General features: G+C 56.2%; 6 protein-coding genes and 1 pseudogene across 13 annotated transcripts; 3 read left to right on the top strand and 4 right to left on the bottom strand.

Moving 5' to 3' along the window:
* Positions 1–1,946: 1,946 nt before the first annotated feature.
* On the top strand, positions 1,947–14,426 carry UBE2L6 (ubiquitin conjugating enzyme E2 L6). 2 transcript variants are annotated; one of them, XM_043913856.1, is made up of 4 exons: positions 1,969–2,420; positions 7,199–7,294; positions 10,407–10,593; positions 13,709–14,426. In XM_043913856.1, exons 1-4 carry the CDS (start codon positions 2,157–2,159, stop codon positions 13,858–13,860), a joined length of 699 nt encoding a protein of 232 aa, XP_043769791.1. In that variant the 5' UTR covers positions 1,969–2,156; the 3' UTR covers positions 13,861–14,426. The 2 variants fall into 2 exon arrangements, with proteins under 2 accessions (XP_043769794.1, XP_043769791.1); XM_043913859.1 differs by lacking the exon at positions 7,199–7,294 and having other exon boundaries at positions 1,947–2,420.
* Positions 14,427–16,482: 2,056 nt separating this feature from the next.
* On the bottom strand, positions 16,483–30,814 carry SMTNL1 (smoothelin like 1). Of its 2 annotated transcripts, none has more exons than XM_043913850.1 (8): positions 30,657–30,814; positions 24,720–25,390; positions 24,367–24,499; positions 24,051–24,102; positions 22,116–22,277; positions 21,488–21,602; positions 21,221–21,372; positions 16,483–16,734 (listed from the first exon to the last, which is right to left on the bottom strand). In XM_043913850.1, exons 2-8 carry the CDS (start codon positions 25,386–25,388, stop codon positions 16,590–16,592), a joined length of 1,428 nt encoding a protein of 475 aa, XP_043769785.1. In that variant the 5' UTR covers positions 25,389–25,390; positions 30,657–30,814; the 3' UTR covers positions 16,483–16,589. The 2 variants fall into 2 exon arrangements, with proteins under 2 accessions (XP_043769785.1, XP_043769789.1); XM_043913854.1 differs by having other exon boundaries at positions 22,116–22,274.
* A 75-nt stretch (positions 30,815–30,889) lies between these two features.
* LOC122703279 lies at positions 30,890–36,126 on the bottom strand (annotated as a pseudogene).
* A 426-nt stretch (positions 36,127–36,552) lies between these two features.
* Positions 36,553–39,298, top strand: TIMM10 (translocase of inner mitochondrial membrane 10). 2 transcript variants are annotated; one of them, XM_043913866.1, is made up of 3 exons: positions 36,553–36,643; positions 37,140–37,256; positions 38,869–39,298. In XM_043913866.1, the coding sequence occupies exons 2-3, from the start codon at positions 37,186–37,188 to the stop codon at positions 39,068–39,070; spliced, it is 273 nt and encodes a 90-aa protein (XP_043769801.1). In that variant the 5' UTR covers positions 36,553–36,643; positions 37,140–37,185; the 3' UTR covers positions 39,071–39,298. The 2 variants fall into 2 exon arrangements, with proteins under 2 accessions (XP_043769801.1, XP_043769796.1); XM_043913861.1 differs by lacking the exon at positions 36,553–36,643 and adding an exon at positions 36,880–37,021.
* A 14,922-nt stretch (positions 39,299–54,220) lies between these two features.
* SLC43A1 (solute carrier family 43 member 1) lies at positions 54,221–88,372 on the top strand. 5 transcript variants are annotated; one of them, XM_043913827.1, is made up of 15 exons: positions 54,221–54,482; positions 55,774–55,940; positions 68,201–68,378; positions 68,490–68,545; positions 68,677–68,753; positions 71,902–71,994; positions 74,025–74,158; positions 78,412–78,587; positions 80,214–80,360; positions 80,452–80,487; positions 80,689–80,806; positions 81,831–81,972; positions 82,204–82,277; positions 86,038–86,161; positions 87,692–88,372. In XM_043913827.1, exons 2-15 carry the CDS (start codon positions 55,787–55,789, stop codon positions 87,896–87,898), a joined length of 1,716 nt encoding a protein of 571 aa, XP_043769762.1. In that variant the 5' UTR covers positions 54,221–54,482; positions 55,774–55,786; the 3' UTR covers positions 87,899–88,372. The 5 variants fall into 5 exon arrangements, with proteins under 5 accessions (XP_043769762.1, XP_043769779.1, XP_043769766.1 ...); XM_043913831.1 differs by lacking the exon at positions 54,221–54,482 and adding an exon at positions 54,955–55,119 and having other exon boundaries at positions 80,724–80,806; XM_043913840.1 differs by lacking the exons at positions 54,221–54,482; positions 55,774–55,940 and adding an exon at positions 56,863–57,033.
* Positions 88,373–94,553: 6,181 nt separating this feature from the next.
* RTN4RL2 (reticulon 4 receptor like 2) lies at positions 94,554–112,833 on the bottom strand. Its single transcript, XM_043876825.1, has 3 exons — positions 112,460–112,833; positions 105,799–106,277; positions 94,554–95,916 (listed from the first exon to the last, which is right to left on the bottom strand). Exons 1-3 carry the CDS (start codon positions 112,488–112,490, stop codon positions 95,167–95,169), a joined length of 1,260 nt encoding a protein of 419 aa, XP_043732760.1. The 5' UTR covers positions 112,491–112,833; the 3' UTR covers positions 94,554–95,166.
* LOC122703273 (collagen alpha-1(I) chain-like) lies at positions 112,626–116,016 on the bottom strand. Its single transcript, XM_043917441.1, has 7 exons — positions 115,987–116,016; positions 115,816–115,899; positions 114,497–114,633; positions 113,628–113,881; positions 113,339–113,432; positions 113,091–113,229; positions 112,626–113,009 (listed from the first exon to the last, which is right to left on the bottom strand). Exons 1-7 carry the CDS (start codon positions 116,014–116,016, stop codon positions 112,626–112,628), a joined length of 1,122 nt encoding a protein of 373 aa, XP_043773376.1.
* Between the last annotated feature and the right edge of the window lie 22,229 nt (positions 116,017–138,245).

Below are 138,245 nucleotides of genomic sequence, written 5' to 3'. Positions count from 1 at the left end.
TCTCAAGTACAAGGACCCCACGTTCCCACTGCGGTCACTGCCTGGCGCTCCCTAGTAAATGCTTATTAACTGAGATGAGTGACCAGAGATGGGCTCAAAAGCCTCAGCTCCTTCATCTTTACCTGTGCTAAGAGCTTGTGGACGGCGTCCCATTCATTTCTGGCAGAGAGAAGACGCCCTGTTTGGGAATTCCCTGGCAGTCCAGTGGGTAAGACTGTGCTCTCACTGTTGTGGCCTCAGGCTTGATCCCTGCTCAGGAAACTACATTAAAAAAAGAGAGAGAGAGAGAGATAGAGAAAGAAAGAAAACAAGAAGATCCGCAGTTAAAACGTACTGAATTCGATGAAACAGAGAATAAATCATTCTGCAAACACATCCTACACACCAGCAGAGAAGTTGTTTGGTATCAAGACACCTAGATAAACAGTAAGTGAGGCAGTGAATTCAGAACTCAAAATATGCGCTCAAAATATTGTCTGGTTTTCTTCCTCCTCTGAGCTAAAAGAGTCGAGGGTAAGGGAGACAGGTCTACCAGGCTCATTGTTACTAGGCGATTATTCCCCAGACGCTGCTCCGTGCTCTGGGGCTTCAAGCCCCCGGGGGCCTCACCTTCATGCTGGGGGAAAGAGCCCCTGCCCTTGTGTAGGGGCAGAGAGCCCTGCCTGCGTTCCGGGGCACACAGTAGGCCCGCAGCGTGTACTGGACCGATGGTAAGATAAGGGAGGCCCCTGAGGTCTATGCCGGGGTGCCACCACCCAACTGTCTCCCAGATCTGCCCCTAATAGGTGCTTGTGAGCATCCTTAGTCGCTCAGTCGTGTCCGACTCTGTGACCCCCGGGACTGTGGCCCACCAGGCTCCTCTGTTCACGGGATTCCCCAGGCAAGAACACTGCAGTGGGCTGCGTGTGCCCTCCTGCAGGGTAGGAGGTACTTCAGTCAGTTCAGTCGCTCAGTCCCGTCCGACTCTGCAGCCCCGTGGACTGCAGCACACCAGGCCTCTCTGTCCATCACCAACTCCCAGAGCTTACTCAAACTCATGTCCATTGAGTCGGTGATGCCATCCAACCATCTCATCCTCTGTCGTCCCCTTTTCCTCCTGCCTTCAATCTTTCCCAGCATCAGGGTCTTTTCAAATGAGTCAATCCTTCTCATCAGGTGGCCAAACTATTGGAGTTTCAGCTTCAGCATCAGTCCTTCCAATGGATATATTCAGGACTGATTTCCTTTAGGATGGACTGGTTGGATCTCCTTGAAGTCCAAGGGACTTTCAGGAGTCTTCTCCAAAACCACAGTTTAAAAGCATCAATTCTTCGGCGCTCAGCTTTCCTTATGGTCCAGCTCTCACATCCATACGTGACTACCAAATACAAAACCTAGAGAAGGACTGACAGAGAAGGCACGGGCACCCCACCCCAGTACTCTTGCCTGGAAAATCCCACGGACGGAGGAACCTTGGTGGGCTGCAGTCCATGGGTTCGCTATGAGTCGGACACGACTGAGCGACTTCACTTTCACTTTTCACTTTCATGCACTGGAGAAGGAAATGGCAACCCACTCCAGTGTTCTTGCCTGGAGAATCCCAGGGACGGGGGAGCCTGGTGGGCTGCCGTCTATGGGGTCGCACAGAGTCGGACACGACTGAAGCGACTTAGCAGCAGCAGCAGAGAAGGACTGAAGGCCCACCAGACCCCCGAAGCTAGAGAATGCGTCTGAGGGCGCCCCTCGCGGGGCTCTGCACCCAGCGGTCACCTGGGGAGGCGTCTTTGCCTCCCCACCCAGTGCCGGACGGCACAAGGGACCCCAAGCTCCCAGGGCGGGGGCCCTGGGGGCGGACGTCGTCTCCGGTGTCTCCCAGCCATTTGTAGAGTTGGGACACGGGGCCCAGAGAGGGTTAACGATTTGCCCAGGGCGGGCTCCGGGAATCCGCTGGCGGGGCTCAGGGCGCCGGTCTGCCGGTGGGGACCCCAGGCGGCCGATCCGGGAGCTGCGCGCACGGCGAGCATCGCACGTTACTCGGGGCGCGCGCGCGTCTGGAGCAGAGCGGGCAGAAGACGCGGGAGGAGCCCCCGGCGCCGCCTCGGGCGGCGGGGCTGCCGGAGACCCCGGATGGGCGGGCCCGGGCCCCGCGCCGCACAGCGCGACCGCGGGGCCCCGCGATGCCGCGCGCTCCCAGGCCTGCCGGGCTCCGGACAAGCAAACGCTCGAGCTCCCGGTCTCCGGAGCCCATCGGGGCCCGGGCGAGCCCCCCTCCTCGGTGGCCCGGCCCCGGAGGGCGGAGCGGAGCGGAGCGCGGGCGAGGCCCCTGGGGGCGCGGCCCCGGGGCGGGGCGCGCCGAGACCGCGGGCCGCTCTCCAGTCTGGCTCGTCCCCCGGAGCCCAGCTCTCGGTGCCAAGATGACGGCGAGCAAGCGGGTGGCGAAGGTAACCCCTCCCGCCCGGCTCCCCGCGCCTTCCCGGGCTCCGTTCCCCGCATCCTGCCCTCTGCTCCCCGAGCGCGTTTGGGGGACCCGGGCCTGCTGAGTCCCTGCGTCCCTGCCCCCCTCCCCGAGGATCAGTGGGGCTGCGAGAGGGTCTGCAGTTTCGGGGGGTGGGAGGACATGAATGGGGGTGTCGCCGGCTCCCTGATCTGTGCTGGGCGATGAGCCGCCTCCCCCCGCATTGGTTTCAGTTTCATTTCTCCTGCCAGAAACTTGGGACAGTTACGTGCGTCCCGGGGCGGGGCTTCCCTGGTGGCTCAGCTGGGCAAGGATCCGCCAGCAATGCGGGAGACCTGGGTCGACTCATGGCTTGGGAAGATGCCCTGGAGGAGGGAAGGGCTACCCACTCCAGTCTGATGGCCTGGAGAATTCCATGGACTGTATATCCATGGGGTCGCAAAGAGTCGGACACGACTGAGCGGCCTTCACTTTCAGGTGCGGGAAGGGTTGTTCCCTGGCGTCTTCCTGGAGCCAGGCGCTTTGTTGGCAGTGGTGCAGGTGACTTTTAAGCAGAGATAACCAGGACCCCCGTGCTTTGGTGCCCACATTAGAGCCCCGAGAAGGGGGAATTCCCTGGTGGTCCAGCGGTTAGGACTTCCACTGGAGAGGGCACAGTTGTATCCCCAGTCTGGGGACTAAGATCCCCAAGTCGTGCAGCGACCCCGCCCCCTACAAAAAAAAAAAAAAAAGCCCAAGAAGTATGGGACGCTAAGTAGGACTTGAGAGCAAAGTTCTCAGGGTTTTCTCCTGAAGAAAAGCTGCCAGGGCGAACCCAGAAGGTCACCTGGAGTAAAGGTCACCTGCACTGGTGTGCAGTCGTCTGGTCTACAGATGTTGTTGAATGCCTCCCATATGTGGTTCCTGCTCTAGGAAGTGGGGAGGCAGAGAAAACCAAAAAAGTCTTCTCTTCATTCTGATCAGGGACACAATTTGAAGTGAGGTCGGGAAGGATGGGGAGGGAGGGATTTTCCCCAGGAGGGAAAACCCAAGGCATCTGGGGGACTGGGGTGTGGCTGGGATTGGACATAGATGCGGAAGGTGGGGGAGGATTCCCTGGTGGCTCAGATGGTAAAGAATCTCGCTGAGGGTGGAGCAGTTCTGGGGAGGTGGGTCTGATACCCCTGAGGCTTTGAGTCTCTCAGAATTGCCCCTCCTGTGTGCAGGCGTGAGGAGGGTGAACAGGGGGTGCTACCCTCAGCCTCTGGGAAGAAAATGATCGCAGGTTGGGGCACCCAGAGAAGGCTCAGCCCAGAAGGATTGAACTCTGGAGGCTGGCAGCAAAATGAGGCAGAGAGTTTTTCCAACTAAGCAGGAAAGCCGGAAGCCAGTATTTGTCTCCCCGGCACCATTAACTGTCGGGGAGTTTACATCAGTCATTTCAGTAACCCTGAGAGATGAGTCCTCTGCCCCCATTTCACAGATGGGGAAGTTGAGGCTCAGAAAGACTAACTTGATTGTCCTGGGTCACCCGGTAGGGAATGGTGGGGCTGGGATTTGAGCCCGGGTTGGTGAGGCTCCAACCCAGAGGTTCTTTCAGTGGCTTCTCTACTTTCATTTTCTGTTCCTCTGAGTCAGATGATTTCTGAGCAGACCTTGGGGAACAGCTGTGTTCTAGTGTGGGTTTCAACATCCCCAGGCATTGCGAAAGTCTTGACAGAACTCATGCATGACAGGTAAAGTCCAAGTTCCTCCAGTTTTGGTAAAGTTGGGAAAATGTCTCTTCCAGGGCTTTTCTGTGCAGCATGGGGCTTCCTTCTTGCTCGGGAGTCACAGACGATCCTGGAACTGGTAGCAGGAGATGCTTCTAGTTTGGGGTAACAGATCAGTGAGGGGTCGTAGGCTCTGGGCCGTCTGTGGGCATGAACAGAGGTGGGGTGTAGAAAGATAAGAAACAGGGGATAATGGCGTGCTTGTACTTTGGGGCTCAGAGAAAGTTTAGGGGGGCACAGTGTGAAGGGTTCCCACAGCTGTGGAAGGTCTTTGGGGACCTTTCTCTTCGCCTTTGTTTATACCAGAGTTTCGCAACTTTGTAGCCACTGATATTTGAGGCTGGATCATTTTCTGAAGGATGTTTATCACACCCCGGTCTCTCTACCCACTAGACGGAGCAGCACTCCTCCACGTGTGGCAGCCAGAAATGGGTCTAGACATTGCCAGAAGTGCTGGGGGTGGGTAGATAAAGGAACCCCCGGCTGAGAGCCTCTGGTTTACACCCGTTCAGAGTCCCAGGAAAACATGACCTGCCCTTGAAGGTCTCTTTTTAAACACGTTTATTTAGTTTTTGGCTGTCATGTGGCTTACAGGATCTTAGTTCCCCCTCCAGGGATCAAACTCCATGAAAGCGTGGAGTCCTAACCACTGGACAGCTGGAGAATTCCCTAAATGTCTTATTTATTTATTTTTTAAGGTCTATTGCCCAGGGGAGAGAGAAAAGGGAGGGGCAGCATTGAGTAGGGGATAAGGGGCACAAACTATTAGGTATAAGATAAACCACAAGGATATATATACTGTACAACATGGGGAATATAGCCAATAGTTTATAATAGCTATAGACAGAGTATAACCTTTAGAAATTGTGAATCACTGTATCGTAACATATAACATTGCCCAGCAACTACAATTAAAAAAAATTTTTTTAAAGATAAGAAAATACACTTTTAAAAAGGTCTGTTGTCCCACAAAAAGGACCCCAAAATGGAGAGCGGGATTCCTTGGTCTAATACTAAATTTGAGATGTGCTGCATACTTGGGCACACATCTCGGACAATGGCAACGTGCAACAGAGCGTTAAAGGCTTTGGAAAGTCCTTCAGGAAAGAACCCAGTTAGCCTAGTGTTTCCCAATGTGCTTGACCGTGGAATCCTTTTCCCGTAACAACTGTGAACTTTGCACGGGACACGCCGTACACCCCTGCTCTAACTGGGTCCTCCGCCCTGGTGCTTCGCCAGGTCTCTGCACGGCGGACTCCTATTCACACTGCAGGGCCCAGCGCGGTGTTGCCCGTGTGAAGCTTTCCTGCTCCCCTCCCCTCTCCTCGATTCTCCTTTTGAGAGGGGTAACAGGCAGGAAGGCCAGGGGTCTCCAAACGGAGGAAGCAGGCTGCAAGCATCAGGCATTTTTTATCTCTCTCTTAAGCAGCAGGAGGAAACAAACAAGTGTGAGATTTTTTTCCCCCTTCTTTATACAAATTTAAAAGGAGGTTTTTCTTAAAATTCTGTGTTGCCATGACGACCCCTGGCTCCACCTGAAGTTAACTTTTCTCAAACCTTGAGCTAACCAATGCATTTTCTTATGGAAATGTTTTTCTTAAGCTACGTTAATGAGCTATGTATTTACCCTAGACTCTTTTCTTCAAGTCGGTTCGCTTAAGACTCAGAACCAATAAGGGCTCAACAAACCTGTATGTTTTCCTCATACATTGTTCTCATCGATGTTAATGAAACTATGTATTTACTTGGAAACCTGTCTTTCTTCAAGACTCAGGTCAGTCGCTTTAGGGCCCGGGATGACTCCCCTGGTGCCAAGGTCATCTCAAAATGCATGCTGTGGGTGAGGGGCCCGGTGCCACTCTGAGTTCTGAGACATCTCCTTTCTCTAGTTAACAGCCTGCTGATAGGAGTATAACGTGCTGCTGAAGACTAGCAGGGCGCACTCTTTCTGCCCCCTTCTGATGTCTATCTCAGAAGCTTTGTTTATCTCTTTATGCTTTAACAAAACTTTATGACACAAGAGCTCTGAGCAATCAAGCCTCGTCACAGGCCGGGGATTGAATTCGTCTCCTCCGGAGGCCAAGAATCCCAGCATCTTTCATGACCCAGCGACCACCTTTCACTTTCCCCTCCTACTGTGTGTCCACACTTCATTCACATAATCACACGTGTCTCTTCCACCACTCCAGTGACGTTCTCGAGGGCGGCCCGTGTCTTAGTGACGTGTCCACAGAAGACGCTGTTGGGAGAACTCGGGGATGCTCAGATGATGGGCCGCCTTCCTGGGAAGGCGAGCGTCGCTTGTCCTCTGGTTTCTCTGCTTGGCGAGTGGCGCTGTCCTCTGCCGCGTCTGCCTGAGCGGTGCCCCCTCCCCAGGCCTGCCCTGGGGCAGTCTGACCGGGACAGGCTGATGACTCTGCCGCCCGCCCTGTCCCGAGCTCGATGAGGGCGCGTCGCCATGCTGCTCGCCGGCGGGGAGAAGGGAGGCCGGGCGTCATGGCTCCCTAGGAAAGAACCAGAGGACAGACGGGAAGCACCTTGGTTTCTGGAGAAGAGGCTCCTCAGAGAGCAACCCCGTGGACTGTAGCCCGCCAGGCTCCTCGGTCCATGGGATTCTCCAGGAAAAAATACTGGAGCAGTTTGCCATTTCTTTCCCCGTGGGGTCTTCCCGACCCAGGGATCAAACTGGTGTCCCCTGCATTACAAGGCGGATTCTTTACCGCTGAGCCACCTGGGAAGCGCTAAGAGGTTTACCCCCACGTTACAGTATTTAGACCCGCTGATTTGCATCACCCTCCGCCCGGTGCCTACGGAGCTGGGGTGAAGCTAAGAATCCGGTGATTCACTTAAGGCCCGGAGCACCGGGCCGGACAGGTTCTGAATGCGCAGTGGATGCCGGCTCCCGCTCTGCCGGCCTCTGTCCTGCTTGGCACTCGGGACGGCTTGCTGTGGGAGTGGGAGGGCGCCGGAGCGGGGGAGACTCGGCCGACTGCCCGCTCTGTGCCCCCTGCAGGAGCTGGAGGAACTCCAGAAGCAGCTGCCCCAGTACCTGCGGAACCTGCGCAGCGAGGAGGACGACGTGCTGGTGTGGCACGCGCTCCTGCTGCCGGTGAGTGTCCGCGTGGGGGCGCTGCTGGACCGCACCACTCAGGGCAGGGGCCCGGCAGGGAAGGCTAGACCGGGCGAGGATTTTCCCCGCCGGAGAATCCTTCTTTATTATTATTTTTAATTTTGGCTGCACCGGGTCTCCATTGCTGCACACGGGCTCTCTCTAGTTGCGGCGATCGGGGGCTCCCTCTAGCTGGAGTGCCCAGGCTCCTCATTGGAGAGGCTCTTCTCGTTTCAGAGCGCGGGCTCAATAACCAGCACACCGCCTTAGCTACCCCTCAGCATATGGGATCTTCCCGGACCAGCCATCGAACCCGCGTCCCCTGCATTGGCAGGTGGAGCCCTAGCTACTGACCCATCAGGGAAGTCATAGGATTCTTTTTTTCCACTGGAGGTGATCATTGGCAGAGGGGGTGTCTCTCTCTACATTGATTGCTTCTGAGGTCCAAGCCGATTGATGAAGAGGCTAAAAGGCTTTCTGACTTGGTGGGAGACCCCTTCTTCAAGCAGTAAGTACTGAGCCCGTCATGGAAGCCTCGGCAGACAAAGAGCGTCAAACACAAAAAGGCTTCCTTGTTGACTTAGAGGTAAAGAATCCGCCTGCCAGTGCAGGAGACATGGGTTCAACCCCCGACCCGGGCAGATCCCACATACCCGGGAGCAAGTAAGCCCGTGTGCCACTCTGTTGAGCCTGTGTTCCAGAGCCCGGGTCCACAATGCCGGAGCCCACCTGCCCCGACTGCTGAAGCCCAGCGCCCTAGAGCCCCCCTTTGCTGAGCCCGCACCCATGGTCTTGGTCTGTGTCCCAGCCCCAGCCTCTTACATTATCGAGAACACGTTTTCTTTATCTGCCCAGCATTTGTTCAGACACACCCGTGACCATTGAGGCTTCCTTTCCGCCTTCTGCTCAGGAAGAGGAATTTCTTAAACCCTTGACTTTGAACTCGCGTATATCATTCTTTTTTTAAAAACTTCATTTCTTTGGCTGTGCCGGGTCTTAGCGCGGCCTGTGGGACCTGATTCCCAGACCAGGGATCGAACCTGGCCCCCTGCATTGGGAGCACGGAGTCTTAGCCTCTGGGCCACCGGGGAAGTCCCACGTATGGCATTCTGACGGTCATCCTCCTGCCTGCTCTGTCACGAAGGTTCTGAAAGGGTTTGGAGCTTTTGCAGCAGCCTGGAGGCCCCTGTGTGCTGTGCGGGGCTCATCCGAGTCCCGGGGTCCCCCCGCTAGGGGTGTGGGTTACTGCTCCCGTGTGGAACAGTCCAGTCGACCGTGCTGGGTCTCCATCCAGGCACGGCTGCTGTGACCCTGGGCAGGTTACTTGTATGCACTGAACTTGTTTCATCTGGAAATCCTGATGCTAATACCATGAGTTCTCATAATACTTACCGCAATAGCTGACACACATGGAGTCCTTGCCATGTGCCTGATATTCCAGGTCCCTAACGTGAATTAACTCAGGACTTCCCTGGTGGTCCGGCGGCTAAGACTCTGCTCCCAGCGCAGGGCGCCTGGGTTCAATCCCTGGTCAGGGAACTAGATCCCACATGTTGCAAGTAAGACTCGGGGCAGCCAAATACATAAATAGTAAAAAAAAGAAAGAAAGCGGGTGCACTCTTCACTACCTTAAAAAAAAAAAAAGTGAATTAACTCATGTAATCGTCACACAAGCCATGTGAAGAAGGCTGTGATTCTTTCTGTATGGGAAAGCACAGAGATGTTCAGCTGCTTGCCTAAGGTCACACAGGTGTGGAGGGACAGAGCCAGGATCCACACTGAAGCCACGCAGCCAGAAGTCCACGTAACCCCTACACCATGCCGCGTGGGCTAATGTGTGTCAAACCTTAGAAGCAGGCAGCACAGCGGATCCCAGGAAAGCGTTCCAGTTGCTAAAGTCTAGAGGGTCCTCTGCTGGCTCCTGGCAACGCTTAGGCACTCCAGTTCCAAATTGTTGTTGTTTTAAGATGATAAAATCCCCATAACAGTATGTACCGTCTTAACTATCTTTTTTTGGCTTTGCTGGGTCTCTGTTGCTGCAAGGGCTTTTCCCTAGTTGCAGCGAGCGGAGGATACTCTCCAGTTGCCGTGTTCAGGCTTCTCACTGCAGTGGCTTCTCTTTGTCGTGGAGCATGGCTCTAGGGCGGGGGGGCTTCGGTATTTGCAGCTCCCGGGCTCTAGAGCACAGACTCAGTACTTGTGGCGCATGGGCTTAGTTGACTTAGTAAACTAGTAAACTTAGTAAAGCGTCTGCCTGCAATTCGGGAGACCCAGGTTCGATCCCTGGGTCGGGAAGATCCTCTGGAGAAGGAAATGGCAACCCACTCCAGTACTCTTGCCTGGAAAATCCCCTAGACGGAAGAACCTGGTGGGCTACAGTCCATGGGGGTCACAAAGAGTCAGACACGACTGAGCGACTTCACTTTCATGGGCTTAGTTGCTCTGGGACATACGGGATCTTCCTGGACCAGGGATCGACCCTACATCCCCTCCACTGGCAGGTGGATTCCTAACCACTGGGCCTCCAGGCGAGTCCTGGAAAAATGGCCAAGAAAGTAAAAGCCTGAAAGCTCTCATCACAAGGAGAAGTTTTTTCCTATTCTTTCTCTTCATTTTTTTTATGTGAGAAGATGGGTGTCAGCTGAACCTATTTTGGTAATTCTTTGACAGCATGTGTGAATCTAACCATCAAGCTTGACGCCTTAAGCTTAGTGATGTGTATCAGTTATTTTTCAATAAAACTGGAAAGATGTTAATTACCGACATAATGAAAAGAAGCTAAGGAGGTCCTGAGGACACCTCCAGTCAAACTGTACCCGTTTTTCAAGGGAGGAAACTGAGGCTTAGGGGTGGGAGGCAGCCGGCCCTCGGGCGCAGAGCAGAAGCCAGGATCTGACTCGTGCGAGCCCCAGGCCAGGGCCCTACTGACCCACAGCCCAGTTGCTAAGTGAATTCAGGGGCCAGCTGTGTCTGCGTTCACGGTCCTTCCTTGGAGTGGAGCAGAGGAAACCTGGGCCCTGGGGTGGGGCGGGGAGCGGGGACACCAGGCCCAGGTCCTGGGGGAAGAGGGCAGCTGTGCCTCGGCCCAGAGCATGACCCCTCTCTCATACAGGAGAGGCCACCCTACAACCTCAAGGCCTTCAGCGTGTGCATCAGCTTCCCCAGGGAGTACCCATTCCAGCCCCCGACGGTGAAATTCACCACCAGGATCTACCACCCCAACGTGGACAGGGACGGGAGGGTGTGCCTGCCCATCATTAGCAAGAAGAACTGGAAAGCTAGCACCAGGATCTGCCAAGGTGAGGCTGGGTCGTGCCTGGCCGGGGGCCCCGACTGAACGGGGGTCGGGGGGGTGGAGTCACGGGACCACTTTTGTGTCGGTCGTTCCTGTTTATTGTTGTTCAGTCCTTAAGTTACGTCGACTCCTTTGTGACCACAGGGACTGTAGCCTCCAGGCCCCTCTGTCCGTGGAATTTCCCAGGCGAAAAACTACTAGGGCTTCCCTGGGGGCTCAGAGGGTAAAGAATCTGCCTGCAATGTGGGAGACCCGGGTTTGATCCCTGGGTTGGGAAGATCCCCTGGAGAAGGGAAAGGCTACCCACTCCAGTATCCTTGCTTGGAAAATTCCATGGACAGAGGAGCCTGGTGGGCTACAGTCCATGGGGTCGCAAAGAGTCAGACACGACTGAATGACTGAATTTGCTGAATTCCCTTGTCTAACTCAGTGAAACTAAGACATGCCGTGTGGGGCCACCCAAGACGGTTGGGTCATGGAGAGGTCTGACAGAGTGTGGTCCACTGGAGAAGGGAATGGAAAACCACTTCAGTATTCTTGCCTTGAGAACCCCATGAACAGGATGAAAAGGCAAAAAGATAGGACCCTGAAAGATGAACTCCCCAGGTCGTTAGGTGCCCAATATGCTACTGGAGATCAGTGGAGAAATAACTCCAGAAAGAATGAAGGGACAGAGCCAAAGCAGAATCAACACCCAGCTGTGGATGTGACTGGTGATGGAAGCAAGGTCCGATGCTGTAAAGACAGATGAAGGGGCAGGCCTAATGACGATAAGTACATCACCTCATTAGGTACTCTGACACTGCGCTAAAAGTTTCACATGCTCTTTTTAGTTCACTTTTTTTTTTTTTTTTACTGAAGTATGGTTAATTTAGGGGGAAGGAAATGGCCACCCACTCCTGTATTCTTGCCTGGAGAACCCCACGGACAGAGGAGCCTGGCGGGCTACAGTCCATGGGGTCGCAAAGAGTCGGACACGAGTGAGCGACTTCACTTTGCTTTTATGGCTCACTTACAATGCTGTGTTCGTTTATGGTACACACCAAAGGGACCCCGGTGTACACATGCATGTGTATGCTTTTCATATTCTTTCCCACTGCCGTTTATCATAAGGTATTGAGTTCAGTCTCCTGTGATACACAGTTTGTATCCGCTCACCTCAAACTCTGAGTGTAGCCCTCCTCTCCTGCTTTCCCCCAGGTCTGTAAGTCTGTTTCCGTTTTGTAAATGAGTTCACTTGTATCTTTTTACGATCCCACAGGTAAGTGATATCATATGGTATTTGTCCTTCTCTGCCTGACTTCCTTCACTTCATATGGTAATCTCCAGGTCCATCCGTATGTTGCTGCAAATGGCATCCTTTCACTCTTTCTCATGGCTAATATTTCCCTGTACCTGTCTACCACATCTTCTTTGTCCACTTCCCTGTCGATGGACATTTAGGTTGCACTCACATCTTGGCTATTGTAAATAGAGCTGCTGCCAACACTGGGGTACACGTAGCTTTTTGCATTAGCGTTTTCTCTGGGTATGTGCTCAAGAGTGTGATTGCTGGATCGTTCGGCAACTCTTAGTTTTTTAAGGAACCTCATACTATTTTCCATAGTGGCTGCACCAATTTACACATCCCACCAACAGTGTAGGAGGGTTTTCTCTTCTACCCACCCTCTCCAGCATAAAAATTCACTTTTTTATTCCATATGGTATTTTTTGTATACATCCATGGATGACAAATTGAAATTATAATGGATTAATCATAATTCAGGAATACAAAAGTGGAGCTGGGTGGCCCTTGAGGACTTGGTCTCAGATACGTCCCTGCACCACTGAGAACCCGAACTTTCTAACCCAGGGAAATCAGTCATTTCTAACACACCGACCTCATTCAGTGCCCCCGAGAAGCCCCTTGAAACAGTGCTTTCACTGGCCCCATTTAGTAGATCGGGACACTGAGGCGTGAGAGGTGAGCACTTACCCGAGCGGGCAGACAGCAGAGCTGGGATGGGAAGCCTCCCTCAGCCGGCTCTGAACCGCGCGGCTCAGCAGAACTTTCTTCACTGATGGAGTCGGTCCATAGCGGCCCTGTCCAATGCCGCAGACACTGGCCCCATGCAGCTTTCAGGCACTTGAAGTGTGGCTGTTGTGACCGTGAACTGCATTCCTAATTGTCGTGAATTTCAATTAACTTAAATCGAGATGACCACACATGGCTGGCAGCTACATGTCGGGCACTGTGGGCCTAGACTGCGGACGTGATCAGTGTGTGATCAGTCCTGTGTCAGGGGACTTCCCTGGTGGTCCAGTGGCTAACACGCTACATTCCCCACGCAGGGGGCCTAGATTTGGTCCCTGGTCAGGGGACTAGATCCCACAGGCCGCAACTAAAGATCCATGACGAAGACCCAGAGAGGCCAAATAAATACTTTAAAAAAAATCCCACCTCTGGATCAGCTCGGGAGTTCTTAACCCTGGAAAGCAGAGTGCTAGGGAGAGGGGGAGGCGTGGTCCTCGGTGAGCAGAGTGCTCTGACCCAGAAACCCATGTTTGTGTGCATGCCGACGTGCACAAGGGGTGGGGGGGCACCACCTTCGCCAGGCTCCCAAAGTCACCTGTGAAAGATTTCGAGCCACGGGGCAGGAGTGGTTTCCAGTCTTGAGCCTCGGAACCCTTTTTTCCACAAATAAAAAAATTTTTGGAATCCTATTACCGCCTCCACGGACATGAATTTGAGCAAACTCCAGGAGATAGTGGAAGACAGAGGCGCCTGCGAGTTGCAGTCCTCGGGGTCTCAGAGTCAGACGCAACAAAAGCAGAGCGGTTCTGGCTGAAAAGGGAACAGAACCCAGAAACCGCGTTGATCTCACCGACCCCCGCGACGGGGGTTGTTGAACAGCCTCTGTGACACCGTGGAACACAGGTTGAAAACCACCGAGGCAACTGCTCGTGAGAGCTTTGGACACCGTCATCCGCGACAGAGTGGCATCTGATTTGGTCGCAGAGCCGTCCTAAGATGTGGGCTGGTGTGGGGTGTCGGGGGGATCTGGGAGTGGGCAGCATCGCTCCCTTCCCAGGAGTTTTTTCTCTCCCTCCTGATGTCCTGATCCGACTTCTCTCCCCAGTCTTGGAGGCCCTCAACGTGCTGGTGAATCAACCGGAGCCGGGAGAGCCCGTTCGACTAGAGCTTGCAGAGCAGCTGATACAGGACCCAGAGCTGTTTGACCAGACGGCCCAAGAGTTCACCCTCCAGTTTGGAGTGGACCGGCCCTGCTAACCCGGCTTCTGACCCGGCCGCTTTCTGTGTGACGGATGGACGCCCCTCGTGGACGGGGAGTGGGGGGGCAGCCAGAGCCCCTTGGCGATTTTGCACCTGCTCGTGTCTTCCAAGATTTCCTTCTTAGGTTGTGTGTGTGTGTGTGTGTAGCGGGCGGGGACTGCCGTTATGAGTGTGGACCCACTGGCCACAGCTATGCTTTCCCCAGCCCCTTTCTCTGCCCCGGAGCCAGAAGCATTTACGTTTGCAGACTCGAAATCCAGCTCTCCAGTGCTCTGGGATGGGGGTTCCTGGTCCCACCGACTGGTCCATCTTAGAGACTCAGCCACCTTCCCGGCCGGATGAGCAGCCAACCCGAATCCCCGCCCCCCACAGGGCCCTGCTTTGGGAGGGGGGGGGGCAGCAGGTCAGGTGGGATGACGAGGAGGGGTCAGGGGGAGGAGGGCCTCTTACAAAGTGCTCTGGGGATGGAGCGGTTTAATCATAGACAGGTATAGATTTAGGTGCAAAACCTTTCCGTTTCCACTGATGACCCATAAAGTGAAGACTCCTCTCCACCCCAGAAATCTGACTGTGCGGTCTTTCGCTTTCTTTTTAAAGATTTACTTCTGTGTTTCGTTTTTTGGCTGTGCCTGTAGTGTCCGCAAGGGGGAGCTACACGCTAGTGGCAGTTCCTGGAGTCTCGGCAAGGGGGCGCTCCTCGCGAGTCGCAGCCCCGGGCTTCCCATCGCACGGCCTCTCTTGCCGAGCACGGGCTGCAGGCACACGGACTCAGTAGCTGCAGCTCATGGGCTCGGTAGTTACGGCGCGTGGGCTTAGTTGCCCCGCGGCCTGTGGAATCTTCCCGGACGGGGGATCGAACGGGGGTCCCTTGCACTGCAAGGCGGAGTCTTAACCACTGGGCCACCAGGGGGCCCTGCCTGCCTGGTTCTTAAACCACTGCTGTCCCCGTTTGGTGGCGGCGGGTTCCTAGGGGCAAGCTTTACGCCGGGAGGGGCTTCCCGTCCAGCTTGAGTCCAGGGGAAGCCGTGGAGACTGTGTGTCTGCTCAGCCGTTAAACACAAGGGTCCACCTGAGCCTTCACTCAGGGGGCAAGTGGCTCATCGGGAGGAGGCTGGGGGTTTAGCTTGCTTCCGCATCAACGGAGGGCTCGCAGGGCGCGGAGCCTTGTGTGACCCCAAGCGCTGTGGGGACAGCTGGCTGTGAGGGGCCCGGCCACCCTCAGCCAGAGGGGTCGTCGACCCCCCCCCACAGGAGTGACGCCCCCGTCTTAGGCAGGAGGCAGCCAAGGCTAACGCAGCCGTCGGGTGGGCTGCCACGTCCACCCTGCTCATCTGGGCAGAGCCCGCACCTCTGGCCGCAGTGCCAAGCGGGCGGGTTTCCATTTCTGTGTTTTCATGAGCCGTTCTCATCAGCGCATATGCTCCCAACAGCCGATAAAGCCAGACAGGATTGTTAGCAGGAAATTAGAGTCAGCTCTGGGTTTCCCCGGTGGCTCAGTGGTAAAGAATCTGCCTGCAAGGCAGGAGATCCAGGCTCTGTCCTTGAGTCGGGAAGATCCCCTTGGAGGAGGGCATGGCGACCCACTCCAGTATCCTTGCCTGGAGAATCCCATGGACGGAGGAGCCTGGCGGGCTTCAGTCCACGAGGTCGCACAGAGTTGGACACGACAGAAATACCTAAGCAGCTGCAGCAATGTACTCAGCTCTAGGGCTCATCTCTAGTGAGCAGTGGGAAAAGTCAAAACCTCAGCCAGCGTTGAGGGATTACCTGAGCACAAGGGAGGAGCTTCTGGGTGCGGTGGTTCTAAAACCACTGGCGCTTTTTCATTTTTTGGGCCTCACCACACAGCATGCAGGATCTTAGCTCCCTGACTCGGGATTGAACGCGTGCCCCCCTGCAGTGGAAGTGTGGAGTCTTAACTACTGGACTGCCAGGGAAATCCCCAAACCATGGGCTTTTCAGAGACAGAACGTGGAGTATCTTTGAGTCAAAGACATCACCTCCAGGTCCCACGAGCCTAGTTTGAGTGGGAGTTCTAGAGAATCTTCTACAGCAGTCCCTGTCCTGGAACTCCCTAATCTAGAAGTGTGGAGAGAGGGAAAAAGCTGTGGGCAAGTGCCCCCCGTGGCTGGAAACGTGAGGATGTGGTTCCTTTGGGCCACGGCTTAGAGAACGTTTGTGTGGCAGGCCCCAGGCGAGGCCTTTTGTCCTCTGTTGTCATCTGTTGTTAGTAAGTCGCGTCTGACTCTCTTTGACCCCGGGGACTGCAGCACGCCAGGCTCCTCTGTCCCCCACTGTCTCCCAGAGTTTGCTCAAAATCACCACCACTGAGCCAGTGATACTATCTACGTGATCCCATTTAACCCTCACAGCACCTGCGGGATTCTGAGCCGCTATTATCCCCGTTCAGATGGCGAACTGAAGCTCAGAGAGGTTCGCTCAGTGGCCCAGGGACACACAGCTTCTTGGCGACGAGACCCAGCACACTCCTGTCCCAGATGCTTGTCACGGTTGTTGAGAAAACCACATCAGGTGAGGAAAGTGGGAGGCCGGGGCTGCTTATCCCAGAGCAAGAGAGGCTCCTGGCGGGGTAGAGAGGGAGCCCCGAGGAGCCAGACGGGATTTTACAAAACAGCCTTTAATGCAGTTAAGACTGGAGCCGCCTGCCCAGCCCCGCCGCCTCCGTGGAGCTGAAGGGCGCCTCCCGGCCAGCACTGGCCAGTCCCTCATTTCTTCTTGGTCTTGACCAGCCCCTTCTGCACAAGGCTGCGGTACAGCTCCTGGAGGTAGGTGTAGACGCACTTGGAGTCGGGCACCGCCAGCCGCACCATGTCGTCCACCTCCAGCAGCTGGGCGCAGTCGGCCAGTTTCCTGAGGGGCAGAGGGGGTGGGGTGAGAGGTGGGGGGCTAAGGGACGGGGTGGGGCAGCTCCCCGAGGATGAAGCCCGCAGGACTGCGTGCAGCAGCGCTGGGACTTCGTCTGGCGCAACCATCCCACTGTACAGATGAGACAGCTGCGGTCCTGCAGAGTCAAGACTCAGACTCAGCGTGGCTTGACTCCAAAGCCGTGTTTTCACTGCCCCACGTGTCTGCATGTGGGAGGGCGACCCTCTGGTCTGGGGTTCTGCGTGAACCACCCTTCTATGTGCGCCCGTGTCCGTCATCCAGAAGGACAGGCCCCGCAGGAAGAGTTAAAAGCACAGACCCCTAATCCCGGCTGGAGTGTGGGCGTGCAGCCTCAACTCCAGCTTCCACAGGCTCTGTGTGTACTGAGGGGCGCCGCGTGCTAGGCGTTCTTCTGGGGAGTTCAACACTGAACAAAATAAGAATCCCCCATCCTCATCAACGTTCTCGTGGAAGAAAACAGGCAGTCGTCAAATAGAAACTGATGGTACATCAGAGGATGAGAGATACTACAGAGAAAAAAAAGGCAGGGAAGGACAGGACATGTTTCTGTGTTCAAGGGGGTTTGCTTTTGTAATATTATGTTGGTGATGGCATTTACTTATTTACTGTCAGTGCCTCGCAGCTTCTGGGATCTTAGTTCCCCCATCAGGGATTGAACCTGGGCCCTCGGCAATGAGAGTGCAGAGTCCTAACCACTGGACCCCCAGGGAGTTCCCCGAAAAGAGAGAGAAAGAGACAAGTCGCTCGGTTGTGTCTGACTCTTTGCAACCCATGAGCTGTAGCTGACCAGGCTCCTCCATCCATGGGATTTTCCAGACAAGAACACTGGAGTTGGTTGCCATTTCCTCCTCCAGGGGATCTTCCTGATCCAGGTATCAAACCCGGGTCTCCAACACTGCAGGCAGACTGTTCAGCATCTGAGCCACCAGGGAAGCCCGGAGTTCCTCAAAGAGGTTTTTAATAGGAAAAGTTCTCTTAAGAGGACTTTTAAGCTCAGGAAAGTTCTCCTAAAGAGAGTAAATCGGGTACATATTTGCAGGAAGGGGGTTCCAGGCAGAGAAAACAGCAGGTGCAAATGTTCTGAGACAGGAGTGCTTGAGCAACTGCATGGAACTTAGCAGCAAGTCCTGTTTCTCTAACTTCCCAGCTGCTCTTTGGGAGCACAGGCTACTCCTGGCATCGCCGAGGCCGACCATCTGATCTGAGCATTGTCGGGGCCTTGCCACCACATGCCAGGAGGCTTATCAAATGTTTCCCTCTACCCTTTTTTTTTTGCTGCTCTGCACAGCTTACAGGATCTCAGCTCCCCAACTCAGGGACTGAGCCAGCCCAGCCCAGGGCAAAGCCTGGAGTCCTGGGCCGGCAGGGAGCTCCAAATGCCTTCTCTCGACTGGTCTCGTTTCCTCCACTCCTCTGTGTTCAGCCGGCAGAAGGGGAGCCGGAGACTCACAGCACCTTGGTGGTTTGCCCAAAGCGAGCGGCACAGCGGGGACTCCACCGCGGGCCTGCCGGACGCGCCTGGCATCCCAGCCCTGAAGCTGGGTCCCAGCAGGCCGCCCGGGGTGCCGGCAGGAGGGGCCATCATGTCCTGGCTGGCGTCCTCTCAGGGCTGAGTCAGCTGGACCGACAGCCAAGCCAGACGGGCCTGGGCGCAGGCGAGGCGCGCAGACTGAGGGGCTTCGAGGAACAGGACGAGTTCCCCGCCCCCACCGCCTGCTGTCGGCTCCCGGCTCTGGGTCCGGGTGCGGTTTCCACCCGGGAGAGGCTGGGCCTGGGGAGCCAGGGCGGGACTGTTTCAGAGGAATCAGAGAAGCCTTCTAGAAGGGAGCCAGCTGTGGCCGGGCCCCTTACTTTGCACACATCGTCTGCACACCCAGCCCTAGGAGAGGTTCTGTCAGCTGCCGCGGGTCAGAGAGCGAGGCAGGGGGACTTCCCGGGTGGTCCAGCGGTCAGAGCTTGGAGCTCCCAGGGTGGGGGCGCACGTGTGACCCCCGGTCTCCCGTGGTCAGAGAACTAAGATCCCGCACGCCTCACAGCATGGCCACATGCACACAGCCTGGCAGCTGCAGGAGGACAGTGACCCGTGGCCCAGAGGCCAGGGACGCCTGTCAGGGCCCAGCCACACGCCCTTCTGATGGTGACTGAGAGCTCGCAGTCCCGGCCAGCGGTTTCCCTTTCCAGGGCCGGGTCGGCCACACCCTCCTGCACTAGCCTCCCATAACTCCCTGCTGCAGCCACACATGCATCGTTGTGACCGTCAAATCGGACGATCCAAGAGAAGCGCTTAGCAGCACGCCTGGCATCTGATCACGCTTGGTTCCCATGGTTTGTCATGGCCCTTAAAGGTGCTCTGAGCTCAGAGCAGGACACAGGGCTCCCGACCCCTTCACCCCGACCCCCAGCCCAGGGCACTACCCCCAGCCCACAGCAGGATAACGTGAAACCGAAGGGACCTTCCAGAGCACCAACTCCGCATGCACGCGTGCGTGCTCAGTTGTGTCCGACTCCTTGTGACCCCATGGACTGTAGCCCACCAGGCTCCTCTGTCCATGGGATTCTCCAGGCAAGAATACTGCAGTGGGTTGCCATTTTGGTAAGGAATCTGTCTGCAGTGCAGGAGACCCGGATTCAATCCCTGGCTCGGAAAGATCCCCTGGAGAAGGAAACCACAACCCACTCCAGTACTCTTGCCTGGAGCATCCCATGGACAGAGGAGCCTGGTGGGCTACAGTCCATGGGTCTCAGGAGTCGGACACGACTTAGAGACTAAACCACCACCTCCAGGAGATCTTCCCAACCCAGGGATTGAACCCGGGTCTCTTGGCGTCTCCTGCACTGGCAGGCGGGTTTTTTTAGATCACTGAGCCACCTGGGAAGCCCTTCTGCAGCACCAAGTCTGGGAGTTTTCAGATGGGCTCCTCGGTGCCCGAGGGCCGGGAGACGTGCTTCAGGACCATCTTAGGAAGGGGGTTGGACTGACCTGGGGTGCCCCGGGAGCCCCTCCCAGCCTAAAAAGGCTGCCCTTAAATCTGTTTCCTGTGTTGGGCATCCACTTACTGTTTTGTTTGAGGAAGATGCCGGTGGGGTGGGGGACCCATTTGAAAAGCACCAGTCAGTATTTTTGCCAGTGGGGACATGTAGACCCAGAGAGGGGAGGGTGGCTTCCCCGGGCTTCCCCGCGGGTTGGTGGCCAGGCCTGAACTCGATCAGAGGGCTCAGCCTCCCGAACCAAAACGCTGCCAGCATCCCCAGGGACTTGTTCCCTCCTCCGGGCCTTCAGAAGCACCCTCAGCCGTCCCTTCCCAGGCCCCAGAGCTGTCCTCATGGACGACACCCTCTGCCCAGACTGGGTGGCCCAGAAGCCTCCCCCAGGCAGGAAAGGAAGAGTGGCCCAGGATGAGCCCCCTGGGAGCCTCAAGGCCACTGGGGGACCGGCCGGCCTCCCCGGGGGAGAGGTGGAAGCCTTTGGCCGAGTCCGGCTTTGGGGCTTTGGTGGGGAGGGTGCCTCCGCTCCCCACCACCCGGCAGCCTTGTGTTCACCTCTCAGGGTCTTCCCTGGGCTCCGCTGCTCCTCATGCCCCTCCTGCTTGTCTAGTCCTGGCACCCAGCTGTGTGAACCTCAGCAATAAATCTCCCTCCAGGTCCCATATCGAATAACAAGGATCATCACAGGGGCTCCCCTGGCAGTCCTGTGATTGGGAATCCGCCTGTCAGTGCAGGGACCATGGGGTCAGTCCCTGGTCTGGGGTGATTCCACATGCCTCGGGGCAACTAAGTCTGTGGGCCAGCCACACTGCTGAAGCCCAAGAGCCTAGAGCCTGGACAAGAGAAGCCTGGGCACTACATGAGGAAGAGGAAACCCTGCTCATCACAACTGGAGAAAGTCCGTGCAGCCAAAAATAAGTAAATTTTAAAAATACATAACAATTGTGATATCATTCATTTTAGTATAGAACAGCAGCTAAGATTCTTGTTTGTTTGAAATGTTTGCCACGGGTTAGGCACTGTGATAGGGAGTCCCTATCGCAAACTCCCAGTCTTCCCCTCCTGTATCTCTCACCCGCCTGCATGTTCCCTGCCTGTCTCCTCATAGTTTATTCTGCATATATGTGTATTTGCTATCTGTCTCTTTAGAATGGGAGTCACGGGAGTTTCCTGGTGGGCCAGTGATTTAGACTCTGTGCTTCCAACGCCAAGAGTGAAGGTTTAGTCCCTGGTTGAGGAACATGCCACGGGGCACGGCCAAAAAATAAAATACTATAAAATAGAATAGGCGTCACGGGCAGCGGGGATTTTGTGGGTTTCGCCCACTGCCCCGTCCTCAGACAGTTCCCCGCATCCGGGAAGCACCTGTTGGATTCAAGGAGGTGTGGCCACGGGCTCGGCCTGACCCGCCCTCCCGGGGCCCCGGCCCCAGTCCCCGGCGCTCGGCGGCCCCCGCCCGGCTTACTCTGCGGTGGAGAAGGCCAGCGTGAAGTTGTGGCGGCGCTGCGCGGGGTCCAGCGCCGCGTAGTCGAAGGCGTCGGGGAAGAACTTGTGGATGAGCGCGCAGAAGGCCATGCCGCTGCCCCAGCTCGAGGAGAAGTTCTGGATGTCCACGTGCTGCGGGGGCGGGAGCCGCATCAGGGGCCTGTCGGACCCCCGCCCCCCACCCCAGCACGGCCGCCGTCCCGGCCCGCCGGACCCCCGGCCTGGCCGCCGTCCCCGCCGCGCGCACCTCGTAGTTCCTGGTCATGGCGCGGCACCACTCCAGCAGCATGTTGCGAACGCCACCCACCGCCGCGCCGGCCGCCTTGGTGTTCCGGAACAGTGCCGTGGGGCCCGCGGCCGCCCTGCGCGCCGGGGCGGGGCGGGGGATCCATCAGACGGCAGTCCTCCCGGTGTGTGGGGGGGACTCCCATCGGACGGCCTTCCTCCCGGGGGGCGGGGTCCATCAGACGGCAGTCCTCCCGGTGTGTGGGGGGGGACTCCCATCAGACCGCAGTCCTCCCGGGGGGGGCGGGGTCCATCAGACGGCAGTCCTCCCGGTGTGTGGGGGGGACTCCCATCGGACGGCAGTCCTCCCGGGGGGCGGGGTCCATCAGACGGCAGTCCTCCCGGTGTGTGGGGGGGACTCCCATCGGACGGCAGTCCTCCCGGGGGGCGGGGTCCACCAGACGGCAGTCCTCCCGGTGTGTGGGGGGGACTCCCATCGGACGGCAGTCCTCCCGGGGGGCGGGGTCCACCAGACGGCAGTCCTCCCCGGGTAGGGAGGGCATCAGATGTCCCTCTGGGGCTCGGGCTGTCTCTCCCCCAGCCCATCCTCCCACCAATTCCGCCCCGCCAGCCCCTCGCCTGAATCCTACCCTCCAAACTTGTCCACGATGGCCTTGCGGTTCTGAGCTCGGGGTCCCCGGGGCCGGGTAGGGGCGGACACCCTGCGCTCTGGTGCCTTCTCCTTCTTCTTCTCCTCTGGCGGAGGGGCCTCCGTGGGGCTCTGGGGCACATCACTGGGCGAAGAGTCACTGCTTGGAAACGTTCAGAGGAGCGTGAGAGGGGCTGGAACCCGCCCCTACAGGGAGGAGGCTGGCTGGGCAGTGGTCCCTACCGCCCAAGAGGCTACCGAGCTTCGGCCCACCTCACACACGTGCCTTCGGGCCCAGCCCTGGGAGGCGCTGAGAAGGAAGACAGGTTCAGTCCGACTGCCTAGGTCAGAACTAGGGCACATCTGAGGTCGACCTGAGTTCGAATCCTGCCTAGGCCTCTTATTTGCCAGGTAATCTTGGGAGTGTCAAACCAGTCCGTCCTAAAGGAAACCAACCCTAAATAGTCTTTGGAGGGACTGATGCTGAAGTTGAAACTCCAATGCTTTGGCCACCTGATGGGAAGAACTGACTATTGAAAAGACCCTGATGCTGGGAAAGATTGAAGGCGGGAGGAGAAGGGGACGACAGAGGATGACATGGTTGGATGGCGTCACTGACTCCATGGACATGAGTTTGAGAAAACTCCAGGAGTTGGTGAAGGACGGGGAGGCCTGGCGTGCTGCGGTTCATGGGGTCGCAAAGAATCAGGTGTGACTTAGTGACTGAACAACAGCTTGGGACTGTCATGTCACTTCTCTGAGCCTCAGCTTGCTTGTCTGTATAATGGGAATAGGTACCTGGCAAGGTGGGTCTAAGGCTCTGTAAGAAGGGGAATGTGAACGCTCACCAGGTACCTTTCCCTAAGAAGGTCACATGGAGGTGACTTTCAGCTCGAAATAAAGGAAGACTCTTCTAATGACTGGAGAAGGCAATGGCACCCCACTCCAGTGCTCTTGCCTGGAAAATCCCATGGATGGAGGAGCCTGGTGGGCTGCAGTCCATGGGGTCGCTAAGACTCGGGCACGACTGAGTAACTTCACTTTCACTTTTCACTTTCATGCATTGCCTGGAGAATCCCAGGTACAGAGGAGCCTGGTGGGCTGCCGTCTATGGGGCTGCACAGAGTCGGACATGACTGCAGCGACTTAGCAGCAGCAGCAGCTTCTAACGACAAAATTTGTGCCCTGGCAAGAGGAAGGCTCTCGTGTCATCCAGCACCTTTCAGGCATCAGGCGTCAGCTGAGTGCTTTATACACAGATGTCATTTGAGCCTCACAAGAAGCCTATGAGGCAGGTACCCTGACCGTGCCCACTTCCCAGGGGAGGAGGGGGAAGGGATGTAGCCACAGTCACACAGCTGGGGCTTCCCTGGTGGCTCAGTGGTTAAAAAAAAAAAAAAAAATCTGTTTGCTAAGGCAGGAGACTCGAGTGCCATCCCTGGGTCAGGAAGAGCCCCTGGAGGAGGAGATGGCAAACCCTCTCCAGTGTTTTTGCCTGGGAAATCCCATGAACAGAGGAGCCTGGTGGACTAGGGTCCATGGGGTCCCAAAGAGTCAGACACGACCAGCCTAGCGACCAACACAGCAACAGGCAGCGTCGCTGTCCAAACGCAGGCTTTCTGCTCGCGCCTGACCGGTGATGCTGAGACTGCGGGGACAGACAAGGCTGGGGGCTCCCATGGAGAGTCCTGGGGGTGCTGGGGAGGAGGCTCCTTCAGCACTGGGTGGGGGGGGGCAACCAGGGAGGCCCCACCGCCTATTGCTCCCCACTCCAGCGCTTCTCCTTTCCCCGGCTCTGCCCTGAGCTAGGGGGCAGCAATATTCTGGCATATCCGGAGCCCAGATGCTGGAGGCCCAGTCTCAGGGGACAGCAGGCTCTGAAGGGAGCAGGTGGTGATGGCTGGGGGGGAGCCGGGGCTCCAGCGTTGGACATTACCTGGCTGAAGGACCTGGCTCTTCAGAAGCCGCGGTGTCTGGGCTCAGCCCCTCTGAGGGAGAGGAACAGGAGGGAGGGAAGCAGGGCAATCGTGGTGCGCCCCCCCACACCCCCCGGGGGGCCTGAAGCAGGTGGGGTCCTGGCCCCCCATGCCCCCCACGCCCTTGGGTGGGCCCTGAAGCAAGTGGGGTCCTGGCCCCCTCCCCCGGACGCCCCCCACGCCCCCGGGCGGACCCTGCAGCAGGTGGGCCCTCGGGCACCCCCCCCACCCCGCATGCCCCGGCCGCCCCCCACACCCCCCGGGGCGCCCCCTCACCTGGGCTGGTGCTGCCGCCCTCCTCCGTGGGGCTCTCGGGCCATACCTCCGGGGAGCTGGGAGGCCCCCCCGCCCCGTCCTCGGCCTCGGCCCCTGCACCCTCGTCCTGCTCGTCAGCAGGGCCGCCCGGCTCCTGGAAGGTACGCGCTGGGTGGGCTCGTGCCTGCCCGAGGCTCTGCGAGCGCTTCAGAAAGATCTGGAAGGCAGCCCGGGGCCAGAGCACGGCTCCCCCGGCCCTCCGCCTCCCACCCAGGCTCTGAGACTTTCCCGGAGGAATAAAGCGGCCCGGGGGCTCTGGGGGCGACTCTGGGCCGCCGTGGGGCCCCCGCCCTCCTCCCCGCTTCCGCACTCACCACCCCCTCCGTCGCCTCCTCCTCCTGTGGCTCGGGCGTGGCCTCCTCCGCCCCGGCGGCCTTCTTCGGAGAGTCCGGCTGGGCCGCTGGAGCGCCGGCTTCCTCCTGGGCTGCAGCCTGGGGCTTCTCCGCCTTGCCGCCCGCCTCCTGAGGGGCCGCGGCGGCCTCGCCCTTCCCTTCGGCCTCCCTGCCTCCAGCCTCGGCCTCCTGCGCCGCGGAAGCCTGCTTCAGCTCGGCCTGGGCCTCTCCGCTCGCGTCGACGCTCTCCCTAGACCCAGGCCTGGCCTCTTTCTCGTCAGCCCTCGGCTTCTCAGAGGCCGACGCGGTCTCCCCTTCTCTCTCCGCCCCCGCGGGCTCAGAGTGGGTCTGGTCTCTCCTGTCGGTCTTCCCAGGGGCCGCGGTGGTCTCTCCCTGCCCGCTGTCTTCCTGCTGAAGGCCAGCCTCCCCTTGGGATTCCGCCTTGACCTCACCCAGCCCGTCTGCCTGGCATTCAGCGGGAACGCCGTCCTCGGCCGGGGCCCGCTCCTGCTCGCCCGCTCTGGCGGCGCTCTCGGCGGGGCCTGCGGCCGCCTCCTCCACAGAGCCGCCGCCTCCCGCGGCCTCCGGGGCCTCCGCGGCTGGGGGGACAGTGGCCCCGTCCTCAGAGGGCTTCCCCGCCTTCTGCTCCATCTCTGGAAAGAGAAGACAGACACAGCCGGTCATGCCCCCTTTCTCCAGGTGAAGGCCCTGGAGTCTGGACACCTTCAGTTCAGTCTCGGGGTCGCCATTGCTTGGACATGAGGCAACAACACCCACTTTCCGTCTGGCTAAATGAGGGGAGGGCACCACTTCCCCCAAAGGCGGTGTTGGGCCGGCTATGTTCACTTGCTGTCCACCGAAGGGTCCTCTGCCGGTTGTGACTTGGGCTTTAAAGAACACTGGGTCAGGACTTGCTTGGTGGTCCAGTCGTTAAGAATCTGCCTGCCAATGCAGGGGACACGGGTTCGATGCCTGGTACGAGAAGATTCCACATGCTGAGGGGCAGTTAAGTCCTTGGACCAGGACTACTGAGCCCGCACTCCTGAGCCCGCGAGCCATCACAGGAGAAGCCCTGGGCATCGCAGGGAAGAGTATCCCACTCGCTGCCACTAGAGAAAGCCTGGACACAGCAGCAGAGACCCAGCACAGCTAAAGGCAAATAAACAAAAACACTTAAAAAAACAAGAACGCTGAGTCCCCTCATGCCTTTTCAATGATTTGGCCTCTTTTTGGATGAGTCAGCAAGGTGGTTACAGTTTGACACTGGCATCCCTGGACAGTTACTCCTCTTCCCTTTCGATGGAGATAGCTGTCCCCAGGGCCCGCAGGCTCAGAGCCCAAAGCAGACAGGAATCTCTAGGTAGAATCAAATAAGACTGCTTTGATTCCAGTTGGATTTATTTTTACAGTTACATTCTATTTCTGGCTGGTGACGTGGAGTTTCCATTTCCAATAGTGATATAAAGTTTCTGTTATAAATACACTTATTGAAGTTAAAATCAGCTAATTCGAAGGAATATGTTCAGGAAAGCAGGATACAAGATACCTAAGCTGCGGAGATGGCGTAAAGATGCCTGAGATTTGGGGAGCCCTGGGCCTGCATGGGGTCTGGGTCTCTGCCAGCTCCGAAGAGCTGGCCCTGGGCATGGCAGAGTTCCCTTCGGTGAAGAAGAGATATGTGCTCTCCCTGATTAACCTCCGCAGGGAAGTCTGATCCTCCAGCTGCTGGGGGTGGGAGGAAAGGGAGCGCGTGACACTTTAATGTGAGGTTTCCTCTTCAAGTACTGTATGTACAGTCAGCCTTCCATATCCTTGGGTTCTGTGGATTCAGCCAACCTCGGATGGAAAATATTTGGAAAACAAAAAAACCCAGAAAAGTACAAAAGGCAAAACTTAAATCTGCAGCCGCTCCAACTATTTATGTAGCATTTACATTGTTATTAACAATTGTTTACGTAACATTTTCATTGTCCTGGGTGTTACAAGCGATCTAGAGCTGACTTAAAGTATGAGGAAGGACTGTGTCAGTTAACAGCAAATGCTACACCATTTCATAGAAGAGACGAGAGCATCTGCAGATTTTAGTGTCCTCCAGGGAGGCTGGGTCTGATTCCCCACAGACACTGAAGGATGGTTATGCTGTCCAGTCTACGAAAATAGCTGGGTAAGGGGACAGAGCCAGCTCCTTCATCCTTCTGCCCTTCTTGGGGGCTCTGTTTACTGAGAAAATAATCCCCGAATAGTGTTCAGAGCATGACTCAGGCAGTAAAAGAAGCAGACACTGCTGTCACTGGCTAAAAATACCTCCCGCTCTCTGCAGGGCCGTCACTCTGGGTACAGTACCCCTGGCACCTGAGCAGTTGGGATGGAGGCAGGAAGACTCGGGTACGAGGGCCAGGGCCCTGTTCCTGCCAGCCATTCGGGTCCTGGGGTCCCTGGTTTAGTCTCCCACCGTTTCCCCAGGAAGCGGGCTGGGATTTTCAAAGATGCTCACGCTGCCCTTCAATTCCACTGCTCCTACTACGGCCCACGGTTCACAGCTCTAGCAGTGAATTAAAGCTGGAGGGAAATCAATGAAGCTGGGAGATGGAGCACCCATCGGCAGGGAGCTGGGGGCTTGCCCTGACCTCGGCCCCAAGCCTGGGACCGGAGCGAATCTCCTTGCCTCTCTGGAGAGTCTTCATTTCCAACACAGACGGGACTGGTTGAGGTTGAGTTAGCGAACTGTGTTCTGTGGAAAACTGCGCTGTGCTCTAGTCGTGTCCGACTCTGCAACCCCATGGACTGTAACCCACCAGGTTCCTCTGTCCGTGGGGACTCTCCAGGCAAAAATACTGGAGTGGGTTGCCACGCCCTCCTCCAAGGGATCTTCCCGACCCAGGTCTCCCGCATTGCAGGTGGATTCTTCACCAGCTGAGCCACCAAGGAAGCCCAAGAATACTGGAGTGGGTAACCATTCCCTCCTCCAGGGGATCTTCCTGACATAGGAAATTGAACCGGGTCTCCTGTGTTACAGGTCGATTCTTTACCAGCTGAGCTACCAGGGAAGCTGTGGAAAACTAGGGCCTCCTAAGACATTCATAGGGCTTCCCAGCTAGTGCCAGTGGTAAAGAACCCACCTGCCAATGCAGGAGGCGAAAGAGACTTGGGTTTGATCCCTGGGTCTGGAAGATCCCCTGGAGAAGGAACTGGGACCCCACTCCAGTATTCTTGCCTGGAAAACTCCACGGGCAGAGGAGCCTGGTGGGCTACAGTCCATGGGGGCTGCAGTCCATGGGGCCACAAAGAGTCGGACGTGACCGAGTGAGTGAATGAGACATTAATGAGGGCTGCACTGGGGACAGGAGGGTGTTCACTGGCTATGATTCTTCCAAAAACAGCCTACTCTTAACCATTTTAGAGTCTTAGAGCTTCATTAGCACTTAGAGTCCAGATACCCCATAGTAAAGAAATCTTAAGTTTGTTTAGCTTCCTTTAACTCGTTTTTCTCCAAACATATTTGGCCTTGGATTTTCTTTTTCATGGGTTCTTTTCATTTTGCTTTATCTATCCTGAGGTAGTCTCTGCCCCAAGTCTCCTTCTCCTCCTGCATGGGCAGGTGGGTTCTTTACCACTGACACCACCTGGGAAGCCCTATTAATGTCTTAGGAGGCCCTAGTTTTCCACACGCTTCCCTGGTACAGATGTGAGAGTTGAACCACAAAGAAGGCTGAGTACCGAAGAATTGATACAGTACTTTTGAACTGTGGTGCTGGAGAAGACTCTTGAGAGTCCCTTGGACTGCAAGGAGATCCAACCAGTCCATCCTAAAGGAGATCAATCCTGGGTGTTCATTGGAAGGACTGATGCTCAAGCTGAAGCTCCAACACTCTGGCCACCTGATGCAAAGAGTTGACTCATTGGAAAAGACCCTGATGCTGGGAAAGATTGAAGGCGGGAGGAGAAGTGGACGACAGAGGATGAGATGGCTGGATGGCATCACCGACTCAATGGACATGGGTTTGGGTAAACTCTGGGAGATGGTGAAGGACAGGGAGACCTGGCGTGCTGCAGTTCATGGGGTCGCAAAGAGTCGAACACGACTGAGCGACTGAACAACCACCCTGAGACGCATCTGCTGCCCTCTTGAGCAAAGCCCCCTTTAGCAGAAGAAACTTTGGCGGATGCTGGTCTAAATGGTCCACACACCCCATCCCTGCCTTGCGCTCTTGTTGGGAAGGTGGTATGGTGCACAACTGAAAATCACTGATTCTTCAGCTTCCTACGAGGGGATTCCCAGCTCCCACTGCGACCTTGAGCAAGCTTCTTACCCTGCCTGGGTTTTGACTTCTAGAGATAAAAATAGGTCTCACCTCACAGGGATGGTGGAGGGTTAAGAAAGCCAATGCATAGAACGGATTTGGGGGCGTTCCTGGCACGGAAGGAGGACTCAGCCTACATCAGCTTGAACGGTGTAGGTTGGCTTCTGCCCTGCCCTGGGCCAGATTAAGGTCCTGACTCAGCCAGGAGGGCATTTAGTTGGTAAGACAAGGCAAAGAAAACTGAACACCGGTAAGATGATGAGCCCTCTTCATGCCTCACAGTGTGGCAGTCAGAGGCTAAGACAGAGCTGAGCCCCGCAGCCGTCTTACCCTTCGTCCAGGCTCCACACACAGTCCGGTGGAGGGGAAGGGCAGGCGTACACACACGCGCACACATGCGCACACCGCCCCTCAGCCATCCTGCGTGTTCCTCACCTCAGCTCTCCACCCTCCAGGCCTGTCAGAAACAGCCAAGGAATGAAGAAATGCAGAATACTGAGATGCTAGGATACCACCACCCACCCCAGCAGTGACTTCCCTATAGCTCAGATGGTAAAGAATCTGCCTGCAGTGCAGGAGACCTGGGTTTGATCCCTGGGTCAGGAAGATCCCCTGGAGAAGGAAACGGCAACCCACTCCAGTATTCTTGCCTGGAGAATCCCATGGACGGAGGAACCTGGCGGGCTAAAGTCCACGGGGTCGCAAAGATTCAGACACGACTGAGTGACTAACACACACCGCAGCATGAACAATTCTACAGCTTACTGCGGCACCCTCCTATGCCTCCCTGCTTCCTCACTCTAACCCCTCGGAATAGGCCTTACTGGCCCCGTTTTACAGATGGAGGAATTTGAGGCTTGGGGAGTGGAAGGCCCTTGACTACAGTGGTGCTTAGGACAATTAAATGGCCAAACTGTATGGAGAACCCAGGTCCCCTGAGGACCAGTCCACAGCTTCTGCCGGAGATGCTGCCCCCTACCAGCTCCTCAGCCAGCGTCCCGTGGGAGGCGCCTGGCGGGGGTGAGGGGGACCCCAGGAGGGCAGTCGGACGTGGCTGAGGAGGTCGGCTCTCACTTCCAAGTACGCGGTAGCCTCTGTCCCACTGCCTTGCCCAGGAAGCCTTCACTCCGCCCCGGTTTTGTGTCCCCTGCGGCAGCTCCCGTCTCTTCCTGTTTGTCTTGGCAGAAGGGAAGGCAGAGTAGCCAGGAGCCCGAGTTCCGAGCCCCACAGAGTGGAGACAGTGCTGGGGGCTCTGCTGACACCTCACGACCTCTGCTGCTCGGCCTGCCTCCCGGTGGTCCTCCAGCCAGCGACATCCCTCGGAGATGCCTGTCTCAGCTGCTTAGAGATGCCGCCTCCCACCCCAACTGGACTCGGAAGTCTGCGAGGCCCTCTCTGCCCATCAGGTCCTGGTGGGTGGCCACCTGCGGGCAACTCTGCTGAACACCCCAGGGCTGAGTCTCCAACCTCTGGCTCAAAAGAGTCGACATAGTGATGGACAGTCGGAGAGGATTTCTCCAACCGGGGGGCGCTGCTCAGAGGCTCCTGCCCTTGGAGGTGGGCAGAGGGGTCGGCAGACGGAGGGGCCGCTTGGAAAGGGGAGCAGGGCTTCGCCTACCTGCGGGGCCTCTGTCTGGGGTCCTGGAGCCGCCTCCTTCCTCGAGCTGAGCGCTGTCTCTCCCGGGCTGTCTTTAAGCCCCCGGGCTTCTAGCCCCCACCTTCCCCCCACCCCCCCACTGCAAGGGCCTGGGGCCACGGACCAGCATTGTTTACTATCCTGTTGGTACAACACTCCCCCTGGACGGGGAGGCTCAGGTTTCCCGAGGAGCGCCGACAGGTGGCACCTTCCAATCACTGCCGGGCCCTCCCGCCTGCCCGGGCCCGCGTCCGTCCTGTGCCCGTCTCCTTCCCCGCGTCCTCGCCTGGCCCGGCGGCCCTCACGGCGTCTGCGGGCCCCTGTGGAGCGTGGCCACCGGCTGGCCGGCCTCCCCGACCGAGCAGAGCCCAGGTCCTGCACCTTCCTGCCCTCCACGCGCCTTCCAACAGCCCCTTTACCCGTCCTCGGACTGAAGCAGCTGCAGGAGGCTGGGCGAGGGAGGGGGCGAGGGGACAGCTGCCGTGGGGACCTGTCTCGGGGGCCCCCGATGGATGCAGTGGGGGAGGGGCGGAGAGAAGGGAGATGGTCCAAGCTGACGGCTCACGAGTCCAGATGATACCAAACCGAGCTCTATTTTGAGCGAAGTGACCGGGACATAGTAGGCGTGGAACAAATTTTTGCGCTGAATTGAGATTTTTGCTCCGAAAAACAGAACATCTTTCTTTACCTTCTCCGGGGATCCTGTGGTCTAAGAAGGGTACTGCTTTCGGAGAATGTGTGAGGGGGGCTGTGACAAAGCTGGGGACTCCCCCAACCCCCCCACCATCCCCACCACTTCAGCCACCCTGGCCTCCTTCCAATTTGTTCAATAAATTGATTCCTTTCCGTACTCAGGACTACCACTCTTCCGCTCCTGCTCTTTGCAAGACTTTCTGCTCTCAAATGTCATTTCCTCCTGGAGGCCTCCCATGACCTTGAGTTCCTCTCCATCATCTCCGCATATTTTATTTCCTTCTTGTACACTATTTGTTGAAATCCCAAATCACCTTATCCATTTCTTTGTCACAGGAGTTTCTCTCTAGGCTCTAAGCTCCACGAGGGCAGCAGCTTTGTTTCCTGTTCATGGTTATATGCCCGGGGCCCAGCAAATTGCCTGGGTCACATGGGGTGCTCGATACATAGATATTAAATCAGCAAACACTTTAGTTAGCTTAAATATGGAATGAAAACTTGGGGGCTTATGCCTGGCATGATCTGAAAGCCAGATCTGGGCACCAGTGGTTGAACAGTGCAATGCTGTTGACTGCCAGCCGTCCTTAGCGTGAAGATGTCTATAACTTTAAGGGCATGAAAATTGCATTGTGGAAAAAAGACTTCATCTGTTAGAGATACAGTTAGATGGAGAAAATACGGCTAAATGCTGACAATGGTCAAGTCCTGGTGGTGGGTGACTGGTATGTGGAAGTTCAGTACGCTGTGCTCGCCACTTTTCCGGACTTTTATTTATCTTTCATGCTTCTCCTTGCCTCTCTGTTCAGGTCTTTATTCCAAATCAGCTGCCCCCAAAAAGTTGGCGTTTATGGAATAAGCAAATGTAAGTGTGCGCAGCAGCCTACTTTCCCTCCGGGGCGGGCTTCTTTTCGGCTGCTGGTTCCTTGGTTCCCTGCAGCCTTTTTCCCCACCGCAGGCTCCTTGCCCGGAGCCCCCTTCTGATCTGACGTGGCTCCTGGTGCTGCCGCCGCCTCACCCAGGCGGATTTCGCGGCTCTCGGCCTGCCGAGCAGTGGTGCTCCGGCGCACGGTCCTTGCTGTGGATTAAGCGTCAACAGGAGTCTCAGGTTTTCCAGTGGATTCTTCAGGACTCTGCGATGAATCTTCTTGCGTGGTGCTTGGAGTGCTCTTTGGATTTCTGGACTTTTCAAGGGTCTGCTGAGGCCTGTGTTGAGCATCTCAGGCATGGGGAGGCTGTAGTTACTCTTGAGGGAGGCTGCTTGACGCCAAGTGCCATACCGCTCACCTGACTTTCGGGGAGCGCTTTCAGTCCAAATGCAGAAACATCCCGCACGACCGCCAGGAGCAAGTTTCAAAATTGTTCAGCTTGCTTATATTAAGCGGAATGATTCCAGGGATGTTTCTGAAGGCCTTGATGATACCATTGTCCGCATTATCCATGAGGCAGGGGCCGCTGCGCTGGATATGGCTTCTCATTTCACCTTGGCCAGCTCCCATTCCCCGAGCAGCGCAGACCTTTGTGATATCATTCCAGACCTTCTGTTTCTTCAGAAGCGAAACAGCCTCCTTGGTCTTCTTGTAGCCTTCAGCTTTATCTTCAGCCACCAAAGGGAGTGCAGGAACTCCTTCTACACGATGACCTTTAGGCATGACCAGCGCTGGTGGGGCCGAGGCAGCCGGCGCAGAACAGACGGAATACACCGCAGATGTATTTGCTCTGCGGTGCCAACGTTGCCAGGTCCTGGTTGGTGCAAACAGGCGGCCCCCAAGACCCATATTTCCAGAAGCACACTGGCCGGAACGGGGAGTCCCGCCACCTCAAACCCTGGGAATTCGAGCCACAGCTCTGCTGGTACCCCGAGGGTTTGATGAGCTGCTGAGCCACTGACAGCAGAGGGCTGTCTGTTGCTTTTGCGCAAGCTGGCGTGAACCAAGTTCACGATATCGGGTCTAATGGGAGCCTGGAACACAGCAGGCAAAGTGGCATTTTTTGCCAGATGACCCCCCCTTTTGGGAGTACACTGGTATCAGTGGATGAGCACACGCCGTCGTGGGGGGAGGAGAAGGCCACGCTCCTCTCAACCCGGCGGCTCCCGCAGGAAAAGTTTTCTGTACTTTTAAACTTTGCCCTAATAAATAGAAATCTAAAAAGAAAACAACACTTCATTGTTATTGAGCAACTGTCATGGATTAGGTGTGTTAAATATGTTATTTTTTTCTGTTTGCTTTGTACTGATTTTTAAAACTTCATTTTGAAATAACTCTAGGTTTATAGGAAGTTACATAAGCAGTACAGAAAGGGTACTGAAGGTTACATTTTACCCAAGATTTATCCACTGAGCGCTAAATCTTACATAACTATATGCAATATCACAACAAGGAAATTGGCCTTGATATGATGGCTTGTATGGTATTATGACAGCTTAGATTTGTGTAAAACCTCCACCCACAGTCAGGACAGGGAACCATTTCTCCCACACAAAGATCCGCCTCCTGTTATTCCCTCAGGCACACTTCCCTCCCTCTCCACACCAACTCTAACCCTAGGCAATCTCATTAATCCTTTCTCTCATCGCTATAATTTTGTCATTTTCAGAATGTGATTTAAATGGAATCATGCAGTTACACAATTATTCATAAAATCTAATAAAAAAAAAATCCCATCCAGGAAGCAGATTCTTCTCTAAGAACCCATCTCCTTTTCCATGTAATTTCTTAATATTCCATATATGTATAATGTTTTCAAAAGCAAAAACCAGGATAACGTATGTACAATAATATACATCACAGTGTTATCATAATAGCCCAAACTGGAAACAACCCACAAGTTCATCAACAGGAGCACAGACAAATGCACTACGGCTGATTTATATAATCACACACTAGACAGCAATAAAGAAAAGTGCACAAGAGAGACATATGATTGTATGGCCGAAATCTTACAGATGCTACATTGAGTTAGAGGTGAGGCACAAACAGAAAATAATGTGTAATTTCGCTTACATGAAGTTCAAGAGCAGGCAGAACTAACTGATGCTGATAGAAGTCAGGATAGAGGCTCACTGCAGGGGAGGGGATATGGACTGGGAAGGGACATGAGATCACATTTTAGGGTGCTGGAAGTATTTTCTATCTTAATCTGGGTAATGGTTATTAAAATGAATATCTGTTTAAAAATTAAGCTTGAGATTCTGCGTGTTACTTTACTGTCTGAATTTTATACCTCAATTTAAAAAATTTATTCATTGTTGGTTGCCCTGGGTCTTTGTTGCTGTATGCTGGCTTTCTCTAGTTGCAGAGAGGGTAGGATCCCGTTCATCGTGGTGCACGGCCTTCTCACTGCAACGGCTTCTCTGGTTTCAGAGCATCTGCTGTAGGTGTTCAGGCCCTGTAGTCGTGGCTCAGGGCTTATCTGCTCCAAGGGATGTGGAATCATCCCGGACCAGGAATTGAACCCATGCCATCTGCAGTCGCAGGCAGATTCTTATCCACTGTGCCTCCAGCGAAGTCCTATACCTCAGTTTTAAAGTATCAGAGCACGGGGATCGACAAAGCGTTTCAGTCCTTAGAGCAGTGCTGTAATGAGACCCAATGTTTAAAATCGTGACTTTCTCAGGGAAGTATACTGTGACCAACCATATAAAGTGTCTGACCCAACTTCTCCCATGGGTAATGTACCCTTGCATCTTTAAATTTTGTTTACTGGGACGTCCCTTGAAAAATCCAGGATTGAGGTGGATTTTTTTCTTGGGGTGGGGGGGGGGGCAGGAGACAGGCACGCAGAGGAGAAACACATTTTCTTGTTCTCTGGTGGCTCAGACAATAAAGAGTCTGCCTGTAATGCAGGAGACCCGGATTCGATCCCGGAGTTGGTAAGATCCCCTGGAGAGGGGCTAGGCTACCCACTCCAGTATTCTTGTGTTTCCCTGGTGGATCAGATGGTAAAGAATTTGCTTGCAGTGTGGGAGACCTGGGTTTGATCCTAGGTTGGGAAGATCCCCTAAAGGAGGGCATGAAAATGCACCCCAGTATTCTTGCCTGGAGAACCCCCATGGACAGAGGAGCCTGGCGGGCTACAGTCCACGGGGTCGCCAAGAGTTGGACACGACTGAGCGACTAATAACCTTCACACTCACAAATACCCTTCTTCTTCACCCAAAAATGCTAGGTCAGCTCTGGCAGCAGCTGTAATGGCTGCCTAATCATGTTATGCAGAGATGGCCCGGGGCGTCTAACAGGAGTTGAATTAAACATACTGTGTACTTGGACTCCTCTTTGTGCAAGAAGGAACCTCGCACGTCTCTGCAACCCCAGAGACGATTCAGGGACCTCCGCACAGCTGTATTCACCCGAAAGCCCTCTTGACTCTGGTTCTCAAACCTGGCTGCACAGGGGAATCGCTGGGGAATTCTACAACGGACCTGTTAGGTAGGTAGAATAGGAAAAAGGAGCAAGGGAGGGAAAAGTCCGCGAAAATAGAACAAAGGGAAGTCTGAGGACCAGAGTGAGGACCTCAGGTAGAACAAACAGCACTCCTGGCTAGCCCAATTTACATAGGGCAGGCACAGGGGGGAGGAAAAAACATAAAAAGAGGAGCCAAAGGGCCGGAGCTCTCCTCCTCTCTCCCCTCTTCGCGCCCTTTGGGTCGGCATTCCCTCACACAGCTGTAACACGGAGTTGTCCAAGGGTTTTAACCTCCGTCGCTTCAAATTATTGCTGTTACGAGGCAGAACCGAGGAAATTACACACTCCCACGACATACCGATGCTTGGGTCCTAGCCCCAGGGACTCCGATTTATTTGGTGCGACGTGGGCCCTGGACACTGGGGTGATTTTAGGCGGCCCAGGTGGGGTTACATGCATCTGAGAGCTGCAGTGTGAGGACGTCCTTCCTTCTCTGCACCAGACCTGCACTCCGACCTCAGCACCCCCGGGGGCGGAGGGTGAGGGTCACCGAGCTCGGTACCCCTGCCCGGTCTGACAAAACCGATAAACTCAAATCGCTCTGCCATCCCCGCTAGGGACGCGAACTCTACCTGGGCTGCGGGCGCTCTACGCCCCGCCGCAGCCTCTATGGTACCCTGCAGTCCTCTCTAGCACCTGGAGGACTCCCTCGCCTCCGGCCGGAGCCGGCCGCTCCCTCTCTATGGTGGCGGATTTCCCGGCGCCGCCCGCGGCGGGGTCTTCACTACGGAAGCGTGGCCTGAGCGGAAGAGAGGCGGGACTTCCCGCTGGCCGCGCCCCACGTGCTTCCGTTCTGCCCCGGACGCGCGCGCGGTGAGTGTGTGGCGTGTGCACGACGCCGGGGGCCCCGGGGGCGCGGGGAGAGGCCCGGGCCGCGGGGAGAGGCTCCGAGCGCGCGGCTACCTCGACGACGGCGCCGCCGCTCCAGGGCCGTCGCCCCGGGCCCGGCCCCGCAGGGCCGCGTCGCATCAGATCCGCAGGGCCCCGCGCGTTCGTGCCGCCCGTTTGGGGCCCAGTTCCGGACGCCCCCCTCTTCTCCCGGAGAGACGCCACCTCGAGGGGCCGGGCGTCAAGGCGCCGGGACCCGCTCTGCAGGCCCGCCGTCGCCAGCTCTGCGACCTTGGGCGGGGCCGCGTTCCCCTTCGGAGCCTCGGTTCCCACGTCCGTCGCGGGGTGCCTGAGCTCCCCGAGGTTAGCGGCCCCTCCTGGTCGGATGCCCCTTGCGATTCTTCCACGTCCTGCAGCCCCTGCGACGGGAAAGCGACTGGGAGGGCTGGCTGCTGACCGTGATGTCCCCCTCGTCCCCCAGGAACTAGGAGGCCGGCAGGAGATCTCTTCCAGGGCGCACGGCTGAGATGGACCCACTCAGGGCCCAGCAGCTGGCCGCGGAGCTGGAGGTAGAGATGATGGCCGACATGTACAACAGGTAAGGCCGATCCTGCCGCTCCCTTGTCTTAGAGAATGCTCCCGGGTCATCCTTTCCAAGGGCAGAGATGGGCGACTTCCGAAAAATCTTCGTCTCAATCTAGATAATAAGATAAACTGAGGTCCATACTTACCTTCCCAGCACCCACCCCCACCCCCACGCATGCATGCCCAGTGGCTCAGTCGTGTGTGACTCTTTCCCGCCCCTTGGACTGTAGCCAGCCAGGCTCCTCTGTCCATGGGATTTCCCAGGCAAGAAGACTGGAGGGGGTTGCCGTTTCCTTCTCCACCCACCCCCATGGTTAAGGGCCAATGCAGACGCAGTGTGGACTCACTAGAAGGACTTGGACATTGGGATTGGGATGGAATTGATGATGGAGGAGCCGAGCAGAAAGAGAAAGTCCAGCCCTGGCTCTGGTTGGGTTCTGGGAACAGTAGAGCAGTTAGTTGCCTTTTGACAGATCGCAAGTAACCCATTTAGCAGTCAGCGTTTCTGAAGTGGTTCCTCCATCTCAGTCACGTGTGGAGCACTTTATAGGCATAGTTTTTTAATACTCTCCACTGAGTTCCCTTGTCTCATTTTTAAGGTGAGGACATTGAGGCTTCTAGAGGTTCGGTAGCTTTCTCAGGGTCCACAGCTTGTCAGTAGCAACCTCAGGACCAGGACTTCGGTCTGACTCCTAACGAGTGCCCATAACGACCTGGCAGTTTGGGAGCAAATCACAGCCACACCAGCCACCACGACAGTGGCCTTGGGCAAGTTACTTGGACTTGTAGACTGGTGGTTATCGCAGCTATAAAGTGGAGTTCATAATAGAACCTTCCTCATAGAGACATTATAAATATTAAATGTTAAAATAGAAGATAGACTTATCAAGCCCAACACAAGTAGGCAGTCAACAGTATTTGCTATTTTTATTGGCTAAAACTCTGGTATCCTCTCTTGATTAGTTGGGTTTATCTTGGAGGCTATACATGAGAATAATTTATTAAAGTAAGCTGTGAAGTCAGGCTTCATGCGTGCATGTAAGCTGCTTTGGTCATGTCCAACTCTGCGACCCCCATGGAGTACTGTAGCCCGCCAGGCTCCTCTGTCTGTGGGATTCTCTGGGCAAGAACACTGGAGTGGGTTACCATGCCCTCTTCCAGGTGATGTTCCCCACCCAGGGATCGGACCCACGTCTCCTGCATTGGCAGGTGGGTTCTTTACCACTAGGGCCACCCAGGAGGCCCCCAGTCAGCTCCCGGGGTTCATAGCCCAGCCTTAGGTGATCCCAAGGCTGGCTGTGCCTCCACTTCCTTCTCTGTAAAAGGGGGTGACGATCGTGCTCACTACACGGAGTTATCCTAAGGACTGCACGACAGAGTCCATGTCATGCACTTAGCCTGATGCCTGGAACACAGCCAACACTCAACTGATGGTTCCTGTCTGATGAGTCAAAAACATGGGGTAAACGTGGGCTCAGACAAGGCCCTCCCAAGACGGTGGGGGTGCAGATTGGGGGTTTACACCGCCTTCTTGGTGGGTGAGAACAGGGCCGCAGGGCAGGAGTGGTCGCGAGTTCCTGGTTTGCCACAGCAGGCTGCTGATACGACCTTGCCCTTCCTTCTAGAATGACCAGCGCCTGCCACCGGAAGTGCGTGCCTCCCCACTACAAGGAAGCAGAGCTGTCCAAGGGCGAGTCCGTGTGCCTGGACCGGTGTGTCTCCAAGTACCTGGACATCCATGAGCGGATGGGCAAGAAGCTGACAGAGCTGTCTATGCAGGATGAGGAGCTGATGAAGAGGGTGCAGCAGAGTGCTGGGCCTGTGTGAGGCGCCGAACAGTACGCCCTAAGGAGCACCCCATCCCTTCCCACTTGTCTAATAAAAGTGCCCCCGTTGGGTGTCATCTGTGAAGACTGCAAGGCCTGGGCTCCTTCCGGAGAGTCTCCAGGAGCAGAAGGAGTTTCCCAGGCGCAGAAGGGTGTCTGTCACCCTGGGCTGTGACTGTGTGTGTGAGTGTATATGTATATATTATATATTAAAACAAATTTATTGACACCCGCAGTGTGCAAAGCAGTGTGCCTGGCACTTGGGAGTGAGGGCGGCAGACACAGCCTCTACCAGCAGAGGGAGTCTGATGTGTTTAAAAGCAGAGACCGTCCCGTGGCTCAGGTGGGCAGTCCCTGGCAGCCGCTCGCTGTGGGATCCTGACTGTCGCTTCACTGTGCTTGGCTTCCTCATCTGTAACATGGGGGGACAGTCATAGGGCTGGGCTGAAGGTTAAGAGAGTTAACGTGAATAAACCACTTAGAATAATGATGGCCAGAGAAGGTTCCCAAGACACTTAGGTTTTCTTAACAAGCATATGCTTTGTCTGGTTTGGACGCGCTGGGTCGTCGTTGCTGGGTGCGGGCCTTCTCTGGTTGTGGCGTGCGGGGTTCTCCTTGCAGCGCACAGGCTGTAGGTGCGGGGGCGTCAGCAGTTGCAGCTCATGGTCCCAGTTGCTCCGCAGCAGGGGGAATCTTCCCGGACCAGGGATCAAACCCGCGTCTCCTGCATTCGCAGGTGCCAGCTTTTTATGTTTTAACAGCTTAAGTGCAGGCCGGTGTTTTCCCAAACGATGGAATAGGAATGATTTTAGAGGAGCGGGTGGAAAGTCGATGCAACTTAAGTAGCCACAACGTCTTGGTTCCAAACGTCCATAGCGGAACACGCGAAGGGACCCATCGTCACGCACTGTGTGATCCAGGGAAGGGCCTGAGTGATAACTGCCATTAGCCATTCGGGGTTCACCTGAGTCCACACGGGACCAAACTCACCGTTTGCGGGATCTGCAGTCTAATCCACCCAGCAGGCTAGAGGCCCTCTTAGGAAATGGGGGCTCCGAGAGGTGGTGGTTTCTGGGTCACAGGAGAGGAGCAGTAGCCTGGAGGCCAGGATGGGCTGCTGCACGTGCTGCCTCGCAGAGGAGAGGCCGCAGCGACTCCTAGGCTGAGGGTGCCCTTGGAGAACTGCGGCTCTCGGGTAGGGCGCTCGCTGCACAGGGACCTTCGGTGACCCCAAAGCCGCCGGAGTAGCAGAGGCTTCATGGCAGAGGGCGGCGTCTGGCACGGAACCTCACCGGGCCGCTGGGCGCACAGGACAAGTAGAGGCAGCCGTGTCAGGCTCGCAGAGGACAGGTTCGGGGAGTTCCCTGGCCGCCCAGCGGTCGGGTCTTGTCACTTTCACTGCCACGGGCCCAGGTTCATTTCCTGGCCGGTAACTAGTATCCCACAAATTGCACAGTGCATCCAGGAGAAAAACAGCCCAGGTTCGAGTCAGCCCCTGGGGCGGCATCTGGCCGCTCTGTGCCTCAGCTGTGTGTGCTCAGTCGTGTCCGACTCTTGGTGACCCCGTGGACTGCAGCCCACCGGGCTCCTCAGTCCTTGGGTTCTCCAGGCAAGGAGACTGCAGTGGGTTGCCGTGCCCTTTTACAAGGGATCATCCCGACTCAGGGGTCGAACCTCTGTCTCTTCCATCTCCTGCACTGGCAGGCAGATTCCTTACCGCCAGCACCAGCTCAGTTACCTTGTCTATCAAGTGATAAAACCAGTTCATCGAGTCGTTGTGAAGATTAAATGTGTTAATAATAACTAAGGCACTTGGGAAAGTGCCTCCCTTTCCCATGTTAAATACTCATAATGTTACCTTTTTTTTTTTAATTGCTAACTTGGATGTAAGGAGACATGAGATCCACTCCCAGAAAAACTAAAAATCATTGCTCATCACCGTCGGGGTGGGCGGAGCCCGCGTCCGGGTGCTGCAGTGCCGGTGTGGGCCAGCAGGTGGCGCCGTCCGCCCGCTGCGGCCGGTCCGCGGGCGTTCCTCGGGTCCTCAGGGGGGGTTGTGCTAGGAAGGGTCAGTGGTGGGGAAAATAGACTGTGCCTGCCCGCAGGTTTAGCAGGAAGTGTCAGGAGTTTCCAGGGTGCATCGCTGAAACGTATACTAGAAGCAGGGGTGGTCGGGGTGGAGAGAAGCGTGCTTGCAGGAAAGCTCACGGTGGAGTGTGGAGTGGGATGGGAGGTGGGAGGTGAAGAGGCTGTCCGGGCGGGCGGGCGCAGCTCCAAAGAACCTGAAGCGCTGTGTTAAAAGGCTGGGTGGTCTCCGAAGGGCATCCGCAAACTGGAAGGAGGTGAACCCTGGCGGTGAAAATGACAGATCTGCGTTTTAAAGGCTCCCTCTAGCTGCCAGCCGGGTGGGTCGCGGTAGATGGATGACATGGATTCGGGGGAGACGTGCCAAGGATCCAGTGAGGAAATGGGTGTGTGTGCATGTGTGCCTGTGTGTCTGTGTGTGTGGATTCGAGTGCAAGTACCAGCTGAGGGCTTCCCTGGGGATCCAGAGGTTCAGAGTCCATCTTGCAAAGCAGAGGACGCGAGTCCGATCCCTGGTCCAGGAAGATCCCACATGCCGCGGGCAACTAGGGCCCGTGCGCTGCAAGCAGAGAGGGGCCCCTGCTGGCCGCAGCGGGAGAAAGCCCGCACGGGGCGACCAAGAGCTAGCGCGGCTGAGAACAAGAAATTAAAAAAAACAAAACCTATTGTTGCCACACTGTGCTAGTGAGTATATCATTGCACTAAGATCCAACCACAGCTCTGAGGCAGGTATGATGGTTCTCACAGACGAAGAAGCTGAGGCTCCAAAGAGTAACTTCCTGAGGGTCCTAGAACAAGCAAGTGGCAGGATTGCAGCTAATTCAGACCCCAGAGCCCACTTTTACCCACTCCTCTCGGGTGAGGGGAAGGTGGGCCTGCGGAGTCTGCCTTAGTGAAGAATACGTCCGCAAAGTCACATTTCATTCAACAATGTCTCCTGTTGCCTTGCCACGTGAGGAGAACTATAGAAAGTGTACAAAGTGAATTAGCTAGGTTGCTGCCTTCAGTGGTGTTGGAGAAGACTCTTGAGAGTCCCTTGGACTGCAAGGAGATCCAACCAGTCCATCCTAAAGGAGATCCGTCCTGGGTGTTCATTGGAAGGACTGATGTTGAAGCTGAAACTCCAATACTTTGGCCACCTGATGCACAGAGCTGACTCATTTGAAAAGACCCTGATGCTGGGAAAGATTGAGGGCAGGAGGCGAAGGGGACGACAGAGGATGAGATGGTTGGATGGCACCACTGACTCAATGGACATGGGTTTGGGTGGACTCCGGGACTTGGTGATGGACAGGGAGGCCTGGGGTGCTGAGGTTCATGGGGTCACAAAGAGTCGGACACGACTGAGTGACTGAACTGAACTGCCTTCAGTGAGGGCTTCCCAGGTGACGCTAGAGGTAAGGAATCCCAGTATGAGATGCGGGTTCAATCCCTGGATTGAGAAGATCCCCTGGAGGAGGGAATGGCAACCCTCTTCAGTATTCCTGCCTGGAGAGTCCCACGGACAGAGGAGCCTGGCGGACTACAGTCCATGGGGTCGCAGAGGGTCAGACACGACTGAGCGAGTTGGCACGCACGCTAGCTTCAGTGAACAGCATGGGGGGGGCGGGAGGACAGGTGTGGAGAGGTGATCAGACCTGTGAAGGGTGGTGGACTAGGCGAGGCCCTCCTTCTCTGCTGAAGAGAAGGGTCAAAAACTCAATCCTGTGTGCGGTCACTAGACTGTCAGTTTTACAAATCACGAATGTCTCATGAAAAACCAGGACTTTGGCTTGTTTTGAAAAGTTAGATCTGACATGTTAGCCTCCATTCCTGCTTGGCGAGGTCTGCTGGAGGATGGGGCAGAGGCTCCGCTGTCCAGCGAACATTCCATCGCCCGTTTCCTCCCCCACTCCTCAGCTGCTTGCCCCAAAGGCCTTTGGGCTGCTCCATACGCTCCCTGGGTTTTCAGCCGAGTGGACGCTGAAGGAGAAAACGTGTCGTCCTGTCCGGGAGCAGGCAGTCTCCAAGGTGGCTCCTCACCACCCGCTCTGCTCAGGCCTGTTCATCCCCAGGACGACCTCCTTCCCTTGTACACCTGAGCTTGAGAGAGGCTTTTGGTTGTTGGATTTTTTTTTTCCTTTTTTAAACTTTTAATTTTGCATTGGAGTATAACTAATTAATGGGCGTCCCTGGTAGCTTGGGGGTAAAGAATTGGCCTGCCGATGCAGGAGATGTGCGTTTGACTCCTGGATTGGGAAGATCGCCTGGAGAAGGACATGGCAACCCACTCCAGTCTTCTTGCCCCAGAAATCCCATGGACAGAGGAGCCTGGCGGGCTATGTATAATCCATGGGGTCGCAAAAGCACCAGATACGACTTAGCAACTAAACAACAACATAGCTGGTTAACAACGTGGGGATGGTCTCAGGTGAACAGCGAAGGGGCTTAGCCGTACACAGACGTGAGTCCACTCTCCCCTAAATGCCCCTCCCATCCAGGCCCCATCACACGGGCGGAGTTCCATGTGCTCCACAGTAGGTCCTTGTCAGTTATCCATTTTAAATACAGCAGTGTTCACTCCTCCTAGTAGAGGCTTGCATCTAACGAACAGAACACAGTAAAGGTGATGAAAACTGTGTCCAAGGTTCGGGGACAAAAGATCGTCATGGCCGTCCTTGTAGTGCTCCTCTCGCTCCCCGCCCTCCCCTCTGTCCTCCCCCTCTCCTTGTGCTTGCAAACGCTCAGGAGGCAAGCTTCCATGTTGTTAGCTGCCCTAGGAAGAGACCCGCATGGTGGGGAACTCAGGGCGGCCTGCAGCCTCGGAACTGAATCCTGCCAGCGCCCGCCTGAGTGAGCTGGGACGCAGATCCTTCCCCAGTCGGGCTGCCAGATGACTGCAGCCCCACGAGAGCCCCTGAAGCAGAGGACGGAATGAGCCTGCACACTGACTCCCAGCCGAGAGAAGCTGAGATGATAAAGGCTGCTTTAAACCACTATTTTCTGGGGTCATTCGTTACGCAGCAAGCGTTAACAACCACTACACAGATAGTTCTCACAGCCATTACGACTGTCAGAGAATATGCTTGGTCATTCTCCACCCACGCCTGGAAGGACTGAGGCACAATATTCCAGGCATTTGCAGCACACCATTGAACAGGACAAAGATCCTTGCCAGCTTGGAATTTACATTCTAGGGCAATGGTTTTACATAGGTGTCATGCTATTTTGAAGGAAAGAAGGTTCTTAACCTTTCAGCTCTTGGACCACTGTGAAACTCCCAACAAAAGCCACAGACTGGTTCTTTGGAAAATTGTACGCGCACATAGAGTTTTGTATGCAATTTCAGGAAGTTTCATAAAAATTCTTGTGGGCTGACCTGAGGGAAATCTTGTGACAAGCATCAGTTTGAATGCTGGGACCTAGTTCCCTGACCAGGGATTGAACCCTGGGCCCCCTGCATTGGAAGCGTGGAGTCTTAGCCATTGGACCGTTGTCAGGGCAGTTCCATAAAATGTGTCCCTCTTATAATTGTGATAAGTGCTATGTAAAGGGATGAGCCTCCCCCCCAGGTCCGAGTGCTCAGAGAAGATGGTCACCCTGAAAGCGATACGGGTGAGAGACACCTGAAGGTTGGGTAGGAATTTGCCGGGGGCGGGGGTTGGGGGTGTGGGGTGGCTTCTGCGTTAAGTAGCAGGTTACTGTTAGTGGTGGGGGCAGTGGGCGCTGGTCCCTGTCTGCCGGCCCACACAGTCCATCAGGGGAGACGCACATCGTGATGAGACGTATCAAAGGGCAGCTCAGATGTCGCATGAGTCATATAGCAGAGGGACTTATTGTTGGAGTCAAAGCGCCTTCCTGTAGGAACTGAGGGTTAAGTCAAAATCTGGAGGATCAGGAGATAGACCAGGACTGAAGAATGTTCCAGGCCCAGGGGGGAACACGGGGTGTTGATGGATGAGGACAGGGGGGAAAGATGCCCAAGGGGGGAGGGGGCGGCAGCAGGGCCCAGATGGACCAGGAGGCACTGCTGGGAGCCTGGACGCTTGCTCCACGGACACGAGAAACCTCCGAGGGGAGTGGCCTGTTCCCCCGGGGAGGTGGACTTGGATGTATGAGTGGAATCCGGAAGGTCAGGGTGGAAAGGCTGCAGGAGTCCACGTTGGATCTGCTGAGCCCCAGGCTTGCGGGACAGCGGTGGGTGGAGAAGAGATCTCTCTCTCTCTCTTTTAAATTGTTTGCCCATGTCACTCACCACCAGGGATGGAACCCATGCCCCTGCAGTGGAAGAGCAGGGTCTTAGCCTCTGGGCCACCAGGAAGTCAAGCATCAAAGGTGGGAACCACAGGCCCACCGGTGGACGGAGGGGCTGGGCGCAGAGACCGGATAACTCCGGTTTGGGCTTAAAAGACTGCGTGCCAGGGGGCGCTTTTACAGATCCGGACAGCAAGGGCGGAAGAGCGAGGGAGGTGGGGGAGGGTCCTTCTCCGTCATCACTGAGCACTCCTCTTCTTAGAGGATCCCGCACCACGGGCCTGTCTTTACTTTTCCAGCTGTGGCTTCTCGCCACAGCCCACCTCCTCCTACCTGCGCCTGCGGCCGGGCTCACCGTCCGCTCCCGCGATGGTTCGGCGTCCTCCTCTGCACCGTGTCCTCCTCTTGCTGTGGTTCAGTCACTCAGTCGTGTCCGACTCTTTGCGACCCCATGGACTGTAGCCTGCCCCAGGCTCCTCTGTCCTTGGGATGCTCCAGGCAAGAGTACTAGAGTGGGTTGCCATTTCCTTCTCCAGGGGATCTTTCGGATCCAGGGATCAAACCTGCATCTCCTGAGCCGCCTGGGAGGCCCGTCTTCCTTTCCAGCGTTGATAAATTAAAGAGGGGAAGTCTTTTATCTTCCGATCTCCGCACGGAGGCCTCTTTGGGGACTCCGTCCTGCCCTCTAGTCTAGATCACAGCCCCTCCCGGGTGATTCACAACAGCACAGAATCTCTGTCCCCCAAGGTACTTCCTTCAGATGCAATTACACTTGCTGTGTGATAATTTGATTCATCGTGGCCTCTCCTCCACTGGACTTCATGTTCTCTGAAGATAGACGGTGTCTTATTCATCCTCCAATTCCCTAGTGCCTGATGCTTGTGAAAGTATTTTAAAAATTTTTTTAAACTGAGACATCATTCACAGGATGAGAAAATCCACTCTTTTGAAGTGTTCAATTCAGTGAATGTTAGTACCTTCACAAAGTTGTACAATCATCACCACTGTTTAATTCCACATTTTCTACACCCCCCGCCCCCACTGCAGAAGAAACCCCACACTCATTAGCAATCACTTCCCATTTCCTCCCTCCCCTGTTGTTAGCTTTAATCGTTGTTGGTTTTTGACGGCTAACCTTCAGTCTCAATGTATCTGCCTGTTTTCGGCATTTCGTATGCACGCAGTCCTATGATATGTGATGTTTTGCATTTGCCTTCTTTCCTTCAGCATGATGTTTTCAAGTTTCATCCATGTTGTAGCATATATCAGCACATTTTTATGACCAAATAATAATACATTGAATATTACTTATGCATTTTTCATTTTATTTTAGTTTTGGTCACCATGCAGGGCTTGTGGGATCTTAGTTCCCCAACCAAGGATCAAACCCAGGCCCTCAGCAAGGCGTTTCCTAACCACTGACCCCCTGGGATTCCCGCGACACATTTTTTTTTGTCCATTTATTCCTGGACAACTGAGTAGTTTGCACTTTTTTTTGACTTTTATGGATAACAGGGCTATGAACATTTGTGTCTAAGTTTTTGTGTCCACATAATGGTTTTGGGCTCCAAAAATCACTGCGGATGGTGATTGCAGCCATGAAATTAAAAGACGCTTACTCCTTGGAAGGAAAGTTATGACCAACCTAGACAGCATATTAAAAAGCAGAGACATCACATTGTCAACAAAGGTCCATCTAGTCAAGGCTATGGTTTTTCCAGTAGTCATGTATGGATGTGAGAGTTGGACTATAAAGAAAGCTGAGCTCCGAAGAATTGATGCTTTTGAACTCTAGTGTTGGAGAAGACTCTTGAGAGTCCCTTGGACTGCAAGGAGACCCAACCAGTCCATCCTAAAGGAAATCAGTCCTGGGTGTTCATTGGAAGGACTGATGTTGAAGCTGAAACTCCAATACTTTGGTCACCTGATGCGAAGAACTGACTCATTGGAAAAGACCCTGATGCTGGGAAAGATTGAGGGCAGGAGGAGAAGGGGACGACAGAGGATGAGATGGTTGGATGGCATCACTGACTCAATGGACACAGGTTTGAGTGAACTCCAGGAGTTGGTGATGGACAGGGAGGCCTGGGGTGCTGTGGTTCATGGGGTCGCAAAGAGTCGGACGCGGCTGAGTGACTGAACTGAACTGAACTGAATGTTCTCAGTTCTCTGCAGTATACAGCTAGGAGAGGAACTGCTGGGTTTCAGCGCTGACTCTGGAACTATCTGAGGCTCGGCCAAACCATTTTTCCCAAAGTCACTGCAGCATTTTATTTACATTCTTCATGCAAAGGTTTACTGTGACCATTTGTGGGGCTGAATCAATCTTCTCTCTGCTGTGGGCTGGATACTGTTATCTCCAGCACACGACAGCCTGCAAGAGGGAGGCTCAGCACTGAGAGTGCCTCGGGCAAACCTGCACATGTGACCGGCTGCAGGGTGAGAAGGGGACCCGACTGTGACCCGGGAACCACTCCTGACACCCCAGCGGGAGGGGAGCGAGCCAGCAGCTCACAGGACGGGCAACCCAACAGCCCTGTTGTCCTCATGCTCTGGAACAGAGTCTAGAGAGGGGTTACTATGGGGCGGGAGGAGGGGCCAGTGAATCCTATGATTCTGATACGGGAGTGGGTCTCTGGTCTCTTCTCTGAGACTCTCCCAGGGGGCCCCCGTGGTTAAGGCTTCCCCTGCAGGAGGCGGGGGTTAATTCCTGGTCTGGGAACTAGGACCCTACATGCCATTCCCGTGTGCTCCCTACTCCCCCACCCCCGCAAAGTCTCTCTCTTTTCAAAATGTAGTTATTGATTTGGGGCTACACTGGGTCTCCACTGCTGTGAGCGGGTCTTCTCTGGCTGAGGCGAGCAGCAGCTACTCCCTGGTTGTTTTAGGGCTTCTCATCGCAGTGGGTCCTCTTGTCTCAGAGCAGCTGCCTTGGGCACGCGGGCTTCAGCAGCTGTGGCCCAGGGGCCTGATTCCTCCTTGGCGAGTGGGATCTTCCCGGACCAGGGATCGAACCTGTGTTTGCTGCATGGGCAGGTAGGCTCTCGACCCCTGGACCACCAGAGAAGTCCTGTTTTTTTTAAAAATTATTATCTGAACCATTACAGTGGCTTCTTAACTGCTCTCAAGTCCCTTTCCTTTCCATTCCTTAAACACACAAACCCAACCATATCTGTCTCTTTCCTTAAAAACAAACTAAACCAAAAGAAAACAAAAGTTGGGAGTTCCCATCGCCTATCTCACAAAGTAAGACTTCTCACAAGAGAAGACTCTACACATGGACATCACTAGATGGTCAACACCGAAATCAGATTAATTATATTCTTTGCAGCCAAAGACGGAGAAGCTCTATACAGCCAGCAAAAACAAGACTGGGAGTTGACTGTGGTTCAGATCATGAAGTCCTTATTGCCAGCTTCAGACTTAAATTGAAGAAAGTAGGGAAAACCACTAGACCATTCAGGTATGATATAAATCAAATCCCTTACGATTATACAGTGGAAGTGACAAATAGATTCAAGGGACTAGATCTGATAGACAGAGTGCCTGAATAACTATGGACGGAGGTTCATGACATTGTACAGGAGTCAGGAATCAAGACCATCTCCATGGAAAAGAAATGCAAAAAAGGAAAATGGCTGTCTGATGAGGCCTTACAAACAGCTGTGAAAAGAGGAGAAGTGAAAGGCAAAGGAGAAAAGGAAAGATATTCCCATTTGACTGCAGAGTTCCAAAGAATAGCAAGGAGAGATAAGAAAGCCTTCCTCAGCGATCAATACAAAGAAATAGAGGAAAACAACAGAATGGGAAAGACTAGAGATCTCTTCAAGAAAATTAGAGATACCAAGGGAACTTTTCATGCAAAGATGGGCTCAATAAAGAACAGAAATGGTATGGACCTAACAGAAGCAGATGCAGGTCAGGAAGTAACAGTTAGAACTGGACATGGAACAACAGACTGGTTCCAAATAGGAAAAGGAGTACGTCAAGGCTGTATATTGTCACCCTGCTTATTTAACTTATATGCAGAGTACATCATGAGAAATGCTGGGCTGGATGAAGCACAAGCTGGAATTAAGATTGCCGGGAGAAATATCAATAACCTCAGATATGCAGATGACACCACCCTTATGGCAGAAAGTGAAGAGGAACGAAAAAGCCTCTTGATGAAAGAGGAGAGAAAAAAAGTTGGCTTAAAGCTCAACATTCAGAAAACTAAGATCATGGCATCTGGTCCCATCACCTCATGGGAAATAGATGGGGAGACAGTGGAAACAGTGTCAGACTTTATTTTTTGGGGCTCCAAAATCACTGCAAATGGTGATTGCAGCCATGAAATTAAAAGACGCTTACTCCTTGGAAGGAAAGTTATGATCAACCTAGACAGCATGTTAAAAAGCAGAGACATTACTTTGCCAACAAAGGTCTGTCTGGTCAAGGCTATGGTTTTTCCAGTGGTCATGTATGGATGTGAGAGTTGGACTGTGAAGAAAGCTGAGCTCCGAAAAATTGATGCTTGTGAACTGTGGTGTTGGAGAAGACTCTTGACTCTTGGACTGCAAGGAGATCCAACCAGTCCATCCTAAAGGAGATCAGTCCTGGGTGTTCATTGGAAGGATTGATGTTGAAGCTGAAACTTCAGTACTGTGGCCACCTCATGCGAAGAGTTGACTCATTGGAAAAGACCCTGATGCTGGGAAAGATTGAAGGCAGGAGGAGAAGGGGACGACAGAGGATGAGATGGCTGGATGGCATCACCAACTCGATGGGCATGAGTTTGAGGAAACTCCGGGAGTTTGTGATGAACAGGGAGGCCTGGCGTGCTGTGATTCATGGGGTCGCAAAGAGTCAGACAGGACTGAGTGACTGAACTGAACTGAACTGAACTGAACAGAAGCAGAAGATATTAAGAAGAGGTGGCAAGAATAAACAGAAAAACTGTACAAAAGAGATCTTCACGACCCAGATAATCACAATGGTGTGATCACTCACCTAGAGCCAGACATCCTGAATGTGAAGTCAAGTGGGCCTTAGGAAGCATCACTATGAACAAAGCTAGTGGAGGCGATGGAATTCCATTTGAGCTATGTCAAATCCTAAAAGATGATGCTGTGAAAGTGTTGCACTCAATATGCCAGCAAATTTGGAAAACTCAGCAGTGGCCACAGGACTGGAAAAGGTCGGTTTTCATTCCAATCCCAAAGAAAGGCAATGCCAAAGAATGCTCAAACTACTGCACAATTGCACTTATCTCACACGCTAGCAAAGTAATGCTCAAAATTCTCCAAGCCAGGCTTCAGCAGTACATGAAGCATGAATTTCCAGATGTTCAAGCTGGATTTAGAAAAGGCAGAGGAACCAGAGATCACATTGCCAATATCCACTGGATCATCAAAAAAGCAAGAGAGTTCCAGAAAACCATCTACTCCTGCTTTCCTGACTGTGTCAAAGCCTTTGACTGTGTGGATCACAACAAACTGTGGAGAATTCTTCAAGTGATGGGAATACCAGACCACCTAACCTGCCTCCTGAGAAATCTGTATTCGGGTCAAGAAGAAACAGTTAGAACTGGACATGGAACAACAGACTGGTTGCAAATCGGGAAAGGAGTCCGTCAAGGCTGTATATTGTCACCCTGCTTATTTGACTTATATGCAGAGTACATCATGAGAAATCCTGGGCTGGATGAAGCACAAGCTGGAATCAAGATTGCTGGGAGAAATATCAATAACCTCAGCCATGCAGATGACACCACCCTTATGGCAGAAAGCGAAGAAGAACTAAAGAGCCTCTTGATGAAAGTGAAAGAGGAGAGAGAAAAATTGTCTTAAAACTCAACATTCAGAAAACTAAGATCATAGCATCTGGTCCCATCACTTCATGGCAAATAGATGGGAAAACAGTGGAAACAGTGAGAGGCTTTATTTTCTTGGGCTCCAAAATCACTGCAGATGGTGACTGCAGCCATGAAATTAAAAGGCGCTTGCTCCTTGGAAGAAAAGTTATGACCAACCTAGACAGCATATTAAAAAGCAGAGACATTACTTTGCCAACAAAGGTCCGTCTAGCCAAAGCTATGGTTTTTCCAATAGTCCTGTATGGATGTGAGAATTGGACCATAAAGAAAGCTGAGCGCCAAAGAATTGATGCTTTTGAACTGTGGTGTTGGAGAAGACTCTTGAGAGTCCCTTGGACAGCAAGGAGATCCAACCAGTCCATCCTAAAGGAAATCAGTCCTGAATATTCATTGGAAGGACTGATGTTGAAGCTGAGACTCCAATACTTTGGCCACCTGATGAGAAGAACTGACTCATTGGAAAAGACCCTGATGCTGGGAAAGATTGAAGGTGGGAGGAGAAGGGGATGACAAAGGATGAGATGGTTGGATGGCATCACTGACTCAGTGGATGTGAGTTTGAGTAAACTCCTGGAGTTGGTGATGGACAGGGAGGCCTGGCGTGCTGCAGTCCATGGGGTCGCAAAGAGTCAGACACGACTGAGTGACTGAACTGAACTGAAGTGAACTGGCCTGGCAGAGGTCCTTCTATACTGACCCCAGCCGTCCTTTCTCACTCCCCTCTCCCCATTATTGGACAGACGTTTACCACTGGCTGTTACAGGTCAGGTCCTGGGATGGGTTGCAGGCATAATACAAACCAGCCACAACGTGGTTGCCACGATGCCTGCCCTCCAGAGACTTCTAGCTCCTGGAGAGGGAGCAGGCAGCGATACTGCTGATTCCAGATCAGGGTGAGCACTTCATCTCAGGGTAGAATAGTGTTGAGGGGGAAGGCAGGGGTCGGGGGGAGCACCTCTAACCCAGCCTAGAAGAGCAGAGCTTCCAGACAAAAGGGGAAACTGGAGGAGAGTTGTGAAGGACGAATACACCGGAGATGAAGGAGTGAATCCGTCTTTCCCACAAGAAGGAATTACAGACGCAAAGCGAAGGCGATGTGGAAGGAGCCAGCTTCACACTTCATTCCACAGGTGCTTCCTGAGGCCTCTTAGCTGCCAGGGGCTGTTTCTGGTGCTGAAGACACCGCAGTGAACACAGCAGACCAGACCCTTGTCCCCATGCAGCTGACAGCTCCCCAGAGGAAAAGATGCACATGTGGATTGGAGAGAAAGGCAAGCATTAACAGCCACAGGGGAGCCTGTGGACCCCTAGAGTTTCTGGAGCTGGGTCCACAAACCCCCTGGAATTTAAATGTAGATGTTTGTGTGTGTGCATGTTCACACAGGCCTTTTCACAGGCAGAGGCCTCATGGCATTTTATTACATTCTCGAAGCGACCTGTCCCTGACCGCCTTGGGTCACCGGGTCCTTATTCTAGGGCCCCTGGTGCGAAGCGAAGGAGTTTGACCTTGATCTGGAAGTTCTGGGAGCCAGTCGTGAATTTTGAGAAACGAAACCCTCAGCGCCTGACACCCACTGCACCCCTGCCACAGAGAAGTCCTTGAGCCTTTTCAGCTGCTAAGCGTCTGCTTTCGCTGTTTCCTCCGGAACTGGAGGAATGGGAAGGCCCACACTTCAAAGCCAGCCAGTCCTGACTTTGCATCCCGTTTAGACCTACCATTTTCCAGCTGCTAGCCCCCAGGCCTGTCCCCCTGTGACAAGCTCCGAGGCATAAATGAGCCTGTGATGTTTTGAGGATTTAATGGTTACTTTTGCTTGGAAAAATATGGGCTTCCCTGGAGGCTCAGATAGTAAAGTCTTCCTGCAATGTGGGAGACCCTGGTTTGATCCCTGGGTCAGGAAGACCCCCCAAAGAAGGGAATGGATACTCACTCCAGTATTCTTGCCTGGAGAATCCCATGGACAGAGGAGGATGGAGGGCTACAGTCCAGGGGGTCACAAAGAGTCGGACGCGACTGAGTGACCGGCACACACTTTGCCTGCAAAGTGCTCAGCGTGTGTTAGCCACTCAGCAGATGTGAGTTCCTCCCTGGGCGAAGCGGCTCAGCTGTTTAGAGTCCCTCTTGTCTGGGGCCTGGAACGTCCCGGGCAGTTGCTCACACACCCAAAGAGCCTTGTGAACATCATCAACATCTCTCTCCAGACACCGCGATGAACTCGGCATCTGTACTGATGGGCCCTCGTCCTCATCCACAGGATGAGTGTGAGTCCACACACAGTTGACCCTCTGCTTTACAGATGGGGAAACTGAGGCTCCGGGAGGTCCAGAGACTTCCCAGGAGTCAGTAAATGTCTGGAGGGCTCCCATCACCACGTCTTCTATAATAATAATGATGACAGCAGCGACAACCGCAGTGAACAGCTGATTATGCTTCCTTTGTGCCAAGCACTGCCGTGAGCGTTTTGCCCGCCTCTGAACCCCCAATTCCAGCCCCCAGCTCTCCAGCAGTCCTACTGCCGGTACCATTGTGAAGTAGGTGCTGTTGTTACCACAACTTACAGATGGAAACCGAGGCTCAGAGAGGCCAAGCAACTCGCTCAAGGTAGCCCAGGGCAGTGTTCACGTGCGCTCTCAGAGCTCGATCTGACTACCTCTGCAAGGAAATCCGTGTCACTCTGCCTCTCTCTCCGAAAACTCCGCTCCCCAACTGCACAGTTCAAAACCCCACCCGTCCGCCCGGGATCGCGGTCATTGCGCTCCAGCCGAGGTGTTCTTTGCTGCGGCCGAGGATACAGAGAGGGCTGCCTGGTTCTTCTGGGGGGCCGGGGCAGAGGCTAGGGCCAGGGAGATGCGTGGACATTTTAGGCGCAGGGCCGTGTGCCGGGGAGAGTGTCTGGGTATCCGGGATCGAGTCACGTGCGCGTGAAACTCGACCTAGGGGCAGGGTTTGCGGAGGGAACCCCCGCCCCCAGCTCGGGGCGCAGCCCCGGACGGGCGTCAATACAGCTGTTGGCTCGCTCCGTCGATTCACCTCGTCCCAGCCTCGCCGCGCGGACTGGGACCGCTCGGAGGCGTCGTGTCCCCCGACCTCCTCCGATGGAACAGGGGCGGTGAGAGCCCCAGGCGGAATCTCCGAGGCCGCGAGCGCCGGGACGGTCCCGAGCTGGGCCCCCCGGACACCTGACGCCGGACGCCGACGGGTCCGCGGCCACGCGAGGCGCGTCTGCCGGGATCAGAGGTGAGCGGCCGGCGGTGCTGGGCTGCGGGGGTCCCTGAGAGCCGCTCGGGTAGCTCCTACCGATTCTTCCAGGCTCCCCAAGAAACCCTGTCACCTGAGCGCGCGCCTCCCGCCTCCCCCAGCGCGTCCTCCCGCCCCTTGGGTCTGGCCCCTCTGCGCCCTGTCCGGCCACGCTTCCCCCGCTCGGAGCACGCTAGTGTCGGAGGCCGTGCGGACCTGCGGGTGCGCCCGAAGGCCCAGGCCCATTTCACAGATGGGAATACTGAGGCTCCGGGGCGCAGGCACTGGCGCCTCCCCCCGCCCCCTCCCACCCTTTCTCTGCGGCCCGGCCCGCCCCTCTCCTCTGCGATCTCCTCTGGCTTTCCTTCCTCCCACCCCCGGCCGCTCTCCGCCCCGGCGCCGCCCGCGTGCCGTCCCCTCCCGCAGCGGCGGCCGTGCCCGAGGCTGGGGCGGGGGCGGGGGCGGGGGCGGGGGGGGGTGGTGGGCGGGGAGCGCGGGCGGCTTGTCTCCCTTTGGTAAACACGCCCGCCCGCCAGCCCCTCCGCCGCCCCGGCCCTTATTGAGTCAGCGGCCGCCGGACTTCCTGCGGGAACCCGAGCCCCCTCCCCGGACCGGAGAGGACGGGCAGGCGCCTCGGGTGAGCGGGGGCCGCCGGGGGCGCGGGGGGCCCGCCTGGGGCCCCTTCCACGTGGCAGCTGCCGGCAGGGAGCGAGAGCCCGCGGGCACTTGGGTCGCCCGGCGCGGGAAGGGGCAGGGCCCGCGGGAGCCCAGCCCCGGGGGAGAGGAGTTGTCTCCCCGGGGCCACGGGAAGACGGAGGGAGGCGGGGGGTGTCCTGGGGCTGCCATCCGACTTCCCCTTCCTTCTGCTCTCCTCGGGGGGTCCTTCCTGGAGCTGGAGGCTGGCTGGCGGCCGGCGGCGGCTTCAGAGCGCGCCCTGCCCCTTGCTGACCTCTGGGGACTCCGGGAAGCGCGGTTTTGGACGCCGGGAGCCGGGCACCGCGTGCCTGGGCCTCGGTGGAGGAGCCTGGCGGTGCGCCAGGAGTCCGTGGCACGCAGACAGGACCTCCCGGCCCCTAATAGTGACCCAGGGTCGGGGGGGATCCCAGCGCCGCGTGCGCCCCCGGCGCTGCCCGTGCGCACAGAGCCAGCCCGGCGAGACCCGCTGGGAAGCCCGGGACGCGATGGGGGCCTCCGTCGCGGGAGACTCGAGGGGGGTCTCTAGAGCCCGCACGATAAAGGGCGCTTCTCAGGGTCCTCTGGGCGCCAGGCTCAGCACTCTCTGCCCCGGCAGGCTGGCCGCCGGCATGGCCCCCACGCTGGAGCAGGCCTACCGGCGGCGCTGGTGGATGGCGTGCTCGGCGGTGCTGGAGAACCTCTTCTTCTCTGCAGTGCTCCTGGGCTGGAGCTCCCTGCTCATCATGCTCAAGAACGAGGGCTTCTACTCCAGCATGTGCTCAGGTACCCTGAGAAGGGACCGGCGGAGGCGGCAGCGCGGGCGGGGGGCGCCTCCGAGGTCGGAGACCGAGCACCGCGCAGGGGCTTGGGCACCCTACTCTCCACCATACTTTCTCTAGAGAAGAACCCACTCACTGAATTCAGTTTGCACCGAAACCCAAGCGTCCTGCCGGCATCTCAGGTTCGGGGTGGGATCCTTTGGCAACCTCAGGTCTAGAGCAAGACGCACAGCAGCTGGATGAGGGTTTTCTTGCTGGGACTATTGTCAGGCTGAAGGAGGCAGAGGACAGTCTTCAAGCTGGGTTTGATCATCAAGGTGGGGGGGGGGGGGGTTGGTGCGCCTCCTTTTCCAGGCCCTTGGAGGCCTCAGGTCACCTCTTATACAATTAGTAGCCTCATTTTGTCTAGGGCCCCAGCTCATGGGGGTCTTTGTTTCCATTGTGGTCACCTGGGCTTTGTATGAGGGGCTCTGAAGGCTGGAGTGAGAATTCTGGCAATCTTGGGGAACCCTGGCAGTCTTCAAGTGCCCGGAGACAAGGAGTCGCCCCTCCTGCTGCCTGGGACTTGAGTTTCTCCTGCTGTCTGACACCGGGATCTTTCCTTTCTGGGAAGGAGAGCGCTGAGCTGACAGGCTCAGCCCAAGGAGCTGGAGGGATGTGGAGTTTGTTCCTGGCCTGCTTATCCTCTTCCTCCAAACGCCTGGCCGAGGAACAGGCTTTGGAGGAGGGCCAGCTTGGGTTAGAATCCCAGGAGCTGGCTGACTGTGGCCAGGTCTCCACAGCGCTGAGTGCTTCCCGGGGGGCACTAGTGGTGAAGAGCCCGCCTGCCAATGCCGGAGTCTTAAGAGGCGAGGGTTTGATCCCTGGGTCAGGAAGATCCCCTGGAGGAGGGCATGGCAACTCACTCCAGTATTCTTGCCTGGAGAATCCCGTGGACAGAGCAGCCCAGCGGGCTTCGGTCCACAGGGTCACAAAGAGTTGGGCGTGACTGTAGAGAGCATGGACGCAGGCTAAACCGTCGAGCTTCAGATGCCTGGTCTGCAAAGTGGGAAGAAGAGCAGTGTCTATGCGGTGAGAGGGAACAGTGCGTGATCCGTGTGAGTGTCCTTCCTGGCCTCTCCCAGCTCCTGACTTCACTCCCTGCAGCCATCTGCCTTGGCTGTGGTAGAAAACGCTTGCCCTCGCGGGGGTGGAACTGGGGCGCCCTTGATTTCTGCACCCTCTCAGCTCCCTGCCCGACTAATCCGTAAGCCGCAGGTGGGGTGCAGGATGCGTGGGCATGCACAGCCTGATGGGGGGACCGAGGAGGTGGGGATACAAGCTGGCAGCTGGCTCAGGAGGCCCTGGCTTGGGGTGGCGTGCTGGGCATCCCAGGGTGGCTGGGAGAACCAGGCAGAGGGTCAGGCATCCCTGTGCCAGGGGAGGCCAGGGGTCCAGGTCTCTGCTGAGCTGTTTGCCCTGGACACCGGGGAGTCCTGCCCTTTGCTGCCTCGTGGCCTTGATGCCTGTCTCTGCCTGTCCAGTGGCTTCTTGCAGCCCTCTGCACCTGTTTTGGTTTCTTTTTATATCAACTTTATTGAAGATTACCTCACACATTCTGATGAGGTGGACAAATTTATACACCTTAGGAACCATCACTACATTCAATATTTAGAATATTTCCATCACCTGCAAAACTCCTTCCCTTTCGCTGCCCATCGTCCAGCTTTTAAAAAATATGGGTAAGAGGTTGGTTAAGATAGAAGTATCGTGCCTTACAATTCACTCATTGAAAGTACCCAAGTTGGGGCTTCCTGGGTGGTCCAGTGGTTAAGAGTTCGTCTGCCAATGCAGAGGACACAGGTTCTATCCTTGGTCTGGGAAGATCCCGCATGCCGCAGGGCTGGTGAGCCCGCGGGCCACAACTGCTAAAGCCTGCACAATCTAGAGCCTCTGGTCCCAAGGAGAGAAGCCTCTGCAGAGAGAAGCCCCGAACGGCCGCTAGAGTAGCCCCTGTTCGCCGCATCCAGAGGAAGCCCAATGCAGCCACACAGACCCAGTGTGGCCAGAAGGAAAAAAGGATACAAGTTAATGGTTTTTAATCTATTCAGAGTTGTTCCACCATCACCACAACCCTTTTAGAACATTTCCTTTGCCCCCCAAAGTCACCCTGGACCCACCAGCGGTACCCACCCCTCCCTACATCTTCTTTCACCCCCCAGCACGAGGCAGCCCCTTGTCTGCTTTCTGTTACAGGTTTGCTATGACAAACGTCCCATGTAAATTGCATCTTATAACAGGTGCTCTTGTGTTAGGGTTAGCATGATGTTTTCAAGGTTCATTCGTGTTGGCAAGGGTATCAAGACACAGTTCCTTTCCAAGTCCTTTGCTACCACAGTTTATCTCTCCGTCAAACAGTTGCTTGATATTTGGGTTGTCTCCTTTTGGGGGCTATTACGGTGATGCTTCTGTGAACACTCGTGTTCAAGTCCTGGGTGGACATGTACTTTCTTTCCATATGGAATTGCTGAGCCATAGGGTAACTCTGACATTTGAGGAACTCCTAGCTGTTTGCCATTTTCCATTCCTGGCAGCAGTGCACGAGTGTTCCGACTTCTCCATGTCCTAGACAACATTTGTTATTTCTCACCTGCTTTACTGTGGACATTGCTATCTTTCTATGCATTTCTCTAGTGGCTAATGGGGAAGAGGCAATGGCGCCCCACTCCAGTGCTCTTGCCTGGGAAATCCCCTGGACGGAAGAGCCTGGTGGGCTGCAGTCCATGGGGTTGCGAAGAGTTGGACCCGACTGGGAGACTTCACTTTCACGCGCTGGAGGAGGAAATGGCAACCCACTCCAGAGTTCTTGCCTGGAGAATCCCAGGGACGGGGGAGCCGGGTGGGCTGCCGTCTACGGGGTCACACAGAGTCGGACACGACTGATGTGACTTAGCAGCAGCAGCAGCATTGGCTAATGACGGTTGAGCATCTTTCTCACGTACTTCTCGGCCACGAATGTGTCTTTGTTTGGAGACATCTCTTTAGATCCGTTCCCCATTTTTGAAGTGGGTTATATTTTATTCCTGAGTCGTAAGAGTTCCTTGTATTACAGGTGCAAGTCCCTCACCAGATATGGGAGCTTCTCACTTCAGTGATGTTGCAGAGCACAGGCTCTGGGGTGTGTGGGCTCAGCAGTTGCGGCTCCTGGGCTTCGAGCAGTCTCAACAGTCACCGCGCACACTGGCTTAGCTGTTCCCTGGCAGGTGGGATCTTCCACGCCCAGGGGTCGAACACATGTCTTCTGCATTGGCAGGCAGATTCTTTCCCCCGAGTCACCAGAGAAGCCCTCTTTTCACATTCTTTATAGTGTTCTTCGGAGAACAGAACTTTTTTTTTTAACTGATGTATGGTTGATTTATAGTGTTTTGTTAGCTTCTGGTGTATAGCAAAGTGATGCAGTTTTATCTGTTAATACATATACACACATATATAATTATTTTTCATATTATCTTCCATGATGGTTTGTTACAGGATATTCAATATATAGTTCCCTGTGCTATACAGTAGGTCCTTGTTGTTTATTTTATAGGTAATATTTTGTAGCTGCTAATCCCACACTCTTTTTTTTTTTTTTAAATCCCACCCTCTTTTAATTTATCCGTTTTCCCACTTCCCCATTCCCCTTTGGCAACCTTAAATTTAGTTTATGGGTAACCAAGGAGATCCAACCAGTCCATCCTGAAGGTGATCAGTCCTGGGTGTTCATTGGAAGGACTGATGCTGAAGCTGAAACTCCAATACTTTGGCCACATCATGCGAAGAGTTGACTCATTGGAAAAGACCCTGATGCTGGGAGTGGTTGGGGGCAGGAGGAGAAGGGGGCAACAGAGGATGAGATGGCTGGATGGCATCACTGACTTGATGGACATGAGTTTGAGTAAACTCCAGGAGTTGGTGATGAACAGGGAGGCCTGGCGTGCTGCGATTCATGGGGTCGCAAAGAGTCGGACAGGACTGAGCGACTGAACTGAACTGAACCATAAATTTGGTCTGGTGCCTGAAAGGTTTTAATACTGGTGAAGTCCAAACCATCTTTTCTTTTACCATTTGTGCTTTGGTGTCATGTTTAAGAAACCATCGCCTCATGTAAGATCACAAAGATTCACACCTGTGTTTTCTTCTAGGCGTTTTAAAGTTTTAGCTGTTACATTTCCATCTCTAATCCATTTGAACTTACGTTTTGTGGCTGGTGTGAGGTAGCCATCTGGTGTTTTTCGTTGCCCAGACATGAGTGTGTGTTGGAGCCTGGTACCTTGGGGTCACTAGTGGTGACCAAAGTGAACCCTCCCTGTTTCAGAACTTTATGAGCTGTGATAAGCAGGTACAGCAGGGCTCTCTTTCATTCAGAGGACTTCAGCCTCTAGACACCTGCTGCTGGGGCTGCGAGTCCATTTCACGTCAGTCCCGCAGCTCCATCCAACACACCTGCTTCCTGCTTCTTGAAGCTTCCCTCTGCAGGGTCCCAGGACCACACTCGACCGGGACTCTGTCCCGCTGTGCGTGGAAGGACACAGACGGCGTGGCTTCCCGTTCTGCTCTGTGCTGCTCGGCGGGTTGCCGCCAGTTACTTACCTTTCTTAATGTTGTTGTTGAATCCCTACGTCGTCCCACTCTTTTGCGACCCCATGGACCGTAGCCCGCCAGGCTCTTCTGTCCATGGGATTTCCCAGGCAAGAATACTGGAGTGGGTTGCCCTTTCCTTCTCCAGGGGATCTTCCTGACGCAGGGATCGAATCCACATCTCCTGCATTGGCAGGCAGATTCTTTACCATGGAGGCACCCGGGAAGCCCAATTACATCTCCATGACCCTGTATATAAAGCGGGACCTCGGGACCTACCTCCTGAGGCTATTGGGAAAGTGGAATGAGAGCCAGCATACAAATCTCAGACTCCAGCTGGGCATTATCTTGTTCTGCGCCCAGCTCTCCCAGCATTTGCTCTGTGACCTTAGGCGAGTTCCTTGGCCTCTCTGGATCTCCATGTCTAATTTGCAGTGTGACCTTAGGCGAGGTCCTTGGCCTCTCTGGATCTCCATGTCTAATTTACCGTGTGACCTTAGGCGAGGTCCTTGGCCTCTCTGGATCTCCATGTCTAAGTCTGTAGAGCGGAGTGCACAACCCTCATCCTTCTTGCTTTGGGGAAATGACGTGAGGACCAGTGATGCCGTGTAACAGACGTTGAGTTCATTATGGAGGCACTTATTAGCGTCGGCTTTGGGGTTTCCAACCACACCTCCTGTCTTCTCAGCTTTGGTGGATGGCTCACCACCTGTAGAGGCATCACAGCCAAAGAGGACTCTGTTACTCAGAAGGTAGGCAGAGGCGATTCAGCTGATGACACACAGTTGCATATGCCGCATAAATGCCACAATAATAAAACAGTAGCTAACGTTCACCAAGCATTGACTGTTGCTAGTGAGATCTTTAGAGATCTCACAATGTTGTGAGATCCTCACAACTCTGCTTTTGTAGCAGAGCAAGCTGGAACTTCCCTGCTGGTCCAGTGGCTGAGACTCCGTGCTTTCAATGCAGGGAGCCTGGGTCGACCTCTGGTTGGGGAACTAGATCTCAAATACTGCACCTGAGCATTTGAATGCTGCCACTAAATATCCTTTATGCGGCAGCTAAGACCTGGCACAGCCAGATAAAATGGAGCCTGGAGGGCTATAGTCCACGGGGTTGCAAAGAGTTGGACATGACTGAGCATGCAAGTACAAAATAAATATTAAAAACAAAGAGGAGAAAGCTGAAGCTCAGAGATGCTAAGTAATTTGCCCCAGGTCACACAGTGAATAAATAAGGAGCAGAGTGAGTAGTCAGCCCCAGATTGGACCCAAGAACCTTTTCCCGTTGGCTTTAGCTCAAGAGTCCTCCGGCGGAGTCCTGTTACAGACAAGACAGCCAGCCAGAGCCCAGACCTGTGGGTGTTTGGAGGACTTTGGCTGTGTCAGCTGCAGGATGGCAAATCTTGGGGCTGGGGGGAGGGGGCGATGGTGAGGAAGGGCTCACAGACCCAGGAGACAAAGAAAATGGGATCTCTCTGTGAGTATTGTGTGTGCGTGCAGCGGTCCATACAGTCCTCCTCTCCTACAGTTGCGGCCACTGAACCCATTTCACAGATGGGATAACAGAGCCTCAGAGTTTCAGCCTCACAGCTAGTGGAACGAGAATCATCCTCTTCCCCAGTGTTTCCCAGACCTCGTCATTTGCAGTTCACCTGCATGATTTTACCATTTCTGTGTGCCCATAGGTACTATTATTTACTTCCTATTTCCTTTTAAATCAGTCCACTTAAAAAGCCTCATGAAAACAGAGAAACACGAAACAAAGTTTTAAAAGCCTCATTTTCTTTTCCTTTGTTAAATTATGTTTTGTTGGAGCATAGTTGCTTACCAAGGTGGTGGTAGTTGCCGATGTACAGCAAAGTGAATCAGCTGCATGTATACATACTAAAAAGCCTCATTTTATTTATTCATTTTTGGCCACACTGCATGTGGGATCCTGGCTCCCCAACCAGGGATCGAACCCACACTCTCTGCATTGAAGAGCAGAGTTGTCACCACTGGACCACCAGGGAAGCCCCCTAGAAAGCCTCAGCTTGAAGTGTGACATTCTTGGAACCTTGGGTTTGATGTTACTCACAGGTGCACATCGTACATATATATCTCTGTGTTGTTGTTCAGTCACCAAGTTGTGTCTGACTCTTTGTGAGCTGGTGGGCTGCAGCACGCCAGGGTCCTCTGTCCTTCACTATCTCCTAGAGCTTGCTCAAACTCATGCCCATTGAGCCGGTGATGCCATCCAACCATCTCATCCTCTGTCACCCCCTTCTCCTCCCGCCCTCGGTCTTTCCCAGCATCAGGGTCTTTTCTGATGAGTCGACTCTTGGCATCAGGTCACCCGTCTGTCTTGGGTGGCCTTGCATGGCATGGCTCACAGCTTCTCTGAGTTACGCAAGCCCCTTTCCCACGATGAGGCTGTGATCCATGAAGGGGTATGTATTTCCAATCCATATGTACATGTATGTGTTTGATATATTTTTGAATAACTAATAACTATAAAAAAGATATACTTTGAAATAACTAATAACTGTGAAACATGTGCAGTTGACCCTTGAATAGCACAGGTTTGAACCGCTCAGGGTTGTTTTCAAGAGTAAATCGGACAAGGTTACACACTTCCTGGTGGGTTGAATCCGCAGCTGCAAAAACGCAGATACGGAGGGACCCCAAGTAGGTCGGGCTGACTCATTACAGGCAGATTTTCTAACGTGAGGAGGAAGGGTTGAGGCCCCAACCCCCTGTGGCTCAAGGGTCAACTGTACCTCTAAACCCAACCTGAGTGTGCACATGCCATGCATACCACACTTGGGAAATACTGTTTTCTCTGACTTCAGAGCCCAATGCGATCATTAACTTCCTGCATATGTTTCTTTCATCACACCTCATGCTTCGCTTGTCTATAAAATGGGAGAAATTAGATTTCAAAGACCTCTCCTGTTGTAACTGACACAGACAGAGGTCTAAGAGGTCTTTGCACCCTGGGCTGGCTCCCCTCTTGGTTCAGAAGTCTGGCTTAATCTAAAAGAGTGGTATAAGCAAACTCATTTACAAAAAAGAAATGGCTGTAGAAAACACACCGTTACTAGGGAGAAAGGGTTGGCCGGGGGTAAGTTGGGAGATTGGAACTGATTTATACACAATACTATATATAAAATAGATAACTAACAAGGACCTACTGTATAGCACAGGGACCTCAACTCAATACTCTGTAATGACCTACATGGGAAAAGACTCTAAAAAGAGCAGATATATGTATTTGTATAGCTGATTCACTTTGTTACACAGCAGAAACTAACTCAGCTATACTGCCATAAAAAGTACATTATTAAAAAAAAAGGTCTGGCTTTATGCATCCACCCAGAACGATCAGGCCTCAGGAACTAGCTCCTGTGAGTCAAACTCACAAGAGGCGGACTGACTGAAACTGGAGAAGTGAATGCATTAGTGGACCTTCAGTTATTTGCTATCCCTGGGCTAGAATTCTCCACCCATGGAAGAACGCCTGTCCTTGCCAGCACTAGTGTTGGCTTCAGAGACTTACTAAGCTGCTCTGTTCGGGAGAGAGCAGCCCCGTGGAGCAACCAGGAAGTGTTGACTTTGGAGAAGGTCTTGAGCCGGAACTCGGCCTGCCTGTAAGAAGCGGTGTGACTTGCTGTCACCATCTATCTGCGGGGGTCACTGCTCTCACTTCTTGGGGTGGTGAAGAGTAAATGATATACTATATGGAAAAGCCTGGCACAAAGTGGATTAGCTGAGAGCTAGTGAGAGAAAGTATCATTTGATTGTGAAAGACTTAGGCGCAGGACCCGTGTCTAATTCAGGGGCTGCAGACTCAGAGGCCTGGCAGTTAATAACAACTGGGTGTTGATATCCAGCAGGGGAATCCAGTTACTAGTAGTACATTACTTTGTATGGTGGTGGATGGTAACTGGACATGGTCATGATCATTTTGCAGTGTATATAAATTTCAAATTACTATGTTGTACATGTGAAACTGATACACTGTGTCTCAAGCACACTTCAATAAAAACCATAATAATAATTAGGCCAATCAGGGCAGCTACGGGATGGTGAGTGGTGGCGAGCTAATAGCGAGGTGAGGACTTGGGTGACTTAGGGCAGGCCCTGACGAAAAGGAGTGGCTGCCACTCACCTCCAGCAGTGGCCGGATCTCCTGACATAGTAAAGAAAAGCCAGACTTTGTGATTTTTAGATGATAACTCCTGATTTTAAACTGGCACCCGGGGACTTCCCTCGTGGTCCAGTGGCTAAGACGCCGCCACACCTCCAATGCAGGGGCCTCAGGTTCAATGCCTGGTCAGAGAGCTAGATCCCACATGTCGCCACGAAGATGCGGTGCAGCTAAACAGATAAATAGACGGGCACCCGATTAAAATTTGCAAGCCAAGCAGAATACCTGTAGGGTTCGTTGCTGATCACCTCTTTGCAGCCTCCGGTCTAAATTACCATCGCATTTCTTCCTGTTTTACCTACTGTCGGATCATAGAGCTTGTCGTGTAGTAGGTGTCACTGAAGTGTGTGGAGATGGAATGGACAGGTGCAAAGCAACCCGGTGGGGAAGTAAACAGAGACAATGAAGATCACTAAATTAGGGGGCCAGCCTGAACCCCAGAGGGGCTTCCCAGGTGGTGCCAGTGGTGAGGAACTGCCTGCCAATGCAGGAGACATAGAGATGCAGGTTCAGTCCCTGGGTCGGGAAGCTCCCTGGAGGAAGACGTGGCCACTCATTCCAGTACTCCTGCCTGGAGAGTCCCGTGGACAGAGGAGCCTGGTGGGCTGCAGTCCATAGGGTCGCACAGAGTCAGACACAACTGAAGTGACTTAGAACACGCACGCATTGACCCCTGGGAGACTCTGCTCTAACCTGCCAACCCCTTCTTCCAGGTACCCGCACTGGTCCCCCAGCTCATCCACCAGCATTCCTGCAGCCCATTGCCCAAGGGACTTCCTCCTCTGCTTGTCCCTTTGGTGCTCTGACAATAATTCATTCTCTTTCTGATCTCAGCCATTGGCCACCCACATGCCCTTTGGATTCCTAAAGTCAGGGGTCACGGTGCTCATGGGGGAGGGGGGTGGGGTGAGGGGGGCGGGGCAGATACAGCCCACACTAGCGCATCTTCCTGTTTTGCCCAGGTGGCGCTAGTGGTAAAGCAAGCGGCTGCCAGTGCAGGAGACCCAGAGGTGCGGGTTCTGTCCCCAGGTTGGGAAGCTCCCCTGGGGAAGGGAATGGCAACCCACTCCAGTATTCTTGCCGGGAGAAGCCCATGGACGGAGGAGCCTGGGGGCTGCAGTCTGTGGGGTCGCAGAGACTCGGACACAGCTGAAGAACTTAGCACGCACAGCACCCGTTGCTCTTTACAGTAAGCCCCCCACTCACCCACGAGTTCTGTTCTGAGAGCACGCTCTTAAGTCTAACTAAATGTTAGTGAGTCCAGAAGTCAGCCGAGGCACCCAGCCAACACACTTGGCTATGTAGTGCTGTGTGTAACAGGTCTGTAATACTTTTCACACAAATAATACGTAAAAAACAAATACAAAATAGAAAGAAAATGTTTTGAATGTATGCAGTACAGGTAACGCCAGTGGTAAAGAACCTGCCTGCCAATGCAGGAGGCATGAGAGACGTGGGTTCGATCTCTGTGTCGGGAAGATCCCCCCGGAGGAGAGCATGGCAGTCCTCTCCGGTATTCTTGCCTGGAGAATCCCGTGGACGAGGACCCTGGCGGGCTACAGTCCACGGGGTCGCAAAGAGTCGGACACGAGTGGAAGGGACTTAGTGAGCTTGAAAAGCGCAGTTCTACAGAGCAACAGCCGGCACACAGGGGCTGGCCATGAGTGAGCAGGCAAGAAAAGCTACTGACGGAGGAGGGAGGAAAAGTGGGAGATGGCAGAGCCGAAGGGTCGACAGCAAAAGGAGACCGGGGGCAGAGTGCAAGGCCACTCACACCTGACATTTATGGAACGCACGTTCGCAACTTGAGGTTCCTATGTCGGGGACTTTCTGTATGTCAGCGTCCACTTGACTATTACCTAGTACCAACCCCGTGAGAGCTGAGAGCTGTCTTATTCACTGTGGGGTCTCCAGCACCTAGAGGAGAGGCTCCCAGATCATGAACCACCATCGACCCCTTCGTCAGCTCTTCCGGGAGCATCTTCTCGGGGCCAGGCCATGTACAGAGCTTCGCGCCCCTTCTCCAACTCAATCTCCTAAGGAGCCTGGGTTAGCCATTCTCTGTTCCCTGTTTCAGGCAAGGGGCCCGAGCCTCAAAGAGAGGAAGTTATTTGGCCAAGGTTGCACAGCCAGTGGGGATGGGGGTGGGAATTCAGTTCCTGGTCTGTGGGTCCTCCAGGCACACCCTGACTTTGCCCTTGGCCACGACGCCTAAGTGAAAATAGGACAGAGGGGAGTCCCAGCCTCATTGAGCACTGAATGAAATGAAAACCCCCTCCTTCCCTCACCATCAGCATGAATGAAATGAAAACCCCCTCCTTCCCTCACCATCAGCATGAATGAAATGGAAACCCCCTCCTTCCCTCACCATCAGCATGAATGAAATGAAAACCCCCTCCTTCCCTCACCATCAGCATGAATGAAATGAAAACCCCCTCCTTCCCTCACGTCAGCCTTCCTCACTAACCTGTCTCAGCTCCCAGCTGGCATCTTACCTGGGAGATGACTTCTGGAGGAGTCCTGTAGGGCACTGCTGTGATCCTAATTCTGTATCTTGGTTTCCTTATCTGGAGAGTGGAGGTAACTTTATTAGCTCACTCCTGGGGCTGTCATGAGTTAATACAGTGACTGTTGAGAATATGCCTAGAACATGGTTAAATTCTCAACAAATATTAGCTCTTGGGGGACTTCCCCTGGAGGTCCAGTGGCTAAGACTCAATGCCCCTACTGCAGGGCGGCCAGGTTCAATCCCCAGTCAGGGAACTAGAACCTGCATGCCGCAACTATGACCCAGGGCAGCCAAATTAATTAATCTAAAAATGCGAGCTATTATTTTATCAGAATGTCATTTATGGGGAAAGGATCCTCTAAGTTTTAAGGGAATTCTTGTTACATTATTCGAGCGTCACTCACTGAGGCTGTCCCAGACTCAAGGGTGCTTCCTGTTGGGGATCTATCACCCTCTAACCTTGGACACTGAGTGAATATTTCAGTGCAGTAAATACTTTGATGTCTGTTATCCTGTTCGAGTTAGTTGAGGACTCAGGTTGGGTGTATGACCCCCCCCCGGGTCAGATACTGCATGCATGCCTACTCAGTCATGTCTGACTCTTTGTGACCACCTGGACTGTAGCCCACCAGGCTGCTCTGTCCATGGAATTCTCCAGGCAAGAATATTGGAGCAGGTAGCCTGTCCCTACTCCAGGGGATCTTCCTGACCCAGAGATCAAATCTAGGTCTCCTTCATTGGCAGGCAGATTCTTTACCACTGAGCCACCAGGGAAGCCCAAACCCATCGCTACCACTTATGGAGCCCCTTCCCCATCAGAGTAGTAGGTATGACTCCAAAGTCCCCCGGTCAGCAGGCAAGCAGAGGCCGGGCACTGGAGGGCCGGACCCCTGATCCCAGCACGCGCTCCTGGGCCCTGCGGCTCCCGCCGTCACGTGCTGCCTCTCTTCCCCCCTCCTCAGCTGAGAACACCACCAACACCACCCAGGACGAGCCACGTGGGTGGCCCAGCTGCAACCAGCAGGAAGAGATGCTCAACCTGGGCTTCACCATCGGCTCCTTTGTGCTCAGCGCCACCACTCTGCCGCTGGGGGTCCTCATGGACCGCTTCGGCCCCCGGCCCACGCGGCTGATGGGCAGGTGAGGCGGTTGGGCTGTGGGGGAGCTGGAAGGGGCTGCGGGGGCCTGGTCGGTGGGATGGTGCTGCAGGGGGAGGGAGGCAACTGCTCCCCCTTCCCTGCTTCTCCTTAGCGCCTGCTTCGCTGCATCCTGCTCCCTCATGGCCCTGGCCTCTTGGAACACAAAAGGTGAGATGTCTGGCATCTTGTGCCCCCACAGGAAGAAAATGGGTGGGATGAAGGTGGATGGTGCCCCAGCTCCTGCCTTTAGCCTCCCCCAGCTCCCCAGAGGCCCTCATCCATCTTTCTTCCCTTCCCAGTTCTGTCTCCGCTGATATTCCTGGCATTGTCCATGAATGGTTTTGGTGGCATCTGCCTAACCTTCTCGTCACTCACGGTGAGTATGACAGGCCCTGACCTGGCCGCAGGGCACCCAGGAGTGGGGTGGGCGAGCGAGGGTGAGGGTGGAGAGGGACGCAGATCAAAGGCACGTGTGTGTGTGTGTGTGTGTGAGAGAGAGAGAGAGAGAGAAGGGTGGGTGTGAGGCTGTGTGTACAGATGAGGCTGTCAGGGTGGATGCTGGGTGTGTGTGTATGTGTGTGTGTTTCCCAAGCCCATACATCTGTCGAACTCCATCCTAGGCACTGGGGCCATGGCACAGACAGAACTGATAACGTCCCCTTTCTGGAACTTTACATTCAGGGCTTGGGGGAACAGACAACCCTAAAAACAAGTAAACTAATGCATGCTGTCCTGAGTGCTGGAAAGAATAAACCTGGGTGATGCAGAAGTAAGAGGGGGCCGCAGCTTGAGACTGCGGTGTGTGTTTGCTGCGTGGTGTATGTACGGTGCTGTCGGTGGCAGCTTAATGTGTTTATCGGTCTGTTAGACTGAACCATGCAAAGTTGCCCACGCTTGTCGGTGCTTGACTTTCAAAGAGGGCCTTTTCGCCTGGCTCTCTGAGTGTGTGTGTGTTTGTGTGTGTGTGTGTGTGTGAGTGAGCAGAAGGGTTGGAGGCTTATGGGTAGCGTGAGTGGTGCCCGGAGGGGCTGCAGACTGGGCTGCCCCCGGCTGTTTATCTTCACGGAGAGCGCCTGACTGCCAGACTGGGTCTTCTGGCTGAATTTCACCGCAACCAGCAGCTGCCTTTAATTCCAGCCCAGGACATTTCACAACTCCCTGAGGAAGCGGGTCCCCTCCTCCCCGCCGCGCTCCGCAGCCCCTCTTCCACTCCGTGCAGCTTGGCTCAGGGCCCCGAAACCCTCCCCTCCCCTCCGCTTGGGGCCTGACCTCGAACCCTGCCCTGGGGCTCAGGGCACGCCACGCGCCAGAGGACGCCACGCCCCCGCCCCGCTGTTAGTAATCTCCAGCCAATGGCAGGGCCCGATCCGGCCACGCCCCCGCCCCGCCGTTAGTAATCTCCAGCCAATGGCAGGGCCGGGATCCGACTCAGGCCTCGGGGGCTGGCCCGCCCGCCGGATCCCTGCCGGAAGTCCAGTGCAGCGTCGGCTTAGCTAGGCCGGCCCAGGCCGTGCTGGGCGGAGAAGGCGCTCGGACTCTGGCGGGAGGCGGGTGGGGGCTCACGACTGAGGAGCACCGCGGCCTCGGCCACTCGCCAGACCCTGGCGCTTTCCCTGGCGTCCTTGGCAAGCATGCCTTACACAGCCAGGCAACTGGGGAAACCCCTGCTCGAGTGGGGTCATCTCGGCCCCGCCTCTGTTTCCCAGCCGCGTGGAGGTTGATGGAGATCGTGGATGTCTCTGTGTTTATTCCCCTTCCTCTCCGGAGCTGTTTCAGATCCCTTCTGAGCCTCCGTTTTTCCCTCTGCGGAGAGGGTTTTAGCTCTGTGTGGCGTCTAAGACTCTTCCAGCTGGGGGCTCTGTCGACTGGCAGTGAGGAGTAGGGGTCGGGGTAGGGGATACCCGGCTCTACTTTCCCCTCACTCCAGGGCCTGGCTCAGGCCAGTGAACAGACCAGTTCTATCTCTTTTTTTTTTTTTTTAAACTATTATTTGCATTTATTTTTTGTGGCATTTATTCCCCGGGCCATAAGCTTTTGTTTCTTCAGTTTCTCCTGGGATATTTTTTTTCCTTCTGTGCAGCCTCCTCTTCCGCTTTAGGAACCATCTGTTCTTTTTCAGTAAGCATCTTCTCAGTGTGGCAAGGAGAGCTCCTGTATGGGTTGATCCGACCAGGAGCTCTGTAAGTCCTTTGCTACATCCTGGGGGCTTTGTTCACCTGGATGTGCTCAATGACCAGAGAATCTACACCTAAGCCCTGCAGTTCAGCATTACTCTGCATTTCTGAGCTTGTGCAGTAAAAAATCAGCACTCTTGTGGGGCCACCGACACGGATTTGGCCCCTGGACACCTACCAACTCCACCATTGTGACTAAAGAATAGTACACATTGTTTCTTTAAAGTGACATCCTTCAGATACTTGGGGGTTTTCAGATGTGCATTCCCTTAATGGCCTGAGCAGTTTCACGAGTGTTCTTAAAGTGAATTGCAGATCTGAACCTCTTGATTTGCATGATTTTGTGGAGTTTTCTGGGTCTAGGGAATAGCGCACCATTTTTAGAGGTCACCTCAGGCCACTTACCGGAAAAAGCACGACCAGTTCTCTACTGGTGGGAATTCTGGGCTTGCTTTGTGTGTCGGCTTCCTCTTCTGGACACAAGCCTGGCCCTGGCCCTATCCCCTCCCTCACTGCTATCCTCAGCTCCCGAGCCCTCCTGTTACCTGTCCTGGCTCAGTTAAAACCATGGACTGTGGCCTTTGGGGCTACTGAGAAGGTTAAAAGGCACCATCCTGGTAGTCACAGCCTTGGGGTCTGGGATAGAGCTCGTATGGCCAGAACTGGAGAGAAAGTCACTAATGAGCTCCAAGTACATTTCTTTCCCTTTCTGAGTCCCAGTGCTCAGCTATCAAAGGAGTTGCTCTAGAGTGGTATTTCTTAAATATCTAACCACGGCTTATTAAGAGGCAAGTCATGATTAAGGGACTCCGTAAATACCTAACTTGGGGAACCCTGGGGTTAAACAGAATTTCTCTTTGCAGGCACTTCTGTGTGTGTGTGTGTGTGTGTGTGTGTGTGTGTGTGTATAGGGTGGGGTGGGGGAGGGGGCTTCCCAGGTGGCTCAGTGGTAAAGAATCTGCCTGCCAATGCAGGAGACACAGGCGACGCAGGTTTGATTCCTGAGTCAGGAAGATTCCATGGAGAAGGGCGTGGTAACCCGCTTCAGTATTCTTGCTTGGAGAGTCCCAAGAACAGAGGAGCTTGGTGGGCTGCAGTCCATAGGATCGCAAACAGCTGGACACGACTGAGTGACTTAGCACACGTGCTGTGTGTGGGAGGGGGTTATAGCAGTTTCCCTCATTGACTTGGCTTAGAATTTTCCTGTTGCGACTCTGGGGCGCATGTTCCTGGAGCTCGCTTTGAGGACTGCCAGGGTTAGAAGCTTCCAAGCTTTTCCAGGCGGGGCGAGGGGAGCCCTGGGTGGGTGTCAAGGTCTCCCTGCTTACAGGCACCCACCTCCTCTCTCAGCTGCCCAACCTGTTTGGGAACCTGCGCTCCACGTTCATGGCCCTCATGATCGGCTCCTACGCCTCCTCTGCCATCACGTACCCAGGAATCAAGGTATGAGGCTGCTTGGGGAGGGGGTGGTGGTCCATGAGGTTGCTTGGTCTTCTTTCTGCCCTGACACAAGAACTGGGTGCCTGGTGGCTGGTATGTCTGGTGACACATCTCCTGCCAGGCGGACGTCAGCGCCCGCCTCCAATGGGACAAGCCCGGCGGCGCTGTGGGAAGAGCCCGGCGCTGCTGCGGATCAGCGGGTCTCTGTTCTTTCCTTTCCCGTCGTCCGAGTCCAGGCCTTCGTCCTGTCTCCCAGGCCAGTGCTTTCTTAGCTGCTCTCCCTGCCTCCAAGGTTTTCTCTCTCTGAGCGGTCATCCACATGACTTCCAGAATGATCTTAAATGGAGAACTAGCTCACCCACCTGCTCTCTTTCACCTGTGGAATCAAAAACAACCCCTTTACAAGCCTTCCAGGCCCTGGGCTCTTGGACCTCACCCCACTTTTCAGGCCACACCTCCTTTCCCCGTTCTGGAGAGGCTGGGCGATTTGGGTCCCAAGGTTGCCAAGCTAGTCCAGGTGAGGCCAGCTGTAAGACAGGTCCACCTAGAGCCAGACGGCCTGCATCCTCGCTCTGAGCAAGTCTGGGGCCTCCTTCCCGCCTCTGATAAATCACCTTCTAAGCAGGGCCAGAGCGTGCGCTTCAGAGTCTGCCCCGGGCAGCTAATTTATTACAGTAAGTCCCCTGCAAAGGAGCGAGTTCCATTCCAAGAGCACGTGTGTAAGTCCTATTTGTTTGCAAGGCCAACAAAGTTAGCCAGCCAACTAGTACAATTGGCTGTACATGAAATAGGATTGATAGTATTTGTATAGTAATGTAACAGGTGTGTAATAGGTTTATGATACTTCTCACACAAATAACACATTAAAACACAAGCACAGACAGAAAAGAAAGAAAGCCATTTTTAACCGTACAGTGCAGTAGCTTGAAAAGCACCACAGGACAGGGCAGTAGCTGGCACACGGGGACTGGCACCGAGTGGGCAGGCAAGGTGCCACGGCCGGATGGCAGCGCCGACGCGAGGACGTGAGTGTGAGTAAACCCCGGGAGCTGGTGATGGACAGGGAGGCCTGGCGTGCTGCGGTCCATGGGGTCGCAGAGGGTCGGACACGACTGAGCGCCTTCACTTTCTGCTCAGCCTCCGTCCCAGCGGAGCTGCAGTGTGCACTGCTGGGGTGCTGACAGGTGTTCAGGCAGGACCAGGCCTGGAGAGGGGGGGTCTCCCTTCCCTCCACTAAGGCAGAGCGATTTGAGGAGCCAGACCCTTGGGGTGTGGCCCTTTGAAGCTCTGTCCTGCTCCCGGGGAAGAAAGAGCCCTGAAGCTGGAGCCCAGGAGGAGTGGTTTTCCCTGGCAGCGCCGGAGCTCGGAGCAGGGACCTGGGATCAGGACAGACAGCGGTCCTCCCGGGCAGAGGGTGGCAGGCAGGACAGCTCCGCCCGCCGGCTGCCTCCCCCGCGGGGCTGACCCGTGGGCACAGAATCGGTCAGGACAGAGCCTGCTGGCCCTGAGGCTGCACAGTGCCCCGCTCCCCCCGCCGCCCCGGGTCACCGCACCTGTGAGAGCCGAGCTAAGACTTCTCCGGTGGAGGGTCTGTCTTCCCCCAGGGAGGGCGGCAGGAAGAGGCAGGAGGAACGCAGCTGGGAGCTTCCACCCTCCTCTCTTGTCCATGAAGTGAAACGACGTGTTGGTGAAAATAAGAACATATGTACAGTCAAAGGCAACACCGGTGTATCTTCTTAAGATAAAAACTGAGATTCCAAAGACCTGTCGAGCTTGTGGCCAGCCTCTTCGGCACGCTTGGAATCACCTCACGTCTCTTGGGAGGGGTGGGGGTGAAAAAGGGAGAGGGCCATGGGGCTTCTAGATCCGGTCTTAGCTTCTGGACTTGGTGTCTTCATCTGCAAATTGGGCACAAAGGGTGGGCTCGCAAAGACCTTCCTGGAGGCCTCTGGGGCCCGGGTTACACTCTGGCTGGAGGGCATGGGCCTGGGGCCTGGCAGCCTCCGCCACGGGCCTCCCCACTCCCCCCACAGCTGATCTACGACGCCGGAGTGTCCTTCATGGCCATCATGTTCGCCTGGTCAGCTCTGGCCTGCCTCATCTTTCTGAACTGTGCCGTCAACTGGCCCAGGGAAGCCTTTCCCTCCCCCGAGGAAGTCAACTACAAGTGAGTGACGTGGCGGTGGGGGGAGGGGGAGATGGGAGGGGACCCCCCCCTGCAGACCTGGAAGCCGGGGTGTGGTGATGCGATGCGCAGAAGCAGCTTGGGGTCAGGGAAACCGAGCTCTGCTTTCCCCCCTGAGCCTCGGGCCCGATCCGGCCCGGATCGGGTTCTGTGTAGCTGGGGCACGACGCCGGCAGCCAGACATGGGGAGCGTCACCCTGTGTCCAGGCTGGAGGACGGGGTCAGAGGAGCAGGGACGCTTGCCATAGCGCCGCATGCCACGGGCACCCAGAAAAGGTGCCTGCGAAGGAATGACGTCCTACCCCGTGTGGGGCAGCCTGAATGGGAGCTTACACAGCCAGCCACCCACCCACACACACACACACACACACACACACACACACCCCGCCCCGTCAGTTCACACACACACACACACCCCGCCCCTGCCAGTTCACACACACACACACACACACACACTCTGCCCCTGCCAGTTCACACACACACACACACACACACACACCCCGCCCATCAGTTCACACACACACACACACCCCGCCCCGTCAGTTCACACACACACACACACCCCGCCCCTGCCAGTTCACACACACACACACACCCCGCCCCTGCCAGTTCACACACACACACACACACACACACACACCCCGCCCATCAGTTCACACACACACACACACACCCCGCCCCGTCAGTTCACACACACACACACACCCCGCCCCGTCAGTTCACACACACACACACACCCCGCCCCGTCAGTTCACACACACACACACACCCCGCCCCTGCCAGTTCACACACACACACACACACACACCCCGCCCCTGCCAGTTCACACACACACACACACACACACACACTCTGCCCCTGCCAGTTCACACACACACACACACCACCCCTGTCAGTTCACACACACCCCGCCCCTGTCAGTTCACACACACACACACACACACAAACCCCCCACTCTGTCAGTTCACACACACACACACACACACACACACACACCCCCCACCCATCAGTTCACACACACACACACCACCCCTGTCAGTTCACACACACCCCACCCCGTCAGTTCACACACACACACACACACACACACCCTGCCCCGTCAGTTCACACACACACACACACACCCCCTGCCCCTGCCAGTTCACACACACACACACCCCGCCCATCAGTTCACACACACACACACCACCCCTGTCAGTTCACATACACACACACCCCGCCCATCAGTTCACACACACACACACCACCCCTGTCAGTTCACACACACACACACACACACACACACACACACACACACACTCTGCCCCTGCCAGTTCACACACACACACACACACCACCCCTGTCAGTGCACACACACCCTGCCCCTGTCAGTTCACACACACACGAGACACACACACCACCCGTCAGTTCACACACACCCTGCCCCTGTCAGTTCACACACACACACACACACACACCCTGCCCCTGTCAGTTCACACACACACACACACACCGCTCCTGTCAGTTCACACACACACACACACAGACACACACACACACACCGCCCTGTCAGTTCACACACACACGCACCCCGCCCCTGTCAGTTCACACACACACACACACAGACACACACACACACACCGCCCTGTCAGTTCACACACACACGCACCCCGCCCCTGTCAGTTCAAACACACACACACACACACACCGCCCTGTCAGTTCACACACACACACACACACACACCCCGCCCTGTCAGTTCACACACACACATACACCGCCCTGTCGGTTCACACACACACACACAGACACACACACACACCACCCTGTCAGTTCACACACACACACACACGCACCCCGCCCCTGTCAGTTCACACACACACACCCCGCCCTGTCAGTTCACACACACACATACACTGCCCTGTCAGTTCACATACACACACAGACACACACACACACACTGCCCTGTCAGTTCACACACACACACACACCCCCCGCCCCTGTCAGTTCACACTCACACACACACACCGCCCTGTCAGTTCACACACACACACAGACACACACACACACACACCGCCCTGTCAGTTCACACACACACACACGCACCCTGCCCCTGTCAGTTCACACACACACACACACACACCCCGCCCTGTCAGTTCACACACACACACACACACACACACACACACCCCGCCCCTGTCAGTTCACACACACACACACACACTGCCCCTGTCAGTTCACACACACACACACTCATCCCGCCCCTGTCAGTTCACACACACACACACACACACACACACACACACCCTGCCCCTGTCAGTTCACACACACACACACACCCTGCCCCTGTCAGTTCACACACACACGCACCCCGCCCCTGTCAGTTCAAACACACACACACCCCGCCCCTGTCAGTTCACACACACACACACACACACCCCGCCCTGTCAGTTCACAGACACACATACACCGCCCTGTCAGTTCACACACACACACACACACGCACCCCGCCCCTGTCAGTTCACACACACACACCCCGCCCTGTCAGTTCACACACACACATACACTGCCCTGTCAGTTCACATACACACACACACACACACAGACACACACACACACACCGCCCTGTCAGTTCACACACACACACACGCACCCTGCCCCTGTCAGTTCACACACACACACACACACACCCCGCCCCTGTCAGTTCACACAGACACACACACACCCCGCCCCTGTCAGTTCACACACACACACACACGCACCCTGCCCCGTCAGTTCACACACACACACACACCGCCCTGTCAGTTCACACACACACACACACCCCGCCCCTGTCAGTTCACACACACACACACACACACCCCGCCCCTGTCAGTTCACACACACACACACGCACCCCGCCCGTGTCAGTTCACACACACACACACACACCGCCCTTTCAGTTCACACACACACACACACACCCCGCCCCTGTCAGTTCACACACACACACACGCACCCCGCCCGTGTCAGTTCACACACACACACACACACACCGCCCTGTCAGTTCACACACACACACACGCACCCCGCCCCTGTCAGTTCACATACACACACACACGCACCCCGCCCCTGTCAGTTCACATACACACACACACACACACACACACAGGCACCCCGCCCCTGTCAGTTCACACACACACACACACACACACACACCGCCCTGTCAGTTCACACACACACACACACACCCCGCCCCTGTCAGTTCACACACACACACACTCACCCCGCCCGTGTTAGTTCACACACATACACACACACTGCCCTGTCAGTTCACACACACACACACACACTGCCCTGTCAGTTCACACACACACACACACACACACACACACGCACCCCGTCCTGTCAGTTCCCTAGGGTGCTGGGGTGATGCTCCGCACCGAAGCCCCTTGGCTCCAGTCAAGTAGCCGATCCTGGTCGAGCGGCCTCTGTGTGCCAGGCCCTGTGCCCAGCGGTCATTCTGGCTCGGGACGTGCACTCTGTTATTAGCTCCACTCCTAACAGGCGCCGGGGGACACAGTGACCCTTCCTGGAGTCGCACCATTGGAGCGGGCCGGGGGTGGGGGGCAGGACTCCAGAGCTGGGGCTCCCCTGGACTCCATGCTTTCATTGCCAAGGGCCTGAGTTCAACCACTGGTCGGAGAACCAAGGTCCCACAAGCTGCATGGTGCATCCAAAAGGAAGAAAGAGCTTCAGAGCTGGAGTTCTTTTTTTAAAATGCGTTTATTGACGTATAGTTGATTTACAATGTGTTGGTTTCAGGTGTACGGCAGAGTAACTCAGATGTACATATATTCTTTTTCTGATTCTCTTCCCTGCTAGGTGGTTATAAAATATTGGGTCTGTTTTCCTGTACTACGCAGTGGGTCTCTGCTGGCTCTCTGTTTTATGTTGATGTGGAGCAGTATGTATATGTGGATCCCAGACTCCTAATCTATCCTTCCCTCTGCCCTGGCTGTCGCCAGAATCTGGGTCCTTAGCACGGCCTCCAGGGCAACAGCCTATGTGGAAAGCGGCTTCATCCACCCTCCACTTAGCGGGTGCTGAGCCAGGCCCTGGGCTCCGAGCTGCGCAGACACAAGCCCCGCGCTGGGGAGCTCGTCAGTGCTGGGAAGAGGGGACTTGGCACCCCCTGGACAGCACCTGCCAGAGGCAGGCTGCGGAGGGTGGGCTCCGTGGGGCTGCTTCCCACGAGCTGCTGCCTGGCTCCCGGCAGGGAGAAGACCAAACTCAGAGAGCTGGCCCTGGACCACAGAGTGACGGGGGACCGCTTCTACTCCTACGTGAGCACGGTGGGCCAGCGGCTGAGCCAGAAGGCCCCCAGCCTGGAGGAGGGGGTCCTCTTCGTCGCCTCCCAGGACATGCCCGGCGGCGCAGAGAGCTCTGCGGAGAGTGAGTGTCCGTCCCGGGGCCGGCCTCGGGGGGTGGAGAGGACGGGCCTCACGGGGCGTGAGCACCCTTGCCTGGGTGGTCATGCTCCCTCCTGAGTTCTCACGCCACCCCCCTGCCGGACAGGTGGGCCCGCCTCCCATTTCTAGAACTCCAGGATGCTCGGGTTCACGGATCCTCGGTCGGATTCCTGGAACCCGGCGGCCGCTTCCGGAACGGGGCAGGTCCCTTCCAGGCCTGTGGGAGAGCGGGTTTCTTTCCGCGGGGCTCCCTGCAACCGCCAAGCCTCTTGCGTTTTTCTTTCCTCGGGGCTCCCTGCAACCGCCAAGCCTCTTGCGTCAGACGCCGCCCGGGGAGCCGGCCTCCAGGCTGAGTCCGTGAGCGCGCCGCGTTGGTGGGCGCCCCTGCCGGCCGCGGCGGGGAGCTGCGCCTGCCTCCCGCCCCGGCCGCTAGGCGCGGCGTAAGCCATGAGGTCGCGGGAAGACGGATGGGAGTCCCGAGAAGGGGGTTTGAGTCCAGCTCCCCGGTTCCAGGCCACGTGACTTGAGTGGGTCGCTTAACTCCACTCTCACCTTCCCCGTCTGTTAAACTAGCTGAGAACACCCTGATGCTGGGAGGGATTGAGGGCGGGAGGAGAAGGGGACGACAGAAGATGAGATGTTGGATGGCATCACCGACTCGATGGACATGGGTTTGAGTAAACTCCGGGAGTTGGTGATGGACAGGGAGGCCTGTGTGCTGCAGTCCATGGGGTCGCAGAGAGTCGGACACGACGGAGCGGCTGAACTGAACTGAAGTGCACCCACCTCACAGGGAAGTTAGTTGGGAGGATTGAAGGAAGGGAGAATCATGAGCTCTCTATAAACTGAGGCATGCTGTGAGGTTATGACGTGGTCCCCGCTGATGGGTACCCCCGGCAGAGCTCTTACGGGCATGAGCTGAGTCCGAGGACCTGCGGCTCCCAGCCCTGGGACCTTGGGCAGGTCATTGGCTGTTCTGAGCTGTAGTTCCCGATCTGTAGGATGTGCTGACCACTGGGTTGTAGGACAGACACCGCCTGCGGTGCGAGAGACCTGGGTTCGATCCCTGGGTCGGGAAGATCCCCTGGAGAAGGGACAGGCTACCCACTCCAGTGTTCTTGCCTGGAGAATCCCATGCACAGAGGAGCCTGGCGGGCTGCAGTCCATGGGGTCGCAGAGTTGGACACGACTGAGCGACTGATCACAGCACATTTTCGTAACATGGGATGACGCATATCAGATGTACAGCACACAGCAAGGGCTTGGTAAACAGTAGCTGGAGTGACTACCATGCCAAGCCTGGGGCACACACCCGGAGGTCACCTCAGCATGTTCTGGTGAGGGAATTCCCTGGTGGTCCAGTGGTTAGGACTCCTTGCTCTCCCTGTGGAGGTTTTGGGTTTGATCCCTGGTCGGGGAGCTGGGATCCCACAAGCCACGCAGCGAGGCCAAAAAAATAAGAGTCTCCTAGTGAGACCGTTGCAGAGTCGGGCGACTCGGAGGCTGGAGAGGCTAAAGCTGCCCCTCTCTGAGGCCGCAGCGGCAGCACGCCCACTGGGGCACCCGCTGGAGCTCAGGGACTCAGGGGCGCCCCCCGCTGTCCCCCCAGAGTCTGTGCCCCTGCGCAAGAGCCTCTGCTCCCCCATTTTCCTGTGGAGCCTCCTCACCATGGGCATGACCCAGCTGCGGGTCATCTTCTACATGGCCGCCATGAACAAGATGCTGGAGTACCTGGTGACCGGCGGCCAGGAGCATGGTGAGGTGCTGCTGAGCCCCCGGGGGGCTGCGGGTGGGGGGCACCCTGGCCGAGCTCCCCTCACCCTGGCTTCCCCTCCCTCCCCCAACAGAGACGGACGACTTGAAGCAAAGGGCCAAAGAGACAGGTGGGAGAACAGAAGCTTGGGCCCGGGCCCCCACCTGCCCTGTCGCTGGGTTACCCATCCTTGGGTCATGTGGCCTGGCTGTGTGGGCGATCTGAGAATCTGGGGGTCAGAGGGGGAGATCTTGGCGTTCCCACCTCTGCTGAGGCTGGGCTGCCAGCTCCCGCCTGCCAGCCCCTGAGCCCGCTCCCCTCCCGCCCCCAGTGGAGTTCTACTCCTCTGTCTTTGGGGCCATGCAGCTGCTATGCCTTCTCACGTGCCCTCTCATCGGCTACGTCATGGACTGGCGGATCAAGGATTGCGTGGATGCCCCCACTCCCAGGTGACCCGCCCCGGGGTGGGGACAGCCCTATGCTTTCACATCAAGTGTCTTATTTCAATCTCCCCAGGGCCCTGGGAGAGGGGGGGCCCGTGTGCATTTTACAGATGAGAAACTGAGACCCAGAGGGCATGTGGCTGCCTTGATAATGAGCTTAGCTGGCAGTAAACGCCACCTGTACACCGCGCACCTGCATTGCCCTATTTAATCTTGCACCGGTTCCCTGAGCTAGGTACACACATTATTATGCTCGCTTCCCAGAGAAGCTGAGACACAGAAAGGTTCAGGAACTTACTCAAGATCACACAGCTTTTAGTAGGAGGTTCCAGAACCTTTGTTATGATGAGCACACTCTAGAGTTAGGTTAGGAAGAGATAAATCCGGTGTGTTAGATATCTACTGCTGTGTAACAAAGTACCCTCAAACTTTGCATCTTTAAACAACATTTATTATCTCATCGTTTCTGAGAGTCAAGAATCTGGGACTGGCTTAGCGGGGTGGTTTTGGCTCAGAGTCTTTCTGAGTCTGTTCAGACTGGTATAACAAAATAGCAGACAAGATAGCTTAGGATCGGTGGAAATTTATTTCTTATAGTTCTGGAGGCTGGAAGTCCGAGATCGGGGTGCCAGCACTGGTGGGTGAGGGCCTTCTTCAAGGTGGCATATTTCTCACTATCGTCCCATAGAATTTGTGGCTCAGACAGTAAAGGGTCCAGCTGCAAAGCCGGAGACCTGGGTTCGATCCCTGGTGGGGAGGATCCCCTGGAGGAGGGCATGGCAGCCCACTCCAGTATTCTTGCCTGGAGAATCTCATGGACAGCGGAGCCGGGCAGACTACAGTCCAAGGGGTCGCAGAGTCAGACAGGGTTGAGCAGGCACGCATGCACACCAGATGGTGCTGGAGGAGCCATGCTTTGAGAAGCACGTGGCTGGAAGGGAGACTTTCTTCCTTTCCTGGTGCCCTGAAATGGGAGGGAGGGCCCCTGAGGAGGTCAGGGCGGCGGCCAGTGACGGCCTGTCCTCTGCAGGGACGGGGCGGCCACCAAGTCCGTCCGACCACGCTACCGCGAGATCCAGAAGCTCACCAACGCCATCAATGCCTTCACCTTGACCAACCTGCTGCTCATGGGTTTTGGCATCAGCTGCCTCATCAACAACCTACACCTCCAGGTACAACTTCCAGGCGCACCCTGCCTCTCGGTGCTCCCGACGGCTGAAGGCACGGTTCCCCCGGAGCCTGCCTCCAGCGGCCGGGTTCCCACCCTCTGGGTCTGTTTGCCGGGTTCTCCAGGAGGTGTTTCCGGGAGGTCGGCTGGGCGAGGAGACCGGCCGTTGGCTCTGTCGCCCTCCTCGCCCTCCCGCCCCCGCCCCCTCTTCACCTCTGCCCTGTCTCCTTTGCAGTTTCTGACCTTCGTCCTGCACACCATGGTGCGTGGCTTCTACCACTCGGCCTGCGGGGGCCTCTACGCCGCGGTGTGAGTCAGCAGGGCGGCGGTCTTCCCGAGGACTCCCCTTAGCGCACCCTTCCCCAGCCTCCCTCCCTGGAACGCTGGCATCTGTGGCGCTTGTGGTGAAGACCCTGCCTGCCAGTGCTGGAGATGTCAGAGATGTGGGTTCGATCCCTGGGTGGGGAAGATCCTCCAGAGGCGGGCATGGCAGCCCCTTCGGTATTCTTGGGCTTCCCTGGTTTCTCAGATGGTAAAGAAACCAGCTGCAATGTGGGAGATCTGTGTTTGATCCCTGGGTGGGGAAGATCCCCTGGAGGAGGTCATGGCAACCCCCTCCCGTATTCTTGGGCTTCCCTGGTTTCTCAGATGGTAAAGAATCCACCGGAAATGTGGGACACAGGGGTTCGATCCCTGGGTTGAGAAGATGCCCTGGAGGAGGGCACGGCAACCCATTCCAGTATTCTTGCCTAGAGAATCCCATGGATGTAGGAGCCTGGTGGGCTACAGTCCACAGGGTCACAGAGTCGGACACTACTGAGCGACGTAGCAGCAGCAGCTGCAGGGGGTGAGGATCTGGAGGTGGTCCAGCTCACTGCTCTCTCCCAGCTCCCTAGTGACGGGGCGCTCCCTGCACCCTCTTGGGACGCGGACTCTGCCGTCAGACCATCCTCCCTTAGGGGCAGCTGACATCTCTGGTTTGGCCCTGCGTCTCCCTCCACAATGCCCGCTCCCCTTCGTGGAGCGGCCCCTCTGCCCGCGTCAGCCCTGCTGGAATCTCCAGACCGCAGTCTCTTTGCCTCATAACATCCCTGCTTCATGTGGGACAGCCCCCTCCCTGGCGCCCCGTTCCCCTTCCCCTGCAGCTTCTGGTTTCCACACCGAGTGTCTCTGCTCTACGTGTGATGGCAAAAGAAGGGCGGTAACACTGTAACGGCTGTGGGCGCTTACTCCACGGCGGGCGCAGGTGAGATGCTGTTCAGTTCAGCCCAGTCGCTCAGTCGTGTCCGACTCTTTGTGACCCCATGAATCGTAGCACGCCAGGCCTCCCTGTCCATCACCAACTCCCGGAGTTTACTCAAACTCATGTCCATCGAGTCGGTGATGCCATCCAGCCATCTCATCCTCTGTCGTCCCCTTTTCCTCCTGCCCCCAATCCCTCCAAGCATCAGGGTCTTTTCCAATCAGCCAACTCTTCGCATGAGGTGGCCAAAGTATTGGAGTTCCAGCCTCAGCATCAGTCCTTCCAATGAACACCCAGGACTGATCTCCTTTAGGATGGAGTGGTTGGATCTCCTTGCAGTCCAAGGGACTCTCAAGAGCTTCTCCAACACCACAGTTCAAAAGCATCAATTCTTCGGCGCTCAGCTTTCTTCACAGTCCAGCTCTCACATCCATACATGACCACTGGAAAAACCATAACCTTGACCAGACAGACCTTTGTTGGCAAAGTAATGTCTCTACTTTTTAATATGCTATCCAGGTTGGTCATAACTTTCCTTCCAAGGAGTAAGCGTCTTTTAATTTCATGGCTGCAGTCACCATCTGCAGTGATTTTGGAGCCCAGAAAAATAAAGTCAGCCACTGTTTCCACTGTTTCCCCATCTATTTGCCATGAAGTGATGGGACCAGATGCCATGATCTTAGTTTTCTGAACGCTGATCTTTAAGCAAACTTTTTCACTCTCCTCTTTCACTTTCATCAAGAGGCTCTTTAGTTCTTCTTCACTTTCTGCCATAAGGGTGGTTCATCTGCATATCTGAGGTTATTGATATTTCTCCCAGCAATCTTGATTCCAGCTTGTGCTTCCTCCAGCCCAGCATTTCTCATGATGTGCTCTGCATATAAGTTAAATAAGCGGGGTGACAATATACAGCCTTTTCCTATGATGTACTCCTTTTCCTATTTGGAACCAGTCTGTTGTTCCATGCCCAGTTCTAACTGTTGCTTCCTGACCTGCATACAGGTTTCTCAAGAGGCAGGTCAGGTGGTCTGGTATTCCCATCTCTTTCAGAGTTTCCCACAGTTTATTGTGATCCACACGGTGAGACGTTGACCCCCTCCCCTATCCGGACCCCCGGGGGGAGGCTGCACCTGGGCTGGGGGTCACCCTGGATTCCAGATGCTCATTGCTCACAGCCTGGGTCACGCGCCACACTCCACAGATGCCACGCGCGTCCCTACTCAACATCTCTGGCGATGCCACGCCCGTCCTGAATGGCTGCTGCCTCCCAGCAGTCTCCCCGAGTCTGCCCTTGCCTCCTCTGGGATTTCTAACACAGGAGCTGGAGACACCCGTTAGGACACACGTCTCTTCCCGTCTCTCCACGGCTGCCTCTCTCGTCTCACGTAGAGTGAAAGCCAAAGGCTCTGTTACGGCTCCAAATGTCATGCCGGGGGACGTCCCTGGTGGTCCAGTGGTTAAGAATCTGCCTTGCGGTGCAGGGGATGCGTATTTGATCCCAGGGCAAGGAAGTAAGATCCCATAAGCTGTGGAGCAGCTCAGCCCAGCTGTCACGGACTGGAGAGTCCGTGTGCCGCAGTGAAACACACAGCAGAGAGCCCTCGTACCGTGATGGAGACCCGCTGTAGCCAAACATAAATACATGAACACAAAGAGGCCCTGCAGGGTCTGGCCCCCGGGGGCCTCTCCCTTCCCTTCCCCACCGCGCTCACCCCCGTCTCCCACTGCAGCTGCCGCATGCTGCGGAAACCTCACATGCTCCCCACCCAGCGCCCCTCTTCCTGGCTCATTCTCCCCCCAGACGTCCACAAGCTGTCACACGCTGCTTGGGGCTTTACCCAGAGGGACTCTTCTGAGCCCTCCCCACCTCCCTAGAAACCCCCCTGCTCTGCTTAGCTTCGTTCCTCAGCGCTATCAGCTTCTAACAATCTGTGCTTTCTTGGGTTTTGTCCGCACCCAGTGGCACGCGCGATCTTAATTCCCTGACCAGGGATCTAACCTGTGTCCCCCTGAAGTGGAAGCTCGGAGCCCTAACCGCTGGACCACCAGGGAAGTCCCAACGATGTGTTTATTTTGCTTGTGGTGTGATTACTACCCAGCCCCCCAGAATGCCACCTCCAGCTGTGGTTTTTTGCTCTCTCTCCACGCACCTACAACAGTGCCTGGCACATGGTAGGAGCTCAATAAATAATGTGTCAAAAGCAAATCAGCCCCGTGAGGTTAGCACTCTCCCTGTTTTTAGGGAAGTGAAGTTCAGAGAGGCTGAGTTACTTGCTGCTATCACACAGCTGGTGGTGGTGGTGGTTTAGTTGCTAAGTCAATGTCTCACTCTTGTGACCACATGGACTGTAGCCCGCCAGCCTCCTCTGTCCATGGGATTTCCCAGGCAAGAATACTGGAGTGGGTTGCCATTTCCTTCTCCAGGGGATCTTCCCGACCCAGGGATCGAAGCCAGGTCTCCTGCACTGCAGGCAGAGTCTTTACCAACTGAGCTAGGAGGGAAGCGCATCACACAGCTAGTAGGTGCCAGAAACCGGCCCTGGAGCCTTCAAGTCATAGCATATACCCCTGAGGCCGGGGCATATGCGGAGAGCCTGAGATTTTTTAAATGTTTGTGCCATGACACTTGGGACGTTTGCTCCCCAGCCAGGGATGGATCCCTCACCTCCAGCACTGGGAGCGCGATCTTCAGCACTGGACCGTCAGGCTCACTCTGAGCCTGAATTCTTAACCTCTGCCTCGCCTGGTGGACAGAGCGTGCCGTCTGGGGGGAGGGCGCCGGGCTGGAGAGGCACACGCCTCACGCGGGGCCCTGCCCGTCCGCAGGTACCCCTCCAAGCACTTCGGGACGCTGACGGGCCTGCAGTCGCTCCTCAGCGCCGTGTTTGCCCTGCTGCAGCAGCTGCTCTTCATGGCCATGGTGGGGCCCCTGAAAGGAGAGCCCTTCTGGGTGAGCCGCAGTGGGGCGTGGGGGCCACGGGACCCCCCCTGCCTGGGTGCAGCTGAGGAGCTGGGGGCGGGGGGCTCTCGCTTGCGGTGGAATCGTTCATTCTCATCTCAGCAGGAGGCACCTGGGAGGTCTCTCCTCTGGGGGTTCCCAACTGGTGGTGGGGCAGACCTCCTTATAGATGCCCCAGCCTGGGCCCAGGACGCTGTAATCTCCCTGGTGACCTGGGGATTGGCCCAGTCCTCATCCAAGGCAGGGACCTTCTCTCCTAGAAAGGGGCTCCTCCAAACCCTCCGAGCTCAAACACCCCTTGTACTGGGGCACCAGTCTTTGATCTTGTTGGAAAGGCTTTTCCTCGCATTGAACCGACCTCACCTCCCTAAAGCTGACATCTGCCCCAGAGGTCCATGCACTCCCCTAAACCCTCTCACCAGACCACAATAGCCGCTGTGTCCCGAGCGCTCACCAGGCACCGGTTAGCACATCAGGGCAGGGCAGGCGCTCAGCCGGGTCTGGCTCTCCGCGGCCCCACGGACTGCAGCACGCCAGGCCTCCCTGTCCATCCCCATCTCCGGGAGCTTACTCAAAGTCATGTCCATCGAGTTGGTGATGCCGTCCAGCCATCTCACCCTCTGTCGTCCCCTTCTCCTCCCGCCTTACCTCTTTCCCAGCATCAGGGTCTTTTCCGGTGAGTCAGTTCTTCGCATCAGGTGGTCAGAGCACTGGAGCTTCAGCATCAGTCCTTAGTGTATTTATACTGATCACGGCCACCACGGCCCAGAGGAGGAGAAGTGGAGACCCGAGGTGACTGGCCTGTGAGCCACCCCGTGAGGAACCGGGCGGGCTGTGCGCGGGGTCTGAGCAGGGCCTCCTGGGCCTGCTGCCGCTGCTGCACACGGCACCCGTGATCGCCCACCAGCATCCCCCCACAGGACCCCACCGCCCACGTCCTCAGAGGCCCAGGCTCCCAGCCGACACCAGGTCATTTGGGCCCTGGCATCAGGTGGGGTTCAGACCCGGCTCTGGAGCTTTACAGGCGTCCTGTGAGACGCTGGCAGAGAGCGGCTGCCCACAGCCAGGGCTCGCTCTGTGTATCTTCCAGCCCAGAACCAGTCCCTCCTAAAGGAGATCAGCCCTGGGTGTTCACTGGAAGGACTGATGCTGAAGCTAAAGCTCCAATACTTTGGCCACCTGATGCAAAGACCTGACTCATTGGAAAAGACCCTGATGCTGGGGTAGATTGAATGTGGGAGGAGAAGGGGACGACAGAAGCTGGATGGCATCACCGACTCAATGGACATGGGTTTGGGTAAACTCCGGGAGCTGGTGATGGACAGGGAGGCCTGGCATGCTGCGGTCCATGGGGTCGCAGAGAGTCAGACACGACTGAGTGACTGAACCGAACTGCAATGAACAAGACCCGGGGTGCAGACGGCGGCCTTCTCCTCCCTGAGGGAGGCTGAGCGGCCCCTGAGGGTGATGAGGGTGGACAGCTTGACTCTTTTTTTCTCTTTCTCTCTCTTCACTCTGCAGGTGAATCTGGGCCTCCTGCTCTTCTCACTCCTGGGGTTCCTGCTACCATCCTACCTCTTCTACTACCGTGCCCAGCTCCAGAGGGCAGATGTCGCCCGCTGCGGGGGGGGCCCTGAAGGCGCCCAGCGGCCCCAAGGCAGCGGCCTAGCCCCCCGCGTCCCGGAGCCTGGACCGCAGGCGGCCGTAGCCGGGTCAGAGGGACTGTGACTCTCCCTGTGACCTCCGCACAGCGCCAGGGACCGTGGATTTATAAATAACGGCAGAAGTTCTATTTTTGTGGGGACAGGTGAAAAGGAAAAAGAAAGAAATCCCTGAAGCCACGCTCCATTGACCGAAGACACCCCCGTGCCAGGACCTAACCTTCCCAAGCCTGGGGTTGGAGGGCCTGGGGTTCGGCCCTGGGCTTCCTCTGGGCCTCGCCAAGGGGCCTGCCCGCTGCTGCCCCCTGGGGGCCTGTGGGGTCAGCGAACAGGTGACCCCTCAGCTACGCAGGGCCCAGGGTATGTGCGATCGCGTGTGGAACTCCCTTCTCCTCCGAGGAAAGGGGCCAGAGGTGTGCCGGCCGCGTCCTGAGGCTGCTGCGTGGGAGGGAAACCTCTCCTGGGGGCTGAAGGGCGGGTTCTATCCCTGGCGCTGCTGCCTGCAGATCTCAGAGGAAATAAAAAGGGAAGTGAGAGACTGGCTGTGGTGTGCATGCCTGTGTCTGTGGGGGGTGGGGGGGCGGTGTCTTCCCACACCTCCATCCCCCTTCCTCACCCGGGCTCAGCTGGGCAGTAACTAGGACACTTAAGGTGCCAGCCTGTCCACCCTCAGCTGCCTGTTTCAGCTCCTGTTCTCAGCCGTGCCCTGGAGCAGGAGGGAGGTTGGCCTTTCTGCCTACCCATGATCAAGGCAGGAGACTTTGGGAACAATGCTAAGGCGCACCTCTCAATCTTTCTTGTCGGGCGTCTCTGGCGGTCTGTTGAAAGTAACATTTTTTTTTGGGGGGGGGTTGTCGTGTTTAACTTAAAACTTCATGCAAATTTCGAGCTTCATCTTGTGCTATATTTATATTTACTTTCAGGAATAAAGGGAGACTTTAAAAGTTACCTGCATCAAGGGCAGACACCGTCTTTGAGGGCAAGGGGCCTTCCAGGAAGTTATACTTCATTTACCCCACTCCTGCCTCTCTTTCTGTCCTGGGACATAAACCTGAAACTCACAGAAGGGAGGGACGCGGCAGGGAGGGGCCCAGCTACACAGGTACCTCACTGCGTCCTCACCGTAGAGGTCGGTGTCTCCAGGTCGCTTTGTAGAGAGAGGAAGGCTCAGACAGGTTAAGGCACAAGGACACAGAGCTGGTACGGTGGGGCTGGGCGTTGTGGCCGCTGAGTGAGAAGCTCAGGTCTGTCGAGCCAATCAGCGGCAGAAAGGAGGATCTGCGATTGTCAGCCCAGCTCTCTGCTGCCCTCTCAGGGTGGAAAGGAACCACAACGGCCTTATGCACCACCCTACTCCCCCAAAACCTAGGAGAACCCCGAAATAATGGCCCTGCAGGACAGCATTACAGACAGGCCCTCCCTTTGTCTGCAATTCTCTCTAGAAGCTGATTCAGTAGGCTGACCCCCCCGTTTGATGGATGTCCAGCGAGGTCTGGAGACGTGGCTAAGCCACACGGCGCATCCAGGGCTGCTCGCAGCCCAGGCTCCTGGCTTCCCACGTGTCCTTTTCGCAAAGTAGGAAACCAGATTTGGACCGCATCCGCCAACGGGTTGGACGGGCTCCCAGCGGCCTTGCCCGGGTCTCGCTCCTCTCTGTGCCAGGGGACCTCGACTTTCCGTCCGGTCCGGTGGAAGCGGATCATAGAAGATGAAGGGGAGAGGGACGGCCCGGCTGTGCGCCCCCGACTGCTCTGCAGGCGGCGCTGCGTGGCTGCGGCTGGGACGGGGTGGGAGACTGGGAACGGGGGGACCCCACGCCCTCCCTCGACAGCCCCTGCCGGCTCTCCTGGGTCGCATCTCCAGATTCCTCCCCTGAGATAGCCCCGTGACCCCCGACCGCGGCGCCACCGACCCTCGAGGCTGAAGGAGGGGGTCTCCACCGCGCCCCCGCCCCTGCCCAGAGGGCGTGGGACCGAGTGGGGGACGCAGGCGGGGATCTCGGCCTCCTTGGGGCGGCGTGTCTTCTCGCCCCGCGTCCCCGGGGCGGGGGCGCTTGGGGAGGGGGCTAGCGGGGGCGGCCGCGAGCTGGAGCCTGTTTGTCGCGGCGCCGCCGAGTGGAACAGATGGCTGGGAGGGGGGGGGGAGGGTACGTGGCGGGGAGGAGGAGGCTGCGGGGGCCGGGGGCTGAGGAACGCGGGATTTCGACGCCCCGAGTCTCCCGGGAGAAGCGCCCCTCCCCACCTCTTCCCAGAAAGAGGGGGCGGGCAAGCGCCTGCCCTTTCTCCCCCCACCCCGAAACCGCCCCCCCCCACAGGCCCCGCCGTCCCCCCGGGGGCCCCCAGGACCCCCCAGAGCGGGCGGCGTCCAGGCCGCCGGGACGCAAGGGTTAATGGGGGTCCCCACTCCCGCTCCGAGGGGCTAGGGGGAGGCGTGAGCGGGGCGAGACTTCTGGGGGAAAACGTGCTAATTGGAACCTCACGCAGATAAGCTGGGGTGGGGGTTGGGCAGGGCATAGAGAGGGGGCCGGGGCCGAGGGACCCGAGGGGTGGGCTGGGGGCTCCGGCCAAGGCAGCGACGGGGACCGCCGCGGAGGTCCGCGGGTCTCTGCGGAGGAGGCCGGCCCCCGACCCTGTGTCCCAGAAGGACGCGGCTCTCTCAACCTCCGGTCGGGGTCTCAGAGGCCCCACGAAGGGGGCCGGCAGCGTGCAAGTGACTGTCCCCGCCAGTGGCGGCTCACCTCGGGCGGGCGCGACTCTCACCGCGGCCGCGCCGGGTCTGCCTCCTGCATCCTTCTCCGCCCCCATCAGCCGCATCACCCTGTCCACGCACGAGTCCTGCCCGTGGCTTCCGCCAGGATCTAACTTCTCTCCCTTGGCTTTCTCCTGTCTGCCCCTCTGGGGCCCACACCACCGCCGAGGAGCTGTTTCTCCGCCTTCAGAGAGCTTCCTAACTCACCCTCACGTGTTAAAATGTAGATTCCAGGGCTCAGGCAGAAACTGGTCCAGTGGGTCTGAGGGGCTCGGGAACCTGCGTCCTAACTGTTTGCCACCGAATCAGATGGGAAAGACCTTTGCTTTCAGAAACACTGGGCAGGGGCTGGGAAGACTGGACAAGCCTTCCTCAAGGGCCGCTCCCAGCCCCTCTCCACGGTCCTGCCCTCCCGGCTCGGTGTGGCCACCGCGGCTTCCAGGGGCCGAGGAGGTGCCAGAACGGACGGAAGGAGGCAGAGAGGGAGGAGGCAGGAGTAACCAGTGAGTCTGCGCCTGCTGCGCCCCTCTGAGCTGGGCCTTCCCTAGCCTTTCTCCCTCTGAGCGGGCTTCCCGGCCCTCTGCTGCAGCGGGGAGCCGTCGTCAATCAGGCCGCCAGCCTTGCTTCACTATCTCCCTTCCCTTCCCCACCTCATCTGAAGTTTCTAGGAAGGCCAAAGACTCCTGGGGTGGGTCATTTGGGTCTTAGGAGGGAACGGGTGAGCCCGCGTCCCCACCTCCCCAAGAAAGAGGCAAAGGCACCTCTGGGATCAAAAGAAAACCGGAGGAGGGGGGCAGGGCTCAGGGAAAGATAACAGCAAAAGATGGGTCACCTTCCAAGGGCCCAGCACTTACTCCCCACGACAACTCCCTAAGGCAGGAGCTGTTGCCCCCAGGTTGTAAATGCAAAACCAAACAAGGGATGCTCAGAGAAGTTAAGTGACTTACTCAAGGTCACATCGCAAGTGGGAAAATAACTCGGTCATTCACACCTCCCTCTGCGTCTTCCAGAGCCTTTCTCAGGAGGCTGCTGGGAGCTGCCCCAGGCCTGCCCTGCCGGCCCCACCCCCGGGGGTCGTGGGGACGGGAGAGGGGACCGTGCAGAGATGAAAGGGGAACATCTGATAAGTCTGGCTGGAAGCATTAAAAATTCATCTTGAAACCTGACCCCGGCTGGACCTTGGGCCTGCCACCTGGACTGTCCCGGGCCTGGCGGCCTCCCAGAGCCTGGTGGGCAAATGTCACCTCCGCAGGGTCCTGGGAGCCCCCTCCCACCCTCACCCTGCAAGTCTTCGCCTTTCCTAGGAGAGGGGTTCTCTCGTGGATTTGGGAGCTAACATCGGGAGTCAGCAGCTCAAAAACCAGGGCTGACAATCCTCCCCCCACTCTGAGTGTAAGAACCTTAGAGGTTTAAGGGCTTATAGACCTTGTCATCTGGCATCCTTCTCTGCCTCTCCCCAGGCGGAGAGATGCTCATGCTCAGGTTAGGATCCCCACGCCTGACTGTGATACCCACGGTGGCCGGCAAGGGGCAGCCACCTCCCGGGAGCCGGCCCTAGCCTGAGCTGCTCCCAGCAGCTTTGAAGGAACAGAACCCCACGGTTAAGGTCAGCAAGATGGAGCTTTGGCCTTTGGGAGGGGCTCTGGACTCTGTTTTCTGAAGCAGGGGGCGAGGGTCCCACGTCTGGGGGAGACTGAGGAACTTTAGGAGAGGTGCAAAGTGGGTTTGTGGGGTTCACGTTCATGGTAACGGAAGGCCCACATGGTGCAGTCTTTCCAGCTGGAGTGAAGGTGTGGGGGGGAGGCCAGGAGAGAAAAAGATAGAAAGGCAGCGGGGCCCGGACGCTGCAGGGCCTCCGAGGCTTTGCTGAGACGTTTTATCTTTAACTTGCCAGGGAACGGGGAGCCCGCGGTGCGTGCCTGAGTAACAGAATGACATAATGCGAGTTCTGGTCTGACGGATCTGGGCAACATGGGCCAGCGGAGTGGGAGGCAGTGAGAGCGAATGCAGGAAAACGGGAGAGGAGGTTACTGCTATTTCCTTCCACGTTCTAGGCATGAGGTAATGAGGAGATGCAGCCCGGGAGGGGATGGGAAGGAAGGGCTGGGCGGGCCCTAGGTGGGGGCCGGGTGGGTGAGCCCAGGGGAGATTCAAGGAAGAAACTCACTGCCACTGGTGTCCGGCAGCCAGAGACCAGAGAACGCAGGGAACACAGGCTGGGGGCGGGCCCGCGGGGAGGGGGCTCCAGGAGGTTCCTCTCCGGCTGGGCAGTCTTGCACAAACCCCCTCCCCTCTCTGTCCCTGGGTGTTGGACTGGATGGCGTGCAAGGCCCTCCTGTCTCAGGGTGTGAGGCTCAGGCTTATCCGTCTGGGTTGTCTGGGGTCTGGGCGTGTGAGATCTCGGGGCGGTCTCTGTGCGGGGCGTCAGGGGAGCAGCTGTGCACGCTTGTCGGTGTTTGGGGTGCATCTGCCTGTTTGTGGGGCCCGTGGGTGTTGGCGTCCCTGTATGTGCTCTCTCTTGCTCCGCTTTGGTGAGAGTGTGTGTGAGGGAGCGTGTGAGCGTGGGTGTGCACGTGATGGGCGTCCGTGGGTCTGTCTGGGCGGGTGGGGGCGGAGGTGGGGGAAAGTGGCCTTGCTGTCGGCTTCCTCCTGAGGCTCACACACCCCCCTCGCTTTCACCGTTCTGAAATAGCATCTGGACCAAAGGCCCATGAATATTTCACGACGATAGTTCTGTGACCTGGACCGCCTGCTTCTGATTTACCAGCATCCTTCCCCCACCCCCTCCCTGCCCAGGCTCCGGCAGTCCCTCCTCCTTCAGAGCTCTTGAGGGCTGGCCCCCTAAGCCCACTCATCAGCCTCCTCAAAGGCAGGGTGACACGCGCCCCCGTGAGACCCCAGACTCAGCACTATCCACTGCACCCCAACCTCACACCTTTATCCAAAGTCCACTTGCTTCAGGCCTTAGATGTTAACTCTTTCCAGTCTCATCCTCCTCTCTCCACCATCCTTCTGACACCCCTGGCCAAGGCCACAGACCCTCAGCATCCTTGAGCCCTGGCACCGTGATGTCCTCTTTCCATCCCCAGCTCCCCAGTTACATTCTTAACCCTAAATTTGAACCATCCAAGTTGCTTCTGGCAGACGAGACTCACCCAAGTCCTTCTCAGCCAAGGCTCTCCCCTTTCCCTAGCCTCTCCTCCACACACTGGAAAGATGAAGCTTCTCATCATACCTCAAGCGAGCAAGGCACCCCAGCTTGGGATTCTCATCCCCCTGATCACCAAAAATCTCTCGGCTTCTCCACTAACCTGCTTGGAGAACTGCTTCTCTGACCCGATTCCTCCCTAACGTCTTCTGCCTCACAGGAGCCAAGGGTAAGAGCCCATTGGTCTACAGGGTTGCTGTGTACAGCTGTGCAGGTTGTACACTGCACAAGAGCTGAGTGTGAGCTGAACTCCAGCCTTACGCTGTTTGCTAAAGTGTCTGCTGCAGTTTGAAGCTGTGGTACCCCAAGGAAGAGGTGTCTTTTTCAGGTTTACCCAAAGCCATGTTTGGGCCACCCATGTTATTACTCCTCCTTGCAGGGGGAAGTGAGAGATGCTGCTTTTTCCTTTCTGAAGGAACAGGACCTGGGAGAGAACCATGATTCAGGCTGGAGGCCTTCCCCAGGCCTGGCTCCTCCCACACCGACAACTCGGGTGGGCTGCAGCTGCTTCTCCTGGACAATGAGGAGGCGAGGTGGGATCAGCACACTCCTGGCTTTTGGATTTCACCTGACCTGCCCGGGACCCCAGGGTCACCCCGTTCCTCCTCTGCCTTCATTTTCTTCTGGTAGGGGCAACAGCAGGAAGCACTTGGATGCTGTGGAATGGCTCCCGATTGCTTTCTAACTCTCCCGGCCCCTGAAAGCATGATGGTTCTAAGCCCTTCTCCCACTTTTGAGATCCTGAGCCAATAAACTTTACAGGAGATAAAATAATAGAATTTTTTAATAAACTTTTTCCCCCCCCAAACAATGTCTGTTGATCTTCACCACACAGGGGCCATGGTGGAGAGGAACCGTTCTCTCCAGGCACCCTCAAAAGTGTCCAGAGTAGACTTAGGAGAAAAGTATTTCTCCAGTGTCGGGAAGTTGAGGCGGGGGGTGAGGATAAGCAGAGGCCTGGGGCTGGCCTGGCGTCCCTCCAAAGGGCTCCCGAGAGCGGCGCCCTTCCCGGAGCATACGAGGGCTCTGCTGGTGGGCGCTGCTCCGCAGACAAAGCCCCTCTCGAGTCCACCGTGGGCGCTGGGGGACGGGGTCCGCGGCGGCCCGGGGTGCCCACTCAGCCTCGGGATGGGCACGGGTTGACGGCCGGAGGTGGGGAGAAGATCCCGGCCATGGCTTCGGGTGGCTGGGCCACCAGACGTGCGCTCCGGGGGCTGCCATCAGCCAGCGGCCCGGGAGGTGGCCGCGTCCCTGGGGATGCGAGGCGCTGGGAGGAGAAGAAGGCAGGCCGCCAGCCCGCAGTGGGCACTGGGTACTGAGGGTGAGGGGCGGGGGTCGGGGGCCGGGAGACGCCGGCCGCTTCAATCTCAGCACCGCGGTCAGAGGTGGTGGGGCGCCAGGATCAACAGGCAAAGCAGCGGGGCGGCGAGCCCGGGCGCGCGCGCGGGGCCGCGGGAGTCCGCGGGCGCCTGGCAGGCGGCGCCGGGGCACGTCTGCTCGCCCCGCCGGTCCTCGCCGCCGTAGCCGCCCCAGTAGTCGTCCTCGGTGGGCGCGTCGCCGCCCGGGCGCCCCCGCGCGTCCTCGGCGGGCAGGTCGCGGTAGAGGGTGGAGGGGTCGGCCGGCGGCGCCCCGGCCTCAGCCACCCCGTACAGGTGGTTGGAGGAGCTGTTGGCGCGCGCGCGGCCCCCGGGCCGCGTGGGCGCGGCGGGCGGGCAGGCCTGGAAGTCGGCCTCGCGGAGCGCGCGCAGGTCGCGGCCCCGGCGCTCGGGCGGCGAGGCGCACGTCACGTCGGAGCTGGACACGCGCGCGCGCTGGAACCAGGCCCAGAGCGGCCGCGCGCGGCAGTCGCACGCCCAAGGGTTGGCGTTGAGTCGCAGGAACTCGAGCGCCGGCAGGTCGGCCAGCGCCTCGCCGGGCAGCGAGGCCAGGCTGTTGTTGAACAGGTAGAGGATGGTGAGGCGGCCGAGGCCGCGAAAGGCTGCGCGGTGCACGCCCTGCAGCCGGTTCCCGTGCAGCAGCAGCCGGTCCAAGCTGCCCAGGCCGCGGAACACGTGCTCCGTGAGCAGCCGCAGGCGGTTCCCGTGCAAGAAGAGGTGGCTCAGGTTGGCCAGGTCCGCGAACAGGTCATCCTGGGCGGGCATGGGGGGGGGGGGGGTGGAGAAGACGGGTGAGTGCCCTTGAGACGGCCTCGGAGGACGCTAGGGAAGCGCGGGGAGTAGCGTGGCAGACCAATAAGGGGCCGCCTTCTAGAGTCCTGGCTTCGAACCTGCCTCCTTTAACCTACTTGTGCGGGGAAAGCAATGTCGTCCTTAAAACTTTGGGGTGCATCAGAATCCCCTGCTGATCCCTGAGCCCTGCCCCCCTCCCCCGAGTTTCCGATTCAGCAGGTCTGGGGTCGGGGAGGGGTGGTGGGGGCAGGGAGCGCTGAGATGCAGCATGTCTTCATGAGTTCCCAGGGCCACACTTGGAGTCGGGAACTTACGATTTGGTTGAGCATTTGCCTTGTTTCATTTCATCTGCACATCTTACAGACATCCTGATTCCAAATCCTGACCCTACTACTAACTGACCCTTGAGCAAGTCGCTCAGTATCCCTGTGACTCAGTCCTTCATCTGTAAGATGTGAGGTTAAATGAAACGACAGGTATCAATATATTAATACATGGGGCGGGCATTGCCTGAGTTAGCCATTATTGTGAACTTGGCCAGCAATCTGTCTCCTCATCCGTAAAATGGGGGTGAGTGTACCTCCTCCTGGGTTTGTTCTGAGCCTTAAAGAAGACAATCCACGTGCAGATGAGATGGGTGAAGTCGGGGTTCAATGCAGCTTTGCCCTCTTTGCAGCTGCATTACCTTCAGCAAGTTATTTAGCCTGTTTCCTCAGTGTGTGTAACTCAAGAGAACAACTCTCTCAGCAGACTGAGGAGGGGGGGTTAGATGAGATCCGGTAACCATGTGGTACCCAGTCGGCACACAGACCACCATCAATAAATGATGGTTATTATGACAGTGGGGGCTTCCTGGGTGGTCAGTGATAAAGAATCCACCTGCCAACGCAGAAGACAAGGGTTGGATCCCTGGGTCAGGAAGATCCCCTGGAGAAGGAAATGGCAGCCCACTCCAGTATTCTTGCCTGGAGAACCCCGGCCTGGTGGGTTACAGTCCATGGGGTCATAGAAGAGTTGGACGAGACTTTAGCTACTAAACAAGAACATTATGACAATTGGGTCTTAGTTAGAATTAGGTTCCATCCCGTCCTTTAACAGAGGACTTTCCTGGAGCCCGAAGGTTCTGCTACTAGGCTGGGACATTAAGGGGACCATGCCAGCTCCACCCTGCAGGGACAGAGTCTGTGCCCCCTGCCCAAGGCTGGGGAGTCTCTGAATCAGATCCTATTAGTGCTGGAAGGGCCCTGAACTGTGGTTCCAGGAGGGGAGGGGTGGGTATGCTCCATGGAGGGGAGCTAGCCGGGGGCCGGGCTCTATATTTTAGCCAGTTCACCGAGGTACTGGTGATGGGCAACCTGGTTAGGGAGTGACGGCTTCTGGGTGCACCAGCCGAACCTACTTTTTTTTTTTTTTACAGAGGAGAGCTCTGAGACCCAGACAGATGAAGGGCTTGCCAGAGAGGGGACCAGAGCCTCAGTCCTGAGGTTCCCCCTTCCTGTGGAAGACATCACTGTGGTCCACAGACCCAAGGGGTCTGGCTGTGGGGGACAGGAGCCTCCTCCACCCTCAAGCCAGCTCCCCCTGGATTCCGGGCTCCTGGCAGTGGCTCTTCCACTGAGATGACCCCCCCAGCTCACACCCCTCCGCCCCCCTGCCAGGCGCCCGGTCTCAGGCTCTCGGGCGGGGGGCGGGCGCTGACTCCCCCCCCCCCGCGCCTCCACCTTCCTGTGCTCCCGCGTTGTCTCGCCCCCTCCCATCTGGCTTCCGCCCTCTCCGCTACAGGAACCGCGGCTGCCAAGAACCCTCCTCCCGGCCGCACCGAGATCCGCCCCCCTCCACCTTGAGGCTCCCGGCCGCCGCCCCGCCCTCCGCCCCGCTCAGGTCTCCCTCCAGGGGCCACGAGCCTAGTCCAGCGGGGCCTGGCGTCCTTGTCCTTCTCTTCTCGGCTCACCCAGGGAGGGGGCTGCATGGCTTCCACTCAAACACCTAATGAGCATTTCTCTTTTTAATGGAGCGTCAGCAAGAGTAATATGCACCCAGAGATGCCGGGTCCGAGGATCGATATGGGAGGGAGGGGTACAGAGGGCGCGGAGGTGATGGGCATTTCGGGGGCTTCCGGAGGTCGAGAAGGGGCGACCCAAGTTCAGAGACCCCAGGGAACTCAGGCACCCTTGACCCGCAGCCCCAGAATTCCGTTACAGAATTCCCTGAATCCGGTCTCTTTGTCTTTCCCCCCGAAAGTCCTGCCCCTGCCCTTTCTGAGACCAAGCCTGGGGCGGGGGGGGGGGGGGGCGGTCCATACCCCCCCACCCCATCCAAGCTGTTGCCAAATCCCACTGCCACATCCTAGGCTGCAGCTCTCAAATGCAGCCCTTCCCCTTCCCGCTGTGAAAACGGTTCTCTGTGCATTAATAAGCTCTTGACTTTCACAGCCCTCGCCCTCCCCCACCACCCTCCCTCTCACCCCCTCCCTCTGGGCAGAGAGCATCTGCTAAAGTCATCCTCTTCCATTTCGGAAAAACCACATTTCCCTCACCTCCCCCCCGGCCAGTTCACAGCTCTCTGCATCCATTTGGAATCTCAACGCAGCATCCCTGCCCCCTTCCCTGGTCAGCATCCTGTTCTTAACCTTGCCTCTCCCCGTCCAGCCTCCAATCAGCTGCTGGGCTGTGTGACCTTGGGCAGCTGCAGGCACCTCTCTGAGCCTCAGTTCTTTTTTTTTTAACCCTCATTGGTGAAACAGGGGACTTGAGGTCATTGATCATTAAGATCCATCCTCATCTGATATTAATGAGCAAGAGAGTCCTGGAATGTACCTCATTCATTCAACAAAGCTGCGCTGAGTGTCTGCCCTCTGCCAGGCACCCCCACGGCCAGCTTCACCCATCTACGCCGGGTTATCATCACCATCATTTGCGTCAGCAGCTGAGTAACCGAGCGCTTACCGTGTGCCAGGGCTACACAGATCCCATGTAGTAACCGGATCCTCACAGCCCTCTGAGGCAGAAAATATTATCCTCCCTCTTTCAGAGATTAAGGGAGGGAGGCTCGGAGAAGGCAAGCGACTGGCCTAGGGTGCAGCAGCCAAGAGGTAGTGGAGTGTAGACGTGAACTCTGGAGCCAGGCCTCCAAACAGCTGCACTCTGGACTGAGACAGACCTGGGGTGATTCTAGGCTGTGCTGCTCATGAGTTGAGCGACCTTGGACGGGATGCCTTAACTTTGACGAGCCTCGGTGTCTTTAGCCGTTGAATGGGGGAAACGATGCTTACTCTGGACGGGGCTTCCCTGATGGCTCAGCGGGCAAAGAATCTGCCTGCGGGTAAAGAATCTGCCTGCAATGCGAGAGATCCCAGTTCAATTCCTTGTTTGGGAAGACCCCCTGGAGAAGGAATAGGCTAGCCACTCCAGTATTCTGGCCTGGAGAATTCCACGGACTGTGTAGTTCATGGAATCACAAAGAATCGGACTAACTGAGCGACTTTCACTTCACTTCACTGGACTGGGCATGCGGAGCCCTTTTCAAGCAGCACCCCCTTTAATCCTCACAACAGACTCCTGGGGTTTAGGTCATTGTCCCCATTTCACGGATGGGTCCGTTGAGGCTCAGAGCGGTTAAGTAACTTGCCCAAAGCCACAGGGCAAATCAGATCTGCCTGATGGAAAGACTGCTCTTTTGTGCCACGCAAGCTGCCCTAATGATTCCAAAAAGGGTCCGTGTCTCCATCACCCAGTTCGGCTCCAGTCGGAGCGGTGCTGCGGGAGAGCAGGGACCCTGTCCTTGCTCACGTCTGAACCCAGGACACAGCCTGGCGTGTGCTCAGTGAGTATCCGTAGCCCCCCACCCCGTTCCCACCTCCACCGCCCTCCTGAGACGCTGCGGTCCTTTTCCCTCCACCAGAGCGCCCCTCCCGGGAAGCCCAGCTCCATCGCGAGTCACGCCTGCGCCCCGGGCGCCTCACCCCGCGCGTGCGCCCCACCTGCCTGTGGCCTCTCCCCGGCTAGCTTCTCCCGGCCGTTCACAGGCAGAGGCTGCCTCCTTCCCGTCTGTGAGGGGCCAGGTGTTTCCTTCCCACGACGCCCGTGCCATTCATGCCAGGGGCCTACAGAACCGACCCGCCCCATTTCAGAAGAGCCCAGCACCCCTCAAGGTGCCTCTGCCCAGGTCGCTTCTGACCCGGCTGCCATTTGTGATGGCACACGTGAGCCAGGATTTAAATTCTGGTCTGGCAGTTTCTAAACTGCCAACTGGCATTTCTAAACCAAACTGATTCAGCACTGGACTTTACAAATACGGATTCATTGACTCGTTACAGCTGTCGATGGAAGGTATTCTTTTTACTATTCCCATCTTAAAGATGGGAAAACTGAGGTTCAGAGTGGGGGGCAGCAACTTGCCGGAATCAAGTCAGAAAATAACAGAGTGAGGATTCAAACTCAGGTCTGCTGACCCTAGATTCCCCAACCTACTGGAGTGCAACTGGATGGTAGAGACACCCAGCTCTTTTTTAATCATTAAAAAAAATTTAATCATTAAAAGATTTGATCATTTAAAAAGCCTGCATAGCATAACTGATATATGTTGATAAGGAGGTCTCAGTAATAGTGATTTTCACACTGCTACTGCTAAGTCACTTCAGTCCTGTCCGACCCTGTGCGACGCCATCCCTGGGATTCTCCAGGCAAGAACACTGGAGTGGGTTGCCATTTCCTCCTCCAATGCATAAAAGTGAAAAGTGAAAGTGAAGTCGCTCAGTCATGTCTGACTCTTCGCAACCCCATGGACTGCAGCCTACCAGGCTCCTCCGTCCATGGGATTTTCCAGGCAAGAACACTGGAGTGGGGTGCCATAGTAGTAATAATTAACAACAATAATAATGATTGTGCCCATACATTGATGCGGCCCTGTGCTAAATTTTATTTTCTCTTATTTATTGGCTGCAGCACGTCACGCGGGATCTTAATACCCCACCAGGGGTAGAACCTGTGCCCCTTGAAGGGTAGTGCTAAGTCTTAAGCACTAGACTGCCAAGGAATTCCCTACATTTTAGTCCTTATAAAACTTCTTAGGTCAGTATTGATATGGTTAAGTACTACCATGATTGCCAGAGAGGAAATGGACATGGATGTGAAGACAGGTTGAGTAATTTGTCGAAAGTCACATGTGAGCCAGGATTTAAACTCTGGTCTGGCAGTTTCTAAAGCAGGTGCTTTCAGAAATGAGCCCACTCTGCTGTTCTTATGAGTGCCACCCCCCTGCCCCCTGAACCTGGTCGGACCCCTGTGGAGCGTTCTGAGTGATGAAAATGGCCTGAAATGTCATCAGATCACGAGGGTTCAAGTGCCACCGGGTCTTTCTGGTGGTGCAGCCTCAGAAGCTTCATTCTATGTCCCCGCTGCCCTCTTGCTGTGAGGCCTGTGATGCTGAGAACATGTCAGTCCCCAAGCACAAGGACAGTGTTTACCAGACTTTGGGACAAAGTCTTTGGGACCCTCGGTCTCAGCTTCCTTATCTTAAGGAGGTGTCAGCAGTCCCCCAACAGGGCTGCAGAAATGAGATGAGGTGACTGAGCACACTTTGGAAACCAAGAGCTGCCAAGTTAGGAAGGAAAAAAAAAAAGGAGTGTTCTGGCACCCCGCCGTGGTCTCAGCAGAATCCTTGAAGTTGACCCATATCTTCAGGATAGGGCCCAAGATGAGCCATTTCACCAAGACCAGCATTCAATGAGGCGGGTTTCTCTTTTTAAAATAGTATCTTAACAAGCATTTATAGCATGCTTACCGTATGCCAAGCACCATCTCAAGTGCTTTACAAATTATTCATGCACTTAACGCTTCTCAAATCCCTAGGAGGTGGATGCTATGACTACCCAATTTTACAGATGGGAAGACTGAGGCTCAGGGGTCATAAATGTCACACACTTGTAAATGACAGAGCCGGTACTTGTGAAGTCCTCAGCACAGCACCCCACACTTCGTGTGCCTGCTAATGGCTTGTTTAGTCACTAAGTCCTGTCCAACTCTTCGTGACCCCGGGGACTACAGCCCGCCAGGCTCCTCTGTCCACGGGATCTCCCAGGCAAGAATAGTGGAGTGGGTTGTCATTTCCTTTTCCAGGGGATCCTCCCACCCAGGGATTGAACCCAAGTCTCCTGCAATGGCAGCTGCTTTCTTTACAGCTGAGCCACTAGGCTGAGGGCTCGTGGGCTATTACTATCATTATTTATGCAATAAATATGCTTGCAGTGTGGGAGACCTGGGTTCAGTCCCTGGGTTGGGAAGATTCCCTGGAGGAGGGCATGGCAACCCACTCCAGTATTCTTGCCTGGAGAATCCCTGTGGACAGAGGAGCCTGGAGGGCTACAGTCCATGAGGTCACAAAGAGTCAGACAGGCCTGAGCAACTCAGCACAGTACATATAGTAAGAATAAAACACAACATATTTTGCCAGCATACTATCTACTTTACTTCCTGTCTCTCCCTGCCCCTAGGATGCTCTGCACAAAGGCAGGGGTTTCCTGTGTTTTGTTCACTGCCCTTTCTTCACCACCAGGCACTTACTGGGTGTTCAATAAATGTTGGATTATTAGTGCTAGCGTTACTGTCGTTATCAGCATCAGCTGCACACAGGCTGAGCAGTAAGGCCCCAGCCGGGGGTGGGGAGGGAGAAGGGCCGTCCAGGTGGGTGCGGGGAGAGGGTCGCAGTTGGAAATCCAGAGGCCTGAAACCGAAAGAGAGGATTTTCTCCTCGGATGGTTTGCAGGGTCTGTTATTGCTTCCTGGGGAAACAGTGGGAGGACCTGACTGTCAGACAGTCAGCATAAGCACAGTGAACAATATTTAGATCAATAATAATAACAATAAATAACCATTACTGTTATTCCTTCCGTTTTTCTGAGCATCCATTTCCCAGCTACTTCACAGCTCATTACCCTTTCTTGTCTCCTTCTCCCATTGCGCTGAGACAGTAGGTTTGGGGGACGGGATCCAGGCAGGGTAGGGTTTCCCCTGGTCTCCGCACCCAGTGAGCGGGAGCCTCCTGTGCGGTGGCAGCTGCAGCGGCCCCGCCCTCCGCGGCCCCCTGCCCGGGACGCGGGAGGGCGTGCGGGTGGGCGAGGAAAGCCGCCACGATGCCCCTCGGGCTGCAGTGCCCGCGAAAAGGCAGAGTCCCCCGGAGGCAAGGTGGAGAGGAGAGATCACGGGAAGAGACACACACCTCCACCCAGACAGACGTGGGGGGTGTGTGTGGAGTGGGCGCGTGAAGGAGACAGACAGAAGAGGCAGAGGCAGACAGACGGGGGCGGCGAGTCCGTGAGCAAGAGAGGGGCCGCGAGGGACAGACAGACAGAGGAGTCAGACGGGGCAGTGGGGGCGCAGAGAAAGACGGAAGGGGCAAAGGAAGGCCCGGGACCAAGTGGGACGAGCAGAAGCCTTCAGGAGGGAGGGAGATGCTGAGAAACGGAGGGAGGGCCGGGACACAGGGGGGAGGGGGTGAGACATGAGGGAGGGGCCGGGACACAGGGGGAGGGGCCGAGACACGGGGGGGAGGGGCCGAGACACGGGGGGGAGGGGCCCGGACACGGGGGGGAGGGGCCGAGACACGGGGGGGAGGGGGTCGGACACGGGGGGAGGGGCCGAGACACGGGGGGGAGGGGCCGAGACACGGGGGGGAGGGGCCGAGACACGGGGGGGGGAGGGGGTCGGACACGGGGGGAGGGCCGAGACACGGGGGGGGGAGGGGGTCGGACACGGGGGAGGGGCCGGGACACGGGGGGGGGGGAGGGGGTCGGACACGGGGGAGGGGCCGGGACACAGGGGGAGGGGATGAGACACGGGGGGGAGGGGCCCGGACACGGGGGGAGGGGCCGAGACACGGGGGGGAGGGGCCCGGACACGGGGGGAGGGGCCGAGACACGGGGGGGAGGGGGTCGGACACGGGGGAGGGGCCGAGACACGGGGGAGGGGTTGAGACATGAGGGAGGGGCCGGGACACAGGGGGAGGGGCCGAGACACGGGGGGGAGGGGCCGAGACACGGGGGGGGAGGGGGTCGGACACGGGGGGAGGGGTTGAGACACGGAGGGAGGGGGGGAGACATGGGGAGAGGGGGTGAGACACGGGGGGGGGGGGGTGAGACACGAGGGAGGGGCCGGGACACGGGGGGAGGGTGTGAGACACGGGGGGAGGGTGTGAGACACGGGGGGAGGGGGTGAGACACGGGGGGAGGGGGTGAGACACGGGGGAGGGGCCGAGACACGGGGGGAGGGGTGAGACACGGGGGGGAGGGGGTGAGACACGGGGGGAGGGGTGAGACACGGGGGGAGGGGTGAGACACGGGGGGAGGGGTGAGACACGGGGGGAGGGGCCGAGACACGGGGGGAGGGGTGAGACACGGGGGGAGGGGTGAGACACGGAGGGGGGGAGGGGTGAGACACGGGGGGAGGGGGTGAGACACGGGGGGAGGGGTTGAGACACGGAGGGAGGGGGTGAGACACGGGGAGAGGGGGTGAGACACGGGGGGGAGGGGGTGAGACACGAGGGAGGGGCCGGGACACGGGGGGAGGGTGTGAGACACGGGGGGAGGGGTGAGACACGGGGGGAGGGGGTGAGACACGGGGGAGGGGTGAGACACGGGGGGAGGGGTGAGACACGGGGGGAGGGGCCGGGACACGGGGGGAGGGTGTGAGACACGGGGGGAGGGGGTGAGACACGGGGGGAGGGGTGAGACACGGGGGGAGGGGTGAGACACGGAGGGGGGGGGGGGGGTGAGACACGGGGGGAGGGTGTGAGACACGGGGGGAGGGGTGAGACACGGGGGGAGGGGTGAGACACGGGGGGAGGGGCCGGGACACGGGGGGAGGGTGTGAGACACGGGGGGGAGGGGGTGAGACACGGGGGGAGGGGTGAGACACGGGGGGAGGGGGTGAGACACGGGGGGAGGGGTGAGACACGGGGGAGGGGCCGGGACACGGGGGGAGGGTGTGAGACACGGGGGGAGGGGGTGAGACACGGGGGGAGGGTGTGAGACACGGGGGGAGGGGGTGAGACACGGGGGGAGGGGCCGAGACACGGGGGGAGGGGTGAGACACGGGGGGAGGGGTGAGACACGGGGGGAGGGGTGAGACACGGGGGGAGGGGCCGAGACACGGGGGGAGGGGCCGAGACACGGGGGGAGGGGTGAGACACGGGGGAGGGGTGAGACACGGAGGGGGGGAGGGGGTGAGACACGGGGGGAGGGGTGAGACACGGGGGGAGGGGCCGAGACACGGGGGAGGGGTGAGACGGGGGGAGGGGGTGAGACACGGGGGGAGGGGGTGAGACACGGAGGGGGGAGGGGGTGAGACACGGGGGGAGGGGTGAGACACGGGGGGAGGATGTGAGACACGGGGGGAGGGGTGAGACACGGGGGGAGGGGCCGAGACACGGGGGGAGGGGCCGAGACACGGGGGGAGGGGGTGAGACACGGGGGGAGGGGGTGAGACACGGGGGGAGGGGTGAGACACGGGGGGAGGGGCCGAGACACGGGGGGGGGAGGGGCCGAGACACGGGGGGGAGGGGTGAGACACGGGGGGAGGGGTGAGACACGGGGGGGGGTGTGAGACACGGGGGGAGGGGTGAGACAAGGAGGGAGGGGGGTGAGACACGGGGGGAGGGGGTGAGACACGGGGGGAGGGGTGAGACACGGGGGGAGGGGGGGAGACACGGGGGGAGGGGCCGGGACACGAAGGGAGGGGCGGAGACGGAGATGCGGAGACACGGAGGCGCTGGGCTCGAGGCAGGAAGGGTCCGGGGAGAGAGGCGAGGCGGGGGACTCCCACGCCCGCGGCCGCAGAGCCGGGCGCTCACCTGTAGGTGGAGCAGGCTGTTCTCCTGGAGGTAGAGGTACTGCAGGCTGACCAGGCCGCGGAAGACGGTGCCGGGCAGGCTGCTGAGCTGGCAGCGATAGAGGTGCAGCGACTGCAGCCGCTCCAGGCCCTGGAAGGTGTCGGGCTCCAGCGAGCGCAGGTGCCGGTTGTCGCCCAGGTCCAGCTCCTCGAGCGCCTGCAGGTGGCGGAAGGTGCCCGGGTAGATGGCCGAGAGGTTGTTGGAGAAGAGCCACAGGGTGAGCAGGCTGGGCCCAAAGGAGCCGGGCCGCAGCGCGGTGATGAGGTTGTTCTGCAGGAAGAGGCGCTGCGTGCCGGGCGGCAGGGCCCGCGGCACCGCCGAGAAGTTGTTGGCCTGGCAGCTCACGGTGGGCGGCGCCGGGTAGCAGGTGCAGAGCATGGGGCAGCGGGCGGCGACGGGGGCTGCGGCCAGGAGGAGCAGCAGGACGCAGGCCGGGGGACCTGCGGGCAGACGGGTTGCCGGAGGGGTTAGCAGACTCCGCCCGCCTACCCCTAAGGAGACCTAGGCCGAGAGCCTTGCCTTCCTAGGTTGGAGGGGCCCGGATTCTGGGCTACTTCCGCTTTTGGAGCCTCCTGGTACATTAAAATAAATGCCCAGAGGACACTCTGATGGGTTGAAAGTTGTTTGATGAGCGGCCCTCTACTTCCATTCTGGTTTTCACTGTGGTGGGTCTGACGATGACTCAGTGTTGACCACACTGCTTTGTGGTCCGGGGGTGGGGGGCGGTCCTATATGACGTTCTATACAGCATGGGTTCCCCGCCCCAGGACCTAATGCCTGATGATATGAGGTGGAGCTGATGTAACAATAACAGAAATAAAGCGCACGACAAACCTAACGTGCTTGAGTCATCCCAGGACCACCCCCTCGCCTGGTTCGCGTAAAAACCGTCTTCCACGAAACCTGCCCCTGGTGCCAAAAAGGCTGGGGATGGCGGCTATACGGGGCTTTAGCAGCATCCCTGTCCTCTCCACATTAGACGTGTAACACTCCTCCCCTCTTATGAGAACCAGAAGGTCTCCAGACATCACTGCCAGTATCACCTGGGAAGAAAAACTGACCCCATGGGGAACAGCTGGCCCTAAACCGAGACCCTCTGTGAGTCTAAGGCCCCCTGGTGACCGTGGGCCTCCTCCCTCACCTCTCCACCCTGGAAGGGCTCTCAGGGACTAGGGGCAGGGGGTCTCTCCCTGGGGCCAGCAGCCATCTGCAGGAGAATGGGAGTGGGGTGTCCTGAAGGAATGCCGCTTTTGGGCCCTGCCTGGGCAGAATCAGCGCCCCGAGGGGGACAGCCCAGGAACCTCACTTTTTACACCCCAGGCTCTTCTTCAAAGTCACTTAAAAAAATTTTCTTTTCAAAGTAACTCTTGAAGCTTGGCTATGATTCAGATGGAGAGGCAGGCCCAGGGGATTGGGGGCTAAAGAGTCACGTCTAGACCCCCACACCCTCGAGCGCCAGCGGGGCTGTGGGCCCCTCTCCCACCCTGACCCTGGCCTTCTGACCCTCACTGCAGCTGAGGAAGTTCTGGGACCACTTTGACCTCTACCCTTGATCCTGGCTTCCCGATGACTCTTGGGATTTTCTTCTGGCAGGTTTTGCAGCCCCCAAAAGCCAAGTGCTCATTCTCTGGGCACACGGGGAAAGGGCACCGTCTGCTCCAGGCAGTGTGCTAGAGCTAGGAAGCCTAAAGACCCACTCCCTTGGACCCAAGGACCTGAGATCTTGGGCCCTGGGGTCGTGGGGAGAGCCTGAGGGGGTCCCTGCCTGCCGGTGACCCCTGGTGTCAGAGGTGTGAATGCATGTGTGAGCCAGGTGCTCTGTACACGGAGCACTTCTGGGCCCGGGGTGGCACACAGTGTGCACACACGAGGTGGTACACGGCACGCACACGGGGTGGCACACAGTGCGCACACGGAATGCACAGGGGGTGGCACACGGTGTGCATTCGGGGTGGCACACGGTACAGGCACACGGAATGCACATGGTACGCACTCGGGGTGGCACACGGCGCACACACAGGAGGTGGCACACGGCACGCACATGGAACGCACACGGCGCGCACTCGGGATCATACACGGCGCGCACTAGGGATCACACATGGAGCACATACACGGGGTGGCACGCGGCGCACACACAGTATGCACTCAGGGTGGCACACGGAATGCACACGGCGCGCACACAGCGCGCACACGGTGCGCACTCGGGATCGCACACGGCGTGCACTAGGGATCACACATGGAGCACATACACGGGGTGGTACACGGCACGCACACGGGGTGGCACACGGCGCACACACACGAGGTGGCACACGGCACGCACACGGGGTGGCACACAGTGCGCACACGGAATGCACAGGGGGTGGCACACGGTGTGCATTCGGGGTGGCACACGGTACAGGCACACGGAATGCACATGGTACGCACTCGGGGTGGCACACGGCGCACACACACGAGGTGGCACACGGCACGCACATGGAACGCACACGGCGCACACTCGGGATCATACACGGCGTGCACTAGAGATCACACATGGAGCACATACACGGGGTGGCACACGGCGCACACACAGTATGCACTCAGGATGGCACATGGAATGCACACGGCGCACACATAGAGTGGCACACGGCGCGCACACGGAACGCACACTCGGGATCGCACACGGCGCACACACACGAGGTGGCACACAGCGTGCACACAGAGTGCACACAGCGCACACTCGGGGTGGCACACGGCGCACGCCCGGGGCGGCACACAGGCCGCGTGCGCGGCGCCAACGTCAAGGATGCTTGGAGGAACCTCCTCCCTGGAGGACCGCAAAGGCACGGTTGTCCCCGGCGCCCGGCCCCCCGTGAGCGTGCAGGCGTGTGCCCGCGGCCCCCCGCGTATGTGAGTGCCGGGCCCCGTGCGTGTGTGGGCCGGGTGTGATGTAATACTCAGTGACACAGCCGCCGCTGTTCCATTCGTTCACACCGCCTCCGCGCTGCTGGCCCTTCTCACCCCTCCCCCGAGCGGCGTTTCACGATCACTCTCTCCTCCCGGGGTTTCTGGGAGCCACGTGGGCTGCAGGGGTGCGTCTCTTGCCCCTCAGCCCCACCAGGCAGGGGTGGGAGCCCCGGGGAGGGTTTCAGGAGGGCTGAGTTTTGGGGCCCAAGACAGCAGCGCTCAGAGCCAGGCAGCCCTCCAGGCTCATCCGGTTTCAGGTTCTGGTTCTGCTGACCTGCCTGCCACGGCTCCGAGAGGCCCAGTGACTCGGCCAAGGTCACACAGCAGAGCAGCCGGCGAGCACCGGAGCGGAGGGTCCCTGTGGCCGGCCAGGGCCGCTCCCTTCCTGGTGGGGTCCCCCTCCAGCTCCCTTCCCCAAGGACTCAACACCAGAGAAAGCCAAATCCCTCTCTGAGCCCTTAATCCTGCGGCTGATCCATCACCTCGCAGCGTGTGTGTTCAGAAAGCCACCATCCCCCCAACCCCCCCATCCCCGAGGATTAAGGAGCTCTTTCCCCAGCCTCCAGGCCGACTGTTCCCCCAGAACACCTGGAGAACGGGGGGGGGGGGGACAGAGGGAACAGAGAACCCCCAGGAGAGATGGCCCGTGGTTCCAGAGTGCTCCAGAGTCAGAGCGGTCCGGGGCACCAGGGTCTCTCCAGCCTGGGGTGGGGCGGGGGGCAGGGTCAGCAGGGCCCCCCTCAGTCCCTTAGCCCACACTTCCCCACCCCCCCTGCCGGCCCCCGTTGCCCCCATCATCCCGGCCCACCTCCCTGCGGTCTCTCTGATGCAGGGCCCTGGGCTGGGGGCCCCCGTGACAGCTGCCCCAACAGTGACTCTGTTGCCATTTCTGGCCCTGGCCACCGCCATGCAAGGCAGCTGAAACCCAAGGAGCCTCATCCATAATTCAGGCTGCGGCTCACACTGGAAGCCAGGCGCAGGGGAGGCTGGGGGCTCTGGGCTTCTCTGCCCCCCGGGGCCTGGTGAGCGCTGCCTTCCTCCTTCCTCTGCCCCCCGCAGCCCCCCGCAGCCCCTGCCTGCAGGTCTCCTCAGCACCCCCCTCCCCGCCCCCTGCCTCTCCCCACCAGCACTCCATCCCCCCCAGGCCCCGCCTTCTCCCCCTGAGGACCACAGGTCCACTCCCAACCCCACTGTGAATCCCTGGTGAGGACCGCGGTGAGAGGCACAGAGTCTCAGAGCAGGAACGGCGGACACCTCGTCAGCCATCAGGGGCTGATCCCTTATCTCAGTGGCCACGCCATCAGTGAGTGGCCCAGGCCCGCAGCCGAATCATCAGCCCCTTTCTCCAAAGCTCCATCTGACCCCTCGCCACTATCTGGGCCAAGGAAAGCCCATTCCAGCAGCTCCCCTCACCCTCTCTGCTCATCTCATCCTATCTTTTCTCTGTTTCATTTTTCCCTGAAGTCAGTAGGTAGGTGATGCTTGAGTTGCAGGGGAGCGTAGAGCAGAGATGGGCAGAAACCATCTGTGACTGAACACCTACTGTGTGCCAGCCACAGCATTCGGACACATCTTTGTGCACAGAATCAACACAGCATCGCCCCCCATGAGATCAAGATTCTGGGGCCCCTATTTGCAAGTGAGGACAGGGAGGCTCTCAAACGTGAAATGAGTTGCCTCGGGTCATGCAGCTGGTACAAGGCAGAACCTGGATGGCACGAGTTCCTGTCTAAAGGGACTCTCTGATCTTTCTCTGGGAGACCCCATGTCAGCCACGGAAGCCACCCCTGCGTGTGAGAGTTGCTGGGCTTGGGGGAAAGAGAGCATAGAAATTGCGCCCAGGTGCACAAGGCCGGGCCAGCAATGACGCCGGTTCTGTTTGCCTGCTCAGGGTCGAGGCGAAGGGAGGACCCGGCTCTCTGCAACTGCGGGTCCCTGGGCTCCAGGCTCTGGTTGTTTGGGGTGACATCCCATCCAGGAGGCGGGGAGAGAGGCCCTGTGTCCAGAAGATGAGGCCAGAACTGACCCGGGGAGGGAACGGAGAGAGATCGGAACATGGCACTGATCCCGGAAGGCAGAGGGGCCCAGAGCCAGAAATGATCCGTTCATCGTCAAGGACGCCAGGCCATCGCCCTGGGGCATCAAGGCTCCCAAAGTTCTCAGCCCAGGAGTCACCCTTTGGTCCAGAAATCGCTGGGAGACAACAAACTGGAGGAGGAGGCGGGGAAGAGTGGCCCCAGGGAAAATGCTCCCTGGGAAGGGAGTCCAGGCCTGGGGTTCTGACACCAGAAAAGGCTGGGAAGGGCTGGGGCCTGCCGGGCAGATGCTGAGGGGGTAGGGGCCGAGGAAGTGGGAGGCGATGGCGTGACGTAGGGGCCCGGGAGGCACAGGCGCAGGTGCCGGAGGTTTAGAGCCGCCGCAAACAGCTTCTCACCCCGCCAGAATGTAACACCCCGAAATAAGCAGCCACCTTGGTGGCGGAGACGGCAGGATCCTCCTCCTCCGACGGCGGCCGGCGGAGCCCAGAGATATAAATGGCAGCGTGCGGTCAGCCAGGGCGCCCACCCCTGGAGGCTGCCACCCCACGCCGGTGTCTCCCCCAAATCCCCCTCACAGCTGCCCCCCACCCCCAGAGCCCGGAGCGCAGAGCCGGGGGGGGGGGGGGGGGCGGGGTGGGGGGGCTGGCCCTCCGGCCACTCCCTGCGAGGAGCGGTGTGATGGGCAGGCGCTTTGGAAATGGAGGGCTCCCCACGTGGACGTGCTCACCAGAAGTCTCTTTGTCTCTCTCTCCCGTTCCTCTGCCGCCTTCCTTTCGGCCCTTCCCAGCCCTCGGCCCGGTCCTGATGAACCCCGACCGCCTCTCCCCTCTGGTTTCCCAAACCCAAGCCTGGAGCTCACAGTCCCTGACCCCGCACCTCTGTCCACCACCCAGTCCTCCTCCGCTTGCGGGCTGTCTGCTCACTCCCCGCGCCCTCGGCATCCCTAGATCGCAGTCCTCAGCGCATTCTCGTCCCTCCCACCCCCAGGAGCTGGCCCGGACCCTAGTGGTCTGCCCCCCTCGCCCCTGACCCGCCCTCCCCTCTCCGTCCTCACCCGGGTCCCCCTTCCCTCCCAGCTTTCCCCCGTCTAACCTTTCTTCCGCCTCCTCCCTGCCGCCCTCCGCGGACCCCTCTCCATCTCTGGCTGCTCCTGGCCTGCCCCTCGCTGCCAGCCCCTTCCCACCCCAGCCCACACCCTGGTCGGTCGGCCACACCGTCCGCGGAGCGATGCCCTTTGTAGCGCCCTCCGCTGTCCTGCCGGAGAGGGCCGTCGGGGTCTCCCTGCCCCCCGCGCCCCCGACCCTCCCAGACAGCGCCCCGCTCTCACCCCCCGGCCCCCCGGCGACTGTAAAGTGCTGAGGCACCGGGCGCCAGAAGTTGCTGAGTCGGCGCTGCCCGGCCGCCCGGAGTCCTCGGCATCGCCCGGAGCAGGTGGGGCCGGGATGGCGGGACCGGAGCACCTCCTCGCCCCGGCCCGGGTCCCCCCTTGCTCACGAGCCGCCCGCCCACCCCGGCGGGCTCCGGGGGCGGGGGCGGGGCCCGGGGCTGCGTGCTCCCCCCATCCCCCCCCAGGCCGCCCCCCACCCGCGCGCCCTGGGGGCCGGGGCGCCCGGCTTCCCTCCGCCCGCGGGGGTCCCTACCTGGCAGCAGGCTCCCGAGCCCGGGCAGCATCTTGTCGCGACGCTCGGGGGAGGGGGTGGCGGGGGGAGGGCGCCTCCACGGGCTCCCGGAGCCCGCCGGACGGACTGTGGGGGACCCCGCGGGGCTCCGGGAGGGCCCCGCGCGGCGTGGCCGGGCCGCGGCGGTCTACCCCGCGCCCCCCGGGCTGCGAGCCTCGGGAGCAGCCATCGGCCCCGACGGGGCGCGGCGGGGCGCGGAAGGCTGGGGCTGGCCGTCGACGCCCGGGTCCCGCGCCCCCGGGAGTGCAGGCAGCGCGCGGGCCCGTCCGTCCGTCCGTCGGTCAGTCCGTTCGCCCCGGCCGCTCGCCGAGCGAGAGTGCGGACGGCGAGGCTGCTCTTCCCACCGCCTCCTCCCGGCGCTCTCTGGCTCCTCCCTCGTCTCCCGGCTTGCCGGCTTAACCCTTGCCTGGCCGCCAGGAGGCGGAGCGGCTCGCCGGCCCCCGGCAGTCCGGCCCCCTTCCTTGCCTGGGGGGCCCGGAGGGCAGTGTTCGATCGCCCTCGCCGCGCCCCGCTGGTGGAGGAATCCCCGCCTGAGGGGGTGCGGTCGTGTTCGGGAACCCTGTGGACTCGCCCAGTTCCCCCCCCCCCGCACCCCAACTCCCCCGAAGGGCTCCTGGGTCACCTCCCCCCTCCTCGCGCAGCCCCGGGCCCCTAAGCGCAGGCCTCGGACGCTCCTCCCTCCGGGGGAACTCCGAGATTCCACCTTCGCTTCAGTTCCCAGACCCCGAGCCCTGAGTGTGTAAGAACAGTGTCAGTGGGTGCAAGCTCCGGGGCACGTGAGAGCGCGCGCGCCAGGATGCTTGTGCAGGTGTGATAGGGCTGGCACGTGAGCTTCCATACGGGCCGGTGGCGGGGGCTGGCCCGCGCACCTGAGTGGGCGAACCGATGAGTCGCCGAGTGTCCGCCCGCGTGCGGGTGAGCGCGGCTGGGGAACCTGGGGCCGGGGGAGTTTGGCGCAAGCGAGCTTGCGGACGGGGTGGCAGGGGTGTGTGTGCCCCGGCGTGTGTACGCCCCTTGATGCGCTCTCAAGCGGGGGCAAGTTTGGGTGCGAGCGGGTCTCCTCGCCGAGGCGATGGAACCCTCGCGCGGACTTCTTCTCAAGAGGGGTGCATTCCGACCTCTTCTGGACCCTGAGCGCCCCTCATGGCCTCGTTCGGGGAGATCCCTGCGGGGCCGACACCGAAGCGTCTTCTCGTAAAGGCGGCGGTGGGGTTCACCCCGGCCTTCAGCTGCTCCAGGGAGAAGGGCACCCGGAACTCGGGAGCGCCCCGGCACGGGATGGGTGGGGGGCCTCGGGGTCGCCGTTTCGGGGCCGCAGGTCGGGCTGGGGCTGTGAGCGCGGCGCGTACGCCCGGGCCGGGCGGCGCAGGACCCGCAAGCGTCCTGGACAGCACCGCCCGCGACAAAGCGACAGATGCCCTCGGCGGTCCGCCGGGCTCCTCCCCTCCCTCCCGGGCCAGAACAACAGCTTAGCGCCTGGCATACAGTCGGCGCTCTATAAATGTGACCTCATCTTTCCTTGCACTCTGTTACACCCGTAATCTCATTCTTCCCTCGTTCCCGTCCGATTCCTCTCCTGTCTCCCCCGACTCTTACTCACATTTCACGGTCCCAAACTCCGTCCCCTCCCACCCTTCCCCGTCTCCTTTCTCTCTCCCTCCCTTTCCGCGTCTGCCTCTTTCTGTCCGTGTGTCTGTCGCTCGTCTCCGGTCCTCGAGACCCCCTGTCTCTCCATCTCTGGGTCTCGTGTCTGTCTCCCAGCTCCCTTTCCGCCCGGTTTCAGTCGCGGGCTCCCAGCCCTCTTGCCCCTCTGCGCTCGGGCGCCTCTCCCCCCCCAGTTGGCTCCATTGTCTGCCCTTCCCGGGCTCCCAACATCTAAATGCCCTCTCCCCGCGTCTCAGCCTTCGGGTGGGGTGGGAGTGCCGAGGGACGGCCCCGGGGCCCTGTTCCCCCCGCCCATCTCTAGAAAGCAGGGTCCCTGCGCGCCCCGAGGCCCACCCCGCGGAGCGCCCGCGCCCGGGAGGGGGACCCGCAGGGGGCGGCGGGGAGGGAGTGTTGGGGGTAGCAGGGTGGGATTTGGCGGCCTTCCCCGGAATGAGCCGCGGCACAATCTGTCGCTGGGTTTGTTTGCCGAGCTGCCTCCGGAGCGCGGTGGGGCTGGCTCCCGGGAGCGAAATATCACACGAGGCGGAGACAGACGCAGAGGGGCGGGTGGGCGGCGGGCTGACTCAGGTGTGCGCTGTCGTCGGTCCCGGGTTCAGCGCTCTTGGAGAGGGGGTGTTTGGGGGGGACCTGGGGCCTCCGACACAGGCGGGTCCCCGAGCTGGGAGGGGAGCCCCCATCTCAGGGTGACTCGCAGGAAAGGGGGCGCCCCTGCCAGTGATCCCGGCCTGGGAGCCCCAAGAGACACCCCGGACTGGGGTGTGTCCCAGTCGGTGCTCATTCCCTGTGCTCACTACCCCACTACCCGGGCGTCGGTTGTCTGTAATTACCTGCTGACTCACCACTTTCCCCTACTAGACCGCCAGCTTTGTGAGGGCAGGAAATTCGCCCCATCCGTCTTTGCATCCCCAGCAGGTGCTCAATGAACAGGTCGGGTGGATGAATGGCGCGTGGGCGGGCGGTGGGAGTCTCAATTTACAGGAAATACCATCTTCCCAGGAAAGCTTTCCACCCCTTGTTCCTCCTTTCCCTTGGGCATTACCCCCCAACCCCCAGCCTCTCCTACAGACAGGCGGGAAATTGGAAACAGCTCTTCCGGAAGACCAGAGTCCTCTGGGTGACCCAAAGGGAATGCCTTCCTTTTCCTGGGGCCTCAGTTTCCTCGTCTGTACAATGGGATTATACCACTCACAGTTAAGCTTCAGTTTACCAGGAAGTCTCCAGCGAGTCAAGGTGAAATGAGGTTCTGCCCAGTGTTGGGGGTGGCAGCTGTTGTCATTACTATTTGGGTGGTGATCCTTAAGGTCTTTATCTCAGTAGAATCAGACACCGTGTCTCATTGAATTAAACTTCTGCAGTTAGAGGTTTCGGGATCTAAGGGATGGAAGCTGATGTAGGTATGCATGCTTGGTTTCTCAGTGGTGTCTGACTCTTTGCGACCCTTTGGATGAGTAGCCCACCAGGCTCCTCTGTCCATGGGATTTTTCAGGCAAGAATACTGGAGTGTGTTGCCATTTTCCTCCTCCAGGGGGGTCTTCCCCACCTTGGGGTGGAACCCGGGTCTCCCGCCTTGCAGGCGGATTCTTTGCCTACTGAGTCCCTGGGGAAGCCCAGGCTGATGGCCCTCGGGGCGAAGTGAAAAGGGGGCGTCTTACCGGCACCAGGCAGGGCTCTGCAGGGTGCTGTGTCCCCGCGCCTTGGCACAGAGCTGGCCCGCCCTCTGGTGGCCTTAGGCGGATCTGCAGCCCCAAGGGACGCCCAGGAGCTCAAGCAAAGCAGCTGATGGATGGGTTTTCCCTGAGAAGGAGGGCTCCCTGGGTGGAGACCTGGTAGGTCGCGTAGAAGGAGCAGGACATGGACACAGACTAGATGGGTGCTGACTTCATCATGAGTGCCCTCCTATCCACATTGCCCCAACTCTCAGTGGGACCCCCCAGGGCCCCCTCTTCCTTCTGGGCAGTTCCGTCTGGTGAGTTCACGGAACTTCGCTGGTTCTTCTTCTCCACTTAGCTGGCAACCTCCCTGTAGGACGCTTGTTGGTTGGTGGGCCTACAGGGTGGGCTGGCTCAGTGGTCAAGAGCAGAGCTTTGCTGGATTCACCTCCTGGCTCTGCTGTGGCCACAGCTAGATGACCTTAGGCTAGCAGTTAAAATTTCCTAAGCTTCCATTTCCTCCTCCGAACAATGGGGGTGGAGGACTGCAGCAAGCAATGGTAGCTCCCGGAACTTCCCTGGTGGTCCAGTGGTTAAGAATCTGCCTTTCAATGCAGGGGGTGTGGGTTCCGTCCCTAGTGCGGGAACCAAGACCCCCCACGTTGCGGCACAGCTACTGCGCATGTGCACGCTAGAGTCCGCACACGGAAAATGGGAAAGCCCCATCCCTCAGCGAAGACCCCGTGCACCAATAAACACAGAAAACAAGTCAAAAGGGAGAACACCGAAAGTAGACGCGCTTAAGGGCGAGGGTGTCAGAGGACGCCTTCTCCCCCGCTTGGTTTCTAGGGTCTCTGTTCATCTCCATCATTTGTGCTGATAACTGGCCTTTACTAACTACTTGCTTCGTGTCATGAATTTATGTGCACTGGCTCATTTAAGATTCAGAGCAGCTCAATGGAACGGGAGTCTATTGATATCCACTTTACACAGATGGAGATACAAACTCGGAGAGGTGCTACTACTTTTAGATCTGGGCGAGAAGGGTCTTGCCCTGGGTCTCGTGCATTAGAGTGTTTTGCTGTGGTCCTCCTCCAGCCATCATCCTTCCATGGGGGAAATAGTTCCAGAAACTAAGTAGTTGTGTCCTCAGAGAGTCTGCATTCCCCTTTTATTTTTTTATTAGTTATTTATTTGGCTATGTTGTGTGAACTTAGGGAACTCAGTTCACTAACCAGGGATTGAACCCAGGTCAAAGCAGTGAAAGCCTGGAATCCTGACCGCGGGGCCACAAGAGAACTGCCTGGATCCCCCTTTGAGACCATGCTTTGGGTATCCAGAGCCCTGGAATCTCCCGATCAAATGACCCGAGCCTACTTCCAGTACCTGTGTGGGCAGCTTCTCCCATCTACCTTTACACCCCTGTGTGTACCCGTAGGTTAGCTAGGAGGCAGCTGTTTGGAGGGGCTGTGGGTGGAGCTTGGACATGTAAGAGGAATATGCCCATGCATCTGGGTGAGGCCCCTGGCTTGGGATGGAGCTGTGTTTGGGAAGAAGAGGAGTTGGCTGTATTTCTGTATAGACCTCCGAGAAGTCGGTCATTCTAAACTTGAACTTGGCGTCCAATGTCAGGTTCTTTTGAAGAACACGACAGAACAATACCGGTGTGTTGGAGGCTGGGGGTACCTCGTGGGCAGCGGCTGCCTGGCGTGGACCCTGCCAGCCTATGGTACCAGAACCTCTGTTTAGAAGGATTAAGGGCCGCTGGACCAAGCGGTCACATGGCTTCATCAGAGGTGTCATGACAAAGAAGCCTGGAGTCAGGCTCTGAATCCAGGTCTGTGTGAGTCTGACTTTCCTTCACGACGCTCCGGGCCACTCCCGAGCAACAGCCAGGGTGTTGGCTCCCTGCAGTTCTCTCGTTAGAAGGCTGAGTCCCGCGCGTCCCTGCTGGCTCAGTGGTAAAGAATCCGCCTGCCAGGAAGGAGACACGGGTTTGATCCCTGGTCTGGGAAGATCCACGGGCCTCAGGGCAGCTAAGCCTGGGCACCACCAGCATTGAGCCGGTGTTCAGAGTCCGGGAGCCGCAACGCCTGAGGCCGCGTGCAGAAACTACTGAAGCCCACGCGGCCGAGAGCCCGCCCCCCCCCCCACCCCCCGCAACGCCAGAAAAGCGACGGAGGCCCAGCACGGCCAAAAAAGTGAACACAATTATTCAAAGAAAAAGCAGGCTGTCCCACTGTGTCTGCGGGAGCGCGCCTCCCGGTGAAGCTAGCCTCCCTTTCCGGCGAGAGTGAGCTCCGTGTCGTCCTTGACCGAGCCTGCTTCGTGCGCCCGGCGCAGCTCGGCCCAGAGGAGGCCCCTGGCAGAGGTGGCTGGGCTGCCGGGCCGCCGCTGGTGCGGAGGGCGCGCGTCAGCCCTCGTGGCGCCCGGCCCTGCGGGGCTCAGGCCCAGCAGGGGGCGAGAACCCTGGGCTGGCGGCGGCTGTGGGGAAGGACTGGGAGGCCTTGCCTGGGCGGTGGCTGTCGGCCGAGTTGCCCTAGACCCCATTAGCCGGGGCGGCCGCGCTGTGGACAGAAGAGTCCCCAGCCTCGCCTTTCCCAGTTGCCCTAATTCTCCAACCGCTCCCCAGCCCTTGGAGACCCCAGGGGAGGGAGGTGTTCGTGGCATGCCCTCACCGCGAGTTCCCCCGCGGACCACACACTCTTCTCGTCTGCACAGCACAAACCGGCCCTTTCCCCGGGCATTCCGGGCGCCGAAGCCCCCGAATTCGCCAGGGAGCACGAAGGGCGTCGTGGGGGACGATGCGGGGAACCTCGAGCTCCAGGACGCGGCACGCAGACCCTCGTGTGGGTCCCCGTCCCGCAGTGGCGGTCAGGCCCCTGCTCCGGGATCGAGCCCCGGCAGCCCACCGGCGGACGGCTGTTTCGGTCTCCCAGCCCACTTTCCTCAACTGGTCCCAAAATGAATCTGCCCAAGGTGTCCTGCGACCACGCACCCTTCCTGCTCAGAAGGCTCCAGTGGCCAGGTCTGGCTGGCAAATGATTAAATTTATTGGCTCTGAAATGCTCATTCAAATGGATAAGAGAAGCCTCCAACAGATAAGCAGGTGAAGGATGTGGACCAGTACTCCACCCAAGAGGATAAGCAGAGAGTAAACAAATACTTGGAAATAGTTCAGCTGGTTAGTGATCAAAGAGATGCAAATGAGAACAGTATGGAGATTGCATTTCATACTTATTAAATTAGCAGAATTTACAACCCCCATCCCCCGGTGCTGGCAGGGTTGGGTGAAGTCTGTCTTCCTCCATCTCTGGAAGCAGTGTGTGGGAATTCTGGAAAACAATCTAGCACAATGTAACAAGAGCCTTGAAAACATTATTACCTTTTGACCCATTAATCTCATCCCTGGGAATTGATTTTAAGAGCACAATTCAACAAAAGAAAAAAGCTCCGGGCACACCACGGGCTTTATTCTCCTGAGTTTCTCCAGGCAGAGAGATGGTTAAGAAAACCATGCCTAATGTAGTCAATGCAACATTATGCTGCCACAAAAATGATAATTATAAAGAATATGCAGAAGCATGGGAACTGTTCATAACATCATGTTTATTGAGAAAAAGCAGGATACACAATTTGCATGAACACTGTGATTGCAACCACGAATAGTAAGTATTCATGTTGACGAAGTCTGGAGGAGAATATGCAAAATTGAAAATTATTTAGGGTTGGGGAAGTGATGAGTGGTTTTCCTTTTTGTTTAAGAATCATTCTTTGTTAATGTTGTTGAAGTGTTTTCATAACAGAATGAACACTATAAAAACAAAACCATTTTTATTGCTTATAGAATAAAGCCAGAGCTCCTTAGCCTTCGCTGGCTTTAATGATTACTTAAATATTAGTAATGGATGTAAAAATTTTAATTAATAATGAAATAATTTAAAAAATAGTGATCACATTTGTTAGTTGTTTACTACATTCCAGGCAGTGAAGTGAGTGAGTCATCCATGTGATTTCTTTGGATCTTCATGACAACCCTATGAATAAAAGCTAGTATTATTCTTATTTTACAGATTAGGGACCTGAGATCCTGTGATGTTAGGCCGCCTGCATCTCTTTACACCCAGGGCTGTCTGAGTCCACAGCTTGTGCTCAATCCCATTGACTGGCTCTGCATGTCACATCTTAAGGAACTTCAGCCACTGATGTTTCACCATCATGATTTGGGAATAACTGTGGCTCATACAGGAGAAGGCGATGGCACCCCACTCCAGTGCTCTTGCCTGGAGAATCCCATGGACGGAGGAGCCTGGTAGGCTGCAGTCCATGGGGTTGCAAAGAGTCAGACATGACTGAGCGACTTTACTTTCACTTTTCCCTTTCATGCACTGGAGAAGGACTTGGCAACCCACTCCAGTGTTCTTGCCTGGAGAATCCCAGGGACGGCAGAGCCTGGTGGGCTGCCGTCTATGGGGTTGCACAGAGTTGGACACGACTGAAGCGACTTAGCAGCGGCAGTGGCTCATACCAGCTTCCCGGGTGGCACTAGTGGTAAAGAGCCCTCCTGCTTAGGAGCAGGTTCGATCCTTGGGTCAGGAAGATCTCCTATAGGAGGGCATGACAACCCACTCCAGTGTTCTTGGCTGGAGAATCCCATGGACAGAGGAGCCTGGTGGGCTATAGTCCCTAGGGTCACACAGAGTCAGACAACTGGATTGACTGAGCCTACAGGCATGTGGCTCATACATCATGTACTGTGATGTACTTAATTTTGAAATTTAGGGGACTTCCCTGGCGGTCCAGTGGTTGAGACGCCGTGTTCCCAGTGCAGGGGGTGCTGGTTCAATCTCTGGCCAAGGAGCAAAGACACCCACATGCCCTGCTGCATTGGCCAAAAAATAAAATTTAAATCAACTAAATTTTTAAACATTTGAATGCCTACTCTGATATTCTTCTAAGCAAGAATTCCCTTGGAACCATCTGTTAAATGTATTGGTTGTATTTTCCAATGTACAATAATACAAAAAATATTAATAGCATTAAAAAAAATCACCTAAGATCATCTTGTATACCTTTCTTGGGGGAAAAATAAAAGAACTACCTTCTGCCACAGTTGGCCCCAGTCTCCCGTTCCAGTCTCACTTCTTCTGAAGCTCCCGCTGTTTCCGCTTTGGCCATTGCTGAGGCTGGAACCCCTCCCAGGGATCCCCCTCCCCAGCTCCTCCCAGCCCTGCCCCGAGTCCCCTCCCTGCTCCCAGCCTCAGTGCATCCCCAGGGCTTGCCTGAGCCACAGGCAGACCGAGCCACTAGTGGACAAAGAGGACACAGATTCAGAAGGCCGCCCATCACAATAGTTAATTCCTGTTTAAGCTTCCCTGGTGGCTCAGAGAGTAAAGACTCTGCCTGCAGTGCAGGAGACCGGGGTTCGATCCCTGGGTTGGGAAGATCCCCTGGAGGAGGGCATGGCAACCCACTCTAGTACTCTTGTCTGGAGAATCCCAGGGACAGAGGAGCCTGGTGGGCTGCAGTCCATGGGGTTGCAAGGAGTCGGACACGACTGAGCAACTAACACTTTATTAAACTCCCCACTGTGTGCCAGGCACATACTAGAAGCTTTATACACATGATCTCAATCGCTGCTCTTCTTCTTTCTTTCTTTATTTTTTTTTCCTTTTCTGGGTCAGACTTCTTTTTGTTGTACTGTGTTAAGGACACTTAACATGAGATCTGCCTTCTTCACAGATATTTTTAAGGGGACGAGGCAAAATTATTATCTATAGGCACAATGTACAGCACATCTCTAGAACTTACTCATCTTGACTAACTGAAACTTTACTGTTGGCTCCTAATAATGACCTTATAAAATGGATATAATGTTTTAATTTCTGCTTTGTTAGGAAACTGAAGCCCGGTAGGGTTTAAGGCGTTTGCTCAGGTCACACAGTGGGCGAGTAACAGAGCCCAGATTCGAGTTGAATACTGTTTGACCCCTAAGTCCCTTTTCCCTTCGGGTCCTGGGCCTTATTAGTGATGAGGGTTACACAACAAACAGCCAACAGCTCTCTCCTCTGTGCCCTCCAAAGTGGGCGCATTCATTATGGATGGGTTCTTAATGAGCACAGCCACTTTGGAGGAGAATTTGACAACAGCTATTAAATGTAAAATGCTCGTGGACTCCAAAATTCATGCAATTCAAGCTTAGGAAATTATCCTGCAGTTATTCGAGAAATGGACACGGAGATATCCGTTGCTTCATAGTCAACGTAGCCTTGTGTGTGGTAGTGTGTGATGTAGGAAACAGAACCTAAGTATCATCAATAGGGATTGTTTACGTAAATTTTAGTACATCCATCAGAAAAAAAGAACAAAGTCTGCAAGTTCTTAGGGGCTTCCCTGGTGGCTCAGTGGTAAAGAATCTGCCTGCCAGGGCAAGAGATGAGGATTTGATTCTTGCCTTGGGAAGAGTTCCCTAGAGAACTTCTCTAGGGAACCCATTCCGGTATCCTTGCCTGGGAAATCCCATGGACAGAGGAGTCTGGCAGGCTACAGTCCGTGGGGTTGCAAAAGAGTCAGACACTACCTAGCGGAGGACTTAGCAACTAAACAACTAAACAACAACAAGAAGTATGTTCTGCGACTGCCCTGGTGGTCCAGAGGTTAAGAATCTGCCCCTCAATGCAGAAGACTTGGGTTTGATCCCTGGTCCTGGAAGATCCCACATGTCTTGGGGCAACTCAGCTTCTGCACCACAACTGCTGAGATGGAAGGGAGCAATAAAGACCCAGCACATTAAAAATAATAATTATATATATATTTAATACATATACACGCATATGTTCTTATATGGAACAGTATCAAAGCAAAAAGTAGCAAAGCAAAGTGCAGAACAGTGCAATAGTATGTTACCATTTGTGTCAAAGCCCTGTGAGATGAAATGCATACACAGCTACACACACATATACTGAAACATACATAGACTACCTCCGGAAGAACATAAATAAAGCAGGTAGGAGTAGCTGCCCACAATTTGGTATTGGAAGGACTCCGGTTGAGCGGGAGTGAAGGGTCTGGCTGCAGGGTTCGCCTGGCCAGCAAACTGTGTGGAGTCTCAGGGTAAATTAATTTGAGGGGCTTGTGGATTAGAGATCTAGAGATGGTCCCATCCCAGCTGCCTCTCAGCCCTGCCCCAGATCCCGGGAGGCTTAGGTGTTACTATGTAACCTTTTGTGCTGCTTGTGTTTTAAAACACTGTGCATGTATTACCTGTTTAATAATTTAAATTTTAAAATTAAAAAAAGAAGAATTTCCTGCCTGAGGCAAGACCCACCCAAGCAATGGTGGCTCTCCAGGCTGCAGCACGTAACTCTCACGGCAGAGGCAGGACCCGGGCGCCCTGCCTCTGTTATTCTTTCAGTCGACGACCTTCTCCTGTCTCTTCTCTGGCCAGCAGCTGGGAGGCTTTGGAGGTGGGTTTTTGGTCAAGACACATTTCAGTGGCTTCTGTAAGTCTAAGGGCTTTATTCTAAGGTGGGGATAATGGATTCTTCACGGGATGGTTTGAGGGGACGGCAGCTGGTCCTGGGTGGCGCCTGTCGCGGTCCGGGTGTGGGTTGGAAAAGAATTTCCAGACATGAGACAGAATGAGAGGGAAGTAAAGTTTATTACAGCAGGAGACGCTGTGAGGACAGCAGGCCAGCTCAAAGGAGAACTGACGTTGAACAGGGGTCCTTAGTCCATCTTCACACCCAGGGTACAAGGGATGGGGTAGGGGTCTGGCGGGTCATTTGCTGACTGGATGAGGCAGGTATATGGAGCCGGGGGCAGAGTAAGACAAGTGCCTTCTCCCTATGGAGTAGGAGGGGAGACAGGTTATACTGCTCAGGAGGACCTGAAGTCCATTTATAGTTACAACCTGGGGCGGGAAGGACGATAAGGGTCTGGTTTCCCTTTCCTGCATTCCAGGACCCTCCTTGGTTTCATCTGCTCTTTCGTCCTGGTTCACCACAGTATCCAGAGGGGACAGGCCAGTGGGGAGACCGCTTTATGTATGACCTTGGGAAAATGTTTATGCTGAGATGTGAGAGGGTCAAACCAGAACACAGTGGGAATGGGAAGGGTGCCCCTCATCCAACAGAGTATTTTACAGAAAATCCAACCCACACTGGCTTAGCCGGGTCTCCTTGTCCTTTGGGAGGAGAAAGCAGGCTGTACCCCGCCCCCGCACGGGATAAAAGTCTTTCCCTTCTCTCTGGGATATCTTGGGTCAAAGCTCCCTGGAGACAGCTGTCACCTGAAAGGTATTATATACTGACTGGCTTGGGGTGGGGTTCCTGAATCAGTCCCTGGCAAGGAGGCTAACACCACAATGATTATCTTGGGCGCGTCGGGACAGATTTGCAGGTGGGATCAAACCCAGAGCCGCATCATTGCCGGGCAATGTGCTCTACTCTTTTCTTTTTTTCCATTACTTCCAACACACTACGTAAATTATTCATTTACTAGGTTTATTGTTCATTGTCTGTCTCTTCCTGAAAGGTAACAGTTGCTCAGTCGTGTCCAACTCTTTGTGACCCCATGAACCATAGCCCGCCAGGCTCCTCTGTCATAGGATTCTCCAGGCAAGAACACTGGAGTGGGTTGCCGAGGCTTCCTCCAGATTGCAGATGAACGTGGCGGGTTCCGTGGCTGACTGACCACCCGGTGGCGGGGAGAGATTGCAGAGAGAACGCTTAGTGATGTCGGCTCTTCCAGAAGCCTCGGGCTTCCGACTGCAAAATGCAGGCTGGGTCTTGCCACTCGACCCCTGCTTCTCTCAGCTTCCTCAGGCAGGAGCTGGGGTCCAAGCCCAATCATGTAATTTGTCAGTGGCGCCTCTTGGCGTCACTTCTGCTGAGCCCAGATAGCCATTAGGTGAGGGCTGGTGAGCAGCGGATAACATCGCTGTGTTACCTCTGGGAGCTAGCTGCTTCTCACTGCGGACTCTGAAACCAAGGACCGTGTGGACAGTGTTAGTCACTCCGTCGCGTACAACTCTTTGTGACCCCATGGATTGTACCCCGCGGGGCTTCTCTGTCCATGGGATTCTCCAGGCGAGAATACTGGAGTGGGTTGCCATGCCCTCCTCTAGGGGATCTTCCCGACCCAGGGATTGAACCCTGGTCTCCTGCATTGCAGGCAGATTCTTTATTTGAGCCGCAGGGAAGTCTAAACCCATCCGCAAACACTCAGCTGCGTCTCTTCTCGCTGGTGGGGCAGATGATCGGGAGTAGGGGCTGGGGCTGGGGCTGCTGATGAATTGTGGAGAACTGTGCAAACCCTAGTGATTGTTCTGTCTCTTCCCTTTCTGCCGGTGGGAAGCCGCATTCCTTGTGCAGCTCTGAAGAATGGAAACTCAGGCTCGGGGAGGGGGTACAGAGAGGACTGGACAGGGACTGGAGCGCCTACTGGTGCCTCTCCTCCACCAGAGGAGGCTCTAAATGACGGGGAGGAGGGCTGTGTTCACTTTTAAATTTTACTGTATTATTTATTATTATTTGGCCATGCCACACAGCACGCGGGATCTTAGTTCCGGGATCTTAGTTCCGCGGTCGGGGGTCGAACCCTCGCCCCCTTCCCTTCCAGTGGAAGCGCCGAGTCTTAACCACTGGACCACCAGGGAAGTCCCAGATGATGCTTGTTTTGAACTGTGTGGATGCATCCAGGACTGAGGGTTTTCTAGAGCTTTCCCCAGGGAGGATGTCGCTCCCCTCGGGGAGTAAGGCCTCCGGTCCCTAAAGCACTCAGCTTCCAGAGAGGAAGGTAGCCGTCCTGGGTCTGTTCACACCAGGAGAGGGCGGCTGAGTCTGGGACGTGGGCAAGTGTAATGAAAACAGAGAGGCTCCTGTTCCTAGCAGTTCCCAAAGGAACGGTCCCTGAAAGTGGGGAACTATTAAGCTGCTTGGCATCTTAAAACCAAGCACAATTCAACTTCAGAGACTGTTAACACACCTTCAGGGGCGGTTACTAGGAAGCTTTGTCTGATTAAGTCCCACTCTTGGAGTGTCTTTTTGAACAGAAATTTGCTTTTTTTCAAATTCCAGAGATGTGGGATTAAAATTGGATATTCTCTCTTTGAAGAAGTTGGGTTTAGGATGAATTCAAGGATGACTGAGTCTACAGAAAGGGGAGCAGATTCAAGAAGAAATGAGGTTCAGGGCAGAGATTTCCCCAGAGTGGTCCTTAAACTGCATCAGAAATCTGCAGGGAGGCAGGGAGGGGGCAGGAGTCTGCATGTCATTTTAAATGATAGTTTACCATGCATAGGATAAAGAGCACAAACCTAAGTGTATAGACCAGAAACATTTTACATGCGAACAGAGCTATAGAACTACCTCTCAGATCAAGACATTAAACCTCCAGGCACCCAAGCTTCTCTCTTCCTGCTAGAGGCAATTAACCCACCTTTCCACTTCAGGCTGTAATCAACCACCACTCTGACTTTTCTCACCATGAGTTCATTTTGTCTGTTCTTGAATGTCACACAAATAGATGTATACATCATATGCTCTTTTTTTAAAGCTTTTTAAAAAAAATTGTGTACCATTTTTTTTGAATTCGTACTTTGCCAACAAAGGTCCCTCTAGTCAAAGCTATGGTTTTTCCAGTGGTCATGTACGGATGTGAGAGTTGGACTATAAAGAAAGCTGAGCGCTGAAGAATTGATGCTTTTGAACTGTGGTGTTGGAGAAGACTCTTGAGAATCCCTTAGACTGCAAGGGAGATCCAACCAGTTCATCCTAAAGGAGATCAGTCCTGGGTGTTCATTGGAGGGACTGATGCTGAAGCTGAAACTCCAATACTTTGGCCACCTCATGTGAAGGACTGACTCATTGGAAAGACCCTGATGCTAGGAAATATTGAAGGCACGAGGAGAAGGGGATGACAGAGGATGAGATGGCTGGATGGCATCACAGACTCAATGGACATGAGTTTGAGTAAGCTCCGGGAGTTGGTGATGGACAGGGAGGCCTGGCGTGCTTCGGTCCATGGTGTTGCAAAGAGTTGGACATGACTGAGCGACTGAACTGAACTGAACAGAAGCATTGCTTCTGTTTTATGTTTTGGCTTTTTGACCTTGAGGCATGTGGGATCTTAGCCTCCCCAGGGATCAAGTCCTCACCCCCTGCATTGGAAGGCGAAGTCTTAACCACTGCATCACCAGGGATGTCTTCCCCATCACGTACCCTTTTGTCTGGCTTCTCTGCTCACATCATGTCTGTGAAATTAATCTATGTCATGTGTGCCCATGGTTTGTTCTCTCTATTGAAAAGCAGTGTCTCACTGTATGACTATAGGACTACTGCTTATTCATCTTCTTCCCAGCGGGCATTTGAGCTGTTTCCAGTCTATTTTGAAGAAGACTCCTAGGAGCACTCCTATCCGTGGCTTTTGTGAACATATGCACTGGCTGGATGGCATCACCGACTTGATGGACATAAGTCTCAGCAAGCTCTAGGAGTTGGTGATGGACAGGGAGGCCTGGCATGCTGCAGTCCATGGGGTCGCAAAGAGTTGGACACGACTGAGTGACTGAACCGAGCTGAGCTGCGCACATTTCCGTTGGGCACTTATCCAGGGATAGTCGTGATGACTTTGTGATGGGAGGGCGTGGCCGAACTCTACCTCCAGTGGGGAACGATGTTGGCTCCTGCCAAATGCCCACAGCATCAGGGACAGAGGCAGCAAAAACCGACATGAGTTTCAGGGATTCAGTCTGTCCTTGTGTGATTCTCTTATGAGCGCCAGCCTGGTTTTTGTTTATAATTTTATTTCTGTTTGGCTGTGCTGGGTCTTTTGTTGCTATGAGAGCTTTTTCTCTAGTCGAGGTGATCCGGGGCTCCTCTCTAGTTGCTGCGCGCGGGTTTCTCATTGAAGCAGCTTGTCTTGTTGTGGAGCACAGTCTCCAGAGCGACAGGGCTCAGAAGTTGCGGTTCCCAGGCCCTAGAGCCCAAGCTCAGTACTGGTGGCACGTGGGCTTAGTCGTCCTGCAGCATGTGAGATCTTCCCGGATCGCGGATTGAACCCTTATCTCCTGCATTGGTAAGCGGAAGACTTCCCCGTAGCTCAAACGGTAAAGAATCTGCCTGCGATGCAGGAGACCAGGGTTCCATCCCCGGGTTGGGAAGTTCCTCCGGAGAAGGGTAGGGCAACCCACTCCAGGATTCTTGCCTGGAGAATTCCATGGACAGAGGAGGCTGGCGGGCTCCAGCCCATGGGGTTGCAAAGAGTCAGACACGACTGAGCGACTAACACTTGGTAGGTGGATTCCTTACCTCTGAGTCACCAGCGAAGACCCAGGTCCAGCCCGTTTTTGATCTCCACCACTTTTTTCTATGATCTTTTTACCCTCTCAAACTTTCCCCACCCTGGTAGGCGGGTATCTGCATTTCTAAAACAGGCTTTCCTTGGGATTCTCGTGAAGGATCAAGCATAAGAAACTGGTTTGGGGAAAGACCTTGGCAGCTGAAGGAAGCCAGTTAGATCTGGAATTCTGTCTTCATCATTTACTGACTGTATGATATTGGTTGACTTTTTATCTCTCTGGGCTTCAATTTTTTCATCTATGGGATGAATTATTAATCATTGCTAACAAGTATTGAGTGCTCACAAGATGCCAGACACTGTTGCAGCACTGGATATGTATTAACTCGTTCAACTCTCTCAGCAAATGAAGAGGTGGGTATCATTCTTATTTCCTAACTTAGAGATGGGGAAACTGACGCCAGGATTTAAACCCTGGTAGCCGGGCTTCGTGTTTGGCACTGTTCGCTGTCTCTCCGTTGCAAGGCCGTGGGAGACTAACGACAACCTGGAAGTGAAGGTTCTGCCAAGGACAGTACTGCCGGCACATCGATGATTCTCCTGCGGGTCTCAAGGGGAACTGCCTTGCAGTTCTATCAAATATGCAGAATTTAATATAAGCGAACAAGCGAACAAAAAAGCCAGCCATGACCATGATACACGCAGCCATAAAGGGAGGATCTTCGTAGAAGCCAGAAAAATGCAGCACCGTCCAGAGAAAAGGACACTCTATGGCCCCCTGCCTTGGACATTCTCACCCCTTGGCAGGTAGGAGGGTCCCGAGGAGTGCATCAGCCTTCACCTAAGTGTCATCCCATCAATTCCCTCCGCTCTGACTTTGGACTGAACAGAGAACCTTCTGGTATTGATTTCCTTTCCCAAAAGTCTGTCCTTCCTGAAGAGATGGTGCTGACCAGCCAACCTCAGGATTCCCGTCTCCTAGATGGTTTCATTTCTCAGTGTAAATTAATAAATTACATTTCAGGCTTAACAATCAGTCTCTTCTGAGTTTGTTTAGTTTAGGCCATTCCCCACTCCTTGCCTCCCCCCGACCCCATGACAACAGTTAAGTTCCTGAAACACCAGCAGGGTAATATAAGAAAGATGTCCAAAGAATGGTGTGAATATGTACCTTTTGAGAATGTAGAGGACAGAGAGGGGGCTCCTGTGTGTGTGTGTGGTGGGGGGAGGAACTTCAAGGAAGACTTCCTGAAGGAGGAGGACTTTGGCATAGGAAGAGGGATAATGCATAGAGGTTGAAACACAGGCTCTGGAGTCTTGCAAGTCTGTCTCTGTCCCCTTCCTGGCTGTATGACTCGGTCAAGTTCCTTTATCTAGGCCTCAGGTTCTTCACCTTTAAAGTGGGCATAACAATAGTAGCCACATTATGGGGTAGCTGTAAGGATGAAATGATTATATATCACATGTGAATAGCTCTTAGCACAGTGCTGGGCCCACAGGCGGCTCGCAGAATGGCTGTCAGGAGTGTTCCATTGTTAACAACCAAAATGATGCTTTCATTGAGGAGAATTCTAGGAAAAGGCAGGTGAAGGCCTGCCATATCCCCAGAGGCAATTTTGTCTCAAAGCGGCGAGTTGAGTCTGTGTTTCCTTTAAGACCGGGAGGGCAGAAAGCTCTTTGCAGTACATAGCTCCTTCCGGAAGCGTGGTCACAGCCTGTCCTGCGGTTTCGCAGCCCGAGAAGAGCTGTCTGTACGATCGACTAGAACCCATCGGCCTTGAGAACTTCCGTGGTTTCTGAGTCACTGTCAGGCCGTTTCAACTTCCAAGCAGAAAGCCCCAGGGCGACTCACCGCCCAAGGCCTTTTCTGGCCCCCTCCCTGTGGGGAGGGGGAGGACTGCATGGGGTGGGGGGGCGCTGCCTGAGCCCGTTCAGCCTCCGCACAGAATCCCAGCATCACCGGGGGTGGGGCTTTCCCCAAGGACAAGATGCTCCCGCTGACCCGGCTCGGTTCTCCAGGGCGGGACCTGGCCCCCGGGCCTCCTGCTTCTCTGCCCTGTGTTCTGTCTGCAGATCCCTGGGGGGAGGGCTTCCCTAATCTCCCCACAAACGTGATGCTGGTGGGGCCCGGAGGAGAGGCAGAGGAGAACAGGCTGGGGGAGGGGGTCAGGGTTTCCACGTGCGCGAGCTCTCCTGGGCAGTGAAAGCCCCGCTCCCGGGTACTTCCTCACCCCCCACCCCTCCAGCACCATGGAAACTGCTCTGGTTCTGAGAGCTTATGGAGAACGATGTCGGATTCCTGGTCTCCAAAGAAGAAGACTTAGCTCCGGGACCAGGAACCAGGCTGGATCACTCAAGAGCTTTGGTGTAGCAGAGTTTTATCAAAATGAATGACGGACAGAGAGAGCTTCTGGCACAGACATCGGAAGGGGGGTGGAGAGTGCCCTCGCTGGTCTAAGCAAGGCCTTCTGTATTTTTACCAGAGCCATTCCCCCAACGTACATCTCAAATTAACAAGACTAGAATTTACAATAGAAACATCTTACCAGACTCGCTCCCACAGTATACAAGTTTTAAGATCAGGAGATTAGTCACAAGGTTCCCATTAAGGAGAAACATGTCTTCAAGCAAGATACATTGTTAGATACATTGATAAAGATACATTGACTAAGGCAGAGCCATGTAGAAAAAAGCAGTTGTCCCTTTCTCCTTCTTGAGAACCTCAGACCCCTTATCTCCTCCTTGGGGAGACTCCTCCTGGACTTCTTATCAACCTACCTAAGAACTGACCCTGTGTTTCTTCCCACTTCCCTTTGCCTTTCCACAAGACAAAAGTGGTTTCATCAGCCCCAGCTCTTCCCTGTTCTTTTTATCCTGGCGGAGCTGGGCATCTGAAAAATCCTGCTGTTTTCATTTGGGAATCCTGTCTTTCCCCCTGGGTTCATCTCCTCTTTTCAGCAGAATCCACGAGGGTGGGTGCGGGTTGCCGGGTAAGTAAGGCTGGGAGACACAGATCTTTGGGTGAATGGAGAGGCAACACTCTGCTCTCCTTTCAATCAAGGCTGCCTTTCGAAGCGGGTACCCACCCCCATCCGTATTACTAATAATTGAAACCCACCCACCTCATTCCAGCGCATGCTCTGTCCAGCACTTGCGGGAGCCTTGTCAGAGGGGATGGGTGGGATACAGGATAAGAACGTCTGTCTTGGTTGGAGCAGCAGGGTTTATGGTCCAGCCCAGCCACATACTGCAGGGGTGATCCTGCGGGACTTGCTTGGCCCAGATAATGGATGCTAATAACACCAACGATCCCCACAGGATTGTCGTGAGGTTCAGAGAGAACAAGCTCAGAGCAGTTAGAATAATGCCCAACAGACGGTCAGCGCTCAGCGAAGAAGGCTCCTGACGCTTGTCACTCTTTCCCTCAGGGGTGGGGAGGCCTCGGTGTTGACAGCATCTCCCAGCCTGGTCCTTAGCTCTGGAGAGTCAGCAGTCACAGGGCACCCAGGGCCCTCTGTTCCAGCAGAGCCTGTGCAGGAGATCGAGGTACCAACAGCAGTGGCTTGATGAGCATCGAGTGAGAGCTGAGTGGAGGGCGGTGGGCGGTAGGCCGGGGGCTCCGGAGGCTGAGTGCGGTGGGGCCGTGACTCCCATGTCTGTCGTTGGCACCGGCTGAGCTGATTTTAACATCTGTGGGCTCCAGCCTCCACCAGAGCGCCCCCTCTCCTCCACGCCTCTTTGGGGGGAGGGGTCCTTCCACATTCACTCTAGGATAAAGAGAAAGGTCTTCCCAGTGCGGCAGGGGGGGCCTCGCCCTCACGCAGGGCTCTGGGCTGCCTGCCCACCCCCGTCAGGCTGCTTTGAACACACCTGGGACCCACTCAAGGGTCCAGCGGTGAGACTCCGCCCCTCCCCACCCGTTCAACAGACTTCCCCAACAGACTTCCTTCCGCAGCTCCGAGTTCAGTCCACCCGGCCCCTGCTTTGGACCAGTCCAGTCGGTGCTGTGAGCCGGTCACCCTGGGTCACAGGGCGGTGCAGCGGGGAGCAGCGAAAGCTCAGATCTCAGGGGCGGAGGCTCTGGAGCAGAGCTCAGCCTTTAGGCTGTTAGGAGCACTTTGCCATCCTTCCCAAGTATGACTCTGGGACTTCCTCCCCGTTTTTCGGGAACTAAATAAGTTTTCTTAACAACGACAGCTGCTATTTATTAATTAGCTAGTGTCCTAACTGGACGATTTCCTTACATCTTTAATCTATACAGCAACCTGACTCCAACTTTATAGAAAAGGACATGGAAACCCGAGGGGTCAGGAAGAGCAGTAATCGGCCCAATAACAGTGTCTTTTTTTTTTTTCATTGCCTCAAGATGATTAGTATTTTTCTCCCCAATTGAAATGAAACAGAACATGTGTGCATTTACGTTTTGCCTTCTGAAGGAGGGCCTTCAAACCTCATTCACGACCATAGCCAGGAGAATCAGTTTGATTTGCAGCAAGCCCAGATTATGAACAGTCTACAAGTTTCCGTTCTGTTCTGTTTGTGTTCATTATGTCAGAAATCAAAACCCTTTATAGGAACGGTTCACGCTTTATCCACACAAAAATATCTGGAGATGATCATCTTTTCAAAAAACATCTTGGCTGCACCCAGAGCGTGTGGGAACTTAGTTCTCTGACTGGGGACTCAGTCCGCACGCCCTGCGTGGGAAGGTGGGGTCTCAACCATGGGACCACGTAACTGTCTGGAAGGGAGTGAGGGGCAGGAGAGAGCAGGTGGATGCTGTCCCAAGGGTGCCCTTAGGGTGGGGGTGGGGGTTGGTCCTGGCCGAGAGTATTCGGAGGAGGAGAGAGGTCGACGTAGACATGGGGCTGACTGGGAGCTGACGCTGCTGAGGGCCAGTCACGGCTCCTGCCGGGGGTGCAGGGGGGCTGGTGAAACTCATTCCCATCACCTTGTTTGGCAAACCATTCCTAACTTAATAAACATACCTGCCTCCCCACCCCTTTGTCTTAACATCCATTGGGTGGAGCCCAAGTATCCAGACACACTCATAAGGGGAAGGAAAAGTCTCTTCAGCACCAGCACTTAGGTGGGAAGCAAGAGACCCAGTGCTACACCCCCAGGGCAATAAGTTCCCACGGCTGGTATCCGCAGAGCCCAGACTGGCCTTCACTGGCTGGTCAACTGGCTCTCTGGCCTGGGGGGGCGGGTCTGATCAGGTGAAAGTGAAGTCGCTCAGTTGTGTCCGACTCTTTGTGACCTCACGGTCTGTAGCCCACCAGGCTCCTCCATCCATGGGATTCTCCAGGCAAGAATACTGGAGTGGGTAGCCGTTTCCTTCTCTAGGGGATCTTCTTGACCCAGGGATTGAGCCCAGGTCTTCCTCATTGTAGGCAGACGCTTTACCGTCTGAACCACCATGAAGTCCTTGAACAGGTGAGCAGCGTCATCAAATGGGAACCACGGACATTAACTCTTGCAGCAGGAGGGTGACGGTTTGGCAGCAGGTAACGTCCGGGTGAGAGACGATGAGTGTCTGAAGCGGGCAGTGGCCGAGGACGCAGAGGAGAGATATTAAGGGGCGCAATCGATAGGACCTGATTGATTGATGCGGGCTGACATCCAAAGGCCATACTTAGGCAGGCACTCCAGCCTCAAGCGTCCCACCACCTTGCTCAAGCTGGTTCCTGAATGCTCTAGCTCTGCCCCGGCTCCAAGCCAGCCTCTGCCTGCAAGACCGTCCCCTCCGTGCAGAAATCCTGGGCCCCTCTGTCCAGCTCCCCAGCTAGAGTGTGAGCTCCTGGAGGGAAGGTAGTGAATCTCTTGTCTCTGAATCTCAGCACTGGGCACAAACCCTAGAGCACCGCCCCCCACCCCCGCCCCAGACGTTTGTGGATCCATTAAAAAAAGATGCAGGGTGAAGGGGAAGGAAGTGAGGAGGGAAGGAAGGAAGACCTCTGCGCTCACCATCGGCTCTTACTGTAAGCACCCGCTCTCTGATGTTACAGGCTAATCCTCACCGGAGTCAGGCTCGAGATTCATCTCAGTGGCATCTGCCTCTGCTGGCTTCTGGAACTTGAACCACATAAAATGGGAATGGGTCAAAGAATACCCTATTATTCGGTCCCAATGGGGTCAGCAAGACAGTCACATGGCCAGAGGGGTGCCTTCTGCAGACAGAGCTGTGGGTGGGGGGGGGGGGTCACTGAGAGCAGAGGGCACTGGGCAAGCAGACAGAGCCCTGAAGGCCTGTCCGCTCCCAGCTCCGGGCCTGGATTTACGTCCTAAAAACTCCCTGTCTCTGCACTGACCCTGTGTTCCCTCCCTCGCTGCTTCCACACTCACTGATCCCTCAGGTCCTCCGGAGACCCACACGCACCCCAGAGCGGGGGCAAGGGCTTGAATTAATTTCCGTGTCTTTGCACCTTGCCGTCAAATGGAAAATCTTGCATCTTAGGTCCTGGTTATCCTGAGCTGCTATATTTTCTTTCTTTGCTTTCTGCCCGTCGATTATTATTTCTTTTTTTAGAAAAGACTTGTTTTCTTCAGTGTCCCGCTGTGGTGGTGTTGTCCCGTCGCAGAGTCATGTCCGACTCTTTGCAACCACGGACTGCAGCGCGCCAGGCCTCCCTGTCCCCCGCTGTCTCTGGGGGGGAGTCTGTTCGAACTCATGTCCACTGAGTCAGTGAGGCGAGGCGACCAACGCCCCACGTGCCAGTGTGAACCTGGGAGTGTTAAGAATGATGAGACAAGGCAAGTTCCTCTGAAGTCCCCTCCCAAGGCTGCTTCTGCAGGCCTGCAGACCCCTGTCCTATGGTGGACAGTCCGGCTACCACCTGGCTCCATCTTACAGGTGGGGCTTCCGAAGGGCTGGCTGGCAGGTGTGCTAAGCTGCTTCAGTCGAGTCTGACTCTTTGTGACCCGTGGACTGTAGCCCGCCAGGCTCCTCTGTCCACGGGATTCTCCAGGCAAGGATACTGGAGTGGGTTGCCATGCCCTCCTCCAGGGGATCTTCCTGACCTAAGGACAGAACCAGCGTCTCTTCTGTCTCCTGCATTGACAGGCGGGATGAGGACCACCTGGGAATCCCCAAAGGGCTGGCTTGGGCTCTGTAGCTCCTGTAACTCGCGAGCACCCGGGTTCAGGATCAGAGCCACCACCGCCCCGTGCCTGGCTGCTTACGCTTTATCCTTGGTGTTTTGGCGGCGACCTGAAAATAGTCCCTGCTTCTGACTTTCCACTGTCCTCCTAATCTCTTAATTTTTCCTCATTAAAAGCAAGCATGGGCTTGGAATAGCTTGGGTCCCTGAGCCCCAGGAGGCGCCCAAGAGACTGGGCGTGGGGGTTTGTACATTGCCTTGAATATGCAAGAAGCTGTCCCCCCAATCCAGCTTTCTCCACGGGGAACAGGAACCAGTCACCGCGGAAGCCAACAGCTCACTTGCTCTGGTCAGGCATGGGAGCAGGGCAGCTGGGTGAGCCGGCTCTCTCCTGCTGATCACAAGCTCCGGCGGGCAATTCTATACGTCTTTGATTAATAAAAAATGGAGCAGTGAATGAATACTTAATCAGCAAGGTCTGGTGGGTTGACTCTTTCAGAACCTGGGCTGGGGGCGAGGCAGGAAGTAATCAAAGGGGTCCTGGGTACCACTCCAGGCGGTGGTCTCTGAAAAGGTGCTGCCCACCGAAAATTTAAAAAAAAACCACAAACTGAAAGTTGCAAGTTATGTTTCATTCAGGGATTGTCCTGAGGAGACATCCTGAGACACAGCCTCTCAGAGAGCTCCGAGGAACTGTTCCAAAGAGCGAACAGAGGAGCCAAGATATCTAGGAGATTTTCCTGGAGAAAAACAACACACACACAAACCCCCGACCCTCCCCACCTCCCAAAAAGAAAACCCACTCCATATTGTCGCACATGCAAAGATAACTGCCAGTCACAAAAGCAGACAAGCAGGGGACCAATCTAGGATCTCCACTTCTTGCAGTTATTCCTAGATAAGATGCTAACTGTCTAGGGCCAGTATCCTGCTTTCCTCCATTCTGAATCCCCTCCGAGAGCACCATCTGGTTGGCTGCAGGTGCTGGAAGGAAATGACAACCCACTCCAGCATTCTTGCCTGGAGAATCTACAGCCCAATAGATTGGGAAGGGGAAAGGGGTGCCTAGTGGTCTACAGTCCATAGGGTGGAAAAGAATCGGACATGACTGAGCACATTAGACAGCATATTAATAAAAGCAGAGACATTACTTTGTGAACAAAGGTCTGCCTAGTCAGTCAGTTCAGTCGCTCAGTCGTGTCCAACTCTTTGTGACCCCATGGACCGCAGCACGCCAGGCCTCCCTGTCCATCACCAACTCCCGGAGTTTACTCAAACTCAGGTCCATTGAGTCTGTGATGCCATCCAACCACCTCATCCTCTGTCGTCCCCTTCTCCTCCTGCCCTCAATCTTTCCCAGCATCAGGGTCTCTTCCAGTGAGTCGGTTCTTTGAATCAGTACTGGCCAAAGTATTGGAGTTTCAACTGCAGCATCAGTCCTTTCAGTGAATATTCAGGACTGATATCCTTTAGGATGCACTGGTTTGATCTCCTTGCAGTCCAAGGGACTCTCAAGAGTCTTCTCCAACACCACAGTTCAAAAGCATCAATTCTTTGGCGCTCAGCCTTCTATATAGTCCAACTCTCACATCCAAACAAGACTTGTGGAAAAACCATAGCCTTAACTAGACAGACCTTTGTTGGCAAAGTAATGTCTCTGCTTTTTAATATGCTGTCTAGGTTGGTCATAACTTTTCTTCCAAGGAGCAAGCATCTTTTATTTATTTATTTATTTTTTGTATCTTTTAATTTCATGGCTGCAGTCACCATCTGCAGTGATTTTGGAGCTTAAGAAAATCAAACCTCTCACTGTTTCCACTGTTTCCCCATCTATTTGGCATGAAGTAATTGGACCAGATGCCATGATCTTAGTTTTCTGAATGTTGAGCTTTAAGCCAACTTTTTCACTCTCCTCTTTCACTTTCATCAAGAGGCTCTTTAGTTCCTCTTCACTTTCTGCCATAAGGGTGGTGTCATCTGCATATCTGAGGTTATTGATATTTCTCCCAGCAGTCTTGATTCTAGCTTGTGCTTCATCCAGTCCAGCATTTCTCATGATGTACTCTGCATATCAGCTAAATAAACAGGGTGACAATATACAGCCTTGATGTACTCCTTTCCCAATTTGGAACCAGTCTGCTGTTCCATGTCCAGTTCTAACTGTTGCTTCCTGACCCTCATACAGATTTCTCAAGAGGCAGGTCAGGTGGTCTGGTATTCCCATCTCTTGAAGCATTTTCCACAGTTTGTTGTGATCCACACAGTTAAAGTCTTTGGCGTAGTAAATAAAGCAGAAGTAGATGTTTTTTTCTGGAACGCTCTTGGATTTTCGATGAATATTGGATGGATTTGATGAATATTCGATGAATAGTGGATGTTGGCAATTTGATCGCTGGTTCCTCTGCCTTTTCTAAATCCAGCTTGAACTTCTGGAAGTTCACAGTTCACATACTATTGAAGCCTGGCTTGGAGAATTTTGAGCATTACTCTACTAGAGTGTGAGATGAGTGCAACTGTGCGGTAGTTTGAGCATTCTTTGGGATTGTCTTTCTTTGGGATTGGAATGAAAACTGAGCTTTTTCAGTCCAATGGCCACTGCTGAGTTTTCCAAATTTGCTGGCATATTGAGTGCAGAACTTTCACAGCATCATCTTTTAGGATCTGAAAAAGCTCAAGTGGAATTCCATCACGTCCACTAGCTTTGTTCATAGTGATGCTTCCTAAGGCCCACTTGAGTTCGAATCCCAGGATGTCTGGCTCTAGGTAAGTGATCATACCATCGTGATTATCTGGGTCATGAAGATCTTTTTTGTATAGTTCTTCAGTGTATTCTTGCCACTTCTTAATATATTCTGCTTCAGCTATCTTTCCGTCTAGTCAAGGCTATGGTTTTTCCAGTCAAGTATGGATGTGAGAGTTGGACTATAAAGAAAGCTGAGCACCAAAGAATTATGCTAATGGAAATTAGTCCTGAATATTCGTTGGAAGGACTGATGCTGAAACTCTAATACTTTGGCCACCTGATGCAAAGAA

This window comes from Cervus elaphus, chromosome 1 (genome assembly GCF_910594005.1).
Source record: "Cervus elaphus chromosome 1, mCerEla1.1, whole genome shotgun sequence".
In the NCBI taxonomy this organism is placed as follows: domain Eukaryota; kingdom Metazoa; phylum Chordata; class Mammalia; order Artiodactyla; family Cervidae; genus Cervus; species Cervus elaphus.
This window is presented reverse-complemented; position numbering and strand designations above follow the sequence as displayed.

Bases quoted from the DNA above. Each gene is read 5' to 3' on its own strand.
- UBE2L6 (XM_043913856.1), top strand. From the start codon at position 2,157: ATGCCGCGCGCTCCCAGGCCTGCCGGGCTCCGGACAAGCAAACGCTCG. The intron at 2,421-7,198 runs GTAACCCCTCCC...TGCCCCCTGCAG, and splicing joins CGAGCAAGCGGGTGGCGAAG to GAGCTGGAGGAACTCCAGAA. The intron at 7,295-10,406 runs GTGAGTGTCCGC...TCTCTCATACAG, and splicing joins GGCACGCGCTCCTGCTGCCG to GAGAGGCCACCCTACAACCT.
- SMTNL1 (XM_043913850.1), bottom strand. From the start codon at position 25,388: ATGGAGCAGAAGGCGGGGAAGCCCTCTGAGGACGGGGCCACTGTCCCC. The intron at 24,103-24,366 runs GTGAGGGGGCGC...CCTCTCCCTCAG, and splicing joins GGGCGGCAGCACCAGCCCAG to AGGGGCTGAGCCCAGACACC. The intron at 22,278-24,050 runs GTAATGTCCAAC...AACGTTTCCAAG, and splicing joins GAGCCAGGTCCTTCAGCCAG to CAGTGACTCTTCGCCCAGTG.
- TIMM10 (XM_043913866.1), top strand. From the start codon at position 37,186: ATGGACCCACTCAGGGCCCAGCAGCTGGCCGCGGAGCTGGAGGTAGAG. The intron at 37,257-38,868 runs GTAAGGCCGATC...CCTTCCTTCTAG, and splicing joins ATGGCCGACATGTACAACAG to AATGACCAGCGCCTGCCACC.
- SLC43A1 (XM_043913827.1), top strand. From the start codon at position 55,787: ATGGCCCCCACGCTGGAGCAGGCCTACCGGCGGCGCTGGTGGATGGCG. The intron at 80,807-81,830 runs GTGACCCGCCCC...TGTCCTCTGCAG, and splicing joins GTGGATGCCCCCACTCCCAG to GGACGGGGCGGCCACCAAGT. The intron at 86,162-87,691 runs GTGAGCCGCAGT...TTCACTCTGCAG, and splicing joins TGAAAGGAGAGCCCTTCTGG to GTGAATCTGGGCCTCCTGCT.
- RTN4RL2 (XM_043876825.1), bottom strand. From the start codon at position 112,490: ATGCTGCCCGGGCTCGGGAGCCTGCTGCCAG. The intron at 106,278-112,459 runs GTAGGGACCCCC...GTCTGCCCGCAG, and splicing joins GCTCGGGAGCCTGCTGCCAG to GTCCCCCGGCCTGCGTCCTG. The intron at 95,917-105,798 runs GTGAGCGCCCGG...ATGCCCGCCCAG, and splicing joins ACAGCCTGCTCCACCTACAG to GATGACCTGTTCGCGGACCT.
- LOC122703273 (XM_043917441.1), bottom strand. From the start codon at position 116,016: ATGTCCTGCTCCTTCTACGCGACCTACCAG. The intron at 114,634-115,815 runs GTAAGACGCCCC...CTCCGGAGGCAG, and splicing joins CAGAGCCCTGCCTGGTGCCG to CTCGGCAAACAAACCCAGCG. The intron at 113,230-113,338 runs GTATGGAAGCTC...TTACACACTCAG, and splicing joins CCAGCCCCCGCCACCGGCCC to GGCTCGGGGTCTGGGAACTG.